We start from the raw sequence: 140,540 nt of genomic DNA, 5'->3' as shown, positions 1-140,540 counted from the left end.
GTGAAAATGTATGAAAAAGACAAAGTACCGGAAACATTTTTGGAAATGTTTTTGGAGTATACGAAAAATCCTTATACGATGTTTAAGAGGCAGTTTGAGCCAATTGAGCCTCTTGCAATTATTTGTCACGGAGACTATTTACGGAATAATATCGCATTCAAATTTGATGTGAGTATTTAAAGAATTTTTTCATAAAAAATTCCATAAAGATGTGAATTTAAAGTTCAAGGTCATTTCAAAGTCATTTTATGATAACTTTAGAATAGAAAAGGTTAAATAGCTCAAATTTAATCAAAAGACTAAAAATTATTCTAATGAGATTCATTTAAAATGAGTTTTAAGTTCAAGGTCATTCCAAGGTTATTTAATGATAACTTTGTAAAAAACTCGTCAAAAACCTCAAATTTTATAAAATAGCTAAAAATGATTAAAACTTTTATTTTTTGTAGGAAAATGACTTACCAACTGATGTCATGATGTACGATTTCCAAACGATGCGTTATGCTTCGCCAATGCTCGATCTCACGACACTTTTAATCGTTTCCGCATTCCATGATGTTCGCGCCAAAAATTTCGACGAAATTTTCTCGCTTTATCACACAACTCTTCTCGATGCTTTTTGCGCCAAAGAGAAAATTCAAAACCGTAACGAAGTGCCCAGTTACTTGTCAAAGGATTCTCTGCTGAAAGATTATGCGCGTCACTTGCCCAACAGCATAATTATCGCAGCCAGTTTTCTCCCATTACTAATAACGCCAATCGAGGCAAATTCCGTATTCGAGTTGCGCCAACTAACGACAGAGGAAGTGATCAAAGACACAATGGAGCGTGGAGGCGCCTTGCTCGATCGGGAATTGGCTCATATGATGCTGGAATTTTATCAGTTGTGCAATAAATTTGAAATTGAATTCAATTGAATAAAAACATGCCGACAGCTATGAATGTATGTTTACGCTTTGTCTTGCTTTTCTGTCGCTAGTTTGTTTGTGTTATTGTTTTGTTTTCCCACTAACCATTATTATAGATAGATTCCAAGCAGTGCGGTGAAGCGAACGTTTGTTTTGTGATGCTAAACTACTGTACTAACTAGCAGCATCAACAATATTGCAATTTCATCTAGTTTCATCTAACCCATTGAAGCACGAGAAATTACGGAACAATAACGCATCGATGATTTTCAAAAGAGATTTTACTCCAACGCCCAAATAATAGCTTAATTTTAAACCTTCAAATTATTCGAATATTATCTGATAAAATTTTGTTAAAAGATTAAAATTAAAAAATTTAAGAAAAATCTTAAAATTTAATTAATTTAAAATAAATAATTTTTTGTTTTATTTTAATATACATATAAAAAAAATTTTTTTAATTTAAAAAAATCTTAAAATATATAAAAAAAATATTTTTAACATATTATATTTTTTAAAATTTAATTGAACAATTTTAAAATAATTATCAAAAAATATTAAATTCAATAAATTATTTAAAAAGAACAGAAAAAATAAATTTTGTGAAAAAGGTTGTGAAAAAAAAATTAAACAAAAAATCTAATAATCTAAAAAAAATATAATAATTAGTTAACAAAAATTTAGAAAAAAAAGAAATAAATTTTCTAAAAAAAAAATAAAATTCAATTTTTAATAAATTAATAAAATTAACTTACCCGATAAATGTCCATAACGAGTTAAATTTCCATGATAACCGCCATTCTATTTGAAATAAATTTAACAAAGTTGTTATTTTTAGATGAAAAGTGACGGTTTCGATCATAAAGTACAATAAATAGAGGCAAAACATGTAAAACAGCAACCATCGCGTTCGTTATAGAAAATCAAATTGACATCTAAAAGGAATGTAGGTCGTGGTATTCGCGGTTCATTGAATCATCTCATGTTCTAGTTTTTTTTCCTGTTCGAAAAACTAAACTTTACTCATTTGCACTGAATGCTAATGATAACATTGATAATTGAATAAAAACGGTAAGCACATTAATTATGCTGCACTTTTTGCAATCGACAGTTTAATTTCCGTCTTTGATTAATAAAATAAATAGAAAATATCTCTTGGCATACGGCAAACAAGCTGTCTTTGCTTTTCTGTGCATTTTTAGCATTTATATATATTATTAATGGAGGCATTTTCACAGGTAGGTGAATTGGATTCCGAAATGAAAATTATTAAATAAAAAGTAACACGAAGCAGCAGAAGTTTATTAATTAAAAAGTTTTCTGTATGAAATGAGAAAGACAGAGAAAAATAACAGTTTTTTGCACTGCCATTTATAATAAATACGAGCTTTTAACCGGAAAGTGCAAAATAAGTGAATGAATTGTACTTAGTTGGATTAAAAAATGTTTATAGAATAGAATGTTTTTTTTTATTTGATTGGATTTTCAAAAGAAGATGAACTATTGAAAAAAAGGTAAGAAATATAAAATTTTATCTTAAATTAATTTTTTTCTTGAAAGTCTCATAATTTTTTTTTCAAGGTTTAAAAATTTAAAATATAATAATAATTTTTAAAATTTTAATTAAGTTCAATTTTTTTGTTTTTTTTATTTAAATTTTTAATAAGTTTAATTTTTAATTTTCAAAATCCTTTAATTTAAATTTATTTTTTTTTGATCATCATAAAAAAAATTAAAAAAATATATAGAAAAGCATTTTGTGTTTAATTTGTATTCATTAATTTGAGTTTGAATCAGCTAATAGGCGATTTTCAAATTTTTACGGTTATAATCGGTTATTAAATTTTTATTCAAAATTTTTCAAATCTAATTTTTACAGATTCACATTTACATTAAAATTTTGAAATTAAATTAAGGTTAATTTTAATTTAATTTAATTTAATTTAAAAAATTTCATTACCATAAAAAATAAATTTAATAAAAATAAAAAAAACCTTTCATGAAACTAAAAGAATAATTCATAAATTCTTACAAAAAATAAAAATTTAATTTTTTAATTTATTTATTTTAAATTTTTAAAAATTTTATTTAATTTTAAATTTTTACTTGTTAATTTTAGTTTCAATTAGCAAAGAGGCGATTTTCAAATTTTTACGGTTATTATCGGTTATTAAATTTTTATTCAAAATTTTTTAAGTCTAATTTTCACAGATTAACATTTACATTAAAATTTAATTAAGTTAACACGGATACAAAAATATTAGGTACTTTTAATTTTTTGGATAATTTTCAATAATTTGTTTCAGCGCCATCTAAAACATCTAAACTAAAAAACTTCAATAAAAAATAGCACTTTTTTAACAGAAAATGTTAAACATAAAAAAATATCAAATTAAAATAAATGAAGTCATAATTTATTTAAATGCGAGTTGATCCTTTTTCCTCCTATTTCACAGCAAAAATATAAATTATATTATCGCGACTTTTAATAACTCGCCATGCGATCCGTGGACGTCTCACTCGCACACTAATAAACACATTAAAGTATGAAAAAACATACATTTTTAATATCCGTAACATTATTTTCCATTTCGCTATCTCTTCTACAATTTTTTTTCTCCTTGCACACTTTTGTTCTAGCAGCGCGTTTATAACAAATGACTGTCACTTTTTTATGGTATTTTCCAGTTTAACATCATGTAGAAACACACACATAACCACTGCCATAACCACTTTTAGTAGCAACCGAGGAGCAGCAGCTGAACAAGAAAAACACAACAACAACAACAACATGCAGCTTCATGGAGAAAGTAACACAGAACACACATTTCATATAAATTTTGTTGTCATAGGGCTCAACGAGGACAACGACGACGATGATGTTGGCGGTACAACTGTGGTAAATTATTAGGGATATTTTCTGTTTTGTGTGTGTGTGTGCGGGGAGGCTTTTGTCTTCCCGCTGCGTGACACTCTGTGGCTCACACACACACAAGGACATGCATTAGAACCGAACAGCTGAAACTCATGATGATAAATTATGAAAAATTCATCACTTTTTTTCGGAGCGAAGAGACATCTCTCTATGTGTTGTGCAGTCACCGTTTAATGCCTCACATTGCGTGCGAAAATTGTGGCGTGAAAGTTATGGGTAAGATAGATCTTTTGTTCCATCTTCTCCTTCCCCAATTTTTTTTTGTATGAAATTTAGATAAAAAACAGAAAAAAAAATTTGATGATTTCGCACAAGAACAAAAAAAAATGATGGACAACAAAAAAGATCCTAATTGGAGATAGCGACGCACGCACCTTGATTAATAAAAATTTTCATGTCTTATTTATGGTGTTTATGATACAATAATGATGATAAGAAAATGAGTGAAAAGCGAGCAGCGGAAAATAATAAACTTTTTTCTAAAGGTTTTTTTTTATTGAGAGACGAAGAAGAAGAAGGAGCAAAAAAAAGTGAAAGGAGAAGAGGCTGAATTTTATGATTTTTAATATTTAATGATATTTAATGTACTTTATTACAGTTTATGAAAAAAGAGAAACATGGATTTTATTACGGTAAGTAGAATGATGGCACTGGCACTAAATACTTAAAGACCATTTGTGACCATTTTTAGTTTTTTTGTAGGATTCTGAAGAGCATTTTTTACGATTTTTTATGAAGAATAAGAAAATTTTATGGTCTGTCGGAGAAGTTGTTAAAAAATAATTGAAAAATATCAATGAAATATTTTTAGGATTTTAATAAATTTAAGGTAAGTTCTTAAAATTAAAAAAAAAAAATTAAAAATTAAATTTTTATTTTTTGAAAATTGTTTTAAAATTATTTTTTTTATTTATTAAAAATTATTTTATAAATTATTATTTTTAAAAGTTTAAGAAATTATTTTAAAATTATTTTCATTTAAATTAATAATTTTCATTTAAATTATGGAAAGTTTGAGTTTTTTAATTTTGTAGAATTAATTTAACTTTTTTAAAAAATTTCAATAATTTTTTTTAGGCTAAAATTCATCTGTAAAAATATTTTATATTAATTTTTTATAAAAAGTTATTTTTTAAGTTTAAAATTTTAAAAATAATAATTTAAATTTTTTTTTATTTTTTAAGGCAATTGATAATTTTAGTAATTTTTTTTTATTTCTCAGGTAAAATTTTTCCAATTAATCCAAACCAAGCATAATTTTTATGACTCACCTCATAAGAAAATTTATTTGAATTTAGGTTTATCTTTTGGAGTCATCGGCATAAACAACTTTAAATCGTATTACAAAACTACAACATTTTCAAACAAAATAAAAAATATTTAATTAATTAAATTAAATTAAATTGATTATGTAAAATAATTAACTATTTTACTTAAAATTATTAAAAATTAATAAAACTAAAAGTCATTTTTTATTAAATATGACTAAAAAACTCAACAACTAAAGCTTTAAGTTTAAAAAAAAATATAATTAAAAATTAATTTAAAATGATTTTTTTGAAAAGAAGCTTCACACTTCAAAAAATTGAACTAAATTTTTAAAATTAAAGTTATTAAATTTAAAATCATTTAAATTAAAATTTTTAAAGAGGTTCCAAGCTTCAAAATATTTAAATAAAATTTTAAGCTAAAAAATTAATTTTAAAATAATTAAAAAATTATAAATAAAATATTCTTTTTAAAGAAAATTTAATTTTTTAATTTAGAATCAGCATCTTTCAAAGCTTCTAAATACGCTCAGATATTCTTCTTAAGTAAATTATCTTAAAAATATTCTTGAAAGTCCTTAAATGTCGTCATTTAAAATACCACGCGAAACAAAAAAAGTGACGTATTTAAACAATTTTTAAACGAAACTTTTATAGGTTTCAAAACTTTTTTCTCTCTCCCAAAAATTTATAATTTTTTTTTATTACCAAAAATTGTGTTACTAGCACGCGCAAAATTATTAATGATTCAACACTCTGTCGTGTCGTTTTCATATTTTTTTTCCTTCCCTCATTCATCATAATTTATAATGAAAACTCATTTTCTCGCCCTAAATCAACACTGTGCGCTAATCGCTATTAAAACATGTCATTCACTCGCTGAACTATTCAGCAAAAACTCATCAACCGCTATAATGGATAAAATAACTACTAACATCTTTCACTCACGTCGTCGCTCGTTGGTTCGCTGGATAGGCGAAATGGAAGAAAGGTATGCGCCACAATTTATCATCACGCGAGGAAAGGTAAACGAACAGAATCTTCTCAAGCAACCCAGACAGCCAGACACTCAATTATTTGAAATCTTTCTGGATTTCGACTTTTTTTTTGTTGCTTTGTCTGGCATCTGACAAATTATTTGATAAATAAGGAGAAAACAAAGCGATCGAATTTTCTTCAAGAGTCATTAATTTCCGAGGCAAATGAATGGCAGTAGAAAATTGTTGCAGCAATGCAAACTATTTGTTTAGAGAAGAAAACGGGAGGCGGCAAAAAATGCTTGAGCACACATCATTAAAACACAATTCGAGATAGAGAAAAGAGAAGAGTTTCCTCCTTCCTCTTTGAGAACAAAAAAGCAAACAATAAACAACACAAAAGTTTCCATTCTTTCATTTGCATAAAAAGCGAACTCGACGTGTGTGAAATGCTGGAGAAGGGAGACTTTTTTGCATTTTATTACAATAATAAAAATTATAAAACAATTCCATTCACATGAAGAACGAACAATGCAAAAAAAAATAAATAAAAAAAAATACGAGAAAACAATGGCAAATGATGATAATTAACCTGTCTCGGATTATGCAACTTGAACTTTAATTAAACTTTTTCTCACTTCTTTTGTGTCGCTCCGTCATCATTTTCATATGCCGAGTCTTGATTTCGAGTCGTGGTTGTACGTGCATGACAATTGTTTGCTTGATGTCTGTATTTGCCTTATCTCGAGAATTTCTCCTGTGTTTTTTTTTATTGCCTAAAACTAAACTAACGAGAGAATTACACAGAAGTAGGAGAAATATCTGCGGGCCATGACATCCTTCATTTATGGCTCATCGTGTGCATACAAAGTGCATCAGGTATGCAGCAGCGACATCGACTGGGCTTTTGTGCTAAACACAACTGGGATTAAGTTGGCTTGATATTGTTTGAAAAAAACAACGACGATGGGGAATGAAGCTGGAAAAATATTATAGAAGAGATATGAGATGGGGTTTCTTGTTGTTTTTTGTTATGCGAGGTGCATCTCTGGAATAAAAAAAAAATAAAAAAAGGAGAAGAGTTAGTAATGAAACTGCATAAAAACTGAGGTAATTGAACAAGAATGGAATGTAATTTAGTTCAGGAGTTAAAGGACGATAGACGACATTTTTTACATTGTTCAAGATGATGTGAAAACAGGACGAAGAAATGAGAAGAAACAGTTTCATCAATAAGGTAATTAATTCTTTCTACTTTTTTATGGAATAAAATTTATTGATTTTTTTGCTTTTTTTTTTTTTAAACAGAAAAAAAATTGTTGAAGTTTATTGAAGTAAAAAATTAATTTTAGTTTATACAGGATTTATTTCAGAATAAATATCAATACTGACGTAGACTGAAATAAATCCTTTTTATTCAAGTTTTTGTTCTCAAAAATTTTGTAACATTATTTACTTGGCAATTTTTTCGACTTTGTTATCACAAGGCTTTTTGTTTATATCTTTTTAGTTCGCTTTTTTTACTATTTTTTTTTTTTGACTTGACGAATATAAATGATCTATTTTTGAAGTTGAAAACTTCTTGTATAACATTTTTTTAATATATTTTTTTTATCGTTTTATAACTCAAAACTGCCAAAAAATTGAAACTGAAAAAAAAAATTTTCTTTGACATAGTTTTGTTTTAAAAACTAAATCAAGAGCAAAAAAACTGTGTCAAAAACTGTGTCAAAGCCATTTTTGTCAAATCTTGCTCCAAATGGATAAAAATTTGTCAGAGGGCTCTAATTTATCATTTTTAATCATTTTATAACTCAAAACTGCCAAAAAATTGAAACTGAAAAAAAAATTTTTCTTTGACATAGTTTTGTTGTAAAAACTAAATCAAGAGCAAAAAAACTGTGTCAAAAACTGTGTCAAAGCCATTTTTGTCAAATCTTGCTCCAAATGGATAAAAATTTGTCAGAGGGCTCTAATTTATCATTTTTAATCATTTTATAACTCAAAAATGCCAAAAAATTGAAACTGAAAAAAAATTTTTTTCTTTGACATAGTTTTGTTTTAAAAACTAAATCAAGAGCAAAAAAACTGTGTCAAAAACTGTGTCAAAGCCATTTTTGTCAAATCTTGCTCCAAATGGATAAAAATTTGTCAGAGGGCTCTAATTTATCATTTTTAATCATTTTATAACTCAAAAATGCCAAAAAATTGAAACTGAAAAAAAATTTTTTCTTTGACATAGTTTTGTTTTAAAAACTAAATCAAGACAAAAAAACTAAAAACTGTGTCAAAGCCATTTTTGTCTTTTTATCATTTTTAATCATTTTATAACTCAAAAATGCCAAAAAATTGAAACTGAAAAAAAAATTTTCTTTGACATAGTTTTGTTTTAAAAACTAAATCAAGAGCAAAAAAACTGTGTCAAAAACTGTGTCAAAGCCATTTTTGTCAAATCTTGCTCCAAATGGATCAAAATTTGTCAGAGGGCTCTAATTTATCATTTTTAATCATTTTATAACTCAAAACTGCCAAAAAATTGAAACTTTTTAAAAAAAAAACTGCCAAAAAATTTTTTTCTTTGACATAGTTTTGTTTTAAAAACTAAATCAAGAGCAAAAAAACTGTGTCAAAAACTGCAAAGCATTTTTGTCAAATCTTGCTCCAAATGGATAAAAATTTGTCAGAGGGCTCTAATTTATCATTTTTAATCATTTTATAACTCAAAACTGCCAAAAAATTGAAACTGAAAAAAAAAATTTTCTTTGACATAGTTTTGTTTTAAAAACTGTGTCAAAGCCATTTTTTGTCAAATCTTGCTCCAAATGGATAAAAATTTGCTAGAGGGCTCTAATTTATCATTTTTAATCATTTTATAACTCAAAACTGCCAAAAAATTGAAACTGAAAAAAAAATTTTTCTTTGACATAGTTTTGTTTTAAAAACTAAATCAAGAGCAAAAAAACTGTGTCAAAAACTGTGTCAAAGCCATTTTTTGTCAAATCTTGCTCCAAATGGATAAAAATTTGTCAGAGGGCTCTAATTTATCATTTTTAATCATTTTATAACTCAAAACTGCCAAAAAATTGCTGAAAAAAAAAATTTTCTTTGACATAGTTTTGTTTTAAAAACTAAATCAAGAGCAAAAAAACTGTGTCAAAAACTGTGTCAAAGCCATTTTTTGTCAAATCTTGCTCCAAATGGATAAAAATTTGTCAGAGGGCTCTAATTTATCATTTTTAATCATTTTATAACTCAAAAATGATAAAAAATTGAAACTGAAAAAAAAATTTTCCTTTGACATAGTTTTGTTTTAAAAACTAAATCAAGAGCAAAAAAACTGTGTCAAAGCCATTTTTTGTCAAATCTTGCTCCAAATGGATAAAAATTTGTCAGAGGGCTCTAATTTATCATTTTTAATCATTTTATAACTCAAAACTGCCAAAAAATTGAAACTGAAAAAAATTTTTTTCTTTGACACAGTTTTGTTTTGAAAACCAAATCAAGAGCAAAAAAACTGTGTCAAAGCCATTTTTTGTCAAATCTTGCTCCAAATGGATAAAAATTTGTCAGAGGGCTCTAATTTATCATTTTTAATCATTTTATAACTCAAAACTGTCAAAAAATTGAAACTGAAAAAAAATTTTCTTTGACATAGTTTTGTTTTGAAAATTAAATCAAGAGCAAAATATAAAATATTTTAAATGATTTTTTTTAAGGAGCTTCACGCTTCAAAAAATATAACTAAATTTTTAATCTAAAAAAATAAATAAAAAAAATCAAATTTTTTAAAGATTAAAGCCTCTTCAAAAAATATTAATATAATTTTAAGCTTAAAAATTAAATTAAAAATTAATTTTAAAATTATTTTTTTAAGAGGCTATTAAATATTTGTTTTCAGCAAAAAAAATTCAATTAATTCAAACCAAGCAAATTTTTTTTTATTATTTAAACTTTAAAAATTTTAACAAATCACTCCAATAAAAATCAATTTTTCTATCATTTTCGATAAAAAAATAAACCAACATACTTTGCATAAAATTTTTAAGGTCAACTAATCTTACATCAAACCATCTCCCATCATAAATAAGTCATTTTTCTCTTCCTCATTTGACACCCTTCAAAAAATTTTCTTTCCTATCACGAGGAAAAATTCGGAAAGATAAATATTTTATTATTTAACCTCCGAAATGTTTTTCTTTTCTTTTTAAGGCAAATATGGGATAAGAAAAACATCGACACTCTTATGTCACTAAACTTCGCCTAAAATTGATCTTTTTTTAGTCTTCTCACTTTTTATTCTTTTTTTTTTTTGCTACAGAACGAGGGTTACATGTATTAAAAATATTCGGAAAACGAAGAAAAACGTCATTTACATGTAATCCAATGAGTATTTTGGCGACTTTCCGCTTAAAAAAGAAAATTCATTCATGAAAAATTTTTACTCCATAGAAATATATTTTTAGTTTACTCAATAAAGGTGAATGTGGCGACGAGCGACGGCAGTTCTGTAAATAAGAGGATTACATTTAAATTTTTTTTTTAGTCGTCACCCTTGAAGAAAAAGACGAGAAGCACAAAAAGTAAACAAAAAAGTGTTCAAAGTGGTGATGTAACGATAAAATATTTACAATACTTATAAAATGCCGACATTCTTCGTCATATTTTTGCTCCGTTATACAAAAATCCAACCGACCAAGAGCAAAAAAAAAAGTGAATCCATTCGAAATTTTTATGTAAATCCACAAAAAAAGTTTCTTGAAGTGTTATGCTAACCAAAAACAACAGCAAAAAAATAGAATAAGAGGATTTTTAAAGTAATACAAATAAAAAACCAGACATCTCCATCGAAAAAAATGCCTTTTCTCTCTCCATTGAAGCATTTCTAATATTTTAACCACTTGACCGAGCAATTACAGCCCGTATTACATTTTTTGCTGCCAATTGATAAACCACTTAATTTCTAGGAAATAAAAATGTTTCGATATTGGCATCCGCTGCATATAACGGAACATGGCTTGTCATGTAAACGCACAGAGAAAAAAAAACGAGAGCAAAATCTAATTTTAATTATCTCTTTTGCCACAATATGTGACATTTCTTTATCGAACTTGATGGTTGTTCGAGTTTTTTTTTTGTTTCGCATTCGATAAAAAAAAGTTTCTAAATTAACTTGACACAAAGTGACCACCTTTGGATGACATTCGCAGCAAAAAAAAAAAGAGACACGAGAGTTTGTTTGATAAATTGAACGGAGAATGCATGGAAAAGAGAAAACAGAGTGAATGGATGGAGCTTTGACACCGGCATGCAAAAAAAAAATAAAATTCAATTAAGAGAGTCTGTTTTGTGCTGTAAAAGATCTTTTGAAAATATTTTTAAAGCTACGAAAGGTTAAAGCGGGTTTTGAACAGTTTTAAAGCGATTTTTTTTATTTTTTTTTTAATCAATTAATTCTGAATTATAATTACATTCAAGCTTTTTAAACCCCCCAAAAGGCATCCAAAGGCATTTTTCTTAATTTTTGTTCAATTTTAAGCTTAAAAATTATCAAATATGCTTTCTAAATGAAAATTACGTATTTTTTACGTATTTTTTATTTTTCAATTTTCAAGCTTGAGAACCATCCAAAAGACATCCAAAGGCATTTTTCATAACTTTTGTTCAATTTCAAGCTTAAAAATCATCAAATGGGCTCTCAAAATGAAAATTACGTATTTTTTACGTATTTTTTATTTTTCAATTTTCAAGCTTGAGAACCATCAAAAAGACATCCAAAGGCATTTTTCATAACTTTTGTTCAATTTCAAGCTTAAAAATCATCAAATGGGCTCTCAAAATGAAAATTACGTATTTTTTACGAATTTTTTATTTTTCAATTTTCAAGCTTGAGAACCATCCAAAAGGCATCCAAAGGCATTTTTCATAACTTTTGTTCAATTTCAAGCTTAAAAATCATCAAATGGGCTCTCAAAATGAAAATTACGTATTTTTTATTTTTCAATTTTCAAGCTTGAGAACCATCAAAAACTACAGACGAACGTCGAAACATCTAAAATATTTTTTTTTAGTTTAAAAATAATTACTCTAAAGCACCCACAAAAAAAGAAGAAATAATTGAAAAAAAACTTCATTACAATATTTTTACTTTTTTTTAAAACCAATTTTTTTTTGTAACGAAAGACAATTCCCCTGCTAAACTTTTAAATTATTTCTCTCACCTCACGTGTCTCAAATGAGCGACATTTTTCAATATATTTCTAATTGAATTTTGTTACTTTGACTTGTAGCTTCGTCTTTTTACTTGCTGCTCAGACAAAGTGCATCAATTAAATTAAAACGTTGCACTTGATGACATTTTTCCGTTACTTTGCACTTACTTCGCTTCTCTTCGTCGTCGTCGTCGTAACAATAATCGATTAAATGACTTCTGAGAAGAAATTTTCTCACACTCGAGACACATATCACATTATTAATTTTGAATTCAGTGCACATGAAATGCAGAAAAATTCCATCGGAGCATTTCCTTGAACAACGACAACGACATAGGCGGAAATACCTTAACACGTTGGAATGTTTAGGAAATGCTCGGTCTCTGCAGTAACATAAAATTCAGATTCATTCAAGAATGTTTATATTTTTGTGCACTCTGCATTTTTTTTTTTTTTTTAGGTTCGTGAAAAATGAAGCAAATCCCTGAAGACAAAGAAATAATTTATGAAAAAGACGCGGCTTGAGGTGAAAATTGTTGACCTTTTCACGGAAGATCTTATTTTTTTATATACTTCAAATCCTATCTAGACAATAAAATTTATTATTATCTCCTCAAAAAAAAAAAAAAAAAAATTAAAAAACAAAAGTTCAAACCTTAAAACCAACAAAAAAACACATAAATAAAAATATCATGAGATAATTTTTTTGTTGCTCAGCACATAAAATTTAATTAGCTAAATAAACAATCCGAGGGTGATGCGATGGCGTTGTGGTTAAATGTCGTCCTTCATCAATTTTTCTCTTATTTTTTTTCTGCTGGACAACAAATGCTGAAAATCTAAATTTAGTAAATTTTTGTAGCTGAATTCGAGAGAAATTGACCCGAAATAAGGAGCGGAAATGTCCCTTTTTTCTCCGTTTTCAATTAAGAACAAAGCTTTTACAGACAGATTTTTTTCCCTTTTTTGTTTATTTGTGAAACATAAAATAATAAGTCGAGACTTATAGGCAGCTGTTAAGTCTAGCAAAATTATTTGCTCTTGTTATTTTCTGAAAATATTCTGTATATGGGTATAAAACCATAACTACAAATAAATGATAAACAAAAAAAAATACTTGTTGTTGGGAAGTTAGAAATCTGTAGTGAAATAAATGGAGAACCTACAAGAGTAAATAGTTATTTTTTTTAAGATTTTGTTAAATAAAGTGAAGACTAAAGTGTATTTAGATTTTTAATTTTTCATAATTTGCTAAAAAAAATAAATTTTTTAATTAAATTAAAATTAAATTAATTCAAATCGATAAAATTTTTTTATTATTTTTTAAAATAAAAAAAAATAATTAAATTAAATATTTTAATAAAAAAATTAAAAAAATAATAATAATTAAATTAAATAAAAAATTAATCGTTAATTAAATTAAAATTAAAAAAATAAATTAATTAAATTAAAATTAAATTAATTAAAATTAAATTAAATTAATGCTTTTCTATTTATTTAAAAAAAAATCTATTTTTTTTTTATTATTTTTTAATATAAAAAAATTTAATTAAATCAAATAAAAAAAAATACTGATAAAATAAATTTCCAAATTTTTTGAAAAAAAAAATTGTCACTAATTTTTTTCATCTGAATTTCAATAGAAAACTTCTTATTCCAGCAAAGGTAGTTTGTTTTTTATATAATTTTAATAAAAATAGTAATTTTTCATGATTTTTTTTATTAAAAAAATGCTCTAATTTTAAATTTAATTAATTTTTTTGTCAAATGTATCAAAAAAATTTTTTTAATTTTTTTTTTGAAAATTTTCAGGAAGTTTAATTTTTTAAGTTTTTTGTTAAAAAAAAATTTCAAGCAAATTTTTAGGAAATTTAATTTTGTTAAATTTTTTTTTATATAGTTTTATTTTAAAGAGATATTAATTTTTTTTTAAATAAAATATTTCAAGATTTTAATTTAATTTTTAATATAATTTTAATTTAATTTAATTATTTATTTAATTGAATTAATTTAAATAATTTTACTAAAAATAATGAAAATATAAATTTTTTTAACCTTACCAAGGAATAAATAATTTTTTTTTTTTGTAAATTTAATAAAATTTAAAAAAAAGTCAATCTATCTATATATTTTTAAAAAAATTGTAGATTTGAAATTAAATCAAAAAAATTACAAAAATTTGCAATAGAAAAAAAATTCAATTTTTTAAATAGATTTAATGATTCAAAATTACAGACAGACATTAAAACTCTCAAAATAGCCTTTTAAACCAAACCCGTTCAAATTCATTTCACAACAAATGTGTGTGGTTATTCCTTTCTATACATGTTGACTGTTCATCGAATCCATCGTACGTGCACATGTCCACGTTGAGAGCATAAAATTAAATTAAAAGACTGCATTTGACCATTAAAAACTTATTTTTGTTGTGTTTTGTTTGTTTTCTCTGTACATCTTCTCTCTGATTCTGTCAGACATTTGGTTTAGTTTTGCTCTCAGCTTGTGTGGGAAACAGCATTACTTGAGTAAAAACCATTTATAAACAAAAAAAAAGTTACGTGGCGAATAGGTATCCAATTATAAATATTGGTGCACCACTTTCAGAAAGATTTTATTGTGCTGCAATAAATTTTCAATGTTTGATGTTGGTGTGAGGCTTCCGTATAGGATTTCAGTGCAAAAAACGAGAGATATTTTTGAAATAATGATTAAAAACAATGAAATTAATGAAAATTCAGACTCCCGCTGGACCGATACGCAACAAAAACACAAAAAGACCTTCGCTCATTGAATCTATACAAAAATTTATGCAAAATCAATGATTTATGCAGAAAAGCCATCCATAAAGCCTCGTACACAAATTTCTATTGTTTGCCAATTTTTTTTTTTTCGGTAACCAAATAATTTATCGGTCCCATTGGCATCATTTATAAAAATTTAACAACAACAAAAAAAAATATTACAAATTTCTGTTTTTTTTCATATTTTTCAGACAAAAGAATCGAGACAATGGAAAAATAATAAAAAAAACTTCAAATGGAAATGAAAATATTTTGTGTAACTAATTTTCCGCCAAATAATGAGTGACAGCAACACAGAATTTTCCGAACAATGATCTGTCACAGTTGATAAATGATTGCATACGCGCACTAATTACTGCTACAAATACAAATAAACTCAAAAATAATCTAATAATTGAAACATTTTGTTGATAGTGTAACGTAGCGCGTGTGCCTGTCACGGTAATTAGTTTGGGGATTTAAAGAGATTTTCATTCGCGCAAATTTATTTATGTATTGACAAATGTTTTGTAATTTTTCAGTGATATTTGAGATAATTTCCATTCAAAAACTGGAGAGATGGAACGTTAATCGGATTTATAAAGAAGATCGGATGTCGGATTGATGATTTTTGGCAACGGTAATCATTTTTAATTATTAGCAAGAGAGAGGGAGAGCGGATCATTTTTCAAGGGTACTTTGAGGCTTCTTTGTCAAGAAATAGCAAGAGAAAGGGAGAGCGGATCATTTTTCAAGGGTACTTTGAGGCTTCTTTGTCAAGAAATATCACTCGTAATTTTTACCGCATTTCGAAGAAAAAATGCGGTATTAAATTCGACTTGTCGTCTGTGTGTGTGTGTGTGTGTGTGTGTGTGTGTGTGTCAGTAACGCTGTGCCCAAAAAAAAATTTTTTTATTTATTTAAAAATCATGGAGATTTTGATGGAAATCATCTTTAGAATGAATATTTATTCAATTTTAGGCTTAAAAGTGATCAAAAAATGACATGTAAAAAAATCAGCGTTTTTACTTCCAAACGCTGATTTTTTTGTTTCATCAAATATCGACCCAATATGATCAGAAATCATCTGTAGAATGAATATTTATTCAATTTTAGGCTTAAAAGTGATCAAAAAATGACATGTAAAAAAATCAGCGTTTTTACTTCCAAACGCTGATTTTTTTGTTTCATCAAATATCGACCCAATATGATCAGAAATCATCTGTAGAATGAATATTTATTCAATTTTAGCTTTGAAATCCATCGAAAGTTGATTAAAACTTGACTTGAAAAATTTCAAAAAAATCAGACCGTTTTTCTTCTTGAACAGAAATCATCTGTAGAATGAATATTTATTCAATTTTAGGCTTAAAAGTGATCAAAAAATTCGAGGAGTACGAAAATGTGAAATTAGGGGTACAAAACTATGAAATATATGCATTTCAATGGAAAGTCTGTAGTTGATAAAAAGTTCGGAAAATTGAAATGAGGAGTATGAAATTGTAAAGTGAGGACAACAATAAAGATATGTATGTAATATCGAAATGCGGTATAGTATGTCGTTCTTTAGACGACTACTTTTTCTCAGAAATTTTAGATTTTTTTGTTTCATCAAATATTGACCCAATATGATCTGAAATCATCTGTAGAATGAATATTAATTCAATTTTAGGCTTAAAAGTGATCAAAAAATGACATGTAAAAAAATCAGCGTTTTTACTTCCAAACGCTGATTTTTTTGTTTCATCAAATTTTTTGGAAAAAAAATATTTTGGCGGGAAAGAGACATCAACAGAATGTTTCTCGAACCTTCTATAAAGCTTTTTGAAGCTTCGAGAAATTTCAAAGGAAATTTGTCGAAACTTCTATGAAATTTTCTAAAGCTTCAATAAAATTTCTCGAAGCTTCTATAAAGTTTTTTTAAACTTCGAGAAATTTGATAGAAGCTTCTAAAAAATTTCTCGAAGCTTCCATAGAGTTTTTTGAAGCTTCGAGAAATTTTAAGGAAGCTTCTATAAAGTTTCTCGAAACTTCTATGAAAAATACAAATTCTAAACTTTTGTCCCAATATACATTTTAGGTCTTTCAAGGAATTATCAATGAGCTCGCTTTCCAAAATGAAACGGTAAGTATAAAAATTAAAAATGATTCAACTTTCACGTGCTAAAAAATTTCTTTGGAAACCAACAATTCTACAATGACGTCATCATCAAAAATAATCTCCCATAACAACAAAAAGTCTCCTTGACACCTTTTTACCTACAAAAATAAAATTTTACATTTCACGCGAGCGAAAAACTCTGTGGCAACGTCTGTTTTTTCATCCACTTACCTCCTAAAATTTTATTAGTAATAAGTTTTCCGGTATTAATTTCGGCTTACTTACCCATTTTCCTTCCGAAACATCTCACAGCGTAGCGTGCAAAAGGAGAAGGTTTTCCTAAGTGCTTAAAAATGAAAGCAATAAATTTTATATTACAGGTGCGCTGAAGTTATCTGAAAGCAAATAAATATTTTAAGAGGACCCGAAAATTTCGTGGCATTGAAATCAATGAAATTTTCTCGCGTTGGACAAGAAAATGTGAACTCGAATTACTCACAATTTCTTGTCATTGCTCGTAGATTTATGGACATTATTTACCTCGACAAAAGTTTTCCGCGCGGTGCAAGGCACGACATAAATCTTAATGAAAATACTTGTAAAACTATACAACGTTCTCAGTCCTCTCTTGTGTTGTCGTCATTATAATAACATTTTACATTTAACGGTCTGATAACCATTACTCGACACACACCATCTTTCCGTTGTTTTCGTTCTTCATTACGGCAATTATGATGTTTTTGCACATTTTCATTTTTTTTTTGTTTTTTTGGCATAGAAATTTCGCACGTAGAATTTTCCATTAACGGCAAAACGGTAAAATAAAATTACAATAAAATTCTCTCTTGTTAATGAGACGATGAACAGGACAATGTTGATGATGATGATGATACTCCTACTCAAAACGTTGCTATTTTTGTTGTTATTGTGCAAAGTGGATAGATGACAAATAATGTCAGTTGTGATTTATGACGCCATTCCATTTCATTCTCCCGCGCAATTTCTACCCCGATCTTCTTACTTTTATGTGCGTATCATGGCGAGATAATAATAAATTGAATTATCATATTTCATGCGGGATTCGTAGACTAGCCATGTTAATGAACGCACAAAAAAAAATTATTAAAAAATATATTTAAAAAAAATATAAAAAAAAAAAAAAAAATAAAAAAAAATATTTTAAAAAAATATTTAAAAAAAAATATTAAAAAAAAAATATTTTAAAAAAATATAAAAAAAAATATTTAATAAAAATTTTAATTAAAAAAATAAATTTAAAAATTTATTTAAAAAAATAAAAAAATATATTTAAAAAATATTTTAAATTAAATCAATAAAAAATTAGGTAAAAACGAACTAAAAAGGAATAAACAATAGAAGACCAAATAAACAAAAAGACAGAATAAAAGATTTATAAAAAAAAGTTTCACATGCAAAAAAAAATGTTGAAATGTCAGCACGTTTGATATAATTTATGTAAATTACATGCATTGTTTTCGCATCCCATTTCGTGCATATTTGTCCCTCATCCTTCGCGACACACATTTTTATTCATTACTCGGACATTTTTGCAACCACATCACCATATTATGCATGACCGATTAACTGCCACATTGTATGACAGATAAATCATGTTTGTATGTTTTTCGGCGCAGCATGGCTTCGTGAGTGTATGTGAGGATAACAGAAAATGAGTTTATTAAAATTTTGCAAATCGCGGTACTATATGGTAAAGCAACAATAGTTTGGGGTTAAATTGACAGACATTCTATGAAATTCAATTTTGATTTAAGCGCTTAATTTGGTATCTATATTTTTTTCAGTTTAAAATTTCAAAATGTGCATTGGGACAAAATTTTTAAAATGTGCATTGGGACAAAATTTTTAAAATGTACATTGGGGAAAAAATTCTTGAGTTCTTTAAATGTTCAAAAAGTTTTTATTCTCCTTATACTTACGTCAATTTTTTCCATGAAAAATCCTTTTTTAACAAAAACAACTATTTTTAGCTCGGAATTTCCGGAAATACTTCTCCGCTCATGTCCCTGATTAAAGCGTCTCCTAGCATCCGTTCGCCATTGCAAAGAATTCCCATTTTCCCTCTTCAAGCTGAAAACAAATAGAGACATTCCAATTACTCACACATTGCCAAACACCGTTATTGATCAAGTGAAAAAATATTTGCAAGGACAACAAATCCAGAAAATAAACAAAACATTATAAACATCGATCGAACTCATTTCACTCAGAGACATGGGAACGTATATACTTGCCGAACAAATAATAATAATAATATTTAGTGTAGAGAAATTTCTCGGTAGAACGGCTTTTATTTACGGTTTGCTAACTTTTCGTCTTCTCATGCTTTTTTTTCTCCCGGAGAGAGTTTCAATGTGTGTTTGTGTGTCTCTTTTCGCCCATATCATCATCCAATTCCGATAAAAAATAATGAGATAAGTTTATAATATTTTCCAATTGAATATGTTTTACAGTTGTTTATGTCCTCGAATGATGATTATTATTGAATGTCGTCTCTCTCTTTCTCTCTCTGTATTTTTGTTGTTGTTTGTGTGTCAAATCCCTTCAGATTAAAAACTTTTCTTTCTCTACTTTTTTTTCTTTTAACATTTATTCGTTGAGGAAATTACACTTTTTACACTTGATTGCACTTTTTTGATTATTATTGTAATATTATTTTATTTTTTTTAGTATTTTGATCAAGACACGTGATTCTCATATTAATAAATTACTTGAGGTTGTTTTGATCAGATATTATTTGGAGTTGTTTATTTATTTATCTTTGAGACAAAAAAAACATCTTGTTGTTAATGTGATTGCCTTGTGATTGGATTTCAATGTCGAATTGGCAATAAGTAACCTGGCGTCTCCATTTTCTTACCAGATTTCGTTAAAAAAAATCGGTTTTAATTATAAAAAAATCATGTTTTATATGAAATTGCAAATTTAAATTTCTTAATAGCAAAATTTTGAAAATATAAAAGAAAAATTAAAATTTAAAAAATCAATTAATTGAAAACTTTTAATTTTTAATTAAAACTAAAACTAAAAAAAATTAACTTTTAATTAGTTTTAAATTTAAATAAAATAAAATTTCATTTAAAAAAAAAAAAATGTTTAAAATTTATAATAGAAAATATTTTTTTGAAAAAATATAATTAATTTAATCATTTAAAAAATTATTAAATAAAATTTTCAAAAATTTGTTAAGAAATTAATTCAATTTTTTTTTTTAATTATACCTATTCAAAACTCATTTTAATTTTAAAAAAATATGAATTAATTTTAAAATCAATTATCAAATAAAATTATTGAAATCGGGTTAAAAATCGAGTTAAAAATCGGGTTAAAAAACGCGGAAAAATAACTTTTTTTGTATATTTGAGTTCACAATCTAATCCAACCTCACTAAATTCTTCTCACATTTTAGTTACGTGCATTTTCTATTCCTATTATGAGAAAGATTAAATTTATTGCTTACTTGATGTTTTTGAAACTTTTAATAACCTCTTGCTTGCATCGCATTCTCCAACACGAAAAAAGCAAACTTTTTAGCAATTTGAATATGAGAAGAAACGATAATATGAAGGAAAAACGATGAAGAAGAAGAGATATTCCATCATGTTAGTTGCATTTTAATTGCATGTTATTTTACATGAAGAGCATAAGAAGCACCTTTCTCTCACTCCTTCACTCACTTTTCGCTTTTTCTAACATGCACATTTTCAAGAGGTAATAAGAAAAGTTTTGCCTTTCACAATTATTATTATTATATTTTTTTTGTCTTTTATCCTACTTTTGAAGGGATCAGAGCGTGTGCATTCATTTTTTTTTTGTTCACTTGAAAAAGTATCTTTTAGGAAGAAATTTTGTTCGTTTAAATTATGACAAGTGTAAGTTTTTGTGTCGTAATCCTTAAGACATTTGTTTGGAAATGACGGTTGAATTAGCGTTTAAAATGTTCTTTGTTTTTATTTTAAAATTTTAATTTAATTTTAATTTTTTTTTTTATTTTTTTATATATTTTTTATATTTTTTTTAAATTTAAATTTTATAAATTTTTATTAAATTTTTTATTTTTAAAAATATTTTTAAATTTTTTTTTAAATATTTTTTTTTAAATTTTTATTCTAATTAAATTTTATATTTTTTTTATTTTTAAAAAATATTTTTTATATTATTTTGTAATTTTTTTTTAAAAATATTTTTTATATTTTATATTTATTTTTTTATTTAATTTTTTCTTTTAATATTTTTTTTTATTATTTAAAAATTTTTATTTTTTTATTAAAAAAAAAAGATTTTTTTTTTCAAAATTTAAGATATTTTTCAATTTTAAACATTTTTTCTAACCTTTTTTTACTAAATATCAAATTTGATACTTATCAACTGTCAATTCAAAATTGACCGTTATTTTTCAAAATTTTTCTTCAACTCATAAAAATGAAGTCTAAGCAAAAAAAATATTTTTTTCTTAATAATTTGATAAAAAAATTGAAATGTTTACCTTAAGACGTCAATTTTTCTACATTTTCACGTAAATTCTCCCTTGAACATCAAATGTCGAAAATGTTAAGTGTCAAATTTCGTTAAACACGTGTTTCTTCAGGCAACATTTCTCAACAACTCGCATGAACCGAAATGTAATTGCAACAATAACAACTTTTATGTCATACAATTAAAACTAAATGCTTAACATGCATCGTCTTCGTGTAAAAAAGTGAAGCATTTCACGAGCAAAACAGCAGATTTCCTTTTTTTTCTTCGTTTTCTTTATTTTCTGACAACACAATTTACATAAGTAGACACAAATTACATTATTATTATCGTGTAATAACTTCAGACACATGATTATTATTCGGCGACTTGACGTCACTCTTGAGCTGGAAAATTAAATCGTCTGAATTAACGGAAAATTTGAATAAATTTCGCAAGTCGCTGCGATATCGCATGACCATGTTGAAGGCAGCTTTGTGATTCCAATTCCACAGGACGACGTTTTTGCCTTGATCCTGCAAGCTATCAATCATGTTCGCTAATTTCTATGGAAAAATATCGAAAAAAAAAAAAAAATGAAATTTAACTTGAAAAATTTGAACAAAAAAAAATTACCTTCATCGCTGTCATATCAACATTTTGTATGTATTCGCCGTTGATGGCAATCCAGTCGACATGGCGGTTTTGCACGACATACTTGACGGTTTTGTAGCGGAAAAAGTCGGCACAGGTAAATATCAAATTCTGCTTCGGTGTGACGAGGAGCAACTCGTGCTCGCCTACAATACTGTGTTCGAGATCAATCGTTGGCCGGGAGCTACTTAGCAAAACCATCAACAAATTCACGCCGACTCCTACGAGAATGCCGTATTCCAAGCCGATGAAGAGGCAGGCGAACAACGTAACGAGTATGGGAATGACGTCGATACGTTTTGTCTTGAATGTCTCCCAGATTTCGTGGAATTCGACCATGCCGAACATGGCAGCGATGATAACCTATTGAAATTAAAGAGAAAAAAAATGAATTAATTAAGAAGTTTAATTTCATTTTAATTGAAATAATTAAAATTTAAAAATAAAAAAAAATTAAATTAAATTTAAAAAAAATTAAAAAATTAGAAAATTAAAATTAATTTTAAAAAAATACATTAAATTAATTAAAAAAAATATATTTTATTTAATATTTTTTAATTTTATTTTTTTTATTTGAATTTAAAATTTCTTCTTAAAATATTTGATATAAAATTAAATTTTTTGATTTTATTATTTATTTTAGCAAAAAAAAATATAAAAATATAAATAAATATTTTTAAAAATTTAAATTATAAATTTAATATAATTTTTTATTTTTTAATTTAAATTAGACAAAAATTTTTATATTTTTGAAAAAATAAATTATTTTAGAACACAAACAAAAAAAATATATAATTAATAGTTTTATTTAAATATTAACTATTTAATAAATAATTATTTTTTTTGATTGCAAATTTAGAGAAAAATTCGAAAATTATAAAAAAATTAAAAACTTCCGAATGTTAAAATTAAACATAGTTAAAATTAATGCTGATGGTCAAAAAAAAAATTAAAAAAATTTTTGAAACTTAGATTTTTTAACGATAAAAAAATACATAATAAATTATGATTAAAACACAATTCTTATAAATAAATAAATTCTCATAATTAAATTTTAAATAAATAAACAAAAAAAAATCAATAAGCTTTAAATAAAAAATTTGACTAAAAAATTTTAAAGTAAAATTTAAATTAATTAATTAAAATTTTTTATTTAAAAAAAATTTAAATTGATTTTTTTTTTCATTTTTAGGTTAAAAATTTTTTGTCTTATTTTTTGATTATTCGAAGTATTTCTGAACTTTTTTAAAAAATTGAAAATAAAAAAAAATTAATAATAAAAAATATTAAAAAAATTCTTAATTAAATAATAAAAAAATAATTATTATTCAATTTTTTTTTTTTCAGAAAATAAATTCTATAAAGAAATTTAAAGGAACAACAAAAAACTTACCGCTGCCAAAGTTGATTTCGGAATATAATAAAAAGTACTCGTCAATAATCCAAGCGCCATCAGCACAAGTCCTCCCGTAAAAAGTCCACTTAACGGCGAACGCACACCGCTCGAATGATTGACGGCACTCCGAGTGAACGAACCTGTCGTTGGCATCGCCGACACAAAAGAATTGACAATGTTACACAAACCGCAAGCGATCATTTCCTGCGTGGCATCGACTGCGGAACCTTTCTCTATAGACGTATACGAAAAAAGTGAAAATTAGCAAAATTCGCAACAATTTGCCAAAATAACGTCAATTTACCGCAAAAGATCGTGGCAATTGTCACAGTTTCCAAAATGGAAATCAGCGGAATGGCAATTGTAGCGGATCCCAATTCCGACAGCATTGCACTGAAGCCGATTGTTTCGTTGTTGACGGTTGTCGAAAACGGCGGTAGAGTGAACGGCGGAAATCCCCTGGCAATTTCGCCCGTCAGCTGGAACGGTACCATGCCATTAATATCAAATAAGTACGCAATCAAGACGCCCGCAAACACAATAATGGCATTTCTCGATAACGAAATGTACTTTGCGAGACTTCGCCAACGTCCTCGATGTTCGCCGCATTTCTGTTTGATGGAAAAATGAGAAATTATTTCGAAAAATTTTCACACGTGTCTCACCTTGAGCAATAACAGAACGACAATTGATGAGATCCCGAGAGTCGCATCTTGCCATTTTGTGTATTTGACATTTTTGAAGAAGTTTTCCCACGCCTCGAGGAACTCCGTGCCTTTTCCCGGAAGTCCGAGCAACGATTTAATTTGCCCGCTCGCAATTGTGATGGCAGCTGCTGTCGTAAATCCCGAAATAACTGACGTCGAAATAAATTGCACCAAAAATCCGAGATTAAGTAAGCCCAAAATTAGCGTAATAATCCCCGATAAAAACGCCAAAAGCACCGCAAAGTCAGGAGATTTTCCCGTGATGTAAGGTTGCGTCATTAAAGCCATAATTGCGGTTGGACCAATTGTTGTCGCTTTGCAACTTCCGAAAAAAATGTACATAAATGAGCCCATGAAGCCCGAATACAGCCCATATTGCGGCGGAAGTCCTGCAACAACGGCATATGCGATACCTTGAGGAATAGCAGTCAACCCAACAGTTACGCCCGCCACTAAATCCTCAAATAAAAATTTAGTTTTGTACTTGGGAGCCCACGAGGCAACGGGAATGCGACGTTTGAGCATTTTTGCGGAGCAGCAACTTTGGGCGCTGCGTTTCACGAGATTTCCCATGGAGGGAAATTGTTCCCGGTAATCATCGTCGTGCGGGATTTCACTGTAGTCTGAAAAATAAGAAAGAGATTATCAGTGATTTTTGTGGAGATATGGAAGTCACGTACGGAGTAAAGTAACAAAATGGAGATAAAAATCAAATTTTAGAGGTAATTAAATTTTATTTTATTAGCAACTGCTGATAAGGAAGTCGTTTTAATGCGTTTTCGAAATTAATATGAATAATTATGGCAATTTCGAAATTTTGAAAAATATTTAAAAATTTTAATGATTAAAAAAAAGCTTAAAAAATGAATTTAAATTGTTTCAAAAATTTCAAAAGTGTAAAAAAATTAAATTAAGAGTTTTACTATTTTTTTTAAAATAATTTTTGATTTATTAATTTTTATTATTTTAATTAATTTTTAATTAATATTTTTTTTTTGCAAACTTAGAATAATTTAAAACTTTTTTAACATTAAATTCAAAACATTTTTGTTAATTATCAATTTTAGAAAAATTTATGTGTGTCACAATTATTAAAGAAAATTATTTATTTTTACTCAAAAAAAATAAATAATACAAAATTTACAAAAATTTTGACAGTTTATAAAAAAATTAAAAAGTATTAAAATTTTAAATGGCTTTCTTTTTTATATAAATTTATTTTTATTTTGCAATTTAATAAACTCTATTTTTTAATTTTTTTTATTAATTTAATAATTTATACTTTTTAATATTATAAAAATATTTTTTTTAACAACTTTGAATTTTTTTAATATTTTTTGAATAACTTTAATTTTTATCAAAAATTAGAAGAATTTTGACGTATTTCATTTTGTGGAAAATTTTTTTTGATTTTTATTTAGAATTAAAAAAAAATCTTCAAAATTAAAATTATCATTTTTTTTAATTTATAATTTTTTCTCAATTTTTTTAATTATTTATTTTTTATTTTATTTTATTAAATATAATTATTTTCTTATTTATAAAAATTAATTTTAAAATTATTAAATTGTCGAAAAAAAATTAAATCTACAATTTTTTTTAATAAATTGATGTAAACTTCAAAAATCGCCTCATTCTAATTCAACTCAAATTAATTCTTCACACTTTAACCGTGACAAACCAACAATAATCTTATTCACTTTCACTGTCACTCTTTTCTGGTTTATAGCAGTTGCATTATTTCACTAACCAGATTAACAAACTAGAATAATATTTGTCTATTGTACTCCCGAGATGCAGAGTAAACCAGAATTTCTGATAAACAAACATTTTGCCGGAACACAAAACAAACAAAATATTTTAAATTACCATAAAATTCAGAAAAGTTTTAATCAACATACCCTCGTTTATCACATTTTCGTTATTATTATTATTATTATTATTGCTTCGAACTGTCCCGTAATTATTATGACTTGATCCCGTCATAATTTATTCTTTCGTTCGTAAAAGAACGAAGAAGAAAAATATTTAATTGTGAGTCGTCCGATTTTCGACGTAATACTGATCAATTTTAATCTAAGAACCGTCATTAATATGTGTATTAAAGACAAATCCAAATTATAACACTGCCGAACGAACGAATAGAAGTATTGAAAAAAATTAAAGTGATAACGACAAGGTATATTAAACACAAACAATTGTAAAGATTTTGTGGAACAGTTAAGTGAGGGGATATTCAATTAGATGACTAATAAAAGTACAAAAAATTTATGACAAATTGTATTGAATAAAGGCTTAAAATTAAAATAAAGCGACATCTGACGGCAATTTTGCCTTCAAGAAATCAGAAATAAATTATTAATTTTTATTTGTATTGAAATCTGAAGAAAAAGTGAATTTTCTGACATTAAAATATGAATATGAAAGTAAAATTTTTTTAAAGCGCCATCTAACGGATATTTTTTTCAAAACGTCTTTTTTAGAAGAAATTTTGTATACTTTCAGCTTTTATTCCTCAAAAATAAATAAAAAATATAAATTTTTAAAAAATTACATGACAAAAAAATTTAAAAATAAGTCTTTAAAATGTTCAAAAAGCGCCATCTATCGTCATTTTTTAAATTGATCTTTACAATTCAGTTTTTCATTTGACATGTGAGGTTTTAATTAAAAAATAATTAAATAAATTTAAAATATTATAAGAGGTAGTAAATAAAACGCGCCATCTAACGGATTTTTTTTTTCAAAACGACTTTTTAAAAGAATTTTTTTATACTTTTATTTAGCTTTATTCCTCAAAAATAAATGAAAAATATAAATTTATCATGTAACAAAAAATTATAGAATAAGTCTTTGAAATTTTCAATAAAGCGCCATCTAACGGATATTTTTTTCAAAAAGCTTTTCAAGAAGAATTTCTTAAATATTCTTAGCCTTAAATGTTAGAAAATTAATAAAAAATACAAATTTATAAAAAATTGTGTGAGAAAAAATCTTAAAAAAGTTCAATAAAGCGCCATCTATTGCCAATTTTTACTCAACTTCAATTTCAAAGTCTTTAAACGTTAAAAATTGAACAACTCCGACAGCCATAAAAACAAGTACAAACGTACCCTGATTAGTAGATTGGCCTATGTTACAGTTATTAACAACGATTATTTCATTGTAGATAAGTTGCATTTGCTCAAAAAAAAGATACAAAAGCAAATCTGTTTATCGATTTTCAAGTAGTTTACACACGTGATGATGACCTACAATGAAAATCTTTGTTGACAACTAATTATCGAAATGGGTTGAGGTTATTTGCCTTAAGGTGAAAATTTTTAATTAAATATTTTTGAACATTTCCTGTTATTTTTAATTCAGTTAATGGCAAAAAATTGACTTTAATCCAAACTTAATGAAATTGTCATGGAAAGTCATTCAAGCGAAAAAAAAAATTTTTTTACGTAAGTTTTCTTGAAACAAATTCAATAAAATTTGATCATTTCTTTGTATTTTATGACGTTTTTGGAGAATCCAAGCAACCACGTGAGTACTTTTACATAAAATTAAATATTCAATCATGTGACAGAAATTCGATAAAAAAAAAGTTGTTTGTTCAGAACAAAGTTTTGCATCTCATTATCATTTTTTTTATATTTAAAAAATTTTTATGATTTTTTTTTGTTCGATTTTTGCTCTGAAGTACATTGACTTTTATGTCAGTTTAATTGTCATTGAACTCTTAAAGTACCAAAAATTTGGCGTTTCCATAGAGTGTCAAGGCAAACTGCAACATTTTAAAGGCATGTCAAAAATACGTCACAAAAACTCCTTCATTGAGCTTTTCTAATAAAATTCGTTTATCTTATCTGAAATTGCCACTTGTACTTGATAACGGAGGTAAAGGTTTCGGTTTTTATCACTTCACTAACAAAGTTATTAATTTTATTTGAAATAATTTTCGAACCTGCATTGAATTTTTTTAAAGGCACTGATGACATATTTTTTTTTTTTTTTTTGTTCAAAAATCCACTTTTTTGTTTATTTTCTTAAATAAAATTCAAGATAATAATTTTTTAAAATTTTTTTCATTTATTTATTTACAGAAACTGAAACCGGAGAGAGATTAATTGCGCGTCTTAATCTCGACTAACGCCGTGGTTAACTGACGGTTTTTTCGTTTGAGACTTAAGAGATATTTTGTTGTTTGTATAAAAAAAAAAGATGAGTAGCGACATCAACAGACGGCGGAGGAGCAATGCAAACTATCACAAAAAGTATTTAAACATGAATGAAAATATTTCTTATCATTCAGCTGTGTACACAGACACGTTCCATATACACGCACGAACGCATTTGTGTAAAATAAAATTCAACTCGGGATGAAACGTTGACAAAAAAAAAGTCGCGTAATGAAGTTCAATGCATGGTCAGCAAGACATGTGACAAACCAGACAGCACGTGCGCTCATAATTAGGAAGGAAATTGATACAGCTGGCCTTTCGCATGAAATGTGTCTCTTTGCATCGATATAGAGATATCTAGAAAACCCTGGTTGACATTTGCTTAACGAACGAGAGATAAGCGGGAGATGTGTCAAAAAAGATAACAATTTACAAATATCTCGACGAGGAGTAGTTAGCAACGCGGAGAAAGTGCTCTTAGTGACGAAAAACAATTTTTTTTTCTCTTGGAGGCATGACAACCACAAAAAGTTGCCCTAAATTGCGTCGCAGATAAGAAGGGAAGGAGAGATATTTACGACACGTTTTTTTTTCGGTGGTGGTTATGATTAGCAGATAACGAAGGACCTTATCTTATCTACGAAAATAAAAGGGATAATCTATCAAGCTCTTAATAACGTAATCCGGTAGTTTAGCCGATGGGAATGGAGAAGATTGTCTAGCCAGGTAATGCGATGAACAAGATAGATTTTCATGGATGGAGTTTGTCAATGAACGTTAGAAGGTTGTGAGGTAATAAAAATAATTTATTTTTAAATCTTTTTTATTTTTAGATTAAAATTTAAAGGAAATAATTTTAAAGATATAATTTTAATTTTAAAAAAAGCTTTAAGTGAAGAAATAAAAAAATGAAGTTGAGGAAACAAAAAAAATTAAAGAAGAAAATAATACAAATTAAATGAAAATAATGAAAAGTTACGAACGAAAAAGGCGGATTTAAATTTTAAAATATAAAAAAAATATAAAAAGCTATTAAATATATTTAAAAATATATTTAAAAAAAATATTAAAAAAAAAATATTAAAAAAATATTTTATAAAATATTCGAAAAACTTAAAAAAATATAAAAAATTATTTTAAAGAAAATATTAAAAAAATAAAAAAAAAACATTTTTGAAGTTTTCAACTACTTCAAATTTTTTTCGCGGAAAACCTTGGGCACGTCATAACTTACATTTTTCTCCATGAAACATATGCTCTGAGACGTACAGTTTTTGAGATTACCTCTCAGGAACAAATTTTGTAGAGCAAAATCAATATAAAAATTGTAATAAAAAATGGCAAAGACAACTGTGAAATGTGAGAAAAAAAAACAAATTAAAAAAATGAAAAAAAATGTAAAAGTAAAAACTCATCGAAATGATTCAAACAAAATTTAACATATTTTGTGAATTTACATTAAATTTAATTTAAATAAATTTTAAATTTTTGAATTTTTGAAATTAAATTTAAGAGGAAATTCAAAATTGAAAAAAATTTTAAACTTTAATTTAACAGAAATGGTTTCAGGGTTCAAAAAACAGGAGAATTCCTTAAATGAGGAAGACAACCATTAACTTAAAAAAATGGTCATTCATGTCAAGATTTAGGTAAATTTTTAAGCGAAGTCTACTCTTTGGGCAAAAAAGGGTTAAATTCACTCCTCGAGATATAATTTAAGCCCTCAAGATGTTAATTTATCTCCTTTAAGACTAATTACTACAAAAGGGATTAATTGAATTCTCTTGAAGAAATTAATGGATGCATTCAAAAATGCTCATCGCTTTCATCATGATTTTTTCTGTAATATATTTTCCATCATTTGCATATTTTTCAAAATATCATGTAATTCATCAAGTTTTAACTTGAACGTAGTTGATGGAAAAAACTACAGAAAAAAAAATCATGATGGAAGCGAGAAGCCTTCTTGAATGCATTCTTTATTTTCTTCAAGAAAAGAAATTTAATAAACCCATTTTTAAAGAAATCAGCCTTTACGGAGTTAAAACAACATCTTAAGGGCTTAAAATATTTCTCGAGAGGAAAATTTTACTCATTTTTTACCCATAGGGAATTGATAGCTCATTCTTGATATGATCTCAAATTCTCAATTTTTAAAGAATCTCCGATGAAACCGCAAATAGCAAAAATCAATCCCACACTTTCAAATTCATTCGATTTTAATCTCTTTTGGATTAACGTCTATTCAAATTTGTATCAAGTGCTTTTCATTCACTTGACTTCCTTTCCAAATCTCTTACTCCAGCATAGCTAAGTTAACCGTAAATTGCTAAACTTTTAACCAAACAATCTCAACCTACATTTAAACAACTCCAAATCGGAACAATTTAATCCGTGTAACAACAAAAACATTGCATTGTTGTCTTCTAACGAAACACCGAAAAAAAAGTAAACATTAATCCGTTGCCTCTACCGGAGTCGTCATCAAATCTCGCATGTAGTGGTTAGACATTAACACGAATCGTGTATTGCGTCACGCTTTATCTCGCACTCCAATACAACCAAAAGTGACAGATGTATTTTAACATCGTCATTATTCTCTCATTAATGTGTTTTTATTTTATTTCGCACACGAACAGATGATCTCTGTTTTTGTTGTTACACAAATAAATAAAATTTCGTGTAAATATTTGTCTCTCTAACTTTTGTTATGAATGAGAAGCCGGTTTATTATGTCATAAAATTCGTTCATTATCGTGTTTTAAAATTATTATTCTGACTAATGGTCATTCGGCGTTCGTAGATAAAGGCACTTCATGAACTTGCCATAAATCGTTCAACCTTGGAGATATAATTGATAGTCTCTCTCTGATTTGACATGATGTTCGTAAATTGGTCTCTCTCGAACTATACTCAATTATTGGAATGTTAGTTTAGTTTCAACTATTTTAAGCAACTGACCGGTTCAATTCTTTCAAATTTTTAATTGTTTCGAAATGCAGGCAGCTTCGTTTCTTCCCGCCATTGCGACATGGATTGAAGATGAGTTTGTGCCTCAAATGGTCAAAGATGGAAAGCTGAGAGTTGAGAATCAGGCGCCTGATGACGAGGTTAAAATTCGTGCGGTACATGCGCATCCCCTTGAAGTATCTGGGTTCGCGTTATCGACACCGTTTAAAGTCCACGTTGAGTTGTATACTTTTGCGAATCCAAGCCGCGTAACGGCACACAATTTGGTCGTTAAGGTAATCAGCGTTCCATAAAAAAATCATTTTGATCATCTGAACAAAGTTGAATGTTGATATTTCTTCCTATAGGCGAAATACGGGAAAGATTAAACTCTCAGGAAAGATTTTTTGATCTCTTAACAGATTAATCTGACCCGTTTTTCGCCTATAAGGCTTATAGAACGAAAAAAGTTCTTTAAAAAATGTTTTTGAATTCCATAAGACTTTCAGTTTGAAGTGATATCGGAATTTAAAGCTTTGAAAATGCCATAAAGCTTCAAATTCCGATATCTTTTCTATATGATTGATTCAAAAACATTTTTTAAAGCTTTTTCCGATCTATAAGGAAAATTCTGAGTTAAAAATTTTCAGATGATCAGAATGATTTTTATAGAAGATAAGAATTTGACCTTCATTTAACCTTGACTCGTTTCTTTGCTCAGAAAACGCCTCCATTGCCTCCAGAGATATTCGCAGGCGCCCAATTAGAAGCTCTTTTCAAAAATGAAGCTATCGCTTACACCGAAATCATTCCCATGCTAAGCAACAAGGAGAAATACCCCAAGTACGTATCTTATTCAGTTCAATCGTTTTCCGCAATTAAAACTATGCGAAAAATGTTAATTAAAGAAACGCGTTTTAACGAAAGATACAGCAAGAAGACTTTTCTTAATTGTAGCTGCCAGGTATTGACATTGCTTTTCAATTAATTACGCGAATTCACTTCAGGTATCTTTTCCAATGTTATCACAAGATTAATATTTAAATTTCATTTCCTCAGTGTTTTTGGTTTGAAATTGTCATCGCAACCAAATTAAGCTTCTCTTATTAAAACGAAAACTCGTCTGAGGTTTAAATACCGAAAAATCTCAAGTCGATTTGCTGCGAAGAAAAATTGAGACAATGACCCATAAAAGTTGTCTAATAACTCAAACAAAAAAGGACATTGTCGCTCATCCGAGTGAATGAATGAAATGAAAAGCCATCGCGCGCTTCATCAATCTTCCATTGTTGAAATAAATATTAATTTTTTTCTCTCTCTCTGTGATACACCTCACACTACTTCCGTTGTTGCCTTCGCAACGACCTCATCAATGAAAATCAAATGAATCGAAGACCAAAGCGATTTCATGTCCCATTTATTACATCATTCGATGTCCAGGACCAATAAATATGATTTTTATTCTTTTTTTTTTGTTTTGAATTGTTCAGTAGTTTTTTTGGCATCTCCCCCACAGATATTACTACTCCGAAACAAAGCCAACGGAAGCGACATTGGCGATGGAAGATTTCTCGTATCATGGCTGGAAAATGTCAAACAGCGTTGTTAATTTATCACTGGATCATATTTTGTGTGCAGGTTCGTATTTCATTTTTTTTTTTTTTTTGCAATAAACCAGAAAGTGTCGTGCTGATCAAAAAAAAAAATATGAAAAATTAATATTGAGTAAATGAAAAATAGGATAGTTGCTTAGTTATAGGACAAAGGAAATAAAATTAATATTTGAGTGAAATAAATTTTGGTTCAGAATTTGATTGAAGAATTCAAAGAAATTTTTCGATTGATGTTTGAGTTCAATTCAAACAAAAAATATGAAAAATGCATTTAAAAAATATTTAAAAAATTTTTTGGGTCATGAATTTTTATTTTTTTTTTAAATTAAATAATATCAAAAACTTAAATTAAAATAATTGTTTTAATAATTTTTATTAAATTTTAAAATTAAAAAATAATAAAAATTAATTTATTTATTTATGATTAATTAATAATTATATTTATATATATATATAAATAAATTAATTTAATTTAAAATTATTATTTTTCTTATTTTAAAATTTAATACTAAAATATATTTTTTTTTATTATTTAATTAAATAAAATAAAAAAAATATTTTTTAATTTAAAAAAATATAACCAAAATTCTTGACATTTATTATTTTTTATTTTAATTAATTTAATTTAAAATTATTATTTTTCTTATTTTAAAATTTAATACTAAAATATATTTTTTTTTTCATTAATTAAATAAAATAAAAAAATATTTTTTAATTTAAAATTTAAAATATTATTACCAAAAATTTAATACTTATATTTTTTTCATTAATAAATTAAAAAAATATTTTTTATTTTAATTTAATTTAATTAAATATTATTATTTTTTTATTTTAAAATTTAATACTAAAATATATTTTTTTATTAAATAAATAAAATAAAAAAAAAATATTTTAAATTTAAAAAAATATAACCAAATTTCTTGATATTTATTATTTTTTATTTTAATTAATTTAATTTAAAATTATTATTTTTCTTATTTTAAAATTTAATACTAAAATATATTTTTTTTTATTAATTAAATAAAATAAAAAAAAATATTTTTTAATTTAAAAAAATATAACCAAAATTCTTGATATTTATTACTTTTTATTTTAATTAATTTAATTTTATTTTATTTTATTTCAGTTGAAATAAAATTTAAAAAAAAAACTTACTAAAATATATTTAAAATTAAAGCAACAAATTAAATTTCCATTTTCAAATTGACTTAAAGTAGCTTCATGTCAAACGGAAAAATTGTTTCACGAAAAACTCTCGTAACGACATAAATAAATACAATAAAAAAAGGCACAAAACGAAATATAATAAATGGGCGACAGTGTATAATGTATGTATTTATGTCAATTGTGATTTATTTCTACCCATTATTATTGTTGTTTTGTTTGTTTGTTTCTGATTTTGTGAACACACAACAAATTTCATAAAATTCCCGTTTTGTGAAACGCAACAATGCAATGCATATTCATTTTAAAAGTGAGGAAAACTTTTCTAGATTTATTACCGCACATTTACCTGTGCGTTGGAATTGTGGAAAAAGCCAATAATGCTTTATTTATTTTTGCAAAATAGATTAGATGGCATTCGTTTTGTATCATTTACTCGATTTTTCTTCATAAACTTTGTTTGAGTTGTGTGTGATTTATCGGGTGCATTGTCGAGAAATGTCAAAACAGACTGCCAGAAACTTATTTATGTTCGTTTTAAGTGCATTTTTACAGAAAAAAACTCACTTTATGCACAAATTTGAAGTCTGTGATGGTCACGTGGTCTAATTTTTTTTAAATGTGCATTGGGATGCATATTTTAAGTAATTTTGAGTCAAAACTGAACTAAACACTGTTCTAGATTTAAAAATTAGATTACATTCTAAGACAAAAGTTCTTTAAATTTCTTAGATAACAAATTTCTTTGAATTAGGTCACGTGGTTTGAAATTTGTAATTTTACTTTTAGACTTTTAACGACAAAAATTTTTATATAAAAAAAATTAGAATTTGCACTGGGTCAAAAAATAAAATTATATAATTAAAAAATTAGCATGATGTTAAGAAATGAACGGTTTAAGGTAATTTGTGTTAAAAAAAGTCACGTGGTTAAAAAATGCGATTTTATCACTTTTTACAACAAAAACTTTCAATAATTTCCTTTTCATAGTTACGGAATTGGGCTCGTTCCACGGCGAAATGTATGCCTTAAAGGAGTCAAAACCAGACATTTTTCACAGTATTGCAAGCAAACTCATCGAAACGCGTTACGCTAACATGGATGATACATTACAACTCGTAATGAAAGCATCAGTAGAACGAGCGATTAAATACGTGAAGGAAAGGTAAGTTTTTCGACTTTACTTGCCTTCATACCACGGAAAATTTTATTTTTTGCAGCAATTTCAATGAAAAAGTCCCTGCTGAGTTCCTTGAACAGCTCAACGTTTTATTGGCAGGCGATATACAGGAATATGGACGACGTGCTGTAAAACCCATTGAACCCTTAGCAGTTATTACACATTCCGATTACTTACGAAACAACATAGCCTTCAAATACGAAAATGACGTAAGGCATCTCTTGTCGCATCATTTTTGACGTATTTCTGAATTTTGTGAAAATTTTGCAGGATCCTTCCCAAAAACCAATTGACGCGATGATGTTTGATATGCAGACGATGCGTTACTGTACGCCAGCGATAGATTTGGTATCGTTGCTCGCTATTTCAGCAATGCACGAAATTCGGGCGCCAAATTTAGATTTGATTCTAAAAACGTATCACGATAAGCTGTGTTCCGTACTCGAAGCGAAAATTGGACAAATTCCTGAAAAATACAATTTTGAAAGTTTTTACAGGGAATATGTGAGATTTTTGCCCCATGGAATTCATATTTCGACTTGTTTTTTGTCAATGTTGCTGGATCCAGTTGAAAATTTGCACGAAATGATGGCGGAGAAATTTACGCCGGAAAAAGTTGACGAACTTATTGAAATGAGTATGAATCGTGGGGGAGAAGTTTTGGATATAGAAATTGCTCATCAGATTCAAGAGTGTTATGAGCTGTATCAGAAATTTAATTTAAAATTATGATTTTTATTATTTTTTAATAATTTCTTAAAAATATTTTTTTGACAATAATTTTTGAAAAATTTTTTGGACACGATTTTTCAATTAAATTTTTATAAAAAAAATAGGAAAAAAATTAAATTGTGTCAAAAATTTAAATTAAATTAAAAAATTTAAGAAATAAAATAAAAAAAATTAAAAAAAAATTTAATAAAAAAAAATTAAAAGAAAAATTATTAAAAAAAAAAAAATTGGAATAATTCAGATTTTTTTAGATAATAAATTAAAAATTTTGTAAATTTTCAGTTAAAAAATTAAATTTAACAAAAATTATGAGAAAAGATTTTTTTTAATTTTAAATAAATATTAATTACTTTACCGTAAAAAAACATTTATTTTTTTTTTAAATTATCAAATAATTATTTTTCCTTAAATTAAAAATATTTTTTAAAAACAACTTTTGACCTTCTTGACAAACTTTATCAATTTTCAAAAAAATTTTGTCTCTCTCATGAGAATAAAAGGATGCTTTCAACAAAAACGACAACTAAACGTTAAAAAAAGGAAAAAAGAAGAGACAAGTTCAACTTTCACTTATTATTTTCATCATTATTGTCATCCAACCATAGTACAATAACTTTACTTTCATATAATAATAATAATGAAAAATACCTTTTTTTCCTCGCTTAGAGAAAATACTCGCGAAATAATCTTATTGTGCCTTCAAATGACGTTAGTAGCACCAAAAGCGAAGCAAAAGAGGACTATGACACACAAAAAAAAAAACGAAGAGATAATGTAAAAAAAAAGTATAAATAGCAGCAAAGCAAGTATTTAGGAGGCAGAACGGCGAAAAAAGAAGGAAAAAAACTTTTTTAATTTACAACTTTTTCAATATCCGTTCCGCCGTTGTGTTTACACTTATTATTCATAATTAATATTGATCATAATTTGCGTATAAATGGCCGAGGAAAATTTAAAAAAAAAGAAAGTTTTTTTTTCGTTGATAAGGATATCTCTTCTTGCCATTTTGCGACGTTTAATATTAATATTATGTTGAAATTGAAAGAAGAAGTCTTTAGAAGGAGACTTTTTGATTGTTGGTTTATAAATATTTTTAAACGTTTTTAAAGATAAACACCGGAAAATAGTCAAATAATTTTTATTTTTGACTTTTAATGAACGTAAGTAATTTTTTTTATTATATTTTTAATAAAATATTTATTTTTTTATTTTAAATTTAATTAAATTAAATTTATAATTTAAAAAAAATAAATTTAATATTAAAAAATTAATTAAGAAGTTAATTAATTGCTTTTAATTAATTAAAAATAATTTGAAAATCATAAATAAATTTAATTAATTAAATTTTAATTTAATTGACTAATTTATTTAATTTTTATTTTAAATTTGAATTAAAAGTCTTAACTTAAAAAATAAATTTAATTAATTAATTAAAAATTATAATTAATAAAAATAATAATTAATAATTAAAATAATAAATAAATAAATTAATAAAATAATTTTAAAAAAATAAATAAATTAAATTTTTATTTTTTTAGGACTTTGGACAAAATTAAGATTTCATAATTTGAAAAAAAAAATATTAAAAAGCTGTAAGTATCCTAACCACTCGACAATATGGGAAATTAAAAATTTTAATGCGAAAAGGCTTCATTGCGAAAAATTGATCAATAATTTTTAAATGACATTCTGCTGAAAAATCGTTCAATGTCTTCTTTTTCAAAACTCGTTCGTTACTTACAAAAAATGTAACTCAAGCATGACTGTCCAGAAAAAAAAACATCCAACGTCATTACAACTTTATAAATTCCCTTTTTAACTCTTTCGTAAGTGAAAAACTCTTTTTTTTTCAATGTCTTACAATAACAACGTTATCTCAACTAACTGGTACATAAACTTTTCTTCGTTTTTTTAATAGAATCGTTTTCTCCTCACTTTTCGTTAATAGCCTGTCTAGACATCCGTGTTATTGGTCTATTTATGACGCGACGAAGAAAGGCGATGACGAGAAATTATAATGCACTTATTAAATAATATTTTCACAACTCCTCTTTTTTTTGTTGCTTCCTTACATTCTTTTGGGTTTATTCACTTGTTATTTTCACACAAAATTCCAAAAGAGATCCGTTCAACGGACGAAAGTAACATATGTCGTTATCGATATTATTTTATGTTACGATACACTTTGGATAAAGTATTATTATTTTTGCCCATCTTTCGATTCTGCATTCCTTCACAATTCTGGCGAATATCCCGAATGGTCATCTCTGCTTATATTGTTCATTTATCTCATAAAGAATTATGGGAGATGAAACTTTGTTAGAGGAGATTTTGACAAAAATAAAAGGTTTATGAAAAGATTTGATGTCTTTCTGTCGAAATTTGAATTCAAAGAAGTTTTGTAACGGGTTAACTCAAAATTTGGTATTAAAAAAAAAAAATTTTTTTTTTGTAAATTTTTGGTATTAACTTTCAGATGGTTTTTGAGTTAAAAAGATTTAGAAAAATAAGCTTTAAATTTTTTAAAAATATTTTTCTAAAAACACTTTTGTGTTTCAACTCGATAATCTTCAAATTCATTCTCTTTTAGAGAAAAGAAAAAAAAATAGAAAGGATATGTCATGTTTGGTTATAGACACAAAGCGATTGGAAACGAGTTATACGATATCGCCTGAAGGATCCTTCTTTCCTTCTGTTTTTGTCTGTTCAGAGAAATCGTCAATAGGGGAGTGAGAGGAGGAAGGTAGAAACAGAGAGAATGGACTATCATAATAGATTGATAATATAATTGAATAAATGTTAAATAAAAAGGATTTAAATTAATGGTTATGGGAGGATAGAGTATTGGGATTCGCATCGATCGGATATTGCAGCTGTAAAACAATATCCGGTCGTCTCTCTGTGAAATATTGCGAAAAATTTAATTCCTTTTTCATCGGTTTATGGTAACAACTTTTCTCGACCTCATTCTTTACCTTTTTCCTCCGACAAGACTGACAACTGTCACACATTAACCTATCCCTTCGTTCCATTTATCTGTCTTACATCAAAAAAAAAACGAAGAAGCCTTTCTTGTCACATCGGCACCCTCAAAATATGATTAATTAATGTCATCACATTGGATTTTCCTAATCCTAACCATACAATGTCCTTGTTCGCACATCAAAACTGCTTCTTCTTCTCGTTCTTTGGTTTGTCGAATGTCGCTTTGTGACACCTTTGAAACGAAACAGAAGAAGAAGAAGAGAAGACAAGTAATTAAGAGAGAATGAGTGAAAACCGCCACTCCAAGCCACAATCGCAAGTGTTTTAATACAAAAGTTCAACAACCCATTATCATTATTTATTTGCTGCTCAAAAACTTGCTCAAGGATCTTTCTTTTTTCGCGGAAGTAATCAAAAGAAAATCCTGCTTTGAAACTTTTGTTTTGCTCTTATGAAAAAAAAAGTGTGAAAAACCTGGAAATTTTTGTGAAGAACAAAGAAAAACAAATAACAAAAAAAAAAGTCTTAAATGTCTTCAGGAAAGAATAAAATAAAGACAAAAAAAAAAGAAAAAGTGGGAATGCAATGTATTTAATGTAATAAAATTTGTGGAGAAGGCAAAAGACCACAAATTTGTTTATTTTGTTACATCCCACTTGAGGCAATTCCTCCACAATTTCTAATGCAAAATAGTGTGGAAATTGTCGAGAAACTGAAAAGGAGTAAAATCATTCCTTTTTATCTGTCCTAGCGGCTTTATTTCTTGACTTGATGATATTCGCAACGATTTTTTTAAAGAAAATTTTCGCAAATGATAGCTTACAAATTGGCAAAAAAATTAAAAAAATATTTTAAATCAATTTTCTTATAAAGTTAAAAATTAAATTAATTTTTTAAATTTTTTAATTTTTTTTAATTTTTTAATTTAATTTAACTTTTTTTAATTTTTTTTTATAATTTATTGATTTAAAAATATTTAATTATTTTTTTTATTTAATTAAATAATTTAAAGAAATAAAGAACATTAAAGAATTGTTTTAAGATTTCTTTAAGGAATTAAATATTTTATTATTTATCGTAAAAATTTCAAAAAATTGTTTTAATTCAATTTTAAAATAAATAAATAAAATAAATAAATTTTTTATTTTAATTTAAAATTATTTAATTATTTTTTTTTACAAAATAATTTTAAAAAATAGAAAAAAAATAAAGACTTATTTTAAGATTTTTTTTAAAGAATTAAATAAAAATTATGCAATTAATCGATTAATTAAATTAATTTTATTTTATTTATTAAAATAAAAAAATTAATTAAATATTTTTTTATTTATTTATTTTTTATTTTATTTTTTTGAATAACTTTTAGTTGAAATATTTTTCAAATGTAAATATTTATTATTTAATAAATTTCAAAAATTATTTAAACGATCAAATTGTTAAAATAAATTTAAATAAAATAATTTTTTTTTTTTCAAATAACAAATGGAGTTACCTGATACCTCAAAACCTACAATTAACTAAACTCCATCATTTACCTTTGCTGATACTTCAAACTTTTGCTCTCCTTAAGCCATTTACAGATGCAGGTCTGATGTCCTTGCTCTTGCTCTACAACACACTCAGTACAAAGCCAAATATAATAAAATATAAAATAAAATAAAAAAGGGAACCAATTTTATAATAAATTACAATTTTTCCCTTTCGTAATACAATAAATAATTCAACAGCCAAGAGTTTTGTCTACGCCACGCACGAAGCATTGGCGAACGAACAAAAAGGTGACAAAGGACCTTCCAAACTAAACTATTCACAGACCATTTTGAACTTTATGTGCCTCCTTCGTTCGTCACCCAAACACAGACCAAAGATGAAGAAATTCCTTTGGTCAGAACAAACGACCGTCTTTTAATACTTTTTTGGTTGAATTTTGCAGAGAAGGAGGCAAAAAAAAAGTAGGTAAGGGAAGGACTTTAAATGTCTTGTCTTGTTTCTATGGAAATGACAGGATTAAGTTCGGGGTCATACATTGTTTATTTGTTTCGGTTCTTTTTATCTTCCAACGCTTTTTTTTTCTATTATTTATTCCACACCGTCATGCAGACACTTTGCATCAAACCCAAAAAGAAATACTTTTTGTTGTCTACGAATTTCTCTCTTTCTCTCGCGCTACCTTTTTGCCATGAAATAAAAGAGACGCACAACTTATTGTTATGATGGTGAATAATGGACATGATAAAGTACATTTGATTTATGTTTGTTTTGGCTGCTTGGCTTGCTTTTCGTACACTTCCTTGATGGTACTTTCAATTTGTTCTGCTTTGTGCTCCGTATGGAGCTGCGCTGTTGGGACGCAAAGTAACAATAATAAAAGGAAAAAGGTGTCACCGAGCAAACATGATGGTCTTTTCGAGATTAAGATGCTTTTATGTCGAGCTTAGAAAAGGAGGACATTTCTCATTTGTTTGCCCAATAAAACACACATACACAAAGTTTGAGACGAGAAACAGATGATGATGACCTTAGTTTGGTTTAATTGTTGGAAGTTTTTAGTTCGCTTCGATTTGGATTTGAAATATTTGCTTAAACAAAGTTTGTCTTCCGAAAATTTTGGTCCAAAGTCTTGGAATTAATTGATGGCGAAAGATAAACAAAATCTTGGATGGAATCAATTAAAGTGCAAATGGACCATTGAACATTAGTAAATTTTTGGACTTTCCTTTATTCCGCTTTTTTTGTTTCAGTAATCACTAAAAAATTAATTTAAAATCTTTGTTGAAAATTTTTTATCGAATTTTCTTAAATTTTTAAATTAATTTAAAAAAATTAAATTATTTTTTTTAATTTTAATTTAAAATAAAATTTTTATGTAAAAATTAAATAATTTCTTTTATAAAAATTTAAATAATTTCTTTTATAAAAATTTAAATAATTTCTTTTATAAAAATTAAAATTTGTTTTACAAAAATGAAACATTTTTTTTAATACAAATTAAAAAACTTTTTAATAAAATTTTAAACAATTTTTTTATAAAAAATTTAAACTAATTTTTTTCGATAATTTAAGCTGATTTTTTAAAAAATTTTCATTCAATAAAAATTCATGATTTAAAGCTCTCACAAAGCTTTATGAAATTGTTTGAAATATTTTCCTTCTCTCGAGAAAGAGTTTCATCTTAAACGTACTTCATATCACTTTTTTCCCTCCTTTTTTGTCTTATTTTACTTCACATAAGGAGAAGTACCTAACAGCACATTTCAAGAGCATCGCGAAATTTTTCTCAACTCAAGCGAAAAATGAAACGAGTAAAACATTTTTTGTTCTTTACTGCGAAATGCGTCATTCCAAGCTAATTTATGCCTGTGCGCTTCGGGGATTTCTCAGCTATCTTAAGTAAAGTTCTTTGCGATAATTCAAATAATTCTGCGGGACCTTGAAAATAAATCTCAGTCTGGTGAGCAAAAGTCTCCATTTTTCAAAAGACAAAAAAAAAAGTTGATAGAGACAATGCGAGATGATGACAACGACACAAAGAAGAAGAAAAAAGAGACGCAGAAAAAAACAACGACATGAATAAAAGAAGTGAAAATATGGCAAAATTTGTAATCACTTTAATGAGCGCACTCATTTGCATACATTAGCATCACATTTTGTCGTTCGGATTCGTTCGGCGGCGGTATTCTGCCAAATTTACGCGATTTTATTATTATTTATGAACGCACATTACGTCATCATCATCATGAACATCGTCGTGTGGAAAAGACTTTTAAATGTAAGCGGAAGATAAAGTAAGAGGAATTGTTATGAATAATGAGACACGCGACTACTGAAAATTTTAAGTAAATGTATCGCTTATGTTAAAGATGCTCGAGATTTTTTTTGAGAGGAAAATTTTTTTAAACGGAAGATTTAAGGTTTTGAAGTCAAATTTTGTTTTAAAGTAAAAAATTTAAATTTTTTGTTTTGGTTAATACCATGAAGCCTTTTCGCATATAAAAATTAAATTTTCCCATATTGTCTAGTGGTTAGGATACTCACAGCTAATTTTGAATAATTCATTGAATCAATCCTTAAATCCATTGAAAGCTTCTAATTATTCTTCAAAAAAATCCTAAAAATTAAAAATAAAAATAAAATAAATAAAAAAATAAATTAAAAAATAAATAAAATAATAATAAATTTTAATAAAAAAAAAAATAGAAAAATATTTATTAAAAAACAAAATATAAAAAAATATTTATTAAAAAAAAATAAAAAATTTTTAATATTTAATTTAAAATTTTATTAAAATAATTAAATATGATTTAATTTTATTAACTTAATTAATTTTAATTAAAATTTAATTTTTTTAATTATTTTTTTTATCTGTTTTTTTTTTAATAAAAAAAAAAATTTATTTATTTTTAAACAAATAATTTTTTAACATTATAAAACTTACCATTTTAAAAAAATTCCACAAAAAATCGCTTTTCCTAAAATTCAATAAAAAAAATATTTTGTCCTTTGCAAAATATTTGTGTCATAAACACATGAGTAAACATGAAAAAGAAGGGAAAAAAATCGAGAAAGTCTATATCCTTCCTCCTTTTTGCCGAAAGACCTGCTTTTGTCACCCATGTCATCGTCGTCATACACAAAAGCTTCGACATCAGTGAATGAATGAATGGCTTTTGTGTGTAAAGTGCATTCACCTGCATTTCCTTTTCTTCCTCTCGTGTCCTTTTTTTCCATCCTCGTCGACATTTGGTCCAAAATATGTTCTACGAGAAAAAATTGTTACATAAAAAGAATTATTTTGGGTCAACTCTTTCATCCTGCGATCCATAGAAATTGGAGTCAGTCGGTGAATGAATGGCAGATTGCTCCGATTACTTACAAAAAAAAACGAAGAAAAAACACGACGATGATGAGAAAAAGACATAATATCATAAATATTGTCCCTTAATCTACTTTAAGATATTTATCTCTCTTAATTTTTTTTTTCCTCTTTTTTTTGTGTTTTTCTCTATGTCACTCGTGTTCGTCTTTTATTATTACGACAGATCTCTATTTTATGCCATTACTTACACTAATTACTTGAAACTTTTCCTGCAAAGACCGAAAAAAAGGAAAACATGAATAACAAAAAAAAATGTTCGTTATTTTTAATGTCTCCGATATTTTTCTATTCGCCATATTTTCGAGAAGATGGATGAAGGAGACACTGCGTCGTCTTTATCTGCGACGAATAATCAGAAATTGAAAGAATTAAACGAGATAACTGCCGGGCATGTCATTTACTCTCTAATAGAATTAACTTTCAGTGTCATTATTTATCTCTCGGTCTTCGGGGTGAAAAATGCCTGAATGAAAAAAGGAGCTTCACAATTTCCTTCCGAAATTAAAAGGTGTGTCAGCAACTCAAAAAAAAACATGGAGATTTTCTCTCAGGAAAAACTTTTTGTACGTGTGCGGTCTTAAAACTTTTGTACTCGTAAAATAAAGATCTCTAATAACTCTCGGTAAAGCGACGACGACAAACATTCTCAAGTACTTGCAGGTTTCGTAATAATCATGCAAAGTTTACATAAGCAAATGAAGTACTGTTTGTTGTTTGTTAAAATTTCCTCCATACCCACAGAAAAAAAAATTTACGTGTAGGAGAGAAAAGTTTTCCTTGAAACAAACCGAATTTTGGGAACCACAAACAAGATAAGTTTTAACACTAATGATCAGTTTTCGACATCAAACATTCAGCATTTTTGAGTTTTAACAGAAACGGGAAGAGTACATGCAAATTTTTGAGGTATTACTTACCTTTTTGTTTGTTTTATAGTTGAGTGATGATTTTTTTTTTGAGGAAATAGAACAACCCTCAAGGAATGTAGATCCAAACTTTTTTTGTAACGAATTAACTTGAAATTTAGTTTGATGAATCTTCTTATAGATTTTTTAAAGTGACCTTTTGAGCTATTAGAAGGTTTCTGTGCTGAAAAACTTTTTAAAAAATAAATAAAAACTCATAAAAATCACAAATTTGATGTTTAATATAAATTGCATACTTTTAGGCGTAAATTATAACTTACATTAAATTTTTTATTTAAAAGCTATTTTTTTCAAAAAAGTTTTTTTTTAAATTATTTAATTAATTATTTAAAAAATAATTCGTGCTGAAAATTTAAAAAAAAAAAATGAAATATCGCGAAAAATTGAAAATTTATATTGTAAAATTCATTGCATACTTTTAAATTTTGAAAAAAAAAATCAAAATTCTTTAAAGCGACCAAAGAATTTCCGAAAGGATTTCTTTTTTAAAATAAAAAAAAAAATATTATTTTAATTCTATTATGATAACAAACAAAAATTACATAAAAATATTTATTTTGGTCTACATACTTTTTAATTGGCTTACGTAACATATGTGAAATATGAAAATTGTGCAAAAGAGGTCAATTAAAATATTTGTTTTAAAATTTATTTAAAATGTAAATTTTTACTCAATTTCATTCAAGAAATTTTTTTAAATTTCACTTTTTAAATTAAATTTGTTTCTAATTTTGGACCATCTTTTAAAAATTTTTTCATGAAAAGCATCCCACACGAAAATATCAAATTTCCCTTTGAAAAAAGGGAAAACTAATTAATTCGCGAAACAAAATTCCAAAATCAAACATTGGCGTCCATACAAACTTTTGTTTTGTTGATTTTTGTTTATCTTTGTAAAATTTAATTTCCGGAAATCGCTTAGTTTTCAATAATTTTCTCTTATTAGGCAATTTTGCTTTCATAAAGTCATGAAAACACTAAAATCAACCCACACTTTCGAAGAAAATCTATAAAAATAGAAGAAAAATTTTCTTTCAAGGTTCTGTTATGAATTTTCATTAAAATCTTCTTCTTTCTTAACTTTATTGGATTGTTGGAAAAATTTTCTTTCATTTTTCGTACGAAAATATAAAGATACAAGTTTCGAAGTAAATAACTGCAACTATCTAGATTCTCATATAGAATTTTCTTGTTATTGTATTAAGTTCTTATGCCTACTTAAATATCGTCTGAAGCAAGAAAAATAAAATAATAAGCTAACAAAAATTTTTCTTATGAGTATTATGATAATTTTGGTCATTTTTGTTACCATGCAAGGTCGAAACCTTGTCCTTTGGGGACTTTTTCATTGATTTTTCTTCTGCAATTTTCTCTAATTAATTCTTAATGCTCTACAAGAGTTACACAAAATGCTTAAACCATGACCTAAGACAATTTTGGTCAACAGAAAAAAAATTAATATTCATACAATAATTCGTTCATAAATATTTGAAGGTTAATCCATTTCGTCAAAGAAAAAAAAATAACACGCAATTTATTTTTTCTTCTGTGGCTTCCTTCTTGGTTTCGTAGCCTTTTGAACGTGACCTTGGTCGACACACTCTTTGCACATTTGAGGAGCTCGTGTCACACAATTTCCCGGATTTAGACTTCCTTGAGGGCAATTGCAGCAACTTTCGCATCGTGCACCGCTTAATGTGAAAAATGTGTCGACAGCTACTTTTGTGTAAAGGGTACAGATGAAACAGCAATCTGAAAAATATTTTTTTTAAATTAATATTTTTTTTTTCTTTTAAAAATTCAAATGTGAGGTAAAATAAATTAATTGTTCAAAAAAAAAATATAAATTAAAAATAAAAAAAAATATTTATTTATAAAAAATATTTAAGGAATTAAAATTATTTTTCTTATCATTTAAAAAATTATTTATTTAATTAAAATTCATTTTTTCAATCATTTAAACTTTTTTTTATTTATTAAAAATTTTTTAAATTAATTAGAATTTATTTTTTTAATCATTTAATTTTTTTATTTTTTAATTTTTTAAATTTTTGTAAAAAAAAATCAATAAATAAATTAAAATAAAAAAAAATATTTATTTATAAAAAATATTTAAGGAATTAAAATTATTTTTCTTATCATTTAAATAATTATTTATTTAATTAAAATTTTTTTCAATCATTTAAACTTTTTTTTTTTTATTATTTTTTAAATTAATTAGAATTTTTTTTTAATTTTAAATTTTTTTTTTGTTAAAAATTATTTAATTAATTAAAAAATTTAATTTTTTATTTTTAAAAATTTAAAATTTATTTAAAAAAAATTTAAAATTTTAATTAAAATTAAAATAAACAAAAAATAATCTTTTTTATTAATTTCATTTTTGTTAAAATTAAAAAAAAAATAATTAATTTTTTAAAAATTAAAAAACATTTTTTTTTGTTTAAAAAAAAAATTCACTTTTGTTTCAATTTAGTATAATTTTAATTTAATTATTTTTTTTTAATTTTGGTATTTTATTTTTAATTTCATTTTTTTTTAATAAAAAAAAAAACAATAAAAAAAATTGATTAATTTTTGTATGAAAAAAAAATAAAAAATATATTTTAATTTTAAATTAATTTTTTTAAAAATAATTTACAAAAAAAAAACTTACTTTGTCCATTTTCCATCCTAACAGCTCGCCTTACCAAAGAACACTGCTCAATATTTCCGATAAAAATTCAAAGAAAAAGGAAGAAAAAAAACAAAAGTTGTTTACATTACTCGACGCGAGGACGACACTTAATTGATTCTAATTAATTTTTTTCTCCTGTTTTGTTGATTTTTGTCATTTTTCCGTCATTATAGTCGTTTGACAAGGTTTCTTGACACGAGGTCATGATGATCCTTGCACAAAAAAAAATTTAATTGCTTCGACAATGACCTAATGCTGTAATACCTGGAAATGAATGTTTAGAAGTGACTCATCGCTAATTGTTGAATAATCAGTTGGATGACTTATCGAGGCGTTTTCTATCTAATCTTATCGCGTCTCTACGTTTTTTTTTATCATTCGTTGAAGCGCATTTTATGTTGAAAAAATCAATAAAATTTAGTTTTTTCTCGTTTAAAAGAGAATTTTAATAGAAAAAATGCACTTTTGTCAATTTTTTAGATTTTTATGACTTTTGGGGAGTTCTTCGGGATTTCATATCGCACCAACTTCGTTCCTATATCGACAATTTCGCGTCAGATTCTATTTTATTCTATTTTTAACTCTTAAACGCAAACAAGTTAATCAGTTTAAACGTTATTTTGGTAAAAAAATTAAAAATTATTAAAAATGTCAAGTTGGTTGTGTTGTTGTTGCAAAGGTGAAAAAGAAGAAGTTCCGCCAAAAATTCCTGTCACATCAGAAGGATCCGAGATGCAAGTCATGAACCGCAGAGTGAACTCAGAATCAGTCGCAAGTGAACATTTGTTGGCACGAAAGACGAGTATTGTGCAGCAAACGGTGCCGGAAGAGAGTGAAGAGGAGACAGAAAGACCAAAAACTGTTAGTTGATTTCACGGATTTGTAGCTTTTTTTGAATAAATTTCCAGTTTTGTATTTACAAAAAATTTTTTTTTGCAAAATTTCACTCAATTTATGAGTCCAGTTTTTTTGTAAGCCGCATAAAGTGCTTCTAAGTCATCATGAGTGTACAAAGTCAAATCCTTATGTTGATATTTCTCATAAATATCTTTAATTTGCTGCTTATTGCCTGCGACTTTGGAACATTCCCATAAAGTATGGTTATTAGCAAACGAACATTTGCTACATGTCTTTCTGTTATGAATTTCTTGCATCCTGGCGAATAACTGAACATCAGCTTTGACAATATAAAGTCTAAACTGACGTTTTTTGCACAAAACGGAAAATCCCTCAGGCATTTCTGACAAATTGGCATCATCAGGCAAACATTTGATCAGAGCTTCTTTTTCCTCATCCGTCAACAAAAAAGTTGCCTGAATGTCATTTTCATGTAATGTCAAGAAACGAATTTGCTTGAGAGCTGAACGAACTTTCGAAGCAATTTCGGAGTCAGTTTTGTCATTGTGACGAATGTAACGTTCGAGAGCCCACAAAAAATCAATTTCGGAAAAAACTGCTGGAAAATCAAGCTCAAAAAGGGAATTGATAGTTTCAGGAGCGGCTTTTAAAAATTCCGAGGAGGAAAGTAAATCGTTAATTTGTACCTTAAAGATCTGAAATTGGAGAAAAATGTAGAAAAAAAATTCAAGGTCAAATTTTAATACAAACCTGGATGCAAGCAGCTTTCAAAGTGTCATCAGAGTGACGTGACGCCGTTTCATAAAATACCAAACAATTGTTTAAGCAGAGACTATTTATGGCGACTTCATGAACAAACAGCAGAGCATCCTTGCAAGCGTACTTTTGTGCGGCGTAGTAAAAGTCAGAGACATTCTGAGCGTTTTTTAGTTGAATATCAAGTCCATAAATAAACCTAACCTCAAAAAATAAAACAAATAAAACTAAATTTAATTAAAATTTGTCAATCTTACCCCAGAAAATGCTTAAAAGTCTCCATCGTGATGTCCTGAATCACAAAAATTTCGTTGTTAACTCCAGAACTTCCTTCTGCATCACCATAAAACATCGTTTCGAAGACTTCGCTCACAGACATCAGCATCATTTTGTGAGCTCCAATGATTGAAGGGCAGCCAGAAATGTCTTTGCATTCAAACTTGATGTCACAATGTTTTTGTTCGACAAAGGAACTCAAATGGAGTGCATTGTAATCAATTTTATGCGAGATTTTTCGCTTTTTTTCTGGACTCTCAGTCATTGTGGCAGAAATTTGGTCAAAACTGTTGAAATTGTAAACAAAGTTGTCGAACGAACCTAAATTTGAAACGTCAGAGGCGTAGTCAAAAAAAAAATTAAAGGGGGGTACAAAGTTATTTTGAGCTAAATTAGTCAAAATCTTACGTAAAACTTTTAAAAATCCAGAATCAAAAGTCATTTAATCAATATTTAAAGCTTTTATCTTTATCTAAAAAGCTGAAGTCAAAAATTAATTAGTTTTTAAGTCCGCTCCAAATTTTTTTTTTGAACGTTTTGTCCCATGCCCCATTTCAAAAGGCAAAATAAAAAAAAAATAAAAATTTCATCAAAATTGACCATTTTTTGGTCTTTTTTTCAAGAAATTTCCTAAAATTTAAAAAAAAAATTTCAATTTTTAAGAATTTTTTTATTAAAAATAGTATTTTAACATGAATTTTCTTCTTTGAAATTTTTTTCAAAAAAATTTATTTTCAAAATTTTTTGACAGTTATTTTTACGAAATTTTTTTGTTTAAATTTTTAACTTGAAATTCTCTGATCTCAATTTTCAAATCTCAATGTAGATACCATAAAATCAGCTAAAATATTGATAAATGACAAAAAACTGTCAAAATTTTGTCATTTTGTATGAAAGGTTTTTCAAAAAAATTTTTTTTATTTTGCCCCCCAGGGACTCCACGGAGAATTTGAAAAATCGAATTTAATTTATAAAAATTCGAGAAAAATGACTTTGAAATTATTTCAAACGCTTTTTTCGTGGGTTTCAAACGCTGAATGCCTGCCCCTCCTACTTTGAAAAAAAGTTTTTGGGACAAAAAGTTCGAAATAAATTTGGAGCGGCCTAAAAAAATTACTTTATATTGCTGAAAAATTCATAATTTGATTGAAATTTGGAGTAAATCTGACCTAACCTCAAAAATTAAAAAAATTCTAAATGATCAACAATTAAGACGCTAAGCATCCGCCATCTTTGATTTTATTTTTTTTACTTTTTATTTTTTTTACAAATCCATATTTTTTCTCAACTTTTAACTAATCCACCTTCTGTGTAAGCTTCGTAGAGCGATATCAGATCATCATTACTATAAAGTACAATATTCGTATGTTCGTATTTTTCAAAAATCTCCTTTATCTTATTTCTCACACTGACACTAAGGTTACAGCAATTCCACGAGGAATGGTTTGAGTAACTTGTGTAATGGCACGGATTAATGCAGCGAAACGAGTATCCTTTGAAGATTTTTGACAAAATATGGATTTTCGAGATTCTCTTTGATCGACTGATTGAGAAGCCATCAGGCATTCCCGCCAAATTTGAATCTGAATCCAAGCTCGAATCTTTCAAACATTCAATAATTGCTTTCTTTTCATCATCCGAAAGCAATGAAGTTTGTCGAATGTCATTTTCGCGCAATGTCAAGAAACGAATGATTTGAAGCGCAGGACGAACTTTCAAAGCAATTTTCGGGTCTCGTTCTTGATTGTGATCGATGTAGCGCTGAAGTGCCCAGACAAGTTCCATTTCCGAGTTGATCGATAAATGTTCACTTTGGAAAATTAAGTTGACACTTTCGGGATTTGCAGTCAAAAATTCCGTGGAAATAATTACTGCACTGATGTCTTCCTGAATTTTCTAAAAAAATTTTTTAAAAATCATTAAAATTTTTCAAATTTATCTGGATTTTACCTTCAAAGCAGCATCTTTGAGCGAACAGTCATCATGCAGTAACGCAGTTTCATAAAAAACTAAACAATTCGTCAAATCAAGCCTATCTAAGGCAGCTTCATGGATAAATTTTAGAGCTTCTTTACAATTGTATTTGTGAGCGGCATAGTAAAAGCGACAAATCTCAATAGAATTTTCAAATTTTACATCACTTCCGTAGATGAATCTGGTTTGAGGTGAAATTTGAATTGAATTCGATTCGAAAAAGAAATAAAAGAAAACTTACGACAAAAAATCCGTAAAAGTATCAATTGTGATGTCGTCTATTAAGACCTCTTCACTCTTCGTAACGACATCATTTTCCGCAGTTTTCCCATAAAACATCGTCTCGAAGACGTCACTCACCAAAACGAGCATCATTTTGTGGGCTCCAATCTTTCTCAGGTCTCCGTCGGTATTTTTGCACCAAAATGTGACATCGCAATGTTTTTGTTCCTTGAAATTTTGCACGTGAAGCGACTCGAAATCAATTTTGTGAAAGGTTTTTTGCTTTTTTGATGGAGGTTCACTCATTTTCGGAATAATTTTAGACAAAAAAACGAAAGACGGAAATTAGTAAACAAAAAAATGTGAAAAAACTAAAAAATTTTATCGAACAGAACTAATTTTCAGTGGTGTAGTTTCAAAAGGGGCAAATAACTTTCTTTCAAAATGGGGATTTGAAATACTTTTTCATACAAAATGTCAAATATTCAATGAATTTTTAATCGTTAATCAATTTATTCGTTATTTTTAATGAATTTACATTGAGATTTCTTATTTAAAATTAATTTCAGAGCAAATGACCTAAAAAATTTAAAAAAAAATTTTACAAAAAAATAAAAATTTTGAAAACATAAGTTAAACGATTTTAGAAAAAAAAATTACAGAAGAAAATTCTAGTTAAAATATTATTTTTAATACAAAAGTTTATCAAAATTAAAAATTTTAAAATATTTTTTAAAATTTCTTGAAAAATTATGAAAGTAGACTAAAAAACGGTCATACTTGATGAAATTTTTACTTTTTTTTTATTATGCTCTTTGGATTTTTGACTTTTTAAATGAGGCATGAGACAAAAATTTCAAAATGATTAAAAATGATAAATTAGAGTCCATTTGGAGCAAGATTTGAGAAAAATGGCCATTTTTTTTTTCAGTTTCAATTTTTAAGCAGTTTTGAGTTATAAAATGATTAAAAATGATAAATTAGAGTCCTCTGACAAATTTTTATCCATTTGGAGCAAGATTTGGAGCATAAAATAATTTTTTTGAGATCAAAAGTGAACCGTCAAAAATATTCAAACTGCGCACAACTAAAAAGCGCAATTAACCGGCAAATCACATTTATTTTTTGTTTACATTGCAACAAGTTTACTTTTGTGCATTCCTTAACCTAAAAAAATGGAAATAAATAATAAATCCACGGAAAATCTTTTGATTCGCAAAAAATTCAAATCTACTTTGACCAATTTTCTAACTTCGCAATTGCATTGTGACGTTACCTTCGTTTTTAAAGACGAAAATGGTAAATTTTCAAAAATCGGTGCACACAAAGTGATTTTGGCAGCTGCCAGCGAGGTTTTCGAAACAATGTTTTTTGGCGAAACCGTGAAGAGCAACGCAGTTAAGCAAGAAAATGAATTGGAAATTAAGGAGATTTCTTTTGACGCATTTAAAGCATTATTGGAGTAAGTTTTTTTTCATTTTTTTTTAGTTTTTGTTATTTTGAAATTATCTTATCTTATCTGTTATAGATTCATCTACGACAAAGAAGTGGAATTTCACGATTCTAACGCTCTTGTTGAGTTTTACGCTGCTGCCCATAAATATATTTGCTCCGATGCCATGATTTTCGCTGAATCAAAAATGATGAAAGAAGTAGATTCCCATAACGTCATTTCTTTCTACCAGACTGCAATTTTGTACGAGCTTCCGGATTTAAAGAAGAAGTGCCTTGATGTAAGTTTTGAATTATAAAATGATTAAAAATGATAAATTAGAGTCCTCTGACAAATTTTTATCCATTTGGAGCAAGATTTGACAAAAATGGCTTTGACACAGTTTTTGACACAGTTTTTTTGCTCTTGATTTGGTTTTTAAAACAAAACTATGTCAAAGAAAAAATTTTTTTTCAGTTTCAATTTTTAAGCAGTTTTGAGTTATAAAATGATTAAAAATGATAAATTAGAGTCCTCTGACAAATTTTTATCCATTTGGAGCAAGATTTGACAAAAATGGCTTTGACACAGTTTTTGACACAGTTTTTTTGCTCTTGATTTAGTTTTCAAAACAAAACTATGTCAAAGAAAAAATTTTTTTTCAGTTTCAATTTTTTGGCAGTTTTGAGTTATAAAATGATTAAAAATGATAAATTAGAGTCCTCTGACAAATTTTTATCCATTTGGAGCAAGATTTGACAAAAATGGCTTTGACACAGTTTTTGACACAGTTTTTTTGCTCTTGATTTGGTTTTCAAAACAAAACTGTGTCAAAGAAAAAATTTTTTTTTCAGTTTCAATTTTTTGGCAGTTTTGAGTTATAAAATGATTAAAAATGATAAATTAGAGTCCTCTGACAAATTTTTATCCATTTGGAGCAAGATTTGACAAAAATGGCTTTGACACAGTTTTTGACACAGTTTTTTTGCTCTTGATTTAGTTTTCAAAACAAAACTATGTCAAAGAAAAAATTTTTTTTCAGTTTCAATTTTTTGGCAGTTTTGAGTTATAAAATGATTAAAAATGATAAATTAGAGCCCTCTGACAAATTTTTATCCATTTGGAGCAAGATTTGACAAAAATGGCTTTGACACAGTTTTTGACACAGTTTTTTTGCTCTTGATTTAGTTTTCAAAACAAAACTATGTCAAAGAAAAAATTTTTTTTCAGTTTCAATTTTTTGGCAGTTTTGAGTTAAAAAATGATTAAAAATGATAAATTAGAGTCCTCTGACAAATTTTTATCCATTTGGAGCAAGATTTGACAAAAATGGCTTTGACACAGTTTTTGACACAGTTTTTTTGCTCTTGATTTAGTTTTCAAAACAAAACTATGTCAAAGAAAAAATTTTTTTTCAGTTTCAATTTTTTGGCAGTTTTGAGTTATAAAATGATTAAAAATGATAAATTAGAGTCCTCTGACAAATTTTTATCCATTTGGAGCAAGATTTGACAAAAATGGCTTTGACACAGTTTTTGACACAGTTTTTTTGCTCTTGATTTGGTTTTCAAAACAAAACTATGTCAAAAAAAAAAATTTTTTTTCAGTTTCAATTTTTTGGCAGTTTTGAGTTATAAAATGATTAAAAATGATAAATTAGAGTCCTCTGACAAATTTTTATCCATTTGGAGCAAGATTTGACAAAAATGGCTTTGACACAGTTTTTGACACAGTTTTTTTGCTCTTGATTTGGTTTTCAAAACAAAACTATGTCAAAGAAAAAATTTTTTTTCAGTTTCAATTTTTTGGCAGTTTTGAGTTATAAAATGATTAAAAATGATAAATTAGAGTCCTCTGACAAATTTTTATCCATTTGGAGCAAGATTTGACAAAAATGGCTTTGACACAGTTTTTGACACAGTTTTTTTGCTCTTGATTTGGTTTTCAAAACAAAACTGTGTCAAAGAAAAAATTTTTTTTCAGTTTCAATTTTTTGGCAGTTTTGAGTTAAAAAATGATTAAAAATGATAAATTAGAGTCCTCTGACAAATTTTTATCCATTTGGAGCAAGATTTGACAAAAATGGCTTTGACACAGTTTTTGACACAGTTTTTTTGCTCTTGATTTGGTTTTCAAAACAAAACTGTGTCAAAGAAAAAATTTTTTTTCAGTTTCAATTTTTTGGCAGTTTTGAGTTATAAAATGATTAAAAATGATAAATTAGAGTCCTCTGACAAATTTTTATCCATTTGGCGCAAGATTTGACAAAAATGGCTTTGACACAGTTTTTGACACAGTTTTTTTGCTCTTGATTTAGTTTTCAAAACAAAACTATGTCAAAGAAAAAATTTTTTTTCAGTTTCAATTTTTTGGCAGTTTTGAGTTATAAAATGATTAAAAATGATAAATTAGAGCCTCTGACAAATTTTTATCCATTTGGAGCAAGATTTGACAAAAATGGCTTTGACACAGTTTTTGACACAGTTTTTTTGCTCTTGATTTAGTTTTCAAAACAAAACTGTGTCAAAGAAAAAATTTTTTTTCAGTTTCAATTTTTTGGCAGTTTTGAGTTATAAAATGATTAAAAATGATAAATTAGAGTCCTCTGACAAATTTTTATCCATTTGGAGCAAGATTTGACAAAAATTGCTTTGACACAGTTTTTGACATAGTTTTTTTGCTCTTGATTTGGTTTTCAAAACAAAACTATGTCAAAGAAAAAATTTTTTTTCAGTTTCAATTTTTTGGCAGTTTTGAGTTATAAAATGATTAAAAATGATAAATTAGAGTCCTCTGACAAATTTTTATCCATTTGGAGCAAGATTTGACAAAAATGGCTTTGACACAGTTTTTGACACAGTTTTTTTGCTCTTGATTTGGTTTTCAAAACAAAACTGTGTCAAAGAAAAAAATTTTTTTTAGTTTCAATTTTTTGGCAGTTTTGAGTTATAAAATGATTAAAAATGATAAATTAGAGTCCTCTGACAAATTTTTATCCATTTGGAGCAAGATTTGACAAAAATGGCTTTGACACAGTTTTTGACACAGTTTTTTTGCTCTTGATTTAGTTTTTAAAACAAAACTATGTCAAAAAAAAATTTTTTTTCAGTTTCAATTTTTTGGCAGTTTTGAGTTAAAAAATGATTAAAAATGATAAATTAGAGTCCTCTGACAAATTTTTATCCATTTGGAGCAAGATTTGACAAAAATGGCTTTGACACAGTTTTTGACACAGTTTTTTTGCTCTTGATTTAGTTTTCAAAACAAAACTATGTCAAAGAAAAAATTTTTTTTCAGTTTCAATTTTTTGGCAGTTTTGAGTTATAAAATGATTAAAAATGATAAATTAGAGTCCTCTGACAAATTTTTATCCATTTGGAGCAAGATTTGACAAAAATGGCTTTGACACAGTTTTTGACACAGTTTTTTTGCTCTTGATTTAGTTTTCAAAACAAAACTATGTCAAAGAAAAAATTTTTTTTCAGTTTCAATTTTTTGGCAGTTTTGAGTTATAAAATGATTAAAAATGATAAATTAGAGTCCTCTGACAAATTTTTATCCATTTGGAGCAAGATTTGACAAAAATGGCTTTGACACAGTTTTTGACACAGTTTTTTTGCTCTTGATTTAGTTTTCAAAACAAAACTGTGTCAAAGAAAAAATTTTTTTTTCAGTTTTAATTTTTTGGCAGTTTTGAGTTATAAAATGATTAAAAATGATAAATTAGAGTCCTCTGACAAATTTTTATCCATTTGGAGCAAGATTTGACAAAAATGGCTTTGACACAGTTTTTGACACAGTTTTTTTGCTCTTGATTTAGTTTTCAAAACAAAACTATGTCAAAGAAAAAATTTTTTTTCAGTTTCAATTTTTTGGCAGTTTTGAGTTATAAAATGATTAAAAATGATAAATTAGAGCCCTCTGACAAATTTTTATCCATTTGGAGCAAGATTTGACAAAAATGGCTTTGACACAGTTTTTGACACAGTTTTTTTGCTCTTGATTTAGTTTTCAAAACAAAACTATGTCAAAGAAAAAATTTTTTTTCAGTTTCAATTTTTTGGCAGTTTTGAGTTAAAAAATGATTAAAAATGATAAATTAGAGCCCTCTGACAAATTTTTATCCATTTGGAGCAAGATTTGACAAAAATGGCTTTGACACAGTTTTTGACACAGTTTTTTTGCTCTTGATTTAGTTTTCAAAACAAAACTGTGTCAAAGAAAAAATTTTTTTTCAGTTTCAATTTTTTGGCAGTTTTGAGTTAAAAAATGATTAAAAATGATAAATTAGAGTCCTCTGACAAATTTTTATCCATTTGGAGCAAGATTTGACAAAAATGGCTTTGACACAGTTTTTGACACAGTTTTTTTGCTCTTGATTTGGTTTTCAAAACAAAACTGTGTCAAAGAAAAAATTTTTTTTCAATTTCAATTTTTTGGCAGTTTTGAGTTATAAAATGATTAAAAATGATAAATTAGAGTCCTCTGACAAATTTTTATCCATTTGGAGCAAGATTTGACAAAAATGGCTTTGACACAGTTTTTGACACAGTTTTTTTGCTCTTGATTTGGTTTTCAAAACAAAACTGTGTCAAAGAAAAAATTTTTTTTCAGTTTCAATTTTTTGGCAGTTTTGAGTTAAAAAATGATTAAAAATGATAAATTAGAGCCCTCTGACAAATTTTTATCCATTTGGAGCAAGATTTGACAAAAATGGCTTTGACACAGTTTTTGACACAGTTTTTTTGCTCTTGATTTAGTTTTCAAAACAAAACTGTGTCAAAGAAAAAATTTTTTTTTTTCAGTTTCAATTTTTTGGCAGTTTTGAGTTAGAAAATGATTAAAAATGATAAATTAGAGCCCTCTGACAAATTTTTATCCATTTGGAGCAAGATTTGACAAAAATGGCTTTGACACAGTTTTTGACACAGTTTTTTTGCTCTTGATTTGTTTTCAAAACAAAACTATGTCAAAGAAAAAAATTTTTTTCAGTTTCAATTTTTTGGCAGTTTTGAGTTATAAAATGATTAAAAATGATAAATTAGAGTCCTCTGACAAATTTTTATCCATTTGGAGCAAGATTTGACAAAAATTGCTTTTTGACACAGTTTTTGACATAGTTTTTTTGCTCTTGATTTGGTTTTCAAAACAAAACTGTGTCAAAGAAAAAATTTTTTTTCAGTTTCAATTTTTTGGCAGTTTTGAGTTATAAAATGATTAAAAATGATAAACTAGAGTCCTCTGACAAATTTTTATCCATTTGGAGCAAGATTTGACAAAAATGGCTTTGACACAGTTTTTGACACAGTTTTTTTGCTCTTGATTTAGTTTTCAAAACAAAACTGTGTCAAAGAAAAAATTTTTTTTCAGTTTCAATTTTTTGGCAGTTTTGAGTTATAAAATGATTAAAAATGATAAATTAGAGCCTCTGACAAATTTTTATGCATTTGGAGCAAGATTTGACAAAAATAGCTTTGACACAGTTTTGAAGAATTAATACAAAAATTAATACAAAATTTTTATTTTGCACCATATTTACAGGTTTTTACAAAAGAAATGGGCAATATACTGAAATCTGCTGACTTTTTGTTTGTGACTCCTGATTTTGTCAACACGATTTTTCGTCTGGAAAGAAATAAATCGATTTCAGAAGTAGATCTTGTCTATGCACTTGAACGTTACATTCGGGTCAATGAGAAAACTGACATCAATATTATGGAAAAGCTGCAAGCTTCAATTAATGCCATTAATTTTCGGGATCTCAGTTCGCAAGAAATCAAAAGAACTTTTTTGTTGACGCCAGAAGCGAAGAAAACGTTCATGGATGGTATGGAAACCGAAATAAGCTTTGAGGTTATGATTAGGGCGCTAGATGATTTTGACCTGAAACATATTTGTGCAAAATGCGCTCTTAATGATCCGTTCGGACATTCCTTCCCACAAAGATGTCGCCATAGTTCGGCGGAATGGCGTCATGTACATCAACGAATGTTTATAAAATATAAAAACCGTGACCTGCCTGAATTTAGTTTCGAGGATGTAAAATGTCTTTATGATTTATACAAAAAAGAAGGTTTGATATCGTAGACAAATTTTTATAAGAAAAAACAACAAAACCGTCAAAAACATTCAAACTGCGCACATCTAAAAAGCGCAAACTCATTTTTTTCGTTCGTCAAATGTTTCAAGGACATCTAAAATCATCTGTTTCTGTACCGTACACAGTTCCAACACCGGTTTCTAAAGTTTTTCTAATGTAAAAAAATGTTTTGTTTAATAAATAATTCATTAAAAGTGGATTGACACCATTTGTCATCCAAATATTTTTCATTAAAAATCAATTTTTCAACCTTTTTTAACCTAAAATGAGTCCCTCGATCCAACAATTGACCGAAAAATCCCCGAAAAAAGTCTACAACGTTCAGGAAAGCCTCAAATTATTGTGTCCCGAAGTGATTTGTGGCAACGACGACGACTCTTTGTGGATTTTTGGCTACGGAAGTCTCGTTTGGAAAGCAGATTTTCCGTTCAGTTGCAAGCACAAAGGATTCATAACCGGATTCGAACGAAAATTCTACCAAAATAGCATTGATCATCGAGGAACGGCAGAAAAAGTTTGTGAATTTCCTGAAAAAAAAAATTTTTTTTTAAATTTTATTTATTTTTTTAGCCTGGAAGAGTAGTTACCTTGATTCACACTGAAAATTCCGAGAATCGCGTTTATGGCATCGGATATCGGATCAGTGCGGATGACAAAAAGGCAGTTCTCGAGCATTTGGATGTCCGTGAAATCAATGGGTACGAAAGAGTTGTCACGGATTTTCATTTGTTGAGTGACGCTGGGGAGATTCTTGCGCGGAAAAGTGTGTTGTTGTACTTGGCGAAGCACGATAATCCGTCGTTTGCAGGTTTGAAAGACGATTTGGAGACAATTGCACAGCAGATTTGTGAGTGTGAGGGGAAATCGGGAAGGAATTCGGATTATTTGATGGATTTGGCGGAGTCTATGAGGATTTTGTATCCGGAAATTGATGATCGGCACTTGTTTGAGTTGGAAAAAGTGGTTAAAAGGAAGTTGTGTCACGAGGTTTGAGGGATTTTGGAATAAAAATTTTAACGAAATTTAAAAAAAATTCTTTTTGAGACAAATTTCAATAAAAATTTCCCTTTTAAAGCGAAATTTCAACAAAAATGTCTTCTTTGAGACAAATTTTAATAAAAATTTCCTTTTGAACCGAAATTTCAAAAAAAATTCCTCTTTGAGACAAATTTCAATAAAAATTTCCTCTTTGAGCCAAATTTCAATAAAAATTTCCTCTTTGAGCCAATTTTCAATTAAAATTTCCCTTTTGAAACGAAATTTTAACAAACAATTTGCTCCTTGAGCAAAATTTCAAAAAAAATTTCCCTTTTGAAGTAAAGTTTCAACAAAAAATTTCCTCTTTGAAACAAATTTCAATAAAAATTTCCCTTTTGAAGCGAAATTTCAAAAAAAAATCCTCTTTGAGATAAATTTCAATAAAAATTTCCTCTTTGAAACGAATTTCAATAAAAATTTCCCTTTTGAAGCAAAATTTCAACAAAATATTTCCTCTTTGAAACAAATTTCAATTAAAATTTCCCTTTTGAAGCGAAATTTCAAAAAAAAAAATTCCTCTTTGAGACAAATTTCAATAAAAATTTCCTCTTTGAGCCAATTTTCAATTAAAATTTCCCTTTTGAAACGAAATTTTAACAAACAATTTGCTCCTTGAGCAAAATTTCAAAAAAAAAATTTCCCTTTTGAAGCGAAATTTCAACAAAAAATTTCCTCTTTGAGCCAAATTTCAATAAAAATTTCCCTTTTGAAGCGAAATTTCAACAAAAAATTTCCTCTTTGAGACAAATTTCAATAAAAATTTCCCTTTTGAAGCGAAATTTCAACAAAAATCTCCTCTACGGACAATATTTTTTTTAATTTTCTATCCTTATTCGGTAAAAATTTTAAATTTATTAACGTCTAAATCCTAATTCCTATCGCAACTCTTTAATGTCATACATCTCCAACAATCGAATAGTCTCCTTCACAGCAACTCCATCCCTTATAACGCTAAATTTTCCCGGTTCCGAGACATCAATGACTGTCGACGCCGCCCTTTGTTGATCTTGTCCCAGTTGCCCGCCATCAAAAATTGCTCCCAATTCTCTCCACAAATTCTTAAATTCCCCAACATTCAAGGAACTCTTCTCACTGCTTCGATTCGCGCTCGAAAGTGCGACAGGAAAATCACATTTTGCCGCAATTTCCTGAATAAACGAATACTTTGGGATACGGATGCCAATTTTACTGACGCCCGGATTGAGAAACGGATTATTCAAAAACTCCGATTTGAATAAAACGAGTGTCACGGGACCCGGCAGCAATTGATGAAGCAACTCGTCGGGCAGATGATCGGCATTTCCGAAGCGTTTCACGGCGGAAATTGTGTCGACGCAAATTGCGACGGGCTTGTTTTCGTCTCGGCCCTTGATTTCGTACAACTTTTGGATGGCACGAGGATTGTTTGCGTTGCAGGCGAGTCCATAAACGGTGTCTGTGGGTAGTGCGATGACTTCTCCTTGCAACAGCAAGTCGGCAGCGAGTGTCACGGAACTCGGATCTGACGAGGATTTGACGTGTGAAGTGACTTCCGACGTGATTTCCTTCATTTTTTGCGTAAATTTTCGGGTTTGGGTGAAAAATCGCGTAAACATCGCTTAATCGCGCCAATTGTGAGCACAAATTTCGTTGCAGCAGCGATAAAAAGTTGTCATTGGTTCGTCGGCGGAACGCGTTTGCATTTGCATGAAGTAGGCGCGTTTATGGGAACACTTTGGGCATTCAGCATCTGTGGAATCTACGTTCTCCCAAGCAGCTTTGCCGCCCATAACATGATCAACTTCCTAAAAAAACGAAGAAAAATATTAGAAAATCATCAGAAATGAGCAGAAAAAACTTACTTTGAGTTTCGGATAAGTACGATAAGAAATTTTTTTGGTGATGCGACAAATGTACGGACAAGTGTTGCACGAAAAGCGATTTCCTCCGGTTGTGTCTTCCTCAATTAGCAGCAAATTTCCACACGTCGGACAGAAAAATAACATTTCCGGTGTGAAATTCCCAAAAATTATGATGAAATTTCCGGATTTCTTTCAAGTAAACAAAAGCACGTTTGGAAATTGAGACGACTGAAAGTGATAAATACCGTAAAGTTTTTAATTTTGACAGAAAATACAAAAAAATTTTTGATACTCATGAATTTCTAATATTTTCTCTGTTAAAATTTGTCTTAAAAATGAAATTTTTTGATGAAATTTTTTTTTGAAGAATTTTTTATTAAAATTTTACATCAAAAGATATTTTGTTTAACACGTCAAGTTTTTTTTAAAAAGTTTTTGTCCCCTGTCTCATTTCAAAAGTCGAAAATCCAATAAAAAATTCAGGGGGAAAAATAAAAATTAAATATAAAATATAAATATTTCCGTTTCCGATGTACAGGAGCCATTTAAAATTTTTTTGAAAAAATTTTTTTAAAAAAAATTTAAGGCGAATTTCAAATAATTGACCGTTTTTTAGTCATTTTTCATATTTTTTCAAGAACTTTTCAAAATTTTTTTATCATTTTAGGCGAATAAATTAAAGATGTTAAAAAAAAATTGATGAAAAAAAATTTAAGTCAAAATCCTCTTATTATGAGGGCTCACATACCGATTTTTCAAAGTGTTTGTAGATCACGGTTCTCCGTCTCAAATTGAAGGTTTTGGCATTAGAAACAACTTTTGTTTTGGACTTTTTCAAAATTTTGCGTTTCCGATGTACAGGAGCCATTTAAAGATGTTAGCAAAAAAAATTGATGAAAAAAAATTTAAGTCAAAATCCTCTTATTATGAGGGCTCACATACCGATTTTTCAAAATTTTTTCAACTTTTGTAGATCACGGTTCTCCAGCTCAAATTGAAGGTTTTGGCATTAGAAACAACTTTTGTTTTGGACTTTTTCAAAATTTTGCGTTTTCGATGTACAGGAGCCATTTAAAGATGTTAGCAAAAAAAATTGATGAAAAAAATTTAAGTCAAAATCCTCTTTAAGAATTTTTGTATTAAAAAACAAAATTTAACATAAATTTTTTTTCTCTAAAAATATTTCAAAAAAAAAAAAAAAATTTTTCAAAATTTTTTTTTACAGTTTTTTTATGATATTTTTTTTTGAAAATTTTTAACTTGAAATATTTAGAGATCAATTTTAAATTATCAAATCTCAATGTAAAGACCATAGAAACAACTAAAATATTCATCAAGGATCAAAATTTGTTTAAAATTTTATTTCAAAGGAGATTTTTTGTTAAAATTTGTCATTTTTTTAATCAAAATTGAAATTAAAGTTAATTTTTTGTTAAAATTTGATATGTTTAAAAAATTTTTTTAATAAAATTTGGCTTCAAATGTTTTTTTTTTTTGTTGAAACTTGATTTCGAGAATTTTTTTCTCTTTAAAATGCGACATTACGGTATTCAGTAACACTTTCCTCCGGTACAAAACTCACTTTCCGTTTGTTTACAAATAAAATCTCAAGTGACACGTCAAAATCCCCAATAATCCAAAATAATTCCAGAATGTCGTGGCTCCAGGATCTCGCCGGAAAGGCAGAAACGATGCTGAACAAGCTCGATCAAAATGCCGCCTCCGTTCTAAATCAAAGTCAATCCGATGCGCCGCTCATAAATGTCAAAATTGAGAATGAAACTCCCGTAAAATTAGCTCGACCTGCATCTCGAGGGTCCTTGATGCAACTCACACCGAAGAAAACAATTCCCGCAAAAGAAGAACTCGCCCCAGATATTGACAAAAAATCAAATTCCTCGTCGCGTCGCAGCTCTCTGACACACGAAGGCACCGTAATCGAGAATTCCGACGTCAGTCGAAGCATGCAAACGAGTTTCGAGGCGCCTCCCGACACTTCGATCCAGCTGCGTCTCGTCGAGCTGGAGGAAATTTGCAATAGTCTCGTTGCCGAAAAGGAATTTCTCGTGGAACGGAACCAGCAGCTCGAAGAAGAAAATGCCAAAAGTATCCAGAGCATCTCGGCACTCGAATCAACGGTAGCGCGACACGTCAAAAACGAAGTCGATCTGAACGAAAAACTGGAATGGGCTCGAAAAGAGACAAATCAAGCGATTACGGAACTTCAACAGTATCGAACACGCGCCCAACAAACGCTCCAAATGAAGGAAAAACTCATCGAGGAGATGAAACAAGGTCGCGGCGACACAAAAGCCGACACGGAACACGAAAATGCGGCAGAAACGACGCTAAAAATGGAACTCGAAAACGTCAAATCCGAAAATCGAAGTTTGCTCGAGGAAATTTCGCTGCTCAATGACAAATGTGAACAAGCCAAAGCCTATGTGACGCGTCTCGAGACACTTTTGGAAGCCGGCAACGAAAGAGAAAAGAAGCTGAATGAGACACAAGACGCTTTGGCGCAGTTTCGAACGAAAGTTGGGCAACTGGAGGAAGATTTGAAGGCAAAATTGCAAGAAACGATCTTTTTGAAGGAAGAAATGATGAAGCAACGAGGCAGTGCGATGCAAAAGTTGTCGGAAAAAGACGCGGAAATTCTGCAGTTGAGGGCAAGGACGTCGCAGCGAGTCGTGCAAAAGACATCGAATGAGGCTGAGGAAAGAATTCATGCGTTGACGCTTAATTTGGTGCAGAAACAGCAACAGTTGGAGTCAATTATTGCAGAAAGGAATGCTTTGAGGATACAATTGGAAAAGTTGGATGTGAGTAAAATTTGATTTTTTGATGAAATTTTATAAAAAAAAAATATTTCTGGGTTTCGAAACCTAAATTTCTTCATTTTAGGGAAATTTCTTTCAATTTTTTGCCAAATTTTTATCATTTTGAAAGAAAAAAAATCTTTTTTGATCTTTTTTAATAAAAATTTTCAAAATTTTTATAATTTTTAGTCTCACGGAGTTAGGTTTTTTATTTTGAGCAAAATTTTTAGTTTGATTTTAATAAATTTGAGAAGTTTTTCTTCAAATTTAATTCTTTTAGAAACTAAGTAATTTCTGAAAAATAAAATTTCTTCAATTGAATTTTTTACTTAATTTTTTTTTTAATTTTAAAATTATTCGTTCAAATTTTTTATTTAATTTGTCTCAAAATTCTTAGATTTTTTAATTAAAGAAAAATTAATTTCAATTTTTGATAATTTTAAGATTTTTTTTTTATTTTAAGTTTAAAAATAATGAGACAAAATTTAAATTCTATTCAAGTAATTTTCTTTCAATTTTTTCTTAAATTCTAATTTTTTAAGAATTTTTTTTTTTTGTTATAATTTTTATTTAATTTATTATTTTCTCAAAATTAATTTTTATCTTTTTTTTTGCATTTCAGTCCCTTCAGCAGCCCACAACTGTAATTGAGACACGCACATCACGCCCTCTCCGTCTCGATGTCAACGAAACAGACGACGTCAAAGCTCGCATTCCAAATTTCATGCAAGAAAATCCCTTCGACACTCGTTTTTCGCGACGAGTGAAACGAGCTTACTCCTCTTTGGACTCTGTTGGCATCCGAATTGGCGTTTTTCTGCGAATGTATCCATTGGCTCGCATTTTTGTCATTTTTTACATTGCCTTGCTGCACTTTTGGGTGATGTTTGTGCTCTTTTCATCGACGCCGCCCTCAACATAATGGGATTAGACTACGCGATAAATTGCCAATAAATGACCTGAATTTGAAATAAATTTATGGCTTCATCATCAGATAAAAAAAATGTGACAAAAATAATATAAAAATTTATTGAATTAAAAATAAAATAAATTAAATGACGTTAAAAATTATTTTTAAGAAAAAGCAATAATAATTAATTAATTATTTTTTAAATAATAAAAATTAATTAATAAATTAAAAATAATTAAAATTTATTTTTTAATTAAAAAATATTTTTTAAAACTAAAAAATAATTATTTAAATAAAAAAATTAAGAAAAAAAGCTCATTTTTAATTTTTTTGAAATTTATTTTTCATTTTTATTATTTTTTTTTAGATATTAGACACAAAATATATATTTATCGCTTACAATTTAAAATTTTTTAAATTCTACATTATTTTTAATTAATGTTCTCCGTTCAAATAAGGGTAGTTTTCTATTTAAATATACTTTTTTTTTGTATTTTTTATTTACTGCAGGAAATTTCTACTTTAAGTTTTGAACAGTATTTAAGGAAAATTTCGTGAATTGAAAAGAAATTGCTTGAAAGTGACAGAAATAACTCAAAAAATAAAAGAATTAAGGCTCACCGAGATGATACGCCGGAAACACTCACTCTAACACGGGGGGACTTTTTTAAAAGAAATTTAGCTAAGTAGCCATTAATTATGAGATTTAGAAGAAAAAAATTAAAAAAAAAAGTTCAAAGGAAATTGAGATTTTTTTATGGCCTAATTTTGCTCTAAATATTTTTTTATTATTTTTTTTCCTTTTTTTATTAGATATTTTGATGATTATAATAACAGAGATATTTTATTACTTCAATGTATTATTTTTCTTTTATAATATTTTGTGTGTGTGTGTTTATGTGTGTGTGTAGTATTATAAAGTGTTATGTGTAATTCGCCACAGTTTGATGGTTTCCTTTGCAGTTCTTCTCTTCTTTGCTCCTCCTTTCAAAGTTTTTTTTTGTGTGTGTTCCTTAAATGGGCTAATCGATGAAACTCTGCTCTACACAAGCCTTGACTCGTTTCTCGTACTCTCGACGGTTCTCTTTGTATAGTTGTGCAGCCATCGAGTTTGCGGGAGAGTTTGGATTGGGATCACTGAGTAAGGACTGTGGGAGAAAAAGAAAATTTTTATTAATTTTCAAATTTTTTATTAAAAAAAAAAATGAAAATTTTTAATCAAATTTTTAATTGATTTAATTACTTAAATAAATTTAATAAAAAAATAAGTTTAAAAGAAAATATATTAAAAATGTTTGAATATCAAAATGAAATTAAAAAAAAAATTATAAAAATTTCGAATATTTTACGAATTTATTTTTTTTAATATATTTAAAAGAATTAAAATATTTTTAATTTTTTTTAATTAATTTTTTTATTTAAAAATATTTAAATTTATTTAATTATTTTTAAAATTTTTTTTAATTGAAAAAAACATGAAATTAGGTAATGTTTAAAATTTATTTTTTTTTATTTTTAATTATTTATTTTATTTATTTTTTTTTAATTTGAAAAAAATTATTTAAATTAATTAAATTTTAAAATTTATTTTTTAATCTTTTTTTATTAATTTTTTTTTTAATTTTAATAAAATTATATTTTAAAATAAAAAAATAATAAAATCGAAAAATAATTTTTTCAAAATTAATTTCAATTTTAATAAAAAAAAAACTCACCTGTATCGATGTCAATATGGCTGAGACATCGTATGTGGGACTCCATCGATTTTGCAAAATATCCAAGCAAATACCGCCGTCCGCATACACATTCGGATGGAACATTTTCGACACAAATCGTACGGTTGGTGGCTTATTCGGATACTCCTCGGTAAATTCTATCGTTAATTTGAAGGTCCCATCCTCGAAAGGCGTATCGTGTGGACCAAAAATCACAGCATTCCATATCATTATGTTGTTGTCTGTCGGGGCGCCCGAAACGCCAGTCGGTGGATCCTCTTGAAGTCTGAAATTCGAAAAAAATGTCAAAAAATTAATGAACATGACCCAAAAATGTCGAAAAATTTTGCTTAGTTATCGATAAAATATTCATTCTGCTCATTAAAAATTACATTTTAGTGAAATTGGGAACAGCTGAGTCACAAAAGAGAAGAATTAACGAAGGTCTTTGAACAAACTTGCTCTTTTGCCAAGGTAGATTACCTGAAGTTGAATAATGGAAAAGTTTTTGTAATTGTTACGAAAAATCGATAGACGTAACAAAAGTAAACTCACGAGCAACAACGATTGTGCAATAAATAAACAGGATAGTGAACAAACAAATGGAAAAGAATAGAATTACTTGCCGACTTTCGAACAAAATAAATTTAACAACAAGTTTCGATTGAAAAATGAGAAGAACGTGTCTTTGTAGGAGAAAAAGTTTTTCATTTTATTGCATTTTTTTTTTAATATTTTCAAAAAAAAAGTTTTTAAGAGAAAAAAATCAATTCAGGGGTCCTAAATGTTGATCGAAAATTCAAAAGACCTCAACAAAAATATTAAAATTTACTTTTGGAAAGTCTTTAGTTCTGTTTCAAACTTCTATAATTTTCAAAAGTAAAAAAAATCTTCTTAGATGCCCCCTTTTAAGACCCCAAACTATTTTTTCTTAGGGTCTGAAACAAAATAAAAAATTAAGAACTTTTTAAATTTAATTTTTTTCTAAGAAACTCTTAACTAAATTAATGAGTTAGGACCCCAACAATATTTTCTTTTAGAAAAATTATCTTCTGAGGTCTTAAAATTTTTTTTCACACTACAAATCCTTTACAAAGCTGCCAAAAGATTTTTTTGCACCTAGAATCTGTTAAAAATTTTAAAAGACCCCAAAAGTATATTTGAAATTTATAATTTTTTACTCAGGGGTCCTAAAAATTACCAAAGATTACTAATAAAAAAAAATCAAGGTCCAAAAAATTTTAGAAAGCTTTAAATCATTTGAAAAACTACTTATGACCCCTTCAGAAGCTTTAAAAATTAAAAATTAGAGGTCTTACAAATCATTGAAGACCCCAAAATTATTTTTTGAGAGTAAATTTAACTTCAGAGCTCTTAAATTTTGTTTAAAACGTAAAAAAATTTTTCAAAGCTCTCAAAAATTTTTATTTTTGGATCTAAAGTCTGTTTAAAATATTTTAAGAACCCAAAAGTATTTTTGAAATTTATTTTTTTTTATTTAGAGGTCCTAAAATTGAAGAAATTACCAAGACAAAAAGTTTCACGGTAAGAAAACTTTTAAAGAGCTTCAAAAAAATTATTTATGACCCCTTCAGAAGCATCAAAAGTAAAAATTTGTCTTTTCCATTAAAATTCGTCGAAGACCCCTAAAAATTCAAGACAATTAAAAATTCGTTTTTTAAACATTTTTCGATGTTGATAACCCTTTTCTACATCACTGTCGAGAGAGAAAGTCAAACATTAAACAAAACTGGGGTCAAAAACTGATAAGAATTCCTCATTTGTCGTAATCTCATTCATGCGATCTGCTTGTGACATCAGCAGAGTAATTTTAAACGTACAAAATTGAAAAATGAATCTCCTCTAAAAAACGCCGTTGAAAGTGCATTTGAAATATTTTGCATGCACAAGTACCTTATCTTATCGGATTATTCTATCAATTTAAATTAAATATTTTTTTTCTGCAATTCATTTTGCGAATGCGCTCCATCCACACAAAAAAAGACATCGAGCTCGACACGTGTACGTTCTTACATAAATGTTTACAGTAATTGCTCGTCAATTGAATGAAGAAATAGTTTCCTTGAACTTTTTTTTTTTTTTTTTTTTTGATGAATAAATTGGCTCTGTGACATAAGCTCATTCGTCTTATTTTTGCGAGAAATTCTCTCGAGAATTGGGATCGTCTACCTGTTTCGTGAGACATTTTCCGCTTCACATTCGTTTTCAATTAGATTTCAATGCGAAGCCAAGTTTCAGCGATTTTTAAAATAAATCTCAAGACAATGTCTTGGCATCCGGTCAATTTTTCATGTTTTTACATTTCAAATGAATCTACTACGCGTTACAATTACAAAATTAGAAAGAGAGAGAGAAAAAGTTTTTTTTTTGCATTTATTTTAGATGATTTTCATTCAAATTCAGTGAAGGTGAAGGTCAAAGTTTTTCCTCATTCGAAACACTTAGAAATAAATTTTGCGCATTTTTACGCAAAAGTAAAATGAAATTCAGAGTAAAATTTGGGAGAAACGCAAAAAAGCAGATGTGCTCAGAAACAGCTGTGAAATTTCGTCGCATTCACATCAAAGAAAGTTCAATCCATTTAAATATTTAATTAAGTTACGATAAATCGGCAAGTTAATAAATGAGATTTGTTGAGGTATGGCTTCGAAATTACTTTGAGTGACATTTCAAAAGCATTCTTAGTAATTGGTTGCCACAGGATTTATTTTAAATATTTACGATGAGTTTTTTCTGGTTCAGGGAAATTTTTTTACGGAAAGCAGATTTTTATAGGAAAAAAAAAATAATTTTAATTAATTTATTTTAATTTAAAAAAAAATAAATTTAATTAATAAAAACATTTAATTAAAATTAAAATTTATTTTTTTTTTTTAAATTAGAGTTAATGAAGTTTATATTTTTAAATTTCAGATTTTCTTTCAAAAAAAAAAAAATAAATAAATAAATAAAATAATAAAATAATATTTTTTAAAAAAAATTCATCTTGGGGTCTCAAAATTCATTTTTTAGGAGGTCCTCAAAAAAAATTAGAAGAAAAGAATATAATTCTACGAAAGCATAAAAATTTTTAAAAGTAATTTCAGAGCCAGAAAAAATTAGATTTTTTTCTTTAAAAAACTAGCTAACTAATTTTAAATCTTTGGGGTCTCATTTCCGCAGTTAATAAAGTGGATGTGGATCCAAGAATGTCCAAAAAACTTTCAGTTTTTAACATAAATTTGTCTCCTTAGGACCCCTAAACATTAAGAAATTATTGAGACTCAAAAAAATAAAAAAAAAACATTTTTAGGGGTCCTAAACTTTTTAAAGGTCTTAAGAAATTTGTTAAAAATTTAAAAATTTCAATTTTGGTACTGAAACACTTAAAAAGTGTTTTTTATCTCTTAAGAATGATTAAAATGAAGTCAATTTTGGACCCCTTTGGGACCTCTAGAAGTAATTAGGATCTTTTTTTTTAATTTCAAGCTCGATTTTTGATTTAGCTAATCTTTTTTTCAAAACTAAGCTCTAAAAATTCGAATTTCTCAACCTGATGAACTTCAAAAATCCTTCAAATAATCCTTTTCGCCATAATTGCTTTCGGGGCAAAATTTTAATTAAACCCTCTCCCACAGAATCCAATTATTTTGTGCTAAAATTTTCCGAGAACAAAACAAGTGTAGGTCGTATGCATGTCAAATCTCCAGAAATAACATCATGTTGTTAAATTATTTTACATGCATGTTCATTTTTATCCCCCTGTCAATTATTCGACATTGTTCAACTTGCTTCTTCTCTTCTATATTTGGTCGTGCATCTTTTTTGCATCAAATTTTAATCTCTCGAGTTTTTCCCTCCATTCCACGACAAATCTTAAATAAATAAATTATCCTTCCTCGTTACCTCGTTTTTTTTTCTTATCTAAAAGTAAACATGTCGCAATGTGACGTTGGATAAATAGCGAAAAAAAGAGATTTTTTCAATACAAAATGGAAATAAAAGAAACAAAAAAAGCAAAATGGACGAAATCGAACAGTTACTATTTCGTTTGGCTTTTGCTACTTGTTCGTGGTTCGCGTATGAGAGCTTTATTTAGATATGGATCGCAGTTTATTTTCATACACTCGTTCGCGTTGCTCGTAATGAAGGTCATTTCCTTTTATTTGTTGTCACTTTTTTGTTTATTTTTATTTATTTTCGTTAACGAATCGCCACTGAACGCAGGATTTCGTTAAATTTCGCAGAAAAAATGAATTTTCTTTGTTTAAAGTTGCTCCAAAATTGATGAATCATCAAAATAATGTTAATTTATTCGAACGAATTCGATATAAAATGCAATAAAATTCTTGCATGAGACATGCTTGAGCAGCACTTTTTGTGTGATTCTGTCGCATTAAATGCGGAGCCAAGAAGAAAAAGATACAAAATGACACTTTTGATAAATGTACATGACAAAAAGTTTTAAATACGAAAAATATTTGTAAGAAATGAGATTTTTTTTACAAAAAATTGGGTCGAATTTTAATGCAATATTTTAGGGTAAAATCCATAGAGTAATTTTGACAGTTCAAAAATTTGACAGCTCAATTTTTATTTTTATTTTTTCGAAAAAAAATATTTTTTTTTTAATTTAGTTTTTTAACATTAAAAAAGACGATTTTTTACTTAAAATGACACGAACAGTATAAAACGAATAGCTTAAAAAATGAATTTTAGTGAAAAAGTGACATCTGTCATTTTGACAGCTGACTATTTTTTTCTAATTTTTTTTTATTTTGGAGCAATTTAAACTCTTTTCAAGCCAATTTTAATTAAAAATATAATATTGAACTATTTTTACATTAAAAAATTAAAATTTTGTTTATATTGAATGTCACTTAACTGTCAAAATTTTGACAGATCTGTAATTTTTTTTCGTTAAAATTTAAGTTTTTGACTTAAGAAATTGCAAATTTCGATTATTAATAATTTTATAATTGCTAAGAATTTATTTTTATTACAAAATTAATTCATCGGTCAAAATTTTATTTGTCAAAAGTTTGACAGCTGTCACTTTTTTGATAAAAATTTAATTTTTAATACAATTTAAAAGTTATTTTTGATTAAAATTATTGAAATTTCATTCAAAAAATAAATTTTTTCAATTTTTTTAAAAATAATTAATTTTTATTATTAAAAAAAATAAAAATTTGTAATTGCAATGATTTTTAATCAGACTCGAAATCCAATTCGAAGCATTTCAAGCGATAGGTTGCAACATTATTATTTTAGCAAGGTTTAAATATCGGTAACTAATTGAGAGTAGTTAGCGAGGAGTGCCCTTGCGAATGATTTTTTGCCCTTAAAAGGACTTCCTGCATGATTTCATCGCAATTTTATGAGAAAAAACGCAACTTCTTTATCGAGATTCGAACTCAAGTCCTCTGGGATGAAATTTCGAACATTTCCCCATTCGACTATTCATGAAATTTCTTAATTTTGAACAAATTTGAATTAACTTCTTTCACAATAAAAATCTAGATGACGAATGCTTAAACAACAAAACTTGGTGAATCACGTAATTTTATTGGATTAACATCGCAATTTTTTGCAGAATGAACAAAAAAGTTGAATAAAGAAAAAAAAACTCACCTTTTGAAATCCCTCATTAATCGCCTTCTAGCTGGTGTCGACATGTTGAAGCTCTCTCGTTAAATCCTTTTTTGTTTCGGTTGAACTTTTAATTTTTGATTCCTGGCAAATTTATGGAAAAATTTTAATTTTTTTTGTACTTTTTTCTCGTTGTGTCAAAATTGTGAAATTCTCCACTTGGCACCACAAAAATTCGCTTTTTTGCCGAAAATTATTGAACTTTTTGTTCACATGAAAATTTGTCGCTTGCAATTTTCTCGAATTTTCGGACAATTTTTTGACTTTTATCGACTGATTTTTGTGTATGTATGGAAATATTTTTATAATTTTTTTTTCTTCTTCGTTTTCACAACCTCACCCTGTATGTGACTCTGTGTGTCGTCTATGTCACACGGAAGTTCTTTTTTCTCCGGATTTTTGCACTTTTAGTGCGCTGCTTGACCCGTAAATTTGGCGAAAATCCGATGACGGTCACTCGATGTACGCGTTTTCACTGTTTTTGGCAATTTAGACGCGATTTTTTGACGGAAATTTAAGCAAAATTTATCACACACAAATTACCTTTTCGCCAGCCAATGTTCAATATTTTTTGCTGTATGACCTCTATGAAGGTATTGCTGCTGCATGGTGTTAAAAAATTTAATTTTTTGTCTTGGGTCGACGTACGGAGCACAAAAAAGACGCAATCAGGGGTCGTTTGCTGTACGAAGTCTATGAAATTGACGGGACATCAGTTTTGTGGGTTATTTTCGGCGGATGAGACGAATTAAAATGATAAAAATTTGCATTGGGATTGGGAAATTTACGTTTCTAACCTCAAAATTAGGGCAACCAGAATTCTTTGGAAAAAAAAATTGATAATTTTTAAGAAGTTTCATGATTTTTTTAAAGTTTATTAAAAAAAATTTTTTTTTTATTAAAAATTTTTAAATATTTTTCATCGTGAAGTATAAAATGCAAAAAAAAATTCTTGATTGATTTATTTTTTTTTTAAATTTAACAGCAAAACAAATTTTAAAATTAAAGAAATTTTAATTTTTTTTTGAAATAATTATTATTATATATCTGTAAAAAATATTAGAAATACGAATAATGAGACAAAAAAATTTAAAATTAATTAATTAATTTTTAAATTAAAAAAAAAAATGAAGTATAATTTAGCTGACAAAATGCCGCAATTTTTTAACCAAACTTAAATAATTTTATATTTTTGAGTAAAAATTTATATTTTTGACATAATAATTTGAAAAAGATTCAAAAAATAAAACATAAGCTGCAAATTTTCGATTTTTTAAAAAGTTTTGACTCTGAGTATCATTAAAATTTTTAATAAAAATTATAAGAATTTAAAAAAGTAGAAATTTAAATTCTTTATAAAATTTTTAAAAGGGACTGTTAATTTTTTTTGTAATTTTTCAGAAAATTTTCAAATTTTTCTTATGTTTTTAAATTTCTTAGGAAATTTTTCCAATTTTTTTTTAAATTTTTTTCAGTTTAGAAATCTTCATAAAATTTTGAAAATTTTATGATTTTTTTTATCTAAAAAATTTTTTACCGCTATCAAAAATTTAATTTTTTAATAAATTTTTCAAAATAAATAAATTTTAAGCAAAATTTTAGAAAAAAATAAAAGATTTTTAAACGTAACTTTTATTTTAAAAAATTTAAATAAAATTATGAAAATTATTAAAAAAAATATTGGGTCCCGTAATAAACTTTAAAGCATCTGGCTACCCTACTCAAAACGTAACATAAACAAAACCGAATCTCATCGAATAAAAATTTTTCGTGTTTTTCACGAATTTCCTGACAATTTTAATTTTTTTAACGAATATTTTAGCAGAAATTTTCAACTACCTCAAGAAAAGTAACTTGTGTCATTTAAAAAAAGCAAAGTAAGTGACATTTCTTGTAAAAAACGAAAAACCACAGAGGCATCCACGCCCATAAAATGTTGACACAATTAATCGTTTTTTGATTTTTTCTCAATTTTTTTCAGAAAATGGTCGTTTTAAAATCCTGTTGGTCGCCGTGCTTATGGACAGATTCCATCACAAAGGGCACGTATGCCATTGCCGTGTATACCGCAGCGATGTCTGTCGTCCTCATCACCGTCACGGATTACATGTTGCGCGGCGGTGAAAGTGCCCAAATTTGGTCGCCGCTCTTCGAAACAGACATCCGTGACTCGATGCAGTACGTCGGAGGCTTTTTCGAGGCATATTTCATGCTTCTCATTATTTCGTCGCTTTGCATCGTTTTTGCCATTCGCACGTACACACGCGGCTGGTTGTTGCCCTGGTTGATCCTCATGGGCATCGTCATTGCGTTCCAATTCGTGTTTGGCTTGTGGCTCATCGGAGGCTATTACATCTACTTGGCCAACACATTGAATGCCTTTTTGCTCTGGCTCTGGATGGGACTTCACATCTACTTTTGGTTGTGCGTTTTCTCGCAATACCAAATCTTCCTCATTTCGCAGTCGCCAAACATTGAACTTCTGATGCCTTATTACTGAAAAATCTCATTTTTATGGGAAAAATGACAAAATTTAGATTTTTAAGTGAAACAAACGCACTCACTTTTTTCCGTCGTTAGAAATAGAAAATAGCTTAGAAGAATAGAAATAATATTGCTTAAGTACTGAAAAAGTAAAAAAAAAATCAGTGCGAGACACAAAAAGTATTTTTTACAAGAAGTAACGAAACATTCACAAATCAATCAAAAGAATATCAAACTTACTCTAAGCCGTCCTCTTTTACAATTTTTTAAAATGTTTTTGTAGTTGCATAAGTTTAATGACCAATTTTTGTAATAAAAATGGAAAATTTTTAAGGATAATTATTTTTTTACAAAATTTTTTAACAGTAAAGAAAAAATTAAGGCTTCAATTTTTAATTTGAAGAATTTTTTTTAAATTTTTAATTAAAAATTCTTCAGGTTTCCAATTATTATTTTCATCAATTGTAACATATTTTTTTTACTCAATTTTTTTTTTAAATTATAGAAAAAGCTGAAAAATTCGAAATTAATGGATATTCTGACGCACATTTTATTTATTTTATTTGCACAATGGAAAATAAGTTTAAGTGAAAAATTTTTATAAAAATTAAATTTTTCTTTATAACGTATTTTTGCTTTATTTTTAAGTGTTCGTCTCATATTTTTTTCCTTGAACAAAAGTGATGAAAAAATAGATGAAAAACAATTTTCATTCATTTCCCGGAAATTACTATTTTAATAAAATTTTGTTAAAAGGTATGTACGTGTCAGTATAATAAGTAAAAGCGTGTAATTTTATATATTTTCCTTATTAAAATGAGGAATCAAATAAAATTACTCTTAAATATATTTTTTACATTCAAAGAATTTTTTAAGATATTTGAGATTTTCATGTTTTTATTTAATACAACCTAACTATTTTATTAAAAACGACTCGTAAACTGAGAGAAAATGTTCAAAAATCTAAAAAATATTTTTTATTGAACTTTTTATTTTTATTTTGAAAAAAAAAAATTAAATTAAAATTTATTAATTATTTTATCTTAATTATTATTATCATCCAATTAAAATTTAAATTTTTTTTTAATAAAAAATAAATAATCTAAATTAAATAATAAATTAAAAAAAATAATTTGATAAAATATAAAAAAAAATATTATAAAATTTTTCATTTAGGTTAATTAAATTTAATTTTTTAAAAATTATTTTATTATAAAAATTCTATTAAAATCTAAATATCTATTAAAATATAAAAAAAATAATTAAATAATGTATTTATTTATTTAATTTATTTTTTTTAATTTAAATTTAATAATAATTAAAAAAAATTAATTTTTTTTTCAAACTTAAAAAAATAAGAATTTTTTTCAATTTTTTTTTAATTTAATAAATAGTTTTAATTGATTGAAAAATTAATTTTATTTATGAATTATTAAATAAAGAATTTAATTGATTCGAATTTTAAGAAAATATTTCTCATTTTTATTTATTTATTTTTTTTTTCATTTACCTAATTCATTTAATTAATTAAATTTAATTTTTTAAAAATTATTTTATTATAAAAATTCTACTAAAATTAATATTTTTTATTTTTTTGTTTTCAATCAATAATTTGATAAAATAAAAAAATATTTATTTATTTAATATTTGTAATTAAAAAAATTATTTTATATTTTTAAATCACAAAAATGTTTTTATAAAAAAAAATATTTATATAAAAAAAAATTGATTTTAAGAATCGAAAACACAAATTAAATTTTCTAAGCAACGTTAAATTAACGACATCTAAATTCCTTCATTCAAAATTTATTTAATTATGTTAAATAACTCTCTTTCGATTAATTTCTTACATTTAATTCTCTCTCTGTTTATATGTTTTTAATAAAATCGTGTATGAGATTATCGTGTAAATGTATCTTTAAACACTTCTTCTGTACTTTCTTATTTTTTTTATCATTAAGTAAAAAATCTATTTTTAATTTTGCAAAAAATAATCACTAACACGTGAAATTCTAAAAAAAATAGTTCACTAAAAAAAATTAATTTACACCTTATTTTGGAAAGCACTTATTTATTTTTTTCGCGTTCGACTTTCGTTCAGAACGATACCTGTTTTGCATACAAAATGCACCACAAACTATTCGCGCTCTCTTATTTCTTATCGCGTTCCGTACTTTTTTCGCGCTTCTCATGATTTTTCAACGAACGTACGATCACGCGAGTTACAAGAGCGATCATTTCTCTCTCCCAAAAGTGCTGTACGTGCCACGAAGAACACAAAAAATATTTATAGAACGAAGAGAACGATCAGTTTTGATCGAGCTGTTTAACGTGATGCACGTTAACGTCTTACCGCGCACGTGATTTTCCTCTTATTTTAGTTTTATTTTATTTATTTATTTTTTTTTTTTTCGAAAAGTCGTACCGTATTTATTATTTTATTTATCATTTTACATATTTACTCGTCGTACGAAATCAGAGAAGAAAAGAAGCAGCGACCGACGAATGAAACTTTCGGATTAAATGTACATGAAAAAAAAGTGAAGTAAGTGATACAAAACGGAAAAGAAAAAAAAATAAAATAGAAAAAATCTCGTGAATTTTCATTTTACGAGCAAAAAAGTGCCGAAAATGATTCAATTAAGGAGATAAAAGAAGAATTAATTCCATTAAAGTCGCTACTGATCGTAAAAATACTTAAAATAATGTCATTTATGATAATTTTAATTCAATAAAATTGTGAGCGGCGAAGAAAAAGTGATTCCCTAATGAATGAGTGTGAATGTGATCATCATAATATTATTATTTAATTTTATTTTATTTCAAATAAAAACAGAAGAAATATCAAAGAATGGAAAAAAAAGTGAATGTTTGAAGTGAAGAGACAACAAAAAGAATCAATTATGCAAAAATTTATTCAAATTGCAAAAAAAAAAGGAATAAATAAATATAAAATTAATTAAAAGTGTGAATAACCACATGAAATTGATATCGCCACACGAATATTGGTGACGCAACAAAATTGATCTGATTTTAATTGCAAAAAAAAAGTAACGATGGTGGTTAATTTTTATGGATTATTATTTTAGATTCACTTAGTTACACACATGAAGGTTTGGAAGTTTTTGTAATAAGGTTTTTGTGGTAATTTTTTAATGGAGATTTTCTGAGTTTCTGTTTATTTTTTATGAGGTCAATTTCAAGCCGTTGAGTGCAAGAAAAAGTAATTTTAAATTTGAAGAAAAAATATTTAAAAAAAAAAATTTGAGTGATGATTGAAGTTTTTTGTTCTGAGAAGAGATTTGTATATTTTTTTTTAATTTATGAAAAAAAGTTTTTAAATTTATTACATTTTATAATTTTGTTAATTTTTTTTTTAATTATTTATAAATATTTTAAAATTTCCAATTAAATAAATTAATTAATTTTATTTTAATTTAAATAATTAATGATTTAATTTATTAATTCAATTTTAAAAAAAATATTTAATAAATTAAATTAATTTAAACTTCTTATAATTTTATAAAATATAAAAAAAATAATTAAATAATGTATTTTATTAATTTTTAATTTAAATTTAAAAATAATTTTAAAAAATAAATTTATTTTTTAAATTAAAAAAATATTTTTTTAAATTTTTTTTTAATCAAAAAATTTTATTGATTATTTTTTTTTATTCAATAAAAGAAGAATTAATTAATTAATTTATAAATTGAAAAATTAATTTATTTGATGAATTATTAAATAAAGAATAAATTAAATTAATAATTATTTTTTATTTAATTTATTTTTAATTTAATTTAATAATAATTTTAAAAAATAAATTTATTTTTTAAATTAAAAAAAAACATTTTTTTTGACATTTTTATTAATTGAAAAATTTTATTAATCAATTTTTTTTTATTTTATTTAAATCTTTAAATTTAAAAAATAATTTTAATTAATTTATAAATTGAAAAATTAATTTATTTTATGAATTATAAAATTAAGAATTTAATTTATTCAAATTTTAATTTTTTTTTTGTTTTTTTTTTTTTTTTGAAATACTCCAATGGAAGACCCAAATTTTTTCACACCGATTTTTTTGCATATTTTTAACCTTTTAACAGCCAAAACTTATCAAAATTTTCTCCAGATGATTTCTTTTAGACATTTGTTTATATCAACAATTTCCATTCATTTCACGAAAAATAATCAAAAAATCTTCTTTTTTCCGCTTGCCAATTGCCAATCATCACAAATCGCGAGTTTTTTTTTTAATATTTATTTGTTTATCTTGACTGCTTGCTTGTAAGATTAGTTGCTGCTTCTGCGGCGCTCAAGAGATGTTCTTCAAGTATCATTTTTACGACTCTCGAAATTTTATTTATTCACCGAATGTTTATTTATTAACTATCAACAGTAGGTACTCGAGTACGAAATATCTGGCTCTTCATCGAAATTGTTTCCTCATTTTTTTTTAATCTTTTATGTTTTTTTTTATTGGCGAATTCGTTACAAGTTGGTCAATAAAGGTTGTTGCACTCACTTGGCATGTTCACGTGCAGCTGGAATTTATTTTTGCAAATTATTCGATAAGGAAATTTTTCGTTTTAAAAGGGATCCTGACCTTATTTGAATCGATTGAAGATCAAAAGAATTTAAATTTCTTGCATAAAATAATTTTTATGATTTTTTTTTAATAAAAAATTTTTAAAATTGTTCATAACGATCAATAAAAATTTATTTTTTAATAAATTTCTGCAATTTAAAAGTCTACAAGTTAAAAAAAAATGACTAAAATTTCGTCACATGCGACGCCGTTCTGTGCAAATGTTTTAAAATTCATATGCAAATTGCACTGTTTGCAAAATATGGAGCACTCTATGTTGCTTGCTTGTTCTTGTTTGAGGGCATTTTTTTATTTATTTTGCAAAAACAAGCGTAGTTCTCAGAACTTCTAGTTGATTACTAAACAAACAACTGTCTTACTGTGTCTTTTTCTTCCTTTCCGCAGGTCAACCAACCTCGATATTTATTATTTATTTGTCTCGTTTTTTTTTTATTTAATAGAGAAATAGAGACACGAGAGTTGAGAAAATGGCAAGAAATAAATTTATGCCTTTTACGGTCTTGATCTAAATTTAATGAAGTTTAATCATAAATTGATAGTTTTTTAGTGCGTTTTTCGAATGAAAATTGATTTTTTGTCTGTCTGTTTTTACAGGATTTTTTTTTTGAATTAGCGAAAAAGCGATTCTCAAATTTTAAAAGTAAATTTTTAAGTTAAATTTTTACGAAATTTTTTTTACAGGATTTTTTTTTTTGAATTAGCGAAAAAGCGATTCTCAAATTTTAAAAGTATTTTTTTTTAAGTTAAATTTTTACGGAAATTTCTTTACAGGATTTATTTTTGAATTAGCGAAAAAGCGATTCTCAAATTTTTAATTGAAATCTTTCAAAATTAACTTTTTAAGTAAAATTTTTACGAAAATTTCTTTATAGGATTTTTTTTTGAATTAGCGAAAAAGCGATTCTCAAATTTTCAATGGAATTTTTTGAAATAATTTGTTTTTAAATTTTTACAAAAAATTCCTTATAGGATTTTTTTTGAATTAGCAAAAAAGCGATTCTCAAATTTTTAATCAAAATCTTTTACAAATTAAAACATTAAATTTAATTAAAATTTTAAAATTCAAGACAAAAATTTTGAAAATGTTCATTGGGTCAAAATTTTAGAATTTTTAAATACTTATAAAATTTTGGAGCTTTAACTTAAAAATTTTCTACAAAAGAAATTTTAAATGTTTTTAAGGTTGAAAGTTTTTATTACTTAAATTATATAACGTGGTTAAAAAAAATTAAAATGTGCATTGGGACATTAAATAAAATTGTGCAATGGGATAAAAATTTTAAATGTGTATTAGGAAAAATTTAAAAATAATCAAAAAGTTCAAAAAACTATATAAAATTTGTTTTCTCGAAAGAAAATTAAATTTTTTTCAATGTAAATCGTAAATGTGCATTGGGCTAATTTAGTCACGTGGTTTAAAAAAATCAATGCGCTCAAGTTAGTCGCTTAACTTTTGATATTCACAATAACAAAACGCCTTTGGCCACGCATGTCTTGCGACGATCAAATCAAAGCGATCAACGATGAACAAAAAAAAACAGAAAAAAAGAAAGAAGGAAGAATTTCTTCTAACACTATACGGGTCGACCATCGTTCATGACGCGGCAGAAATAGATTCCGATTTAGTTTTAGCATTTCTTTGTAATTCAAATTTCTATTTCGAGACGCAGCATTCACGTTGAAGTGCACAGCATATGTTTATATTTATTTTTATGTACTTCTCAAACAACTCGAGATGCAGTTTAAAAGAACATAAATAGCGTTTACGAGACACGAAATTACTTTTTTTTTGTAATTTCTCGTAAGAATTTGAGTTTATTTTGTCTCTTAAGTGTCATTACTCAGTAGTAGGTAACAACTGCGGAAGACTTTCTCGCACCTTTAAATCCGTCGTGTATCGATAAATTACAGTTTAGAGTAACAAATTCGATTTAATGACAGATAATCTTACTTTATGAGTCCATTTTTGGATTACTTTTGTTCAGAATTTGACCCATTTTGACCAAATCTCGCGCACTAATGGATGGGCATTGATCTCATAAAAAATAAAATGAAGTTATGAAGAGTCGTTATCCAGTCAGTCAATCTAATGCTCATATAATTTTTTTTTATTTACGGAACGAGTTACATAAAAAAAGTTGAAATCTAAATATTCAAATTGATGATTTATGAGACTCTTTGAATATACACATGAAGAGCAAGAAAGAGCAGATTATAAATGTTTTATTGATTATTTTTAGATTTTTTCTCGTGTTTATTATTTAACATTTTTTTTTTATTTTGGGCTGGAGAGTCATTATTTGTCATTAAACTAAATATTTTAGAGATGTTTTGACTTTGGGAATGTTTATTGGTGGTCGTATAATTTTCGGGAAGTACAAAGTTTATAAAAAATTGGCGGTGTTTAAGGTAGTAAAGGTGAAGATCAGACACTTGATATCTCATTTATGAAGGTCTGGAATGGATTTTTATGTTTGAAGTATTTTTTCGAAGGTTAATTGATTAACTCAAAAATAAAAAATGCTTCGAAAAAAATTTATTATTAATTAATTAAATTTTAATTAATAAATTAATTATATTAATTTGAATTAATTAATTATTTAATTTTAATTTTTAATTAATATTTTAATTAATTAATTATAATTCAAATTTTTTTCTCAACATTTTTCATTTAAAAGACGTAAAAGGTCTAAAATCATACGAAATCTTATTTTTTTTTAATTAATTTTTTTTTCCATTATTTTTTTATATTTAGTAATTGTTGCTATTAAATCTTCAAAATTAAAAATTAAATAAAATTATATTAAATAGGTATTAAAAAAATTTTGAAACTTGAAAAATTAAAAAAAAAATAAAAAATTTAATTTTTACATATATGTAAAAAAAAAAATCTTCTAAAAAAATATAAAAAATAATATTTTTAAATTTTTTCAAAAATTCCATTCATTTATTTATTTAAAAAAAGTAAGATTATTTTTCATTATTTAAATATTAATTAATTTAATTTAATTAATTTTAATTTAAAACTAATTTAATTAATCTAATCTAATCTACTTAATTTAATTTAATTTTTTTTAAATTTTTTTAAGCAATTTAAATTTTAAAAATTATTAAAAATAATTTAATTAAATAATTTCTTAATAAAAATTAATTTATTAAGGTAAATTTATTTAAAAAAAATTAAATTCAATATTTTTTTTGACTAAACGTTTTTAAAATATATTTTTTAAATTTTTTATATGAGACAAAAAATCAATTATTTTAAATTTTTTGCTTAGAAAAATATGTTTGATGTTTCGTTAATTTTATAAAATTTCACTAAAAGGATTATTTTTTTTTTAATTCTTAAAATAAACATATTCAAGCTTTTAAAAAATTTCAAAATATTGAAAAATGAATAATATTTTCTTAAAAATTTCTTTTAAAAAAATCAAAAATCTCCCATTCAAAAATATCCAAACATGTAAACATTACAACCTCATAAAACATTCATTCCATGAAACAAAACGAAAAAAAAAACTTGCAAATTTGCAATACAAACACAGACAAAAAGCAAGTCAGTAGGTCAACATTAAAGGTTCCAAATTGCTCTCTCCACACTTTTTTTTTCTCATACTTTTCTCCAAACGAAAATAAAATAAAAATTTTAATCCCTTTTAAATTTGCAGTAAAAAGATAAAAAAAAAAAAAACAAACAATCGACAAAATGCAAATCTCTATTAATTTTATTTAAATGCGCACTGCGAAAAGAGTAAAAGCCTGAATTGAATATGTTACAACGGCAGTAACCACAACGACGAGCAGCAGCAGCACAAAAAGCAACATAAAGGTAAATTGGTTACCTAAAACTGGTTTATTCATGAATATCCATATGGTTAAACGCTGACTTTTTACTTTAATATCACTTTTATACGACGAAAAAAAAAAAGAAGAATAAATCCCACACAAGGAACGAGAAGCGATGCAAAGCGAAAAAAGAAAAGAAGAAAAAACGAAGAAGAATTTGTATAGAGAGACACAAATGCATCTCGCTCTCTTTTTCTCTCTCTCGCGATGCACTTTTCTTCTATTTATTTACGCATCTCGATGTTTTGTTTTTGTTACTTTTGAAGGGCTTGAAGTCGTCGAGTCACGTCTTTTGAGACTTAATTTTGTATGCCTGCCTCTTCTTCTTCAACATTTTTCAGTTTCACGTCGACTTTACATGGACTCGGACAATGCAAGGCAAGTTGTGTGGTTGCGAATAATGCACCGTCTTTGTCTATGAAATGCATTGCGACGTAAATGGTAGACCACAAATTGTTTGATGTTCCATATTCTTCGTGTTGTGAACGTGCTTTGCTTGTTGCTTGGTGCAGTTGTCATGAGGCAATGAGAGTGTGATGGCATAAGCTACGAGGAGATGATGCACTTTTGATGGAAGAAAAAAAGACAATGGAGAGAAATTTGATTTTTTTTTGAGTTGATTTAAAAATTTTTATTGATAAAAGTTTGAATTTCTTAAATTATTTGAGAAAATTTGAAATTTTTTAGTACAACTTTCGATTAATTTGAAATTTTTTAGTACAACTTTGGATAAATTTGAAATTTTTTAGTACACATTTTTTATTAATTTGAAATTTTTTAGTACAAGTTTCGATTAATTTGAAATTTTTTAGAACATCTTTGGATAAATTTGAAATTTTTTAGTACAACTTTGAATAAATTTGAAATTTTTTAGTACAACTTTGGATAAATTTGAAATTTTTTAGTACAACTTTGGATAAATTTGAAATTTTTTAGTACAACTTTGGATAAATTTGAAATTTTTTAGTACAACTTTGGATAAATTTGAAATTTTTTAGTACAACTTTGGATAAATTTGAAATTTTTTAGTACAAGTTTCGATTTTTTAGAACAACTTTTGATGAATTTGAAATTTTTTAGTACAGCTTCCGATTATTTTGAAATTTTTTAGTACAACTTTCAATTAATTTGAAATTTTTTAGTACAACTTTGGATAAATTTGAAACTTTTTAGAACAACTTTCAATTAATTTGAAATTTTTTAGAACAATTCTGAATAAATTTGAATTTTTTTAGAACAACTTTTGATAAATTTGAAACTTTTTAGAACAAATTTTTAATCAATATAAAACTTTTTAGAACTAATCCCGAAAATTTATATTTTTTTTCATTTTTTAAACTTTTTGAACTCAAATTATTTCGAATCTCTTCATTAAAAACCACTTGCAATTCCAAGCCAATCCTCTCCAAAATAAGAAATTGTTGTAATATCAAATCCATTAAAAATTTAACGACTTCCCTTATGATGTTGCGTGTTCCAAAACGACACCATTACACCATCACATAATCGTAATAATAATAATAAAAAAGTGTCTGGATGTGATTACCATTCAACAAAGTATCAATTTTATCTTTTTCTCTTCGCAACTACTTTCTGACCACAATTTTTGCACGAAAACTTTTCCCCAAATAAAACGAAGCCATTCAACACTTTTTTTGGTCATGCATTCCTTTTCCAATCAGTCGCTGTTAATTTAATTCATTTTTGAATTTTTTTTTATGTTAGGTCAACGAAAAGTATGCCAAAGAAGAATTCTTTTGTTTATGTATTACGGATGTCAATAAAAAGTAAAGCAACGAGCAATTAAAATATTTTTTAAAAAATTTTTATATTTTAATTTGATTTTGTCGACACATCATAAAAAAAAGTGACACTCATAAATTTATTGAGTTTTGATTCGGATTGACATCTAAATCGCTCACAATGCACAATGCTCGTCGTCACTTGTTTGAGATTTATTTACGAGTCGAGATTTATTTGAATGCGTTTGTATTTTTTTTATATTTTATTAAACGACCATATAATTGCACGAGAAATGGTAATTTAATACTCCATGAAATGAGAAAAAAAAATCACGAACAAGTTTTTATAAAAGAAAATTTTTTATTTATTTTTTTTTAGAAAATTTTAATTCCGGAAAGCTTTTTTTAAAAAAAAATGTTTGAAAATACTTGAACAGCCCCAATTAATGCTCTGCTATCACACCACAAAATGCATGAAATTCAATACAAGCTGAATCCAATTTATTACTGATTCAATTTTATTTTAAGTTTTAATTCGTTTAACATTGTTTTGAATTAAAAAACGAAAAAAAAAATGTCAACACGACACAAATGAAAATGAAACAAAAGTTGTCTGCGAGTAATTAGGCCATGTAAATTTATTTGTTTTTGGTTTAAGATATTCAAAGTGACTTTATCGATTAATTTATGGACTTATATGGCGTTATTCGAATGGAAAAATTCAGCAAGTTTTTGTGGATTTCGTATTTTTTTTTCTTATAAACATGTTAGCGAAAAAATGTATCAAAAAAAATTTCTGCCAAAATCCTCTTATTATGAGGGCTCACATACCGATTTTTCAAAATTTTTTCAACTTTTGTAGATCACGGTTCTCCAGCTCAAATTGAAGGTTTTGGCATTAGAAACAACTTTTGTTTTGGACTTTTTCAAAATTTTGCGTTTTCGATGTACAGGAGCCATTTAAAGATGTTAGCAAAAAAAATTGATGAAAAAAAATTTAAGTCAAAATCCTCTTATTATGAGGGCTCACATACCGATTTTTCAAAATTTTTTCAACTTTTGTAGATCACGGTTCTCCAGCTCAAATTGAAGGTTTTGGCATTAGAAACAACTTTTGTTTTGGACTTTTTCTAAATTTTGCGTTTTCGATGTACAGGAGACATTTAAAGATGTTAGAAAATTGATCTTTTAAATTTTTAACCTCACTTTTTTGCCATTTTTTAAAATTTAACAAGGAAATTAATTTTAAGAAAATTTAGAATAAATAATTTCATTCAAAAATCAATTCTTAAAGCTAAAAATAATTTTTAAGTTACTAAATAACCGAATTTTAACATAAAAGTATAAAAATTTGATCTACAGTTGGTAAAAGATCGTTATCGATCAAATATTTTGTTTTCGGCGGAAGACGTCACAAAACGTCAAAATTCCCGCCAAATATCTAAAAGTCTTAATTCTTTAATTTTGTCAGTTCAATATAATTTTTTTTGATTTAAAAATTAAAAAAATGAACTTTATTGATTTTTTAAGAAATTCATTATTTGATTTTCCCGCCAAATTTTAAAAAAATTAAATCTTAACTTAAATTATTAAATTAAATTAAAAATTAAATTATATTAAAATTAAATTAAAAAATCTTTATTATTTAAAATTTTCAAATTTTAAATTTTGTTATTAATTTTTTTTAAACTTAAATTTTAATTAATTTTTATTTTTAAACATAATTTTTTTAAAATATTTAATGAGCAATTCTAAACACAAAATATTAATAAAAAACTCCCTTGAGTAACATTTAATGAAGCTCCATATCTCCATTAAACCGACCCAAGAGACAACAAAATATCATTTCTTCATAAATTTATACAAATCCACAACTTTGTAAATTTATCTTTGAAATTTATGACAATAACAAAAAGCGCGCAATAATAATTTTTCATATGTATCAAAACCGTGTGCTGCGTTTTGCACGCTCGATTAAACATTTATTACAATCAACATCTTTTCTCAACTATTCAACGCAATTCATACAAATTGTATTTATCTCGCTCTCTCGACTCGACATCTAACCTATTTTCCGCCTTCGAAGAAGAAGAAGAAATGAGATTGTCAAACGCATTGCAATATTATGATTTTCACGGTATCCCACTTTCGATCCTAAAAATAATTTTTGCACTAAATTTCGCAGTCAATATTTAATTGTCTCCCGATGTCGTCGTCTCTAAACGTGAAAAATTCGATCAATTGCAGCGCAAAATCTGTGTCATAATCATAACAAAACGCAACGAATAAATAAACAAAACTGTCTTGAACACTCGGAAAATCGAAGCGAAATTATTATGTGGATTACTGGGTTATGTAAATATCGTACATAAGAGAACGAGAATCTAATTTTGGAGTATTTTCGAAATGACACAACAAAACATCGAGATAGTCGTGCATCAGTGCCTCCCTTTTTTGCAGTTCATTCATACACAAGAGTATAATTCAATAACTTTGAAAATGCTTTCTTCTTGCTTGATTGCTTGTTCACTTACAACTCTCTTGCACAATAGATGCCGCACATTACACGCAAATCAACACACAAATCGATGCAAAACGAGACATCAAAAAGTTTTCATCGCTTCAAAGTGAAGGAAATCAAAAGTCAATATTATGGTTTTGTTGGTTATGCAACAAGTTGTCGAGTCGCTTACCTCATAATTCGTTGGAAATTGCCATTATAATAAAGGAGGGAATAATGTGAATTGAAGAATGAAGGAAATTTGTGGAATATTGAATTTAATTTCTAGCAAATTATTGATTTTACAAGCTTTGAGGTTTTTAAATTGGTTGATATTAGAAAGTTCAAAAGTTTGATCCACAATGATTGTTTTCGATCAGATATTCTTTTTTCGGCGAAAGACGTCACAAAATGTCAAAATTCCCGCCAAAATTTTAGAATGTAATATTAAGTTTTTTTTTTAGCTTGAGGCTTTTTTCAACACAAACGTTAATTCAAAAATTTAGAAGCTTTTCTAAAAACCTTACATAGGTCAGAAGTTTGAAAATAAGACCTTCGAAGCATTTTCAAAGAATTTGAAAGTCTTTTATTGAAACTTCGGAACAAAGCAAGGTTTTTATAAAAGCTTTAGAATTTTTTAAAGTCACATTTGTGTTAAGAAAAAAACTTTAAAACTGAAAAAAAATTTTTTCTTTGACATAGTTTTGTTTTAAAAACTAAATCAAGAGCAAAAAAACTGTGTCAAAAACTGTGTCAAAGCCATTTTTGTCAAATCTTGCTCCAAATGGATAAAAATTTGTCAGAGGGCTCTAATTTATCATTTTTAATCATTTTTTAACTCAAAACTGCCAAAAAATTAAAATTGAAAAAAAAAAATTTTCTTTGACATAGTTTTGTTTTAAAAACTAAATCAAGAGCAAAAAAACTGTGTCAAAAACTGTGTCAAAGCCATTTTTGACAAATCTTGCTCCAAATGGATAAAAATTTGTCAGAGGGCTCTAATTTATCATTTTTAATCATTTTATAACTCAAAACTGCCAAAAAATTGAAACTGAAAAAAAAATTTTTCTTTGACATAGTTTTGTTTTAAAAACTAAATCAAGAGCAAAAAAACTGTGTCAAAAACTGTGTCAAAGCCATTTTTGTCAAATCTTGCTCCAAATGGATAAAAATTTGTCAGAGGGCTCTAATTTATCATTTTTAATCATTTTATAACTCAAAACTGCCAAAAAATTGAAACTGAAAAAAAAATTTTTCTTTGACATAGTTTTGTTTTAAAAACTAAATCAAGAGCAAAAAAACTGTGTCAAAAACTGTGTCAAAGCCATTTTTGTCAAATCTTGCTCCAAATGGATAAAAATTTGTCAGAGGGCTCTAATTTATCATTTTTAATCATTTTATAACTCAAAACTGCCAAAAAATTGAAACTGAAAAAAAAATTTTTCTTTGACATAGTTTTGTTTTAAAAACTAAATCAAGAGCAAAAAAACTGTGTCAAAAACTGTGTCAAAGCCAAATTTGTCAAATCTTGCTCCAAATGGATAAAAATTTGTCAGAGGGCTCTAATTTATCATTTTTAATCATTTTATAACTCAAAACTGCCAAAAAATTGAAACTGAAAAAAAAATTTTTCTTTGACATAGTTTTGTTTTAAAAACTAAATCAAGAGCAAAAAAACTGTGTCAAAAACTGTGTCAAAGCCATTTTTGTCAAATCTTGCTCCAAATGGATAAAAATTTGTCAGAGGGCTCTAATTTATCATTTTTAATCATTTTATAACTCAAAACTGCCAAAAAATTGAAACTGAAAAAAAAATTTTTCTTTGACATAGTTTTGTTTTAAAAACTAAATCAAGAGCAAAAAAACTGTGTCAAAAACTGTGTCAAAGCCATTTTTGTCAAATCTTGCTCCAAATGGATAAAAACTTGTCAGAGGGCTCTAATTTATCATTTTTAATCATTTTATAACTCAAAACTGCCAAAAAATTGAAACTGAAAAAAAAATTTTCTTTGACATAGTTTTGTTTTGAAAACTAAATCAAGAGAAAAACTAAATCAAAAACTGTGTCAAAGCCATTTTTGTCAAATCTTGCTCCAAATGGATAAAAATTTGTCAGAGGACTCTAATTTATCATTTTTAATCATTTTTTAACTCAAAACTGCAAAAAAATTGAAACTGAAAAAAAATTTTTTCTTTGACACAGTTTTGTTTTGAAAACCAAATCAAGAGCAAAAAAACTGTGTCAAAGCCATTTTTGTCAAATCTTGCTCCAAATGGATAAAAATTTGTCAGAGGGGCTCTAAAAACCTTTAAAAAGTTTATTTTAGACTTAATACTGAATTGTACAATTTTGGCGGGAGTTTTGACATTTTGTGACGTCTTTCGCCGAAAACAAAATATCTGATCTAAAACGATCATTTATCAGTTAAGGTTGAAACTTTTGAACTTTCTTTGAAATAAAGGTTAGACCAAGTTGAATCAATAACTTAAATCTCTTTAATAAAATTTATCGATTCAAATCGGTCTAACCTTTATTTCAAATACAAAGTTAGGATCCAAAAACCTTCGAGCTTCATATCCAATCTGCAATCTTAATTTCTCGCGAAGTTTGTTTCGATTCAATTGAATGAGGGTTTCCTGACCTACTTTTTGCACAAACTTTGCGTGGTATCTTCAAACTTAACCTCGCTCATGAAAGATCATTGCCTCTCAAAAGTAATTAAAACCCAATCGTCTATTTCCTTTTTCATGACATATCAATTAATAAATTAAAGCATCAAGAAACGAGTCCCACATGAACAAACAACACAAACTAGAGCAGTTCCATTAGCCACTCATTTGTCATGCTTAATTTGCACTCTATATAAGGTATTTATTTATTTCTTGAAGCAAATATGCGAACTGCGTCTAAAGTTTTTTCTTCATCGTTCTTGTTTACTCTTACAAAGTTTCTTATTGATTTGTCTCTGAATTCATTCTGTGCAATGATGATGACCGATTTCAATGTCATGTCAACTTCAACATGGATCATATTTCATGCAATTGCACAAACTCGCAAATGGAACAATTTATAATTTTCATGATCGAACGACATAATTCAAAAAAAATAAATGACTTTATAACGGCATGTGTGGAATTAATTGATTTTTATTTTGCGCTGTAGCTGTCAATATTTATAAAATATTGATTTGCATGTCACTGGAGTTAATTGACTCGTTGATAATTAGATCTGTGATTTGATAGAAGGAAATTTTTTTCTTCTCAGAAAATCTTTAAATTGTCACAGGTACTTGTCGTTTCCGTCAAAAGAAAAACATCTGAACAAAAATAATTGTTGAAAAGTGTCAGAAATTTTTCTGAATCATATTTTTCTTACTCATCCGCACTTCATTTAAAAAAACATCGCATTGACATTCGTTACAAAAAAGATGCAGAGAGAGTGATGTCAACCTGTCCATAGTAAATTTTCATAATTAGTGACAATTTTTCCTGTTTTAAACCATGTTTAGAATGTTTATTTATGCTCGTAAAAAACGATCATAAAAATAAAACAAAATGCTGCGTTGACTTGATGTACGATGTGACGCGTATGAAATTTATGTCAAGCATTTTCTAATTAAATGAAAATTTTTTTTCCAAGAGATTTAATGAAGAAAGTTTCGAACAAATTTCGTAATATTTATGTGATTGCCTCAAAATTAAACACATAAATAAATAACAAAACGAGAAAAAATTATTTTTTTTTTGTAATAATACATCATTCAGATTTAATTTTGGATTACTTCATAAAACAAAATGAACATATGGATTTTGTTGCTCTTGCACCAAGAATAATAAAGAAATTTTTTTAATTTTTTTTTCTTCTTTTCTCGAGATAGTGCTCGTTTATTGAATATTTATTACCCATTTTTTGTTGCTTGAAACGCTGTGTATTTATGTGTTTCATTAGTCAATCTGGCACGGTTATTAGTAGATCGTCTCGAGAAAAAAAAATTTATGAAAAAAAAGAGACGAGTCCAGTAAAATGACTGATGATGATAAAATCATTAAAATACCGCCGACTGACACGTGCTGTGTATATTAAATATTGTGTCAACAAACTCTTTTTTTTTCATTATAAATTTTTTTTAATGTGTTATCAGTGTTTGGCGACGTTTTGGAGCGGTGTGACGTCTTGGAGATTAATTTTAATAATTATCCGAAATTTTTTAACTGTTTCCAAAATGTTTTGGTTTTTTTACGATATTTTAATTAACTATTTTTTTTAATAAATTTTTATATAATTTAAATATTTTTTAAAAAGAATTCCTTAAATAAAAATAATTAAATGAATTATTAAAAATTAATAAAAAAATTTTATCAAATTTTAAAAAATAAATTTGATTTAAAAATTCATTAATTTATTAAAATTTCAAATTAACATTTTTTAATTAATAAACAAATTAATTTTTTTTTTAATTTTTGTTACAATTCGATTTCAAATTTTTAATATTAGAGTCTCAAAAACCCCAAAAAAAATTAAAAAAATTTTAAAAATTTTATTTAAAACAATAAATTATTTGAAAATTAATTAATTAATTAATTAATTAAATAAATAGTTAAAAAAATTTTTTAAAATAAAAAATTAATTTATTTTAAAATTATTAAATTTAATTCAAAAAATAATTAATTTTTTTTAAAAAAATTAAAAATTTAATTAAAAAAAATAATTTTAATTTTTAATTTAAAATTTTAATTTCATTTTTAATTAATTTCTAAATTTATTTTAATTTTAAAAATTTTTTATGAAATTTTTAAAAATATTTTCCTTGAATTTTTTTTTCAATTTTTAAAGTAAAGTTTCTACAGAAAATTAAACTATGAAAAATTAAAAAAAAAAATAAATAATAATTTTAAATAACTTTTTGAAAATTCTTTAACATTAATAAAAAAAATTAAAAAATGATCAATAAAAATTTTTAAAATTAAATTGAAGACTCTGAATAAAAAAAAACTTTCAAACAAAATTTTTAATTTTAAATACATTTTTTTTCAAAACTTAACTTATTTTTTTTTAAATTTATGACTGAAAAAAAAATTCTGATTTTTTTTTCTGAAATCCGCTTTGATCTAAAATTCATATACGATAACTTTTATTTTTTTTCTGCTACTCCCCTTATAACTCTGTACAAGCACACCAGAATGTCTAACATCTTAATCGCGGGCAATGAGTAGCAATACAATTTTTTTTTTGCTTTAGATGTTCTGTTAAAGAAAAAAAAATTAAAAAAAATAGACTCACACTGATTTTTTAAAATGTCTTCTCTGTTAGCTGTCATGTTACTTATTTTTTTTTAATTCTGACGATTCTCTTCGAACAACTTCTGAACATCTTTTGTTTTTTATCACTCAATTTTTTTTTTCAATGAAAGTAATCCAAAACCAGATAAATTTTGTGAATTAACCCAGTAGCAGATTTTCTTCTCAGATCTCCAATTACCACAAAAAAAAAACTTCATATGTGACGTTTAGCCTTTCCGACATTGATCTTTTTTTCTTATTTATTTATGAATGTGTGGGTGCAATTCAAACAAATTTCTCATATTTATGGGGAATCATCGTGTTTGTGTGTGGCGGGAGATAGAATTTTTTTTTTTCAAAATAATGGAATAGACAAACGCATTATTCATGTTTTTTGTTTGAGAATTCAAGAATTTTGGTTGAGACAAGCATTTATTATTTTTTTTATTTATAAATTTGTTCTTTGAGAAGAATTTCTTATCTCAGCCACAAAAAAATTAACTCGTCGTTAAGCAATTAAATTGTTTTTTTTTTCGATTTTTATCAGACACGCACTTAATTGAAATTCATTCGATGCGCGATCAGATTTACGTTCACTTTCGTTTTTATCTCATTTTTTAATTTTTTTTTATCTTTCAGGAATTTCTGACAGAAAAATGAGAAGCAAGAAAAATAACGGAACAGAAAAAATAAAAACTTAAATCTTTACCATGTCATCGATTCCCGCATCGACAATCCATCGTTCGACGTCATCTTCACGAGCAAATAACATCGCGACAGCAAAAGGCAATGTTCAAGTACACCCGAGTTACAGCAACAACCAGAACGGCCCAGAACGCGTTCAACAATTGAATAGGTCAGTAACTCACTTTCTTGTTTGTTTAACATTTATCGCATTTTTTTTCTTATTTTTATAAATAAAACACTTTTTTTTTCTTTGTAATTGTCACTTTTTTCCTGCATTGTTTAAATAACTTAATTTTTTTTCTCTTATAAATGTAAATAAATCTCTGAAATAAATGCGAGTCAGTGGTAAAGTGCATTCGGTAACACAATATTATTTTTTGTTATTTCTTGTTGATCATTCAACAATTCAATGAATCAACAAATGACGACTATTACACACAGTCTGAGCAAGAATTGTTACAACAACATTCATCCATGTACATAACTTGAATGGCATGAAAATAAATAAAAAAAAATGTTTGAATTTTAAATTATTTCTCAAGGTTAAAGAAAAATAATGTGTGCGAGTTAAGAAGTACCAAAAATAAATAAAAAAAAAAATTATGAACGCGGAAAGAAAGTAAAAGTAAGGCAACGATTTTTTTTTTGGGAATTAAATAAATTTGGAGTAAAAGTAGGTTTGTGGTTGAATGTCATTAAAATTATGTAATTTATTATTGGATTGGAAAATTTTTGATTTATTAAAATTATAATTAAAATTTGATTAAAAGTGAATTGAATTTTGTAACTGGATTATTTTTTGACATGTGATTTTTTAAATTTTATTTATTTTAAAATTTTAATTTAATTATTTTTAATTTATTTTATTTTTTAATTTATTTTAATTTTAATTTTAATTTTAATTTTAATTTAATAATTTAATTTTAATTAAATTTTAATTTTAATTTTAATTTTATTTTTAAAATATTTAATTTTAATAAATTTTTTTTTTAATTTAAATTTTAAATAACGAAATATAATTTCAAATTTTTTAATGAAAATTTTTGAAATAATCAAATTTTGAAATTAAATAAATAAATTTAAGTTAAAAAATTTTTTCATAAAATTTAAATTAAATTTCAAAAACTAAAAATCTAAGTTTGAATTAGCGAAAGGTAATTTTCAAATTTTTTTAACGATCAATATTGAAAATAATTAAATTAAATTAAATTAAATTATTAAATTATAATTAAATTAAATAAATAAAAACTTCAAAAATTAACAATTAAATTAAAAATATTTTTTAAGAGTTTTGAATTAAATTTGTTAAATTAAGTTTGAATTATCGCAAAGTTATTTTAAAATTTTTTAACCAAAATTTTTGAAAATAAAAAAATAAAGTTAAATTAATTTATTTTAATTAATTGAATAATACGAAAAGTAATTAAATATAAAAAAATTAAATTAAATTAAAAATGTTTTTCAAGAGCTACGAATTAATTTCTTAAAATTAGTTTGAATAAGCAGAAGGCGATTCTCAAATTTTAACGGAATTTTTATGAATTGACATCCGTAAAAAAAATGATATGAAAATTTATTCAAGATTTATGAATTATAAAAATAAATGTTAATGTCAGTTATTTCCTCATCAAATTTGGCACAAAATACGAAAAAAAATCATTAAAAAACAATTAAAACTACAAAAGTCAAGAATTTCTCAACCTCATAAGCCACGTGGTTTAACATCAATTCAATTCCCATTAAAAATCATGTTTCATTCTATTTTTTTAGTTAATAAATAACAATCAAACAGTTCTAAGAGAACATAAATTTTTTTGGCAATTACCCAACCCATAATAATTAGACATTCACCTCTTGTTTGTTGTTCATTTAACGACTTTTTACGTGGTTTGTCTACAAAAAATTTTGATCAAAATTCAATTTATGTTGTAAAATTGTAGCAAAACACCGGCCGGCACTTAATTTTTGCTACACATTTAAAAATAAAATTTTAATATTCATTTCACATTTGTGTCTTTTACAAAGTAACAGCTGAATTTCGTGATTTGTATCTCAACTTAACATGATTTTTATTAATTTTCAAGTAATTGAGGCGACACAATTTTTTTTTGTAATCTTCCCAAAGGAATGTTTGATGACATAATTCGATGTCGCGTTACATTTTAATCGGAGATTAATTAATTGGCGTTGCCCACACTCAATTTTCTTTTAATTTCTTTTTTTTACGATTTTTGTTCATTCATTTTTTTTTCTTAATGAAGTGTCAAGTTGATTGCATACATTTCGTATTTAACGAATTTATTTTAATTAAAAATAAAATTTATTTTTCGTTTACTTACAGGGAAATTCCTGAGGAGAATTTGTTGACTTTGGGAACCTTGCGTTATGGCATCCGGATGTCTTCCAGTCCTCGGGTTACGGAACGTCGTAGTATGTCGTTTCCTTCGTCGACGGGAACTAATTCGACTTCTAGTACGAACTTGAGTCGAATTCCATCGTCGGTTTCGAGTAATCAAACAACTTCTGTGGCAACGACGCAAAATGGAGGAAAAGACAAGGATTGTTGCTGCATTGGATCGTCTTCGTTGCCGTGGATGCATCATAGTCACGAACATCATCAGCATCAACATTTCGGAGCGAATGGAGTGAATGGTCAAATTATGTCGAGGAGTACCAAGTTGCCATTGCCTGCGAGTCATAATAATAATGGTAAGTTTTAATTTTTTTTAAATTTTATTTTGAAAAATTTTTAACAAAATTAAAGATTTATTCGAATTTCAATTATAACTGAGTATCGATTAAATAATTTTTGCTCTCAAGTTGAACACTTTAAAAATCATGAAAAAATCAAATTTTCAAAAATTTTTTTAATTAAATGGCAGTTTTACTAAGATTTTTAATAAATGAGCTAAATATTTAACATTTAACAAAAAAAAAAAATTAAAATAAATAAATAAAAATACATATTTTCTTTGAAAAATTCAAAATATTTAATAAATGAAAAATTAAATAAATTGAAAATTAAATTAAATTAAAATATTAATAAATTAAATAAAATTAAATTAAATTTTTATTTAATTAATAATAAAAATAAATGAATTAAATTTTAAAAATAAATTTCAAGAAAATAAATTTTTTTTTTAACTTATAAAATTTTATGCATTTTAAGCTCTTTTTTTAATGACATTTTATGTATTTTTTTTTAATATTTCCCTTAACTTTTTTATTTTATTTTTATAATAATATGATTTTCAAACAAGCTATAGCTTTGTAATTTTTATCAAAAAAAATGTATTAAAAAAATACGAAAATTGTAAAAAAAAATAATTTCAAAAATTAGATTTTTTTTTAATTTTAAAATTATTTACATTAATTAAAAATATGAAAATTGTAAAAAAATAATTCCAAATTAAAATTAAGTTTTTAAAAAATAATTATTTAATTATTATAAAAGTTTAATTTAAAAAATAATAGTTAATTAATTTATTTTTTTTAATTTAATTTTTCAATTAATTTTTTTATACAATTTTCGAATTTTTAATACTTTTTAAATAATTTAAAAATAATAATAATTTTATTTTTTTTAATAATGATTTTTAAAAGAAATAAAAAATTAATTTAAAAATTTAATTGAGACTAAAATTTAAAAAAAAAATTAAAATTGATGAAAACCAATTCGGAAACGTCAAACCTGTTCGACTAACCTCCCAAGACCCCTTTTAAACAAATTTTCGTACATTTCCCCGCTAATTAGCTCGTTTCAAATTCTCTCTATACTGTCTCGAGAAACATAAAACCCATATGTGAAAAAAATCTAAAATGTCTCGAATGCAGTAAATATAAAAACGTGAGGAAAAAAGAGGTCAAGAATTTTCAGACAAGATATGATGCAAGTGAAAATGAAGTTGAAAAGTAACAAAAACTGTCTCTCGATTTTCCGTTCATTTCATCTCACGTCATTCAAAGATGACTCAAAAATTTTTTGACATAAAACGATGATGGATCTATCGAAAAACAAACAAAATTCATGACGTTCGAAAATTTAGGGAAAAACGCCTTCTCAGTATTTTTTGCAGTTTTCGTATAAACTTAAACGACGCTGCAAAAATAAAGACAGATAAAAGGTCAGAAGAGAGTCCATTTTGATTTTTTTATATTTTTTTTTCTGCTCAATTTTTCCGAATTATTTTTAAAGTCTTCGCACAGAGACTTCACTCTCATTTTCCATTACAAATTTTGAACGCAAGAAAAAAAATTTCATTCAAATTTTACGTTTTCAGTGTCTACAGGAGCGCCAACAGCAGCTAAGAATAGAATCGTTTCTCAGAGTAATTTTGCTCCGCAGTACTTGAATCATCCGCCGTCGAGCAGTTTATTAACGTCTTCGCATCGGGAAGCATCTCCGCCGACGACAGTTTGCTGCTACAACGCTGGCAGTCTCTCAAGCTCCATTCGTGGCAATAATCTAAATAACAACAATAACAACAGCTGTAACAAAAATCAAAACACGAAAAGTAACCTAATTCGGTACGTGAGTCGGGCTCAAAATAACGCCAAAAGTAAGATTCGGGTGAAAAGTGATCCGTGCCTCGGGGGGCTCAGTGTGAACTTGGTGCAAATTAATGACAATGACGGTACGCCAGATGACGACGATAAAGATGGGAAGAACCATCATAAATTATTATTGTTGAAATCGTCGTCGTCGTCGTCTCAAACACAATCTTCGTCGTATGTGATTGGTAAAAATAGAAACGCCGCCACCGTTTTATGCAAACCAACAACAACAACGTCGTCGTCAGATTATTCAAACAATTTTTCTGTTAATAACAAAGCAAAAGTAAATTATTCGGGCGCACCGCGAACCAGCGAAAATTTGAATTTATTGAATTGTTTCGCGAACGCCTCCTACAACAATAATCGCCGTGATTCACGGTCGTCATCTGTGTGTCTCGAGCCAACCGAAGACGACGACGAAGCAGCAGATGTTTCATTACGTAAAAGCGATTCGCGCAAAAGTTTAATCGCCCGCAATGATTCGCAACGTTCCGAATCCCGGATCGCGTATCGTGGTCACTTGAACAAATCTTTCAAGAAACCCTCGAGTTACGAAGAACAAATCCCGAATCTCGCGGAAAACTTAAATTTCATCGATTGTTCGTCATCTGGCGATGTTTCGCTTCGCAGCGATGACGACTCGTCCAACAATTCGCAAAAGCAGAAAAGATCATTTCTTCATACAATTCCGACCGTTAGCCCGCTTCTAACAACTCTCACGGAAAATACGCAAAATAATATCGACTTTAATAAAAATCAAAATAATAATCAAAATCTTAAACTGAAAGAATTCTACGAGCAAAAAACATTGAACACCGCCGCCGATCTCCATAAATTCAAATCAAACTCGAATAATATTAATCAGCGTTACAAGACAATTGCCGCGAGTGAATATGCGAACAACTGGAATCCGAATGAGAATTACCCAAATAATAATAATAATTTTTATGAGACGACAAAGAATCTCGTGAATAGTGAAAAGTCGAATAATAAAGTGATCAATAATAAGAATTTTAACGGAGACACGAAAATTTCGCAAACAGTGCCGCGGAACATAAATACGAATAAAAATTTAAAGTATTATCAGTCGCAGCAAATTAATGGTAGTAGTGAAAAATTGCAGAATAATCAGATTTATAGCAATTGTCAGGCACTTACGAAAAGTCAACAGGATATTCAGAAACAGGTGAGTTTTTTTTTATTTTTAATTTTTTTTTTTGAGTTGAAAAATTATCAAAATGTTAAATTATTTAAAAAAAAAAAATATGAGAATGATATTCAAAAATTGTGAGTTAAAAAAAATAATCAAAAATTTAATTTATTTTAATTTTGTGATTTTTTAACGTTAGATGGCTCTTGAAATATTTAAAAAAATTATTTTTAATTTTTTTTATATTTTAAAAATATTTTTTTTTAAATAAAAATTATTTTTATTAATTTATATTTTTAAAATAATTTTTTTTCACTGAAAAAAATTTTTAATTTTTTTTAAAATAAAAGTTTTTGCAAAAAAATTAAAATTAATTAAATTTATTTTTTAATTAAAATTTTGAAAAACATTTTTATTTTTTTTTAAATTAAATAACGGTTTAATAAAAATAAAAATAAATTAAAAAAAGAAAAAAAAATAAAAATTTATAATTAATTATTAATTTAACAAGCAATTATTAATTAAATTATTTAATATTTTAATTTATTTATAATTAAATTAATAATTAATTTATAACTTTTAAATTTATTTTAAGTCAATTTTTAAGTCAAATTAAAAAGTCAATACATTAAACAAAAAAAATTGATAAAATTAAAATTTTAAAATCGAAATAAAAAATGATAGCTAACTATTTTTAAAAAAATTAAATAAAATTTTTAAAATCATTCAAAAAAAATTTTTTTTTTCATTTTTAAATACATTAAATTTTAAATTTGGATTAAAAAAAATTATAATTAAATTAAAATTATAATAAATAATTAATAATTTAATTAATTTAATAATTTAATTTAATTATTTTAATTTAATTTAATTTAATTTAATTTAATTTTAATTATTAATTTAATTTTAATTATTAATTTAATTATTAAATTAATTCAATTATAATTTTAAAAAAAGTTAAATTTATTAAACAATTTTTTCTCAGAACTTTTCAAAAAAACAATCAATAAATTGAAATTCTCTTCTAACACAACATCAACTGTCGACACTCTGACTACCGCATCTCCGCATCGATGATTCACCAATCTTTCGCTATCTCGTTATTTATTTAATTTTCCTCGTATCTCGTATATGAAGTAATTTGCTGACTTTTTAACGCTGCGAAAAAACAGAAGAAATTTGCACAAAACTTGTCGGATGCGTGCTCCGCGAACTCAAAACTTGTCTGAACTGTTCGCAAAGAAAAAATAAAACAAAATTGATATTTTGGCCTATTTTATTTGAATTTTAATTTATATATTTTCCTCTCAATTATTTTTCTTTTCGTGTGCATTACAATAAATACATCCGTCGATCGTTTGAACCTGATTTGAACCAGATACTCAGTCTTAAATACGAGATTTTTGTGAATTTTTGTTGCACTTGCACTTGGCGCCAATATTTACACAACACAAAAATTATTGTTAGAAAAACGTTCGGATCATCTGGCATCATTAATTATTGCGAAAATTAATTTCTTGTCATTTTATGTTTTTTTTTTTAAATATTTTCTTTTTCTTTTAAGAGAGCAGGAAGTGTTCGTCGATCGTAAAATTTTTTGGAATGCGATTAACCTCTGCTGCCTCCGCCTCCTCCTCCGCGACCTCCAGAAAACGCTCCTCCACGTGCCGAAGATCCACTTTTCATCGCAGCTTGAGATGCTTTTTCAGCTTTTCCTCCATTTTTACCGTACTGTGGAAAAAGATGAGGTCCCAAAATTTGGGGATTTTCTGGTTTGGCGATTTTTTTGCCTTTTGGTTCGTAGCGACATCCGAAATTTTTGTCAACTACAGACCCAAGGGGGCATTTTCCATTGCGATCGGGACTCGAGACACATTTGTATTCTTCACGTCCTACAAAGGCCTTTCGATAGTTCGAGGGACATGCCTTGGAGTAACAAGCAAGAGTTGAATCGACGAGCAAGTACATGAGAAGAAGAGAAAGAATGCACTTGAATCGCTTCATTTTGAGTATTTATTTGTAAAAAGAGACCTTTCTAGTTTACAGACCGGTTAATACTGATCAACTTTACAACGAAACTGAATGAACGAGAAAGACCGAGAGACGACGAATGAAGTAGAAATGGAAGAAAGTACGATAGTAGTTGAAGAAATTCCTGTTTCGTAGCATAAAATTGGATCATAAAAGAAAGAAAGAGAGATAAGATCTTCAGTTCATGCACAAACAAACAAATGCCTTTATTGTATACAAAGAATCTCCCTTTTAATGGTGAGCAGTGTTATGATGACACTTGTTGGTAGCTGCCTTAAAAGTTGTTCCTGCAGGACATTCGCCATGCACGGGACGCGAAACGACACAGTCATTTTCGTGATGATCGAAGCCAGTTGGGCAAGTGTGATGATCTCCAAAAGCCATGAGGACCATGGAGAAAATCAAAGCGAAGATGTAGAAGAATTTCATGTTTCTAAAAACATACAAACAAAATTTTATGATGGCATTAAAAAGAATTTCGGGAACAAGTCGTAAAAAAATATTTATTTACCTGCTAGATGAGAGATGCTTTAATGTTTACAAATATCACAATAATGAGCGTTTTGATTGAGTAACGACGCTTTTTATGGAGACTTAGAAGAGTAATGATCGTACATGGAGTCTATGGAGAGCATGTGATTGATAAGATTTTTAAGGTTCATTGAAGCAAAAGGAACGAACAAGTTGAATGGAATGGAAAGAATCAATTCGATTCATAAGGATATTTGGTACTATAGGAAAAAATTGATTTAATAGAAATTTTTTAAAATTAACAGTTTTTAATTTTACAGGGAAAAATTTTGCATTACTGAAAATTTAGAGATTTTAAACATATCAAAATACAAATAGAATGATCAAGCAAATTCAATCGAAACTCCTAACGAAAAAGGTTTACAGATTTTTCATCATGAGAAAAGTTTTCCTGATTTCAAGAAGCTGAGCGAACAGAAGAAGAACATAAATGCATATAATAAATGAAGTTGGAAAAAATTACAGAATACATTTATTCAGCTGAATTGGATCATGAGCAAAGCAAAATACTGAAACTTTGAAAATGAGAAGCAAACTTTATTTAGAGCTTTATTTTGTTAAGTGCAAAATCTTAAGTAAACCCAATTTCTGTGAAGTGTCGATATGAAAAATTGTTACATTAAATTGGACATAAAATTGTAAATGGCCTGCTTCAAAACACATTCACTATTAACAGAAATAGGAACAACTACACACGATCAACTAGAAAACAACATAAATATCACATTGACAACCCATTTAGATTACTTTGCGATTTTTTACTTTGTACAAATGACCTTTGACAAAAAAGCATAAATACTTTCCTATTGAAAAATTTAAGAAATTGGTCAAATTAATATGCATCGAAGAAAGTGACGTTTTCAACTAGAAAACAACATAAATATCACATTGACAACCCATTTGAACTTTGATCTCTAATCACAATGATTTGACAGAAGATGTTAAGCTTTCCTATTTTTTTTTAAGAAATTGGTCAAATTAAAATGCATACAAAAAGCCAATTTAAGAGTTGTTTTGGAGTTACTTTAAAGTCTCAATTTCAAAGCACATCAAAACTTGGAAGAATATGAACCGGATAACAAAGAATTGAATCAATTAAAAAGACAAAAAAAATTCACTTATTCAATGCAATATATACGAAGAGCTTTGATGTGATCTTAAAAGAGCAAGAAACAATAATAACAGGTGTTGCAATTTTTTATTGATATTTATTAAATTTTTCAAATATTTTTAAGATTAACATAAATTATGTTTTTTTACGTAAATTTGCTAAAAAAAAATTTAAAAGACTTAAATTTGAGAAATTACAAAAAATATTCTGACACCTGTTCAATATTTTTTTTCTCTGTTTTCATGATTTTTTTGAACTTGCTCAATATGACATTGTCCTCTCAATATTTTCAATCCCTTTGCTTTTTTGCGACTGACATGAAAGTTCACGTCGCTTATCGCATCACCTAGACACATTTCGGCTAATCTACATGTCAAATAAGTATAATGACTTTATTTGTTATTATGACATAAAATTCCCAATTTCGCCTATCAATTCGCAAAAAAAGTTAAACATTTTTTATGGAGGTCTAACGCCATCAATTCTTTGTCATCGCAGCAATTTCTTTTGATCTGCATTCCACGCAACGGCGGGCGCCATGTCACCTCTTACACGCGTTACGGCCTTCAGTGCTAAAAATATGCCAGCAAATGGTGTGTTTGTATTTGTCCAAAAAGAAAAATAAAGAAGAAGAAAAACTTTTCCTGATCTATTTTAGTTTTTCACGCAAAAATTCCGCGTAACGCGAAGAGGAGTAGACATCAATTGGCAATTCATTTCCAGTGAACGAACGTCGCGTTCGACGACAACAAAGTGTCAAAACACAACAAATTTTCCAGCTGTGCCGTAAATACATTGATCGCATTATTATTATTTTTTTAAGACGAAGCGTGAGTCGAGATAAAATAAAATTTATAACGATGGCGCCTTCATTAATTAATAAAGAATAACAAACTGAACGATGTTACCTGATACACAGCTCGCCATTTGTCTTTCGCCAAAGCATCACGCCCGCTGGAGAGCAAAAATAAATTACGGACATTAATTTTCTTCTTCTTTATTTTTTTTTTGTTCAATCCTACCGCTTCCTGAGAAATTCGCATAAATGTCGATTGATGATTCATTGTTCGACATCTAAAGAAAATCCAACGCCGAGAATTTCCTTTCATTTTATTTTATTTTGCGATTTTATGCTATGAAACATCTGTCCCCGTGTCATCTTGTCACATTTTATTTTTAACCCTTTTCTCGTTCACTATTCGACTCGGCAATAAAACACAAAATTTTCATTCAGATGTTTTTTGATTGATTTCGCGTGCTCTTGATCTACTAATGAAAATTCACTATAGGTACAATTCGACAACCGCTTTTTTAATGACAGACAGGAAAAATCATATTTTATGAGCTTGAGCAAGGTCACCAAACGAATTTTATGCATTTGACGAGTGATTTTTCGTGATGCGATGTGTCGTTTCGACGAAAATTTTTTTTGATTGATTGCCATAAAAATACGGTTCATTGCCAGAAATTAATATTTTTGTTCCTTCTTCGATGTTTTTTTTTTGTATACGCCGCTAATGCAGTTTCACAATTAAAAATTGCTCAATTCTAATGGACGAGGAGGCGGCAAGGCGAGCGATTTGTTTGTTTTGAGTGGCATTTCATAAAACAAATTGATGAGCTTTTTGATCAGAGGTTGTCTAAAGGAAAAAAAAATAAGAAATCTTTGAAAATTTTAACAAAATTAATTTAAAAAGATTTTTTTTAATATTTTTTTTAATTTAATTTTTTTTTTAAAAAAATTTTTTTTTTTTTGAAATTACTTAAAATAAAAAAAAAAAAAAATATTTAATTTTATTTCTAATTTTTATTTAAATTTTTATTAATTTTTTTATTTAATTTAATTTTTTTTAATTAAAATTATTATTATTTTTTTTAAATAAAAAATTAATTTTTTAAAAAAACTCAATAAATTTACTTAAATACTTCTAAAATTTTTATTTTTTATTTTTATTTAATTTAATTTTAATTCTTTTAATTTTTTAATTAAATTAAATTAATTATTTAAATTAAAATTAAATTAATTATTTAAATTAAAATTAAATTAATTATATTAATTAATTAAATAATAATAATATTTTTTTTAAAGTAAAAATAAATAATTTTTTTTAGTAAATTTTTGTAAAAAGCGCTCAAATCAATAAATTGAAACAAAAGTCTTTTTTCAGAAAAGAAACATGCAACAAATCGATCCTTATCTGTTATTACACTTTTGAATTATTTTTCGTCGACGGCGGCATCAAATTCGTCGATCATCATTTCAAAATCAAATCAAATAAAATCAAAGTCCCTTTGCTGCTTGTGTGTATCTGTCTAGTTGGCGATAGTTGGCCATGGTCATAATCCAGATGATTTGTTTATTAATGTAAATAAATATAGATAGATGTCTAGCGGGCGCGTTTACACGAAATCTTACATGAAACTACACAGAAAAAAAGTTGAGAGGAAAATTTTTCTTTGTGCAAAAATGTGTACACGTACGTATTAGAGTGAAGATCAGTCAAAAATAGATTTATTTATTTTGTTTTAGTTTTTTTTTCTCGTTCTGCTTGTATGATTACACAACAGAACGCTCGTCGTCGATGAATGAATGCCGCAAGACTTTGATAATTTTTCAACCGAATCAGATGATTTTTCAAGGGAAAACTTTAATCTTTATTTTTTTTCTTTTTCAGAATTTAATGATGGAACGTCGTCGTACGTTGGACAAATTGCATCGTTTGGGATTCGGAAAACGTTCAGCATCAACAGAAGTTAAGCCTTCATCGAAAGCTGAAAAGTTGCGTGAACTCACAGAATTACTAAAAGGCTCACGAGGGTCTTCTTCATCATCATCAACGCCTGTTCCAACAAATTCTGCCATTCCTGCTCCTCCTCCTTTACCTCCGCCATTACCTCCTCCAGTGCCTTTACGAAATAAGAGAAAATCAAAAACTTTCCTCTTACGATCGCAGCAATCCACAGACAGCGAACACTCTGAATCGATTTCGTCACTTCCGCCAATCGATTCTGAACCCCTAATTAGCGTAAGTAGTCCCGCCTTGGAAATGCACAGTTCTGGAACGATTTCTCCGAATAGTATACCTTCGCCAATCGTTGGATCTCCTCCCGATACGAAACAACAAACGCTTCGCCCGAATTCGAGTACATCGAATTTGGAAGCTGCTCGAAGTAAAAACGAGTTGTATGACCCGAATGCGAGTAAAAGCACAAATTACTTAGATGACGAGGATTTCTTGACGAAACTAACAAGACCTGAAGCTCGTCAAATCATCGGATCGTATACGCAATCAACAATTCCCTTTAGAAGCGCGTCATTTTCTCAAGCAGACTATCAGGCTTACAAATATCGCAAAGATGCGAAAAGTTCCTTAGATTTAGAAAATGCGAAAAAATCTATCGATAAAAGTACCGACACAAACCGATATCCGGAAAAGTCAGAACTGAACTTAAGTTTAGGCGAAAATGGAAGATTAACAGAAAATGTTCCTCACTTAGAGGTTGAAGTTGCTACAGATGCTCTTGAAGCAGGATCAAAGCGGAATTCTGACATAGAAACTATCGTAGAAGATCACGAAGAAACCCAAGTCGAATCAAAGCCAAAAGATCTGAAGATTGTACAAGCTTCTGAAGTTGAACTCGAACCTCTGATGGAAGAAGAAGCTCCTCTTACGCCAACCATGAAGTCAGAAGAACAAAAAGCTAACACATGTGTAATTCCAATTCCAGTTTATGATACCGTAGTTAAGGAATGGAGCACAACAAGTCCCTCAGAACAATGGATAGGCGAACAAGAACTTCAAAAAATTGAACATCCTGAACTTACCAAAGGAATGTCTATTGAAAGTAAATGTTGTGAGATTGAAAGCGATAACATTCTCGACGTTTGTCAAAACCCAGAAGGAAAGATCGAGGATCATATAGAGAGCTTTGATACAAAAGAATCCGTCAAAGATCCTTTGGAAATTTCCGAATCTTCAAAACCTGAAGTTGTCAAGGAAGATGAACTTGTTGAACTGAGAAACTCAATACCTGATTTAGGTCAAGTTGAGGTTAGAAAACGTCACAGTAACAATGATGGAAACTATCAAGTAAGTGATAGTGGTCCAAACTCCCCTCTTCTCTCTCCAACTGAAGAGAAACGTCGAATTGATAAATCAAAACGTCGCAAGGGAATCTACATTCAATGGCCTGCGATAGAAAATGCTCAAGAAGCAAGTTTTGATAGTTCTACATCGAATGCTGGAGATGCGACACCTCCATGGCAATGTAGCATCACCCCTGAAGTATTTGAAACGGGAGAACTTGAATCAGATTTAAATAAAATTAAAATCATCAACGAATTAGAGAAGGATTCTTCTTCAGCAAAAGAAACCTTGCAAGTTCCTGAAGGTCAGGAAAGTCAACCAAAAAATGAGGCTTCAGATTCAAATCCTTCAGGAAATGTTCAACGAGGTAGTTTAACTTATCAAAGCTCGGATGAACGTGATGATTCATTATTGTCTACGCATCCTTTGAGACAATTCAAGAACCTGTTCATTCGAGGAGATTCAGTGTCAGATAATGAATGTGATCGTTCCCATGAACGTACGAGCGCAAGTCCTGCGCCTCATTCAGGCGATGCTGATTTGAAACGTTACTCAAAAAGACCTTTAAGAGGACCTTATGGGCAAATGTTGGAAGCTGAAATGAAAAAACCTTCTCCTAAAGTTCATTACGAAGAACTTTTGGAAGAACTCAATCGAAAAGTTGAAAGGTAAGTTTAAAATTTTTTCAATCGAAATTTTTTTAAATGAAAAATTTCCTTTCAGTTTAACTCCAATGCGTTCAAGAGGCGTCAGTAGTCTCTCTTTCGACGAAAGCATCCCTCAAGGTCAAAGTAAAATGAAAAATCGCAAATCCAATACTCTACTTCCGGTTCCTTCTCATACACGCACTGCCTCGAGCCCATCGCAACTATTAGAAATTACCCAAAGAAGTCCGTCGCCAATTCCGCATACGCGAACGGATTCTACCGCGGAAAAGCCTTCCACGAAAAAGCTTTCTTTGGATTGCCATCACGCGAATTTAGAAACAGGAAATAAGCCGAAACGTGCTTCGTCTGACACCACAGATAAACATTCGAAACGAAGCTCTTCCAGTGCCAGCGATAAATCCGACAAACATGGTCGTTATTCTAGTCGAACGCCATCCGAACGTAGTTTCATTTTGCACACGCCCGAAACTCCCAAAGGTCCCGTTCCAAGTCCGGAGCTACTTGCTGAACTGCTGAAAGGTTCAAGCGAGAAACTCACGACGGAACAACATCAACGCAGTAGTCGAGGCGCCAACGCACAAAATAATCAACCACCTGCATCGGGAGACTATGGATGCGATTTGCCGCCGGCGATCGTAAAATGTTTGGTAAGTAATTTTTTTTTATTTCTTCAAGGTTTCCTTTTTTCACAATTCATTGACTCGACTGTCGAATGTCTTTCGTCGATCTTTAAAAGTATATTTACAAAAAAAAATTGCAACATCCCGCAAAAAATTACGGGTCGACACGAAATATAAATATACACAGAACAGCAGCAAACAATGTATTCCGTGAAAAATAACAATAATTAATTTACAATGCAAGAGGAAAATTATTGCTTCATTATAAATTTCAATGTTTTGCTCTTTCATGGAATTTTTAAGTGCATTTCGTGTCAATTTCGATTAAAAAAAACTTTCAGACCTTGAAGTTTTCCGAAAATTTTAAATTTTTTAACTAAAACGCACAAAAAAGTAAACCAGATGTGACGATAATTAAGACTTTTCACGGTTCCGTCGCTGCGAAAGAGTAACGTGTGTCATTAAAGAAGGCAGATGTCGAGTGTGAAAAATTCGCGAAATAAAAAAAAACAAATCGCCAGGCGTCTCCATTCATGTTTTTGTTTACATGTGTTACGTTTTTTATCGCTACAATCTGCTAATCTCTACTATTACTCTAATAATAATACGATTATAATTTACATTCACACACATGCAACGTAGAAAAGTCAGAGCGAACCAGATGATAAACATATGCGAGGCGATGCATGTCTGTTCTTATGATTTCGTGTTCGAATGGAAATTTAAACTCTTGTCTTTATTATGATTATGAAAATGTTGTAAACAAAAAAAATTTTTGAGATATGAAATTTTCTTAAGATTAAAGCTTGAGCGTATTTTCAATTCAACCTGAAAAATTTTTTGAATCAATTCCTGAATTAATTTAATTATTTAAATATTTTCTTTTATTTTTATCAAATTATTTTTTTAAATGAAATTATTTTTTTTAATTAAAATATTTTTGAATTAAATTAATTTTTTTTGTTTGTTTTTTTTATTTTATTTTTTTTTATTTCAATGTGTTTAAAAAAAATCTAATTTTTTATTTTATATTAGTCAAATTAATTTTTTTAAATCATTTTTTTTATTAAAATGTTTTTTAAACTAAATTATTATTTTTTATTTTATTTTTTTTAATTAATTTTTTTTATTTGGTTTTTTTTATTTCAATGTGTTTAAAAAAATCTAATTTTTATTTTATTTAAATCAAATTAATTTTTTTATTTATTTTATTTTTTATATTTAATTTTATTTTTTTTTGTTTTATTTTATTTTATTTTTTTTTTAAATTAAAATAATTTTTTGAGCCGAATTTTTTTTATTTATTTTTTTTTAATGTTTTCATTTTTTTATTATTATTTTATTATTTATTTTTATTTTTTTTATTTCAATCTGTTTAAAAATTAATTAATTTTTTATTTTATTTTGATCAAATTAATTTTTTTATTAAAATTTTTTTAAAATTAAATTATTTTTTATCATTTTATTTTAATCAAATTATTTTTATTATTTTTAATGAAATTGAAATAAATTAATTAATTTATTATTTTTTTTATTACATTACATTTTCAAAAAATGTTCAAAAAAATTTTTTTTCTTACTTTGGTTGAAAACTTAAGCTAAACTTGACTTAATACAACAAAAATTGAATAATGATGGAAAAATTAAAACTTAAAGGACCAATAAACAGACAGATGTTCAAAGTGTTGTGAATTTTCAAACAAAAAATGCCTTTCAAACCTCTCTGCTTACACTCAACGTTAAATTTTCTGGAAAAACAACAGCATGCTGTCCACACAAACAACCACAATTCGAATCAGCTTCTGTCACGTGCTCAACGAATCTTCGACACAAATCTCGAAGAGATTTTCAAATCTCACAAGTTTCGGGAAACGCGCATGCTCGAAATTTCCACGCTGGAAATCGTTGTTTGTTTAAATGTGTGAAAATATATTTTTTGTATTTTTGCGAGGAAGCGCATCAACTAGTTGCTCGTCTTAACTGAATCGTGTAACAAGTGGAAAAAATTCGCTCTCCTAAAAAATTTCTCTATTAAATATAAACAATTTTTCTTCTAATACTATTTTGTGTGTACTACAGCAGAAATATTTTTCACACACGGAAGATATTAAAAAAAAAATTGAAATCTGAATCATTCAAATTAAAAATAAGAAAAATTTCTAAGAAAACGAAATACAAAAAAAAAAGTGAAGAAAGTTTGTTGATGAAGCACAACAATAAATAATATCACGTTGAATTAATGACGTCAACGATACCGAACAAGAAGGTAAAGTGCGTTTGTCGTGGGATGTCCCCTTCTGCGTTGTCTCAGGTGTTTTGCCTCTCCGCCAAGACATACTTCAGCGAATTGTTTACTTTGCCCCGAAAAAAAAGAAGAAGTCCATTGTTGATTTAAGCGAACCATTTCTCCGGAAAAATGCGCGCAAAATTCTTCCGTTACAGGATGCCGACGCCACGTCATTGTGTAATTAAATTTAAGCACAATCCCGTTCTCAGAACTCTGTCGTAACGTAATTTAAAGAGGATTACTTGTTTTTTTTCCCTTGCAGTCTGTTGTGTAACGAGGACTCGTCGTTATATATGAAGTTGTGACAAATCTGAAACGCAATCAAATACCGTCAAGGACATCGCCATTCAAGTATGCTGTCTTTGTTGACGCAAAGTGTAAATAAATAAGGGATTAAGGTCACGTCTTTCCTCGAATTTCCTTGAAAATCAACGAATTTTCGCATCTTTTTCTTATTCTTATGTATTAAAGAGTCATATTCGATTTCTTGTACTTTTCTCTGCGCCCACTTGTTGTTGCTTTATTAGGTAGCTGGTAGAATAAATAGGACGTAAATAACGCAAGGAGCAAATTATGTGGGAGGGAATGACCTACTTTTCCGTGCTTTTGAACGGCGACGATGTTTACTTTACCGAGAAACAGTCTCGGAAGTGGAAGAAGAATCTTGTTGAAATGGAAAATTTCGATGATGAAGTCAAATGTTAAGTTGAAGGACGTGTTTGTAACAATTTGAACAAGATTTCTCAAGATAAAGTTTCGTTACTTTGGTAGTTTCCAAAGAAAAGTCCTGTGGCTTGAAAGAAGATGAATTTTACATTTCAAAGAATTTAACATTTTAAGTTCTTTGAAATGTAAAATTTATCCACAAAACTTTTCTTTGGAAATTTTTGAAACCTTATTTTGGGAAATCTTGTTCAAACAGGACGTATTTTAAGTCCTTCAACTTAACATTTGACTTCATCAACGAAATTTTCCATTTCAGTAAAGATTTTTCTTCCATTTCCTTGCAAAATAAACATGACTTTTTTCCATCGTCGCCGTTTAAAAGCATGGAAAAGTAGGTCATTTGACTTAAAAGTTGTAAGGTCCTCTTAGATTTTCGAGTTTTTGCTTTTAAGCTTTAAATTTTTTTATAAAAGCTTAAAAGCGAAAGTCTTAAAATTTGACAAATTTCACAATTTTCGATAAAATCTGAATTTTTCATAAATTGTGAAGCAAATTTGTTTCATCTTTGATCGAAAATATGATTCTAAATCGATCTAGAATCAAATTTTCGATCAAAAATGAAACAAATTTGCTTCAATATCGCTTCATATTTCAGATTTTATCGAAAATTGTGAATTCTGTCAAAATTTAAGACTTTCGCTCTTAAGTGTTGAAGAAGTAATTTCAAGCTTTAAAGTTGAAATTCGAAAATCTAAGGAAAAAAATTATTTCAAGGATGTTCAGATTCTTACCCAAAGAGTTAATTCAGTTTCCACGAAGTTAAATTCATCTATTTTTGAACCATAGAAACCATTTTAAAAGCAATAAAAGGGGTTCACGAACGATTTGTTGCACAACTTCTTTCCAAACTTTTTCTATTGATTCCCATTCAAAATTAAACTTTAGAGCTTTCGAGGAATTTCCTCAAAAAAATTTCAAATCTTCTTGCAGCTCGTTCGGTGAATCATCAACAAAAATTGCCTTGAACTAAAGATATAAACATTACAAATTATTTGCACATAGTACACAGCTGTGCGAGAGAAAATTAAAAAAGTTCGCCAGTACCCAAAACAAAAACAATTACAATAACAAGTGTGAAGTAATTATAATTACAAGACAACCCGAGTGTGTTTTGATCGTAAAATAATTTTTGTGCTACATGAAAAACGTGTGTTTCGAATTAGTTTGCATTAAACCGACTTTTATAACAAAAACACAAATAACAACAAAAATATAAAAAAAAATTAAAAATTGAACATATGGCAAAATAAAGGGCGTTTGTTGCAAAAACAAAACAAAAATATTTCGGACAAGAAATGCCTTTTAGTGGAAGTTTGTGTTCCGATTCCGAAGATGATCCCGCAAGTAATTGCAACAAAAGTAACTCAGATTCGACACCAACAACATTTACCAGTCAAATTATAGGAAATTGCGAATTTGTAAGTATTTTAACTTTTGTTATGAACAAATTTTAGAGTGCAAAGGTATGGAGGTCAGTGACATGCGGTTAGAGAAACCTACCTCAAAGATATTGATTTTTAGTTAAATGATGTCATTAAAAAGGTAGAAAAGAGAATTTATAAATAAATAAGACAAATGAGTGCAAGGGATGGTTCGTTACGGAATTAAGTATTAATGTTGGGTCATCAATTTAAAGTTGTGAGATTATTGAAAATGTTTCGATCGTATGAGGATTTGAAGTGTTTTTAATGGAATTTGTTAAAAAAAAAATTAAATAAAAAAATAATTTAATGAAAAGAAGAAATTATTTTAAAAGATTTTCTATTTTTTTTTAATTCTTAAATAATTAAATTATTTTTTTTTCACTTAATTATTTTTTTTTTTGAAAAATTTTTAAAAAAATAATATTCTAATTCATAAAAAAAAAATATTTTTAATTTAAATAATTTTATTTTTTTTATAATTAATTAAAAATATAAAAAAATAAAAATAAATATTAAAAATTAAAAAAAAATTAAAAATAAAATTTAAAAAAAAATTTAGAAATTTAATTTAAAAATTAAAATTTAATTAAAAAAAATTTTTAACAATAAAAATAATTTTTTATTTAATATAATAATTATTATTATTTAATATTTTTATTCTAAAAATGGACAAAAATATTTAAATTCTTAAGAAAAAAATAATTTATTGAAAAATACAAGAAAAAATGTTCTAATTCTAATTTTTTTAAAATCATTTTTTACACATTTTATTGAAAATTTATTATTTTAGTTAATAAAAATATTAAAATTTAAAAATTTAATAAAAAAAAAAAAATCTATAATTTTTAATTTTTTAATAAAAACGATTTAATGCAAAAAATAAAAATAATATTTAGATTTTAAATTTAAATTAAATTAATATGAAATTTTTTTATTTTTTTTTTATTAATAAATAAAAAATTAGTTTCAAAATTTATGAAAATTTTAATTAAAATTCATTTAAATTTAAAATAATAATTTTATTCTAAAAATGAATAAAAATTATTGAATTTGTGTAAAATATTAATTAATTAAAAATTTAAGTTTTGGGTACTTTTTAGAACAGAAAATGTCGAAATTACATTTTTAGACGAATATTTTCTTTTTTTTTAATATTTTTTGAAAATGTTATTAAAAATTTTCTATAATACTCTGAGATTCGAAAATTTTTAGTAAAATTGTAAAGTCAACAAATATTGTTTAGCTGTCAAAATATTGAAAATCAATCGAAACCAATTTATCAAGTGGCTTTCTTGTCAATTAAAACCACTTTCATTAAAATGTCGTCACGCAAAAATTACCTTTTCATTACGCGAACAATAAAACGGAAACCACACAAAATTACTTCACATGTGTCATAATCAACATTTTCATCTCATTTTTGTCTCGCGTCAAACAACTCCGAAAATTCGTCATGAAAATTGTCGAAGCCGAAAGTGAGAATAAATAATTAATTGACGTGTCAATCTTAATCCGCGCGAAACATCACGAGCACACACGATACACAAATAAATTGCTTGCTTGGTCGCCTCTTAAAGTCACGTTATTTATCACTGTTTTATTTATTTACAATTTGGCGCCATGCAGAATTTTCCCCCCGTATAGTAAGTCGCGTTTTGTAGACAAAAATAAATGATAATCAAACCAGATGCTTCTGTGGGTGGGTGTTTGATACCTGTTTACACACTCTCTCTCTCTTTTTCTCTCGTGCTCCCTGTAAAATTAATGAACATTGGAGCCTAAAATGTTTTTTTTACAAAAGTTTTCCAATTATTATTGAAATTTATCTCTTTTCACTCGTTCTGCGTGTGTTATTTTTTCACATGTTTTACGCGTGTGTGAGTGCTTGTTGTTCGATAATCATGTCGATTTGGTATTTGCTTCTGGCATTGAAATTCTATTTTGTCTAAATAAACAAGAAGCATACGACACACGTTGATACACATGAAAAAATGAGAATTATGTGGATTGCGAAATCGAGTTTCAATTCGATTTGCTAAGCAACCACTTCCGTCTCAAGAAATGTCCAAAGGGGAGAAGATTTAAAAAAGAAGTAAGTCAATAAATAAAGGGAAAAAAACAAAATCTTAAAATTATTTTCGATCGTTTGGGATGAAAAAAAAATTAAAAAGTCGTTGAAAAATGAATTTTTAATTAAAGCGCATTTTTAACGTAAAATTTTTATTTTTTTTTTTAATTAAATTTATTTTTTTTTTAAATTTTGTATTTAATTTTTTTTTATCATCCCTAAAAATCAGAAAAAAAATTTTTTTTTCAATTTTTTGACTTCTATGAACTTGAAAATTAATAAAATGAAGTTATGTGCATCGGGACAAAACTTTTAAATGTGCATTGGGTTGACTTTTCCGAATGTACATTGAGTCATTAAATTTAACTAAAATGTATAAAATAAGAAAAATAAAAAAAAAATATCAAAAATATGCTTTTATGAAAAAATTCACGAAGCGAAAAATAAATAAAAATTCTTTAAAATTTGAGAAATTTAAAAAACTATTTATTTATTTATTAATTAATTAATTAATTATTTTTTTAATTAATTAATTTATTAATTATTAATTTAGAAAATTATAAAAATTTTAAAATTATTGGATTTGAATATTTTTTTCTGATCCTCAAATTTTAAAGGATTTTCATATTTTTTAACTTTTTATTGAATTTTTTAAATATTTTTTATTAGCAAAAAGCAGATTTTTGAATTTTTTTTTTATTTCATATATTTTAGTTAAATTTAACGACCCAATGCATATTCTAAAATGTTGACCCAATGCACATTCTGAAAATTTGTCCTAATGCAAAATTTAAAATTTTTATTTTTTTTAACGATATGTTAAAGACAGACAAAAATAAAATGAAAAAATCATTCTTCAACTCAAATTCTTTGAAATGCTTTTGAAAAAAAAATAATTCTTGCTAAATAAATAAAATAAATGAATAAAATTTCTCGAATCATTCAATCATATTCATCAATATTCCTCATGAATGAAACTCCTCGTAAAAATTTTTAACAAAAACGAACCAATTCCAAGAAATTAAGTCATTCGAGAATTTTCTCGTAAATCCTCTTAAATTATTGTCATCTAAATTTGTTGACATTTATTGGGACCGCCTGCGAATTTGTCGAGAGTCCTAACGAAAAATGAACAAAACAACGAATTTCCTTGCAACAATGAATCACGCTGCGTTGTAATAAATTAATATCATCGCGTGTCGGTTTTTCGACAATCATTTTTTTTTCTTCTTTATTAAATTATCGTCGTCGTCTTCTTTTTTTTATTGAAGGCATATGAAGAATTTTTTACGCACACGAGACCAAAACGTAAATCATCGGAATCTTTTAAGTCGCTCATGTGCCATTTCTGCATACGTTTTTCCATATGCATTAGAAGAACGTGTCGGAAGTTATGACAAGCAAGGTCATCAATCTTTTGACAGAAGAGAATGCGATTGGAGCGAAAATTAGTTTAGTTTACGTTTGAACTTACGATGTGGCGTGGCAAGACGAAGAAAGACGATGAACTCGAACGAAAATATGTGGGACGGAAGGAAAAATTGAAAGGTAGAAAGGTCATTTTTCACATGTTTCTGAAGCTGTACAAGTGAAAATATTTGGCAGTCGATGATTTTTTTTTACGTTTTTTAAAGTAAAAAAAAATCTGAAAAAATTAAAAATAAAAAAAATGTTAAAAAAAATTTAAAAAGTAAAAAAAAATAAAATTAAAAAAGAGGATTTTGGGTGAAATTTTTTTGACAAAATTTTTTTCGCTTACATTGTGCGCTGACTCGAGCAGATAATTTTTCTTTTTGAAACATATGCTCGGAGACGCATCGTTCTCGAGTTATAAGGTCACAACAGATTTTTTAGAGCAAACTTAATATAAATTTTGTAAAAATTAAAAAAAAGTATAAAAAATAAATTAATAAATTAATTTAAAAAATAAAAAAAAAATTTAAAGTAAAAAAATTTCATCTAAATTAAAAAATATCACATTTTAAGCAAAATTTCTGATTTTAAGTGAATTTCCTTTCATTTAATTAAATTTCACTCAACCTAAAATTTCCTTTTCATCAATTTCCCTCTTTAAACTGCAAATATCCATTCACTCAGCACTAATTTAAAATCAATTTTTTCTTTGAAAATAAATCTAATTTCACTTCATGTTGTCGATATGTCTCTTAAAGCACTTTGTCACAATAAAAAAATCAAAGGAATTTTCACACGTGCTGCTTTTTCATTGTGTGCAGCAGCACCGATGACGAGGGTACCTTTCATCTTTCCTTTTTTACGCAACGATTTTATTGTGAAATATTTTATCTCTGAAAAAAATCAAAGGAATGCGAGAAACTTCGTTTTTCACTGCAAAATTACATAAGCGACACCCCAGCAACGGATGCCATGGCAGAAAATGCGGTCAAAGGAGAGGAAAAATTTATCGCTGAGGATGACGTTATGGAAATTTTTAGAATTTATCTCGAAGTGTTTCGTATCTTCTCGATATTTGACAATGATGGTTTATTGACCGTTAATGAATTTACGCGAAAATACGTTTATTTTACGTTCATAGACGAAATTCGATATTTCACGTGCAGGATGTTGCTGCGTGGGTTTCGAGAAATTTAATTGGCAGAGAATATTGGATCAAAGGATTTTTTTTAAAGTTTTATTTTTTTTTTATTTTAGAACGTTTCTGATGCTGATCAAAGAATTCACGTTGTGATAGAACTATATCATACCGAGCAGAATTATGTTGAATCGTTACAAACGATAGTTATGGTAAGAAATTTAAAATAATTTTGAAATTTAATTTAATAATAATTTTTTTTTAATAATTTTTTTTTTTGTAATAAATTTTTATTATTATTTTTTTTTATTAATTTAATTATTTATTTATTAATTTAAAAAAATATATTTTTATTTATTAAATTTTTTTAAATAATTTTTTTAAATTAGTTAATTTAATTTTTTTATGAATTTAAATTTATAAATTTATTAAATGTATTGAATTTTTAAAATATTTTATTTTTAACTTTAATTAGGTAATTATTTTTTTTAATAAAATAAAAAAAATATAATTTTATAAAAATAATAAGATTTAATTTTTTTTATTAATATTTTTTAATATTTAAATTAAAATTAATTAAAAATACTTGACTTTAAAAAATTAATTAAAATAAAAAAAAATAATATTAAAATTATTTTTAAAGATTTTATTTATTTAATTTAATTTTTTATATATTTATTTTACTTTAATTTTTCATTAATTTTATTGTTTATTAATTTTAAAATAAAAATTAATAAAATATTTAATTAAATAAAAAAATAATTTTAGAAATACATGAACCCCTTAAAATCGCCCGAAAATTCCGGAATTATCGATGCCAATTTAGTAGACGAGATATTTTTCATGATACCCTCTATTCTAAAAATACACGAGCGCTTCCTTGACGAATTAAAATGTCGCTTTGAAACGTGGGATCCCATGCAAAAAGTTGGCGATGCATTTATTGAAGTCGTGAGTTTTTACAAATTTCTTCACTTAACAAAATTTAATCAATATTTTTTCCAACCTTCAACAGTTTTCTGATCCTTCGATATTGGAAACCTACACTTCGTTCATCAATAACTCACCGAAAGCGAAAAATGCAATACGAACCGCTTGCTCACAACGGCCTCAATTCGCTCGATTTTTGGCAGCGAATGCACGCGAACACAAACGTAAGCTAACGTTGGATCATCTTCTCATCACGCCAGTACAAAAATTTCCATGGTAAGTTTTTACCTTTACTTCGATAAGAAATTTCACTAAAAATTATTTTTTTCCCAAAGGTATGAATTAATTTTCGCAAGACTGATAAAACATACGGATCTGGAGCATCCAGATCAGAAATCGCTTCAAGAAGCGTCAAAGCTCGTCCATAATATTCTTCTTCATATAAATTGTATGGAGAAAGAGGCGCTGGAAAATGGACATCGTGAAGCGACATTGAAGGATTTAGAGGTTAGTTTTTATTTTTTTGACCGAATTTGAACTTTTGAACTCATAAAATGGATTTTTTAACCGCAGAGTGTGATAGAAGGCATCAATGACTTGGTAACGCCTGATCGTGCATTCTTGTTGTTTGATTTAGTGACGATGCCATTTGGTCAAGCGACGCGTAAGGAACGTGGATTCTTTCTATTTAGCGATTTGTTGGTGATAACGAGCATCAAGAGACGCAGCGGAACTATCAGGAAGCCTGTGTAAGTAATTTTTTTTACTTTTTTTTAAAAACAATTTGAATTTTCGAAAATTAATTTCGAAACTTTTCGAAAATTTGTATGAAATTTATTAATTATTCGAAAATTATTCATAGAACATATTTAATTTTCGAAAATCGTTTCATTAAATTTTGGATATGAGATCGAATTGCGAAAATTTGTTCTTTAAACCCACAAAAATGATCGAAGATTATTAAAAAAAAAATTAAATCAGAATCTCAAGTTTTCGAAAACTGTTTGTTTGTATCAGAAAATTAATTTCGAAAATTTGTAAGAAATTTATTAAATATTCGAGAATCATTTATTGAAATTTTTTAATTATCGAATAGTGTTCCGTGATATTCTCAAATTTACGAATTATCCGAAATTTTCAAAGATTATTGAAAAAAAAAATAAATGCGAATCTCAAATATTCGAAAACTGGTTGCAAAATTTTCGAAAATTATTCTTTGAGCGTTTCGAATTTTCGAAAATTGTTTCATAAACTTCTCATATTTTACGAAAATTAGTTCGAAAGTCTTTCGAAATTACCAAAATTGATAAACAAATTTTGGAATCTCCTGAAAATTGTTTCATTAGCTTCTCATATTCTCGTTTAATTGAATAACGGTCTTCCGTAAAACACACAAAATCCTATTAAAATCCTAAAACCTAACAAAACTGTCAGCAAAGTAAAATTTATGACCAACGACAACCTCATATGGTACATGTAACTAAATTACTCTGTAAACAAATTTAAGCAACAAATGGTTTTTTAACCTATTTTCCATTGTTTCGAACAATATCTGCCTTTCAACATTTTTTTTTTTGCACTAAAATATCCGCCTTTTATCTGTATAAAATACCAATTAAAACAGTAACAAAGTCTGTCGTCGCATCCCTCACTCTCTCTCGTTTTCCTATAAATATCCGACAAAATTGCCTAGCGAACTAAATTAAATTGGAGCAATGTAGGAGATGGATGCTATTGATTTTTATTATGTAATTTCCTCTGTTTCGCTCCCTGTTTGTTGTTGTTGTTGTTTGATCATTTTAAAATAGATTTCCCGTACTTGACATTTTATTACAATTTTCCTCTTCTTCTTTTTTTATTTTATTTTATTACAGAAGTTGTCCGGTTAGCGTTGCCATTACTTTAGACACGCACAAATATAAGCTACTGACTAAAATAGCACTTGACGACTTGGAAATTGTGAAATGTGAGTAAATATTTATTTTTTTTTAAATACTTTTTTTTCCTTACAGCGAACAAACTGCTTATCTATAAAGCGAAGTCATATAAAACTTTTAGATACAGTTAAGCTGCCATTTTCTGAAAACGTCCCAAAATTCCGCGTACTTTATTCTCAACGGCGCCCCATTCCATGAGACCCAAACGACTAAAGCGCTCGAGTTGAGCCTTCAAAAAGGCAGAATTTTCCTTCAAAAGTGTCACGCCAATGCTCTTGAACTCCTTGTTGACTCCATCGTTATGCAAGGAAGGAATGATCGCTGGAACGATTTTCTTGTCTGTCGATCTCAAATAAGGAGCAGCAGTGAGAGTAAAGATAACTTCGAGAGCTCCCTTTTTCAACAGCTCCAATTGTAACTCAAGTAACGAAGGTTTATGACCTTTGAAGCCAAGGGTTGTTAAAACAACATCAAGCGAATCATGATAAGCGTACACAAGGTCATTACGATGCGTTTCAAGGACATCGGCGTTTACGGAAGTTGTGAGGAAATAGATTAAATCTATTACGGGGGAGCCCACGAAGCAGTTTTGATAATCGACCTGAAATTTTTTAATGAGTCAAAATGATTTTTGGATGAAAAAAGCAAAACTTACAAAAGCACAATCGATTAATTGCCCATTTTTGCCATACTTGAAGAGAATGTTAGACGTATAAAAGTCACCATGATTCAAAACTTGGAAGCAATTTTTGTCATTGTAAACCTCAATAGCTTTTTTCGTCAGATTTGCGGGTAAACTTCTCAATTTCGCCAATAATGAAGCATCAATGCCCAAATCTCGCCCATGTTCAACGACATAATCGAACGCTTCGGTGAAATAATGAAGTTTACTTTGGTAATCTTGATGGAATGTTCCCTTATCGAATTTGGCCAATGCTTCAGGTGACTGTAATAGAAATCTCTTATCAATGAGCACGTATTGATAAAGTTTGATTGCATAACGCCACGTACCTTTTGCAAGATGACGGCGCTCGCGGCATGCATAAAAGCCAACTTCTCAAGCGCAAATTTCGCTTGATCAAAATTCAATCCTAACGAAGTTGATTCCGTGCAATATCCGGTCTCCGTTAAATCCTCGAGGAACAAAACTTCCGTCGGTGACGTGATTGAATGAATCAGCGCTGGGCCAAAGTCTAATCTCACAGCGAATTTTGCAAGTAATTCTTTCAATGAAGGCAGGACTACTTTGTACATCAAAGTTTCCTTTTCAAAAGCATCGCTCGTTTCAAATTCCTCGATCAGTGTTCCCTTCAAGGGTTTGACCTTGGCGATTACTTTGAAAACATCCTGTTTCGCCGTAGAAGAGGAAAAATTGATGTAAACTCGATTCAGCTCAGATCGTGTCACGTGACCTCGAATATGACTCGCAGGTTCGACCGTGTAGGATTTTACTTGAACATCTTGCGCCAAATGCAACTCGAGTAAGCCTTTGAGGGCGAGTGAATTGACGAATTTTGTGCCGTCTCCGTTTTGAATGGGCATTGCTGACTTTTCGATTGAACTGCACGAAGATAACTGAAGAGTTATTGAATGTTGAATAAATTTGTCGGAATTGACGGCGCGAATGATAAGTTAATCTATAGTGCACATAATGATAAAGATTCGGGCGTTTTTTGTGTTATTTTTTTCTGAATTATTTTAATATCGCGATAATTATGGGACACAATAATAAAGATTGCGATGATTTGGTGATATTGCCGTTGATAAGGGAATGATGTCACTTGACAATGACGACTTTGATGACTTGGTGATTTTTTTACGCGAAATACGTTAAATTTTTTTTCATAAAATAATTTTTATTAAATGTCGAAAAAATTTGAAAGAAATTTTTTTATAATTGAAACATCAAAAAAACTGAAAATTTCGTACAAAATTGTAAAAAAAATTGAACAAAACAAATCTAAAATTTCTTAAAAATATTTAAAAAGATTTAAATTTTAACAAATAATTAATCTCTTATCAAAATCATAAAAAAAAAAATATCTTTCATAGAATTTTTGACTAAAATTTTTTATATTTGGGTTTAAAATATTTAAAAATAAAATTTACTAAATTTTTTTATATTTGGGTTTCAAATATTTAAAAATAAAATTTTATTTTTTTTTTTAATTTTTCTAAATAATTTTAATAATTTTAATTTACACAATATTGAAGAAATTTATTTATAATTTTTTTCCTAAAATTAAGGTCTAAAAATTAAAATCTTGCAGTTAAATTTTCAAAAACTGAAAACCTTAAATAAAATTTTTGAAATAAATTCAAAAAAAATAAAAAAAAAATTTAACGAAAAAAATTACAATTTATATTTTTATTTTAGACTCAAATTTTTATTTTTTGGTTAATTTGATTTTTTTTAAATTTTTTAAAATTAATTTTAATTATTTTAATTTTAAATTAATTAATTTTATTAGCAATATTGAAAAAACTTATTTATTTTTTTACTATAATTTTAAGGTTTGAAAATTAAAACCCTACAAATAAATTATCAGAAAATGGCAACTTTTGTTCGAAAATGTCGAAAATATCAAAAATTTCTTTAAATAAAAAATTTTTTAAATATTTTTCTGACAAATTTTTTTTTTTAAATTTTAGCTAAAGATGAAAACGTTCGCCGTATCATGAAAGAAATCGAGCAATTAACGGAAGACTGTAACAAATTGCAACAAATATCCGAACTCACAGTCAGTTTACGGTAAGAAATCTCCTATTTTCTTTTTAAAAAAAATCATTAAAAATCATTTTTCATATCATTAGATGCCCACATCAAGTCTTGGAAGACACAATTCGTGACTTGCAACGTGAAATTCAACGCCAATTAAACGATCGCCAATCCAATGACTCGCAATTGAGTCAACTTGAGTTAACATTGAACTCTCCGTAAGTATTTTTTTCGCTTTTATTTCAAGTAAAATCTTAAATTTTTTATTTTTCTTCGTAGAACGGGTGCTCAAACGATGACTGTGGTATTTTCCAAGCCGGAAAAACGAACGCAATGGGAAGAATCGTTCACGGAGGCGAAACAAAAGCTCGCAACGAGTGTCGAAAAGCATCCCACGCCGGAATTCATCTCTTCTGTGCCAATCAGGAAGACAAGAGCTGGTCTCCAATTCACATGTGCTTCGCCAACGCTCGGCGGGCAAAAAGACGTTTGGGTTTGCAATAGCGACGGATATGTCGGACAGGTTTGTTTTTCAATTTTTCATGAATTTTTATGATTTTTTGTCAATAACTGCAAGAAAGTGCACCAAAAAACGTGTTTAGAATCGAATTTAACAACGAAATTCATCACTTTTTCAGGTTTGTGTGTTAAGTTTACTACCAGAGCCTACAGTGACAAGTTGCAATGGTGTTTGCAATTCTAGAATATTGTGTGTCGCATCTGTGCCAGCTAGTATAGAAAAGTAATAATCAGCTTTTTTACCATTTTTTCTCATTTTTTTCCTTAAAATTCAATTTTTGATTAATTTTTTTGAATTTTTTAGTCAAAGAAATAGTCATCATAGTACGTCGAGTCCCGCTGTTAGCATATCTCTCGACGATTCGACGCCCCAAACGCAGCAAAACACCAAAAACCCACAAAATAAAGTCGATGAAGACGACGACAGTAGCAACGTTCGTCTCGAGTCATCCTCCTCGAGTGACGATTCCGAAGGAGAAACGCCATCTTGTGATAAATCTGTCGCTGCGACGCCTCCATCAGCGCCATCTGTCGTCGAAACGCCAATTTTAGTGCCGCAACATCAACAGCAAGACTCGCTGGGCTCCAATACGGGCGACGACACGGAAAATAATCACAATCAGAGCACAATGTGGCTCGGAACGGAAGATGGATGCATTCACGTGTACAATTGCACCGACAATATTCGCATCAAAAAGAACAAAATTAAGATTCAACATGTTTCTGCTGTTTATTCGATTCTCTATTTGGACAACAGAGTCTTTGTGTCGCTCGCCAATGGAGATATTTTGGTTTATACGCGCGACATGAACGGATGGAATACGCAATCGCCGCTGCATATCTCCGTTGGGACAGTTACGGAGCCTGTGACGAAGTTACTTAATGTCTTGGGGAAGCTTTGGTGCTCGATACAGGGAATTATTAAGATTTTGAATACGAGTTCGTTGCAGGTTGGTTTGAAATTTTTATCTTTTTGGAATGAAATTTTGATTTTTTTAATTATTTTAGGTTGAAAATCAAATCCAAATTTCGAATGAGTCGAAGCCGATTACGAACATGGCAGCTTTGAGTAATTGTGTGTGGGTTTCCATACAAAATTCAGCTCACATCAAGTGTTTCCATTCCACAAGGTAAGAATTTTTATAATAATTTTGACATTTTTTATAGATTTTCATACAATTTTATAATTATTTTAATTAAAATTCTATTAATTTCTATTATTTTGAACTGTAGAAATAATTTTTTTCGTTAATATATGTTCAAAAATTGAAATTATGAGCTTGAAATAAAAAATTTTAAAAAATAATAAATAAATCATACTCCTTTAATTTTTTTATTTGATTTAAAATAATAAAAATAATTTTTAAAAATTCTAAAAAAATTATTAAAAAAATTAATTTTAAAAAATTGGAGATGGAAATTCATTTTTTAATTTTCTGTAAATTTTTTGATTTAATAAAAAAAATTAATTAATTAAAAAATAAAATTAAAATAAATAATTATAATTATTTTAAATTAGGTAAATTAAATTAATTAATCAAAATAATAAAATAAAATAAAATTTTAATTACTTAACATAATAAAATAAAATAAAATTTGAATTAAAAATATTTAATAAAAAATTTCAACAAATTATATTTAATTTAAATTAAAAAAAAAATAATTAATAATTTAATTTTTTTAATAAAAATTAGTTAAAAAAATAAAAAAAACTTTTTTTTAAAGAAATTAAAAAATTTTTCCAATTCAATTAAATTAAATTGAGCACGAAAAATAATAAAATTCCAAAATTTTGCTTTTTGAAATTTTGAAATACATATTAATCCAAAAATATCTTTGAAATTTCAGTTACGAACTCCTTTTCGAAGTAAATCTCGCGCCATCCGTCAACAAAATGCTCTCCAATTGCGACGACATCATCCGACAACACAAAGCGGCATGTCTCCGCGTTACCTCGTTACTCGCTTGCAAAGACTTGATATGGGTTGGCACGAGTGCTGGCGTATTACTTACCATCCCAGCGCAAGGATTGACTCAAGGATCAGCTATTCCTCCAGTAACTGGTAAAAAAATCTCTTAAATTAACTCAAAACCATTTTTAATTTAAAATTTTTATTTTAGGCATTCCACACGGGCACACAGGCCACGTGCGTTTCCTCACAACTGTCGAAACGAGCACCCAAAGTGACGAAAAACCCAATCGCTTATCGATTCACGGCAAAAACAAGCCAGAAATGTACGGAAAGACGCTCGTTATTTCGGGCGGCGATGGTTACGAGGACTTCCGAAGCAGCGGCAACAACACAATGAGCGAAATTGCGGGACGAGAAGACAGCACGAATCATCTTCTTTTGTGGGAAGTCTGAAAAAATAACTAAATAAAAATGGAATTGACAAAAAAAAATATTTTTAAGAAAAATCCTTTCACCTTTGTGGACCAGATGTTGACCATCAGGAGTTATTTACTTAAAAAAAATATTTAAATGAAAAATTTGCCTTGATGTAATTTTACAAAAAAAAAAAGATGTGTCATATTTTAAGAAAAAAAAAGTTAAAAATGCCCATAAGCCATATTTACTTAAGAAAATTTTGGAAAAAAGGCCTATTTATTGAATCCCAAGAGATTCCCAGAATTATTTGAAAAGTAAAATATACACGTAGTTGTAATTAAGTGTAAAAATTTATGTTTTTGTCAAATATTTAGGAGAGCATTGAAAATAATAAAAAATCAAGTATTACAAAAATTTTTGTCTTTTATTTCTAAATTTTTAAATGCATTTAATTTATTAAAAAAATAAAAAAAATTAAAATTCAAAAAATAATTAATTAAATTAAAAATTAAAGAAAATTATTTTTATAATTGAAATTATTTTTATTTTTTATTTCTGCTAAAAAAATGTTGATTCTTAAGTTATAAAAATTTTCAAATATAAATTCGTATAATTTTTATTTTGATTTTTTAATTTTTTTAAATATTTTTTTGTCTCAAATTTTATTGATCGGCCAAACATTCAAACTGATTTCTGAAAATAAAAATAATTAATTTTTTTTGAGCATTTTTGAACAGATTCTCTCTATTTTCTTTAAAATTAAAAAAAAATTTTTTTTTTGAAAAGTTTAAAGAAAATACGTCGAAATTTTATGAAATTTTGCATTTTTTCCATTGTTTTTTGATTCTTAAAAAAGTAAATTTTTTTAATTAAAATTCATTCTGAAAGCTTATTCACTTTTTGAAATATTTTTTTTAAATAATTTCTAAATTTTATTAATTTTTTTTTTATTTAATTTGAGCATTTAAAAAAAAATTTTTTATCATTTTTGTTTAAAATTGTAAAAATTTCGAAAAAAATTATTTTTTTTATAAAAATTTTTAAAAAAATAATTTTTTTAATTAGGTATCAGAATTTTTTGTTAGAATTTTTTTTAACCTCTTAAAAAAATTAAATTCGCTCTAAAATTAATTAAACCGCAAACTGATTGATCCAATCCATGTACGCCCACACATTCGCATAAACTCCTGGAATTCCCGCATCCGCACAATTCTTCGTTCCAAACGACACAACGCCCGAAATATAGAATTTTCCGCTGTCATAAAACATCAAGGGACCTCCGCTATCGCCGGCACACGCTCCTTTGTCTCTTTCTCCGCCGGCGCAAATTTGTTTCTCTTCGGAAATGGCATAATTGTGCTTTTGATAAACTTTTTGACAATCCGCGGATGGAACGTGATCCACTTTGAGCTTCATTTTTACGTCGCTGATAACGTAGATAACTGAAAAAGAGGATTTTTGGTGATTTTTTGATGAAAATTGAAGAAATTTGTCTTACATTGAGTCACACTTCCCCATCCAGCGACGATCAAGGCCTGAGATTTGCTCATCGGAGGAGTAAAAGCTTTCGTTGGGAGACAAATTGGTCTTATAAAGTCCGTATAAGGAGCGTCTCTGTCGAGAATTAAAATTGCCAGATCATTTTCCTTCTTGTCAGCGTTCCGAGCTGGATGAATAAGGACAGCTAAAAGAGAAAAAAATATTTTTTTTAACAAAAATCGTCAAATTTTTACAAAAAATCTTACTTTTCACCGTAAAATCCAACGGATCATCACTGCAATCTTCCTCGCCAAATCCCAAATCGACGCAATCTCGTTCCGTTTTCGTATTCCATTCGCCAAGTCTGACAAAATCTAACGATTTTCCCAAGTTGCCTTCCACACAATGAGCTGCCGTCAAAATTGTTCGTTTTAAAATGAGCGTTCCTCCACAGCTGTACGTTACTTTCGAGGTATTTGCGTTTTTGTAGTACAAAAGTGCCAAAAATGGAAGTTCATCAATAGCGGTTTCGTTTCCGCCCACAATTCGATCACTTGTGCCTTGAATCCCGCACTGCGTCGTCAATTTTGCGGGTTTTTGCGTCACTTGAGGCTTCAAAGTCGTCGTTGTTGTTGTTGTCGAAGGCTCTGGAGTTGTCGTCGTTCCTTTTGGTTTCTTGGTTTTTTTCGCTCTTTCATGTCTTGCACAAGCGACGATCCCAAAAATCGCTAAAAAGACGAAAATTGTTGAGAATTTCATTTTTTTAATTCAACTTTTTGTGATTTCTTTTTTTAAATAAAAACTAAAAATAAATAAAATTTAGCGCATTTTACGTATTTCTCGGTCAATGTCACAAAACTTACTAATTAATTCGATTGAGAATTTAAGATGAAGCGAGAGAGGAAGCAAAGTAAACAAAACAAACCAGCCAAACTGGAACACTTTGCTTGATAACACGTTTTTTTTCGCTGTGTTGCGTGTCGGTGTCAAGAACATTGCACGCGTAAAATAATCGCAAAGTGTCTTTTTGTGGTTCTATATACGAAAAGGAGTGAAAGACCGTTAAAATGCATTTATTTTAATTTTTGGTAGTTAAAATTCTTGAAGAATTTTTGTGATAAAATTTTGGGTTAAAATGTGAATTCAAAAATTTGATAAATAAATTCAATTATTTTTTTTTTATAAATAACTTAAATTTTTTTTCAGATAAAATTATTTAAATTTTAAAATTCATTTGAAAGGTTTAATTTATTTTTTTTTTATTATTTATTTTTTATAATGATATAGGTAAATTATTTTTAACTAAAGTTAATCAACCTAAAAAAATATTTATTTATTGAATTTCAATATTTTTAAATTTATTTATTAAATTTATATTTTTAAAAATTAATTTTTTATTAAATCAAATAATTTTATATAAATTTTTTTTTTAAGATTTTATTTTTATTTAAAAAATTAATTGAAAATTAAAACTTTTTAATAAGAAAGCTATTAAAAATTATGAATAAAATAAAAAAAGTATTTTAAACATTAATTTAAATAAAAAAACATTAAAATGAATCGTAATTAATTTAAATAAAACTGATAAATAAAAAAAAATAAATTTAAATGAATTTAATTAATTTTTTTTATTGCATATTTATTTGTTTATGAATTCTTCTTCTTTGCTTTCATCAAAATTTTTCGTCTTAAAACTACACAATTTTTGTCTTGGTTTCAATTATTCAATTAATTGGTCCAATGTTAGCAATTTATTTGTTTATGAATTATTAAAAATTATTTTTTTTTGTTTTTTTTTTTCAATGTTGGTATTTTATTTATGAAAATTTTAAATTAATTTTCAAAATTATTTTTTTTCTTATTTTATTATTTAAATTTTTTTATCCATCTTTTTGTATTAAAAAAATTGCTTTACTTTAAAATTATTTTATTTATTTAGAAAATTTTCTTTAAAAAAATATTTATTAAAAATTCATATTGAATTAAATTTTAAATTATTTTTTTTAATTTTTTTATTTATACGAAAGTTTTAAATTATAGATTACATATTATATACCTTACCTTCTATAAATTGATAAAAAACACAAATCTACGAAAAAATCACCAATAATCGACAAATTTGTGTCTTTCAGTTGTGTCAACAACGAAACCTTGAAAGATCATTGCTTCAGTTGACTCTCCAAATTTACTACTAATCCATTGTCTTCACCCTTTGTGCGCTCAAAAAATATGTGTAATTACCTCATTACTACCTTTTATTTACTTTTTTGTGTCTAAAAAATATTTTTTTTATAAATTTGTTCAGAGACAATATCATCTTTTGTTTGAAGTTAAGTTCTTTTCTAAACTTCAGTCATTTTTTGTGCTAAACAAACTTTGAGTCAGAAGTTCCTTGTTTGCGCAAAAATTATTTCTACAGCAAATATTCTTACCAAAAAAGTCAAACAATGAAATCTGATAGCTTTCAATCAAGGAATTCGTCATAAATCATTTTTTTATCAAGAATCTTCATTAATTTCTTTGTTTGTAACATCATTTCGAAATGCATTCGAGTGTTGCAATGTCAGGTCTTTCTGCATTGAATTTCCGTAAAGTTAATGTCAATGCAGTTGCGTAGTAGACCGTGACATGCGTCTTGTAATTGCTGGCGATTATCCGTGGTTTTCACTGACCAATTTCCTTGTCAACAAATTTCGTTTGGTTATTCGTGAATATCAAATGAGGAAATTCTGGGCGGTCAATGACCTCGGTTTCGATGCGAAATTTTACAAAATTTGAAGCAATGACAAATTTTTATTGCACAAGATTTGTTCGAATGACTTAACTCCGTAAACGTAAAAAAACAAACATTTATGAACTCTCTGTGGTAAGTAATGAGAAGACAATAATTACATGACCGTGAAACACACGTCGTCGTCGTTGATCATATGTGTAAATAGGTTAAATCAATATACCGCAAAAGTTCTTGAACATACAAGAGGAAAAACCCAAAAACGTTCACCCGTCAAAAAAATTTTTTTTAGTAGTTGCATAAATTTTTCAACAGTAACATTTAAAAAAAATAACGATAAAATCGCATTTTTATTGTAACCACGTGACTTAACCCAATGCACATTTTAATTTTTTTTTAAATTTTAATTTTATTTTAATTTAAATTTCATCCCAGAACACATTTCAAATAATAAATAAATTTAAAATGTTTACTGGGATAAAAATTCAGAATGTGCATTGGGTCGAAAAATACTAAAAATGTTAACTGGGATGAAAATATTTAAATTTTAAAGTTAATTAATAAAAAAATTATTGGATACAAATTAAAGAAATTTAAAAATTAATTAAAAATTTGAATTTTTGACCCAACAAACATTTAAAATTTTTATCCCAGTTAACATTTTACCCAATGAAAATTTTAAATTTATGTCCATGGTAAATTATACCATTCATAAAAATTTTAAATTATATCCCAATGCACATATTAATTTTTTCCGACAAGTATACATTATTTTTAATCCCAGTTAACATTTTGAAATTTTGTCCCAATGCACATTTTAAAATTTTCAGTTCAATTTTTCACCCCAGATAACAATTTTAATACATTTTTAAAATAATTTTTTAGATTTTTATCAAAATTACATTTAAAATTTGAAGCCTAATGCACATTTAAAATTTTTCGACCCAATGCAAATTTTTAAAAAATTCCTTTGACAGACATATTTTTTCATAAAATCGCATTTTTTCTTCGAAATGCGATAAAAAAAAGCACAAAGGTATCAATTATAGATCAAATTTACTTGAAAAACAAATAAGAAATTCCCTACAATACGAGCAAACAATCGTTTCTTCACAACATTCGCCATCAGCGTGGATGGCAACGTCGTGTGACATACCATAAAACCAAAAAAACAATAACAACAAAAGATTTCAAGTTCAACACAATGCGCGACGCTGTATTCATTACACGAGACAAACCGAAAATGTAAATCATAAAAAAAGCGGCAGCTAAATTTGGTGAGTTGCTAATTTCTTGAGCAAAGGTGAGTGCCATAAATACGCAAGAGAGAACCAAACGACATTTTTCCGTTGTACGGGCAAAATGTGTGCAAAAGTGCTCCTCATACGTGCTACTTCAACTATGGAACGGCGGAAAATCGTATAAAATGGTAAAGTGGTCGATCGAGTAAAGCATTCAGTGTTTAACGTTACTCTTGTGAACTATCTAGGATTAAGTGAGATCGAGATAAATATTTAAAACAATATTATTTATTTAAAAATTTAAATAAAGTTCTGACAAAATGCGTTCAATTGTAAGTGAAAAAATAATTTGAAAATTAAAAAAATAATTACTTAAAAAAAAATTGTGTGATAAAAATCTACTGACCTTTAATACAAATTTTTGTGACAAACTGCCCAACAATAAAAAAAAAGACAATTGATGTGAAAAAAATTATTATGAATAATTTAATAAATACTGCAAAAAAATGCTATTGTGCATGGAAAAGATCATGGTCGAAAATGTTTTAAAATTTCATGAAATAAAAATTTATTGAGGAAAAGTTTAATTTAAAAAATTAATTAATCAGATAAAATCTTATTCTTGATGAATAAAAAAAATTAAAATTAGCAAGAAATAAATTTTTATTTAAATTAATTTATTAATAATTAAAAAAATAATTTTGAAATTAAAAAAAATTAATTTAATTTAAAAAAAATTCTAAATTTATATTAATTCGTTTGAATTGAATTTTAAAGAATTTTTTGCACAAAAATTGAAAAATAATTCTTCATCTTAATTTTTGTAAAAAATATAAAATTTTATTTTAAAAAGAAAAAAATTTTTTTTTTTTACTTTTTTTTAAATTAAAAATTAGAAATTTTAATAGATAATAGAAATAAGTAAAATAATAATTTTGAAGAAATAATAGATAAATAGAAAACAATTACGTAAACATTAAATTTTCAAGCGTAAAAATCATTTTCATCAAGACATTTCTCTATTTGATGGTGAGAGAAATCCTCTTTAAAAAATTTTAATTAATTAATTAATAATTTTAATTAATTAATTAAATTTAATTTAATTTAATTAATTTTAATTTAATTTAATTAATTTTAATTTAATTTAATTAATTAATTAATTTAAATTAATTTTTTAATTTTTTAATTAAAAATTTTAATGAAATTTATCTTAATTAATTTTTTAAAAAATTAAAAATTTAAGTTCTTGATTTAAATTGTTAATAAAAATGTTTACTTGTCAAACTACTCCAAAAATGCAAAAGCCATCAAAATTAATAAATTAAAATTAATTGCAAGACACCTTACTTATTTTACCCTTGTGAAGTTTTACTTGACCTGAAAAAATCTAAAGCAATCCTTTTTTGCTGCTTAATGCATTCAATCGACCTAATTTTAAACTTTTAAACATCAATTGAAATTTTTTAAACACTTAAATAGTGGGCGATTGAACAAAAGCTGCAAAAGATTTATTTTGGCGCGACACCTTGTCTTTTTAGAAACATTAGAAATTATTTAAAATTTGAAAAAACTTGTAAATCAAATCGAAAATATTTAAAGAAAATTAAGTCATCGTCACGTGTTAACCTCGATAATTACTTCAAAAAACACTTAAATTTATTACTACCTTGCAATTTTTAAATATTTTTTTCTTTACAAGTCCCGCCAAAAATTCGCAAATAAATTTTTACAGTTTATTGTAATACTTACCAATAAATTCAAATGAGTTGAACTTGACCGCCCGTATATGGGAAACGCCCTCATGTGGTTGTTGTGTAATAATCCTCTCCGATGACAACGACTTGTATTGAATTTTTTTTTTGAAGAAAAGAAAGAAACAGGGTTAAAAATAATTTAAGAAAAAAAATTTAAGAATTATTAAGTTGACTTAATTAAATTTAAATCAAATTTAAAATCAGGAAATTTATTTATTTCTTCTTAAGTCAAAATTTTAAGCCAATTAAGTTAAAATTAAAAAATTAATTTTTCCAAATATTTTATTTTTAAATTCCTGCCTTATTTTTAAAAAATAAATTTTATGAAAAAATGTTTTTTTTTTTAAATTTTGACTTAATAAACTTAAAACTTTGACTTAAGAAAACGCATAAGACTTAAAGCGTAAAATAATTAAAATAAAATGAAAGGCTTCTCCTTCATTTAAATTTCGTAAATTCATAAAATCCTCAATAGATGTCGTCACAAATACTAAAACGCTAATTTTTGCGTTTCTCTTGAAGAAATTTCATCATTTCTTGTAAAAAAATATTTTTTAAATGAAAAATCTTTAAAAAGTTTCACTTCCGTCAAAATAATTACCTTGGCGTCTAGACTCATTGTCTCGCAGAAAATTATCCCAGAAATCATTAAAAGCTCAAAGCCCCATGTAATTGACGATCGTTAACAACTTTGTCACACAAAAAAATTAAAATATTTTTTTAAACAAGTTAATGATCATATCAACAATCAAGTCAGTTACTCATCTCTGTCATTTTTACGCAATTTTTATTCTATTCTCGACGTAATTTGAGTCACTCACTCAGAAAAAAAACATGAAGTTCATGGTCGGTAAATGCGGAAGTTTTTCTTTCATGAATGATTTTCCATTAGATTGATTGGAAAACAAGTAGACAAAAGGGCTCCAAATATTTTTATGAGAAATTTATGAATATATATTTCTTTGCAGCTTTCATTGGTTGTCATTGCCTCATTGGTAGTTGCTAGCTCAGCTCTTTTCACGGGATTGGGAACTGGATATGGAAATTATGGCGGATACGGAGGCTATCCAGGTAAATTTGAGACGATTTTGGGATTTTTCGAACAAATTTCTTCATTTCGAGCTATTTTCAACTTTTTTTTTCAAAAACTTTTCTTTTCTATAAAAAACTTTTTCTTTTCTTCCTTCAAATCTGGCACTTTTTCCAGGCTATGGAGGTTACGGAGGATATGGCAGCGGATATGGTGGCTATGGAGGCTACGGAAAATATCCTTACGGAGGTATTTTTAAGTCCTTTAAACTGACAAACCATTCAAAAAAACACGCCACACTTTTACATTCAAAACTAATTTCCTTTCTTTCTTCTTTTTTTCATCTTCTATTTTCCTCACAAAAAATACAAAAACTTTTCCTTCTTTCTCATATTTCGCTACGGATCTGGAATTGATACTCTCGAAACTACTTCTCGTGAAATCTGTTGCGTCAAAACTCGTGCAAGGCTATGGCGGAGGTATTCCTCCCTATGGACCTTATGGCGGCGCTATTCCGCCAGTTGGCGGTTTTCCAGGTGAATTTCTTCAAAAGAAATGCTAACAAAAAAAAAAATCGAAATTTAACGAAAAAATCGAAATTTAACAAAAAAAAAACATCATAAAACATTGGAACTCATTCAAAAAATTTTCTCGTTGAAATTTGTTTTCCGTCAAAAGTAAACAAAGATTCTTCCAATCCCGCAGGTTATGGAAGCTTAGGTTACAATGGTTACGGATACGGATATAATCGTCCTGGATATGGAAACTATGGAGGTTATAATTCCATTGGATATCCTCTTGGAGGAGGATATGGAGGATGTAAGTTCTGTTCTTTAAGTCCTTTTGATTTTTTTAATGCTTAAGACTTAAACTCAAGCAAAATAAATTAAAATAGATGTTTTTATCTTAAGTTAAACCCTTAAGTCAATGTTTAGCTTTAAATATAAGTTAAGTTGAACTTAAGTTGAAACTTAAACTTAAACAACTTCAACTTAAGTTCAACTTAACTTAAATTTAAAGCTAAACATTGACTTAAGGATTTTACTTAAGATTAAGTCAACTAATTTAAAATTATTTTTCTTAAGTTTAAGGTTAAGTTCAAACATAGGGAGTGAAAAAAAAAATTAAGTCAAAGTTAATATTAATTTACATTTACCTAAGATTTTAAGTAACTTAGATTAAATTTCTATAACTTAAGTCAAAAGAAAAAAATTAATTGAATTATTTTTAAAAGCGATATTTCATTAAGTTAAATTAAGAAAAATATTTCAAAAAAACTTATTTAATTTTTTTTTAAATTGATTGTAAAAACATGATCAAAGCAAAAATAATAATTAATTTTGAATTTTTTTTTAATTAATTAATTTTTTTTTTAATTTTTAACTTAAACTTTAAAATCTCTTGAAGTTAAGAATTTAAACCTTTTTATACTTAAATTAAAAATTAAGTGTCACAACTTAAAACTTAAGACTTAAGATCTTTATGCAAATATTTAAGTCAAAAATTCTTAAAAATTCTAAATTTAATTTAATCTTTTAAAAAAATCTCACAGATCCCGGAGCCTATGGCGGTCTCGGAGGCTTAGGCGGAGGCTATGGAGGTTATGGAGCTGGTTACGGAGGCTATGGAGGATACGGAAACTACGTCAGACCTGTAGCTGGAATCGGTTACAACAATGTCGTCAAGAAAAAGTAAAGAAATCCTCAAGTAGCTTAAGTTTGTGTGATACCAAAAAAACGAAGTAAAATGGGAAAATATTACGATTTGTAAAGTTATTTGTTAAGAAAAAAAAAGTTAAGAGAGAAAACCATCACAACTATCAGCATTTAATGACATTCTCGAAGGCGAATAATAAATTATATTGTTTTAAGGAAAAATATTTGTTAAAATAAAAAAAAAATATTTAAAAACGATTAAAAATTGAATTTTGACCTAATTTCCGTTATTAAAGCTTCATTTTTCGCTGATGAATAAAAAATTACTAAAATTGTCAAGTCATCATGAAAATGTCATTCAACTTAAGCTTTGGTTTGGTGTCAACTTTGTTTTGTATCAATTCACTTTTATAACAAGTTAATCTAAGAGTTTTATTACCAAGGTGAATAATTTCTTCGAAACGTGACTTTAATCGAATTTCAAGTCCTTCAGAAACGAATAAAAATCATCTCGAAACAAAATGACTAAGATGACTCACAAATAAAAAAAAAATATTAAAAGATGAGTTTTCTTCGTAAAAAAATTATTTCAAGGACGTTTGTAACAAAAACATCAATCATCCTCAAATCGATATAGTTTGGCCTTTCAAATTACAATTTATACCGCTAAACGTCGAAATGCGTAAAAATTTGCGTATTTGTGAATTATTTATTGCCGCAAAACCAAAATACTATCCAAAAATTGAAACTGGGTCGAAGCGTAGGAGGAAATATTTTGGGCAAACTCTAGACATTCATTCGTCTTAAACAAAAACAAAAATTGTTTCTTGAATATTATCTCATAATAATTTACAGACATTTAATACTTTTTTTTTGCAGTTACTGAACAATGAAGGTCTTTAATGTTTAAACTTTTATTGATGGGATTATGCAAATGTCCTAGCTATCTCGACGCTGCATCATGATGACAGTAATTAATTTAAAATTTTTATTTTTTTAAAGAACCTTGCACACTTTAAATTTTTTAGAAAGGCTTCGCTGGGTTTTTCCAACTTCAGTAATTGAAGAATAATAAATTGCAATTTATTTTAAATAACAAGCGAAAATGAAAAGTTGCTCAATTAGCTTTAAAAGTCTTCAAATATGGAAACTTGCTGAATTTTGTAACGGGCTGATTTTACATCATTAACACTTTATTTGTCGCGTGAGCTAATTTACGAATTTGTAACGAATTTAATATAAATAGAGAGAGACGTCATAGTTCACTGATCGTATTTCCTTTGAAATTGCAAGGCTTTTTTTGTGTGTGCGTTGTTAATTATGAATCAAACAAACGAATGTTGCGCAATGGATTTTTGCGGTATTTTTTATTACAATTTTATAAATCAAAAAAAGTTATTTGAAGTTATGTATGTCGGGTGCGTGGGTGTATTCGGCAAAAGAAAAAATAACAAGTCATGTAAATTTGACCATTTAATAGCTCTCTTCGAAGTAAAAAATATTTGTAAGTTTGAGAGATGAAAGAGACTTTTACAATGACTTTTGTGTGTTTTAAAATAAGTTTTGACGTGAGCGTATTTTTGTTATTAAAAAGAGATAATATAAAAGGTTGGTTGACAGTTAATTTTTCTTCGTAAGGTATAGTTTTAAATATCTTTTAAAATTTTATAAAAAAATTGAATTCTAATTTTGGATTGAAAAGAATTCGGTTTAATTGTAACTTTGGTATAAGTCACAAATGCACAAAAATCTACATTTAGTTATTCGAGATTCGTCGTAAGGCGTTTTTAAAAGTCGTTTAGAGCACGCAACTTATGTATCTATTTTTTCTGCTTGTTCTCATTTTTGTTACCATAAATTGAAAATCTGAAAGATATATAGATACCACACGAAAAATACAAAAATGGCATAAATAAATGGTCATTTATTACCAGATTCGGGGTTCTGCAGGGAAGGTTTCTTCACAAAATGAAAAGACTAAAGGCCGATGATTGTATTACGTGCTCTTTATTCAAGCTTTCAATAAATGGCAACTTGCATGCGTAAATATCGCATGACTTCTTCACTACAGCACGGTGCCATTTCCTGCTCCGCAAGGGAGACATTTATAACCATTTCCTTGAGTTGGTAGACGATCAATTTGTAATGACATGATTTGCATCGTGTTGTAAATTTGATTGTCTTTTAGCTTTTCAGATTATGTTCAATATTGACCGTTGACTCTATAGAACGAATGGGTATTCCAAGTTTTATGTCAGAACAATATCTTAAGTCACACCTGTTCTTTTTCAAGCTTATAATGTTCATCTCAGTAACTGATGTTATGATTTTTGGAAGCTATAAGTTCTCGTTGATTAAATTTAAAAAAATAAGACTGAAGTTTTATTAAATTTTAAAAAAAATCGAAAGTATACCTTATTTATGTAACAGACAGACATCCAATTTGGAGCAAAATTTAATCTTTTGATCCAAGCTTCATAAAATGACGTCTCGAACCAAAACAGAAGACAAGTGACTCAAAATAATAAAAAAAACAACAACAACTCTTCACAAAAATAATGATATGCATCTTTCCCATCGTTTGACTCCATTGTCCACAGAAATTTTTGCGCAGCGTTAATTCAAATTCGGCTGTAAATAAATTCAATTACATAATTCGCCCTGTAACTATCTCATCACTTTTTTGACATACATACCTCGCAAAAAAAGCAAATACTGCAAAATCTTTATGAAAATCACAATTCGTCACTGAAAAAATAAAAAAAATTATTATTTAATACTTACAATGCTGCTGCTGAGTCAATTTATGTGGGATGATTACAACTGCTGCTCTATTGTGGTGCTTTTCGTTTCGCGGTCTACTAAATTCGCGCGTACGTTCGATGAAGTATGTGATGATTGTCGTCTGTTTTGTGTTAGGCATGGTACTACTTTCCTTTTCGTTTGTGCGAAACCACCCAAATTATTTGCGTCTACAGACTTTTGCTAAAAATGGCAATGAATGATGAAAGAGAAGTAAAAGAAAAAAGAGGTACGATGGACTTGTTGAGGGATAGATGAAATTTTTACAACAGTCGAACGAAGAAACTTTAATCGAACGGATCGCAAAAAAGTTTAAAGGTGCGATTTACAAGAAATTGCGAAAACGGATCATTTGTGGATTTTTTAATATACGAAAAGACATTGAAGCGAGAAATTTGAATAATTTGAACCATTTAAATTTTTGTGAGAAAAAACTGATAAATGGACATTGAAATGAGCTCTAAAAAGATTTTAATACAAAAATAATTCTAAGGACTGTTCAAAAAATTTGAATTAAAAAAATATCTAAATAAAAGAGTGAAAAAGTGAAATAAAAAAAAATGAAGTTTGTGGTAAGAAAATAAATTGAAAATTTAAGAAAATAAAAATAAATTAAAAAAAAAATTAAAAAAAAAATAAAAAAAATAAAATAAAAAAAATTAAAAAATTATAAATTAAAAAAAAATAATTAAAAATTAAAATAAAAAATTAATTTAAAAATAAATGAAAAATATGAAAAAAAAATTTCCTAATAATGAGAAAAAAAAGTTAAATTTGAATTTTAAAAAAATGCAAATTTAAAGAAAAGCATAAAATTTTGCTTTTTTGATTTAAATCAAGGCCTAAAATAATTTATAATAATTTGTGCAAAATCTACAAATTCAAAAAAATAAAAAAAAAGTGTAAAATACTTTAAAATAAATTTTTGGAAAAAATAACTTACCCAAAATATATCGAAATTTTAAGAAAAATATTTTTTTTTTAATTTTCAGTGAATTACAAGCCATTAAGTGATATTTTCCATTAAATTCTTCTTCCAGATAAAACCACTTTTGATCCTCAATTGTCTCCTCTTGTCAAATTCAAAGCCCGTAAAAGTCCCTCTCGACTACCAGACAAACAAATATCAAGCATCTTTTCATCGTCCCGGAAACAGCGGA

The 140,540-nt window shown here is 27.0% G+C and overlaps 16 protein-coding genes and 1 long non-coding RNA gene across 22 annotated transcripts in view; 8 read left to right on the top strand and 9 right to left on the bottom strand.

Moving 5' to 3' along the window:
• Window positions 1-952, top strand: part of LOC134826914 (uncharacterized) — a 3,544-nt gene extending 2,592 nt beyond the window's left edge. The window contains exons 4-5 of the mRNA XM_063839421.1: window positions 1-168; window positions 450-952. The exon at window positions 1-168 is cut by the window's left edge and continues 170 nt beyond it. Of these exons, the coding sequence (XP_063695491.1) occupies window positions 1-168; window positions 450-917 (636 nt within the window). The 3' untranslated portion in view covers window positions 918-952. The remainder of the gene's footprint in view (window positions 169-449) is intronic.
• Window positions 953-21,953: 21,001 nt separating this feature from the next.
• Window positions 21,954-28,586, bottom strand: LOC134828712 (sodium-independent sulfate anion transporter-like). 2 transcript variants are annotated; one of them, XM_063841708.1, is made up of 6 exons: window positions 28,382-28,586; window positions 24,388-25,052; window positions 24,027-24,333; window positions 23,720-23,955; window positions 22,309-22,689; window positions 21,954-22,238 (listed from the first exon to the last, which is right to left on the bottom strand). In XM_063841708.1, the coding sequence occupies exons 1-6, from the start codon at window positions 28,413-28,415 to the stop codon at window positions 22,020-22,022; spliced, it is 1,842 nt and encodes a 613-aa protein (XP_063697778.1). In that variant the 5' UTR covers window positions 28,416-28,586; the 3' UTR covers window positions 21,954-22,019. The 2 variants fall into 2 exon arrangements, with proteins under 2 accessions (XP_063697778.1, XP_063697770.1); XM_063841700.1 differs by lacking the exon at window positions 28,382-28,586 and adding an exon at window positions 26,331-26,481.
• A 2,963-nt stretch (window positions 28,587-31,549) lies between these two features.
• LOC134827158 (uncharacterized) lies at window positions 31,550-36,317 on the top strand. Its single transcript, XM_063839723.1, has 6 exons — window positions 31,550-31,843; window positions 32,269-32,390; window positions 33,064-33,185; window positions 35,315-35,489; window positions 35,545-35,713; window positions 35,775-36,317. The coding sequence occupies exons 1-6, from the start codon at window positions 31,595-31,597 to the stop codon at window positions 36,234-36,236; spliced, it is 1,299 nt and encodes a 432-aa protein (XP_063695793.1). The 5' UTR covers window positions 31,550-31,594; the 3' UTR covers window positions 36,237-36,317.
• An 11,952-nt stretch (window positions 36,318-48,269) lies between these two features.
• Window positions 48,270-49,864, bottom strand: LOC134837157 (uncharacterized). Its single transcript, XM_063852501.1, has 3 exons — window positions 49,572-49,864; window positions 49,309-49,513; window positions 48,270-49,253 (listed from the first exon to the last, which is right to left on the bottom strand). Exons 1-3 carry the CDS (start codon window positions 49,853-49,855, stop codon window positions 48,648-48,650), a joined length of 1,095 nt encoding a protein of 364 aa, XP_063708571.1. The 5' UTR covers window positions 49,856-49,864; the 3' UTR covers window positions 48,270-48,647.
• Window positions 49,865-50,773: 909 nt separating this feature from the next.
• LOC134838450 (BTB/POZ domain-containing protein 6-like) lies at window positions 50,774-52,131 on the bottom strand. 2 transcript variants are annotated; one of them, XM_063853981.1, is made up of 3 exons: window positions 51,806-52,131; window positions 51,541-51,730; window positions 50,774-51,486 (listed from the first exon to the last, which is right to left on the bottom strand). In XM_063853981.1, exons 1-3 carry the CDS (start codon window positions 52,090-52,092, stop codon window positions 50,875-50,877), a joined length of 1,089 nt encoding a protein of 362 aa, XP_063710051.1. In that variant the 5' UTR covers window positions 52,093-52,131; the 3' UTR covers window positions 50,774-50,874. The 2 variants fall into 2 exon arrangements, with proteins under 2 accessions (XP_063710051.1, XP_063710050.1); XM_063853980.1 differs by having other exon boundaries at window positions 50,776-51,486; window positions 51,541-51,745.
• Window positions 52,132-52,931: 800 nt separating this feature from the next.
• Window positions 52,932-60,368, top strand: LOC134830440 (putative glutathione-specific gamma-glutamylcyclotransferase 2). 2 transcript variants are annotated; one of them, XM_063843940.1, is made up of 4 exons: window positions 52,932-53,248; window positions 53,315-53,519; window positions 58,760-59,832; window positions 59,889-60,368. In XM_063843940.1, the coding sequence occupies exons 3-4, from the start codon at window positions 59,584-59,586 to the stop codon at window positions 60,309-60,311; spliced, it is 672 nt and encodes a 223-aa protein (XP_063700010.1). In that variant the 5' UTR covers window positions 52,932-53,248; window positions 53,315-53,519; window positions 58,760-59,583; the 3' UTR covers window positions 60,312-60,368. The 2 variants fall into 2 exon arrangements, with proteins under 2 accessions (XP_063700010.1, XP_063700002.1); XM_063843932.1 differs by lacking the exon at window positions 59,889-60,368 and having other exon boundaries at window positions 58,760-59,581.
• A 676-nt stretch (window positions 60,369-61,044) lies between these two features.
• LOC134830310 (threonylcarbamoyl-AMP synthase) lies at window positions 61,045-61,951 on the bottom strand. Its single transcript, XM_063843748.1, has one exon. It carries the CDS (start codon window positions 61,949-61,951, stop codon window positions 61,232-61,234), a length of 720 nt encoding a protein of 239 aa, XP_063699818.1. The 3' UTR covers window positions 61,045-61,231.
• Window positions 61,952-61,954: 3 nt separating this feature from the next.
• LOC134830318 (DNA-directed RNA polymerase III subunit RPC10) lies at window positions 61,955-62,415 on the bottom strand. Its single transcript, XM_063843761.1, has 2 exons — window positions 62,198-62,415; window positions 61,955-62,140 (listed from the first exon to the last, which is right to left on the bottom strand). Exons 1-2 carry the CDS (start codon window positions 62,339-62,341, stop codon window positions 61,955-61,957), a joined length of 330 nt encoding a protein of 109 aa, XP_063699831.1. The 5' UTR covers window positions 62,342-62,415.
• A 1,393-nt stretch (window positions 62,416-63,808) lies between these two features.
• Window positions 63,809-66,072, top strand: LOC134837612 (golgin-84). The gene is made up of 2 exons (XM_063852998.1): window positions 63,809-65,019; window positions 65,639-66,072. Exons 1-2 carry the CDS (start codon window positions 63,850-63,852, stop codon window positions 65,936-65,938), a joined length of 1,470 nt encoding a protein of 489 aa, XP_063709068.1. The 5' UTR covers window positions 63,809-63,849; the 3' UTR covers window positions 65,939-66,072.
• A 217-nt stretch (window positions 66,073-66,289) lies between these two features.
• Window positions 66,290-73,861, bottom strand: LOC134828120 (ubiquitin-conjugating enzyme E2-17 kDa). Of its 3 annotated transcripts, none has more exons than XM_063841091.1 (4): window positions 73,629-73,861; window positions 73,276-73,377; window positions 67,642-67,927; window positions 66,290-67,074 (listed from the first exon to the last, which is right to left on the bottom strand). In XM_063841091.1, the coding sequence occupies exons 2-4, from the start codon at window positions 73,317-73,319 to the stop codon at window positions 66,949-66,951; spliced, it is 456 nt and encodes a 151-aa protein (XP_063697161.1). In that variant the 5' UTR covers window positions 73,320-73,377; window positions 73,629-73,861; the 3' UTR covers window positions 66,290-66,948. The 3 variants fall into 3 exon arrangements, with proteins under 3 accessions (XP_063697161.1, XP_063697162.1, XP_063697160.1); XM_063841092.1 differs by having other exon boundaries at window positions 73,837-73,855; XM_063841090.1 differs by having other exon boundaries at window positions 66,291-67,074; window positions 73,634-73,861.
• A 1,170-nt stretch (window positions 73,862-75,031) lies between these two features.
• Window positions 75,032-76,092, top strand: LOC134838514 (uncharacterized). The gene is made up of 2 exons (XM_063854058.1): window positions 75,032-75,170; window positions 75,275-76,092. Exon 2 carries the CDS (start codon window positions 75,278-75,280, stop codon window positions 75,791-75,793), a length of 516 nt encoding a protein of 171 aa, XP_063710128.1. The 5' UTR covers window positions 75,032-75,170; window positions 75,275-75,277; the 3' UTR covers window positions 75,794-76,092.
• Window positions 76,093-78,254: 2,162 nt separating this feature from the next.
• On the top strand, window positions 78,255-101,739 carry LOC134837796 (homeobox protein 2-like). The gene is made up of 5 exons (XM_063853184.1): window positions 78,255-78,322; window positions 94,397-94,613; window positions 96,786-97,153; window positions 98,725-100,184; window positions 101,713-101,739. The coding sequence occupies exons 2-5, from the start codon at window positions 94,468-94,470 to the stop codon at window positions 101,737-101,739; spliced, it is 2,001 nt and encodes a 666-aa protein (XP_063709254.1). The 5' UTR covers window positions 78,255-78,322; window positions 94,397-94,467.
• On the top strand, window positions 99,132-126,955 carry LOC134830249 (rho guanine nucleotide exchange factor 17). The gene is made up of 17 exons (XM_063844067.1): window positions 99,132-100,184; window positions 106,497-108,577; window positions 108,633-109,224; window positions 118,373-118,465; window positions 119,022-119,204; window positions 119,269-119,459; window positions 119,519-119,690; window positions 119,757-119,932; window positions 121,058-121,149; window positions 123,773-123,872; window positions 123,935-124,057; window positions 124,119-124,362; window positions 124,478-124,581; window positions 124,663-125,308; window positions 125,367-125,488; window positions 126,207-126,421; window positions 126,480-126,955. Exons 2-17 carry the CDS (start codon window positions 106,503-106,505, stop codon window positions 126,722-126,724), a joined length of 5,373 nt encoding a protein of 1,790 aa, XP_063700137.1. The 5' UTR covers window positions 99,132-100,184; window positions 106,497-106,502; the 3' UTR covers window positions 126,725-126,955.
• Window positions 102,349-102,769, bottom strand: LOC134832118 (uncharacterized). Its single transcript, XR_010162064.1, has 2 exons — window positions 102,691-102,769; window positions 102,349-102,612 (listed from the first exon to the last, which is right to left on the bottom strand). It is a non-coding gene; the product is annotated as an uncharacterized LOC134832118 (long non-coding RNA).
• On the bottom strand, window positions 120,732-122,711 carry LOC134831187 (uncharacterized). The gene is made up of 3 exons (XM_063845242.1): window positions 122,132-122,711; window positions 121,776-122,066; window positions 120,732-121,721 (listed from the first exon to the last, which is right to left on the bottom strand). Exons 1-3 carry the CDS (start codon window positions 122,660-122,662, stop codon window positions 121,248-121,250), a joined length of 1,296 nt encoding a protein of 431 aa, XP_063701312.1. The 5' UTR covers window positions 122,663-122,711; the 3' UTR covers window positions 120,732-121,247.
• Window positions 126,956-127,819: 864 nt separating the features above from the next.
• Window positions 127,820-128,926, bottom strand: LOC134837795 (CLIP domain-containing serine protease B8-like). The gene is made up of 3 exons (XM_063853183.1): window positions 128,434-128,926; window positions 128,187-128,372; window positions 127,820-128,130 (listed from the first exon to the last, which is right to left on the bottom strand). The coding sequence occupies exons 1-3, from the start codon at window positions 128,924-128,926 to the stop codon at window positions 127,820-127,822; spliced, it is 990 nt and encodes a 329-aa protein (XP_063709253.1).
• A 3,438-nt stretch (window positions 128,927-132,364) lies between these two features.
• LOC134827331 (keratin-associated protein 19-2-like) lies at window positions 132,365-136,791 on the top strand. The gene is made up of 6 exons (XM_063839929.1): window positions 132,365-132,471; window positions 134,862-134,964; window positions 135,101-135,172; window positions 135,391-135,459; window positions 135,629-135,742; window positions 136,476-136,791. Exons 1-6 carry the CDS (start codon window positions 132,460-132,462, stop codon window positions 136,616-136,618), a joined length of 513 nt encoding a protein of 170 aa, XP_063695999.1. The 5' UTR covers window positions 132,365-132,459; the 3' UTR covers window positions 136,619-136,791.
• The last annotated feature ends 3,749 nt before the right edge of the window (window positions 136,792-140,540 follow it).

This window comes from Culicoides brevitarsis, chromosome 1 (genome assembly GCF_036172545.1).
Source record: "Culicoides brevitarsis isolate CSIRO-B50_1 chromosome 1, AGI_CSIRO_Cbre_v1, whole genome shotgun sequence".
Classification (NCBI taxonomy): domain Eukaryota; kingdom Metazoa; phylum Arthropoda; class Insecta; order Diptera; family Ceratopogonidae; genus Culicoides; species Culicoides brevitarsis.
This window is presented reverse-complemented; position numbering and strand designations above follow the sequence as displayed.

What these genes read in the sequence shown, in the direction of transcription:
- LOC134838450 (XM_063853980.1), bottom strand. Translation starts at nt 52,092, where the DNA reads ATGAGTGAACCTCCATCAAAAAAGCAAAAAACCTTTCACAAAATTGAT. An exon ending in ACTTTTACGGATTTTTTGTC is followed by an intron (nt 51,746 to 51,805) that starts GTAAGTTTTCTT and finishes ACCTCAAACCAG; the next exon opens with ATTCATCTACGGAAGTGATG. An exon ending in TCAAAGATGCTGCTTTGAAG is followed by an intron (nt 51,487 to 51,540) that starts GTAAAATCCAGA and finishes AAATTTTTTTAG; the next exon opens with AAAATTCAGGAAGACATCAG.
- LOC134828120 (XM_063841091.1), bottom strand. Translation starts at nt 73,319, where the DNA reads ATGTCGACACCAGCTAGAAGGCGATTAATGAGGGATTTCAAAAG. An exon ending in TTAATGAGGGATTTCAAAAG is followed by an intron (nt 67,928 to 73,275) that starts GTGAGTTTTTTT and finishes TTCGAATTTCAG; the next exon opens with ACTTCAAGAGGATCCACCGA. An exon ending in CCATATTGACATCGATACAG is followed by an intron (nt 67,075 to 67,641) that starts GTGAGTTTTTTT and finishes TTTCTCCCACAG; the next exon opens with TCCTTACTCAGTGATCCCAA.
- LOC134827331 (XM_063839929.1), top strand. An exon ending in GCCAGTTGGCGGTTTTCCAG is followed by an intron (nt 135,460 to 135,628) that starts GTGAATTTCTTC and finishes CCAATCCCGCAG; the next exon opens with GTTATGGAAGCTTAGGTTAC. An exon ending in TGGAGGAGGATATGGAGGAT is followed by an intron (nt 135,743 to 136,475) that starts GTAAGTTCTGTT and finishes AAAATCTCACAG; the next exon opens with ATCCCGGAGCCTATGGCGGT.
- LOC134828712 (XM_063841700.1), bottom strand. Translation starts at nt 26,415, where the DNA reads ATGACGGGATCAAGTCATAATAATTACGGGACAGTTCGAAGCAATAAT. An exon ending in AATTGCCACGATCTTTTGCG is followed by an intron (nt 23,956 to 24,026) that starts GTAAATTGACGT and finishes ATACGTCTATAG; the next exon opens with AGAAAGGTTCCGCAGTCGAT. An exon ending in TTGATATGACAGCGATGAAG is followed by an intron (nt 22,239 to 22,308) that starts GTAATTTTTTTT and finishes ATTTTTCCATAG; the next exon opens with AAATTAGCGAACATGATTGA.
- LOC134831187 (XM_063845242.1), bottom strand. Translation starts at nt 122,662, where the DNA reads ATGCCCATTCAAAACGGAGACGGCACAAAATTCGTCAATTCACTCGCC. An exon ending in GCGCCGTCATCTTGCAAAAG is followed by an intron (nt 122,067 to 122,131) that starts GTACGTGGCGTT and finishes TTTCTATTACAG; the next exon opens with TCACCTGAAGCATTGGCCAA. An exon ending in AATTAATCGATTGTGCTTTT is followed by an intron (nt 121,722 to 121,775) that starts GTAAGTTTTGCT and finishes AAAAAATTTCAG; the next exon opens with GTCGATTATCAAAACTGCTT.
- LOC134837612 (XM_063852998.1), top strand. Translation starts at nt 63,850, where the DNA reads ATGTCGTGGCTCCAGGATCTCGCCGGAAAGGCAGAAACGATGCTGAAC. An exon ending in TACAATTGGAAAAGTTGGAT is followed by an intron (nt 65,020 to 65,638) that starts GTGAGTAAAATT and finishes TTTGCATTTCAG; the next exon opens with TCCCTTCAGCAGCCCACAAC.
- LOC134830318 (XM_063843761.1), bottom strand. Translation starts at nt 62,341, where the DNA reads ATGTTATTTTTCTGTCCGACGTGTGGAAATTTGCTGCTAATTGAGGAA. An exon ending in GTACTTATCCGAAACTCAAA is followed by an intron (nt 62,141 to 62,197) that starts GTAAGTTTTTTC and finishes TCGTTTTTTTAG; the next exon opens with GAAGTTGATCATGTTATGGG.
- LOC134827158 (XM_063839723.1), top strand. Translation starts at nt 31,595, where the DNA reads ATGCAGGCAGCTTCGTTTCTTCCCGCCATTGCGACATGGATTGAAGAT. An exon ending in CACACAATTTGGTCGTTAAG is followed by an intron (nt 31,844 to 32,268) that starts GTAATCAGCGTT and finishes TTCTTTGCTCAG; the next exon opens with AAAACGCCTCCATTGCCTCC. An exon ending in GGATCATATTTTGTGTGCAG is followed by an intron (nt 33,186 to 35,314) that starts GTTCGTATTTCA and finishes TCCTTTTCATAG; the next exon opens with TTACGGAATTGGGCTCGTTC.
- LOC134830440 (XM_063843932.1), top strand. Translation starts at nt 52,962, where the DNA reads ATGGAAATAAATAATAAATCCACGGAAAATCTTTTGATTCGCAAAAAA. An exon ending in GCATTTAAAGCATTATTGGA is followed by an intron (nt 53,249 to 53,314) that starts GTAAGTTTTTTT and finishes TATCTGTTATAG; the next exon opens with ATTCATCTACGACAAAGAAG. An exon ending in TAAAGAAGAAGTGCCTTGAT is followed by an intron (nt 53,520 to 58,759) that starts GTAAGTTTTGAA and finishes CCATATTTACAG; the next exon opens with GTTTTTACAAAAGAAATGGG.
- LOC134838514 (XM_063854058.1), top strand. Translation starts at nt 75,278, where the DNA reads ATGGTCGTTTTAAAATCCTGTTGGTCGCCGTGCTTATGGACAGATTCC.
- LOC134837157 (XM_063852501.1), bottom strand. Translation starts at nt 49,855, where the DNA reads ATGACTGAGAGTCCAGAAAAAAAGCGAAAAATCTCGCATAAAATTGAT. An exon ending in ACTTTTAAGCATTTTCTGGG is followed by an intron (nt 49,514 to 49,571) that starts GTAAGATTGACA and finishes TTTTGAGGTTAG; the next exon opens with GTTTATTTATGGACTTGATA. An exon ending in TGAAAGCTGCTTGCATCCAG is followed by an intron (nt 49,254 to 49,308) that starts GTTTGTATTAAA and finishes CTCCAATTTCAG; the next exon opens with ATCTTTAAGGTACAAATTAA.
- LOC134830249 (XM_063844067.1), top strand. Translation starts at nt 106,503, where the DNA reads ATGATGGAACGTCGTCGTACGTTGGACAAATTGCATCGTTTGGGATTC. An exon ending in GGAACTATCAGGAAGCCTGT is followed by an intron (nt 119,933 to 121,057) that starts GTAAGTAATTTT and finishes ATTTTATTACAG; the next exon opens with AAGTTGTCCGGTTAGCGTTG. An exon ending in GAACTCACAGTCAGTTTACG is followed by an intron (nt 123,873 to 123,934) that starts GTAAGAAATCTC and finishes TCATATCATTAG; the next exon opens with ATGCCCACATCAAGTCTTGG.
- LOC134830310 (XM_063843748.1), bottom strand. Translation starts at nt 61,951, where the DNA reads ATGTTTACGCGATTTTTCACCCAAACCCGAAAATTTACGCAAAAAATG.
- LOC134837796 (XM_063853184.1), top strand. Translation starts at nt 94,468, where the DNA reads ATGTCATCGATTCCCGCATCGACAATCCATCGTTCGACGTCATCTTCA. An exon ending in CGCGTTCAACAATTGAATAG is followed by an intron (nt 94,614 to 96,785) that starts GTCAGTAACTCA and finishes GTTTACTTACAG; the next exon opens with GGAAATTCCTGAGGAGAATT. An exon ending in AACAGGATATTCAGAAACAG is followed by an intron (nt 100,185 to 101,712) that starts GTGAGTTTTTTT and finishes TTTTCTTTTAAG; the next exon opens with AGAGCAGGAAGTGTTCGTCG.
- LOC134837795 (XM_063853183.1), bottom strand. Translation starts at nt 128,926, where the DNA reads ATGAAATTCTCAACAATTTTCGTCTTTTTAGCGATTTTTGGGATCGTC. An exon ending in GTTGGATTTTACGGTGAAAA is followed by an intron (nt 128,373 to 128,433) that starts GTAAGATTTTTT and finishes TTTCTCTTTTAG; the next exon opens with CTGTCCTTATTCATCCAGCT. An exon ending in ATGGGGAAGTGTGACTCAAT is followed by an intron (nt 128,131 to 128,186) that starts GTAAGACAAATT and finishes CCTCTTTTTCAG; the next exon opens with TTATCTACGTTATCAGCGAC.